This window comes from Semicossyphus pulcher, unplaced genomic scaffold (assembly GCF_022749685.1).
Source record: "Semicossyphus pulcher isolate SPU_LCO1_2020_fin unplaced genomic scaffold, fSemPul1.0.p SCAF_1, whole genome shotgun sequence".
Taxonomy (NCBI): domain Eukaryota; kingdom Metazoa; phylum Chordata; class Actinopteri; order Labriformes; family Labridae; genus Semicossyphus; species Semicossyphus pulcher.
This window is the reverse complement of record NW_027211603.1, coordinates 8,666,839-8,811,017: the sequence shown is the minus strand read 5'-3', so window position 1 is coordinate 8,811,017 and position 144,179 is coordinate 8,666,839. Positions and strand designations below refer to the sequence as shown.

Below are 144,179 nucleotides of genomic sequence, written 5' to 3'. Positions count from 1 at the left end.
CAGCAATAATCATATAAAGCAACTTACACACATTGATATAATATGTGGAGTATGTTGCTATAACACGATAAAGAACTATACAGTACACAGGGCTGTAATAAAGGATTGAATTGCTCACTCCCAGTATTGTTCTCCATGTCCTCAGAGGAAGCAGCTCAGTCTCTGCTGTGCTGAGTGCATTTACTCAGGCTTACATTAAATCATACACTGAATCATGTTTTATCTCCCTGTTGGACATATTGTCTCTCAGTATTTACAGTCTGCTGCATTATTACCTGTATAAACATGTGTGGTCAGAGGACACCTGTCCCATCACTGTCCATCAACAATGCAGCAGATGGCAGCGATACATAGAGACAGAATAAACCGCAGTGATTCTCTGTATGAAACAAGGCGTACAAAGAGTTAGTCAACAGATTGTTTGTATGAACCCAGAGGGGACGAGCTTCCTCTGATAGTAACCGACATTAAGCCTCGTGTGTTTGGTGTAATAGTGATTTTTTTGTTCACTATAAAACCATCATACTGAGCAAAGATGTGATCTAAGAGGAGCAAATAGTCTGAGCAGGCTGAAGAGGATCTTGACCTGAGAATTCACCTCATGTTGTTTTGTATGCAGCTTCATTAGCAATGATAGGGCGCCACCTACTGGCCTAAAGGAGAACTGAACCCGACTGTGAGCCCCTTTTAGAGCAGCTTTTGAGTCTGATGTATATTCTCTTTCAGTCTGTACTTTAAAATGATTGTAGAGAAAATGCAATAGTATTAACTCACTGTAAAGAAGTGAATGCTTTTAGTCTCTAAGTCGCAAATTTCTCACATTTTTTAAGGGTTTTACATCCAAAATTGTAGAAATATGGCCTCATCATTTCCCCAAACACAACTTGACCCTAAAGCTGAAGTCTTTAGATTTTAGTTAAAGGTTTTATTATATTTTCTGTATTTACCTCCCAACCAGAATGTCTACATCCTGCTTCAAGCTATTTTTGTTGTGTGTGTTTCAACAAATATTCTAGCGATGGAATATTTCATCCATAACTTTTTCTTTGCCAATTTAAATATACTGAGTCTAAAAATACTATAATAAGCATAGGCCTATATAACAACCATGATAAGAGGTGTCCTCATTTGAAATAGTGTAAAGATATAAACATAGATAATGCATACAAACCAATCGGCTGAAAATGAAAGTAAGGTACAACATCTTAAAGTTTAAAAAAAATAGAAAGAATAAATACGAGAGCAATGAACAGTTTTGTTTAAATAAGGCATTTGAAAAGTCATAATGGTGGCAGAGATTAAGACCATTTTCACATGTACGTATGTTCCGTATGTATTTACAGACGCAAGATATCAAAGTGAAGTATCATCAGTTTTCAGTCCCATTTTTCTCTGTATTTGGTTATTTGCCATGCTTTACAAACTTTACAAATGTAAGGGGAATCAAAGAGCAAAGAAACCACAGATAAGAAAATGAACATTATTAATATTCGAGACAAAAAGGGCATCTGTCATCTTAGGTGCTTTTAAACCTGTATTTAGAGCAGCCAATGCTTAGATCCTACAGGACATGTGTAAATATCAGGTGTAACAGGGCTTCTGATGCACTCGAGTGATTAAGTATTCCACCTCCAAAAATCGTCCGACATTTGAGAGACAGATTTTTTTTTTAAATGGTTCAAGCCAACGAGCAGAGGAGATTTTCTGACTTTAGAGTCTAATATGGGTCACACTCCAGGATTGCTAGATCCTACACTTCCCATGATGCAATTCCAATTTGAGGGGTTTGTTTTTCAGACTTCTGTTAACTCCAGCAACAGTGAACTGACTTTAATATTTGCAAAATAAGAAGAAAAAATAAAAAAAATGCCAACGATCAAAATTTACTAATTTCTTTTGAAATTGAAATTCTCTTTCAACTTTTAGGAGGGTCAAAGGTCAGTGTCTGAGTGCAGCTGTTTCATGTGGTTCTCCTGAGGAGTTCAAAGCTTGTTTTTAAACACAGGATTAATCACAAGAGCGTGCATGAGCATGCACTTTGGATATCCATCACAGAGATCTAAAAGGCAGTGTTTGATGTGATATCAATGAATCAATGATCTGACAGAACTATTTAATTTTAAATTCATGACAAATGGTTAAAGTTGCAGCCTCTACAAACACCGGTCCATAAAATGTTGTGTTTCCAAAGATGTTTGGGTTTTAAAGAAAGACACTCTTATTTCATATTAAAAGCCATAAAAAAAACAATGGAAAAAAATCTTTATTATTCCTCCATATCCTGCTCAAAATGATACTAAAGTATTCATTGAAGTCAGGAGAGACTACTAATGCTTTAAACCACTCTGAATGCAGTGAATACTAAACTCATTTTATAGAGGGCAGCCAAAATACAAGAGATTTAACCATGGAGTCCTTGAAATAAATAAATGATACAGTACATTTCTTCTCTCTTGTCCAGTGCAATAAGAATAGGTCTGTGGTCTGTAGTCTGTGTAAATATATATATATATGCAGAAGCTGTGTGAGAGATGGTCGTACAGACTGTACTGTACATAGAGCAACATTTGTTGAAAAGAAAGGTTTCTGACCTGAATCCCAATTCTATTTTATTCTACTCGTTCCTTTTCTGTCCCTATTTTTTTCTTAAACAAGATTTATTGACATAAAAGTTTCAAGAAATTTTTTTTGCCAAAGATTGAAAACACAAATTGGCAAAATATTTAGACAGAAGCCTGAGAAAACAATGATATTATAAACATTAAGTCAAAACTAATAAAGTAATTTTTATAGAATTTAATTCTGTAACATTTCACCGCCTTTTTTCCTCTCATCATTTGTGTTCCTGAACGCATCCTTGTCGCTTGAGTGCTCGTTCACGAAGCGCTCTGCGCGTCCCAGTCATGTGACAACACCTCACTACGCCTGCGCATACAAATACAAGATGGCGGAGAGTGCGGAACTGAAGGTAAGGCGCAGCCTGAAATCATTACAAATTTACTCGGTAACCGAGCGTTTGATTTTCAGTTCACACAGTGTGTCAGTGATTTTAGTCTCGTGGGGCCGAGATGTTGTCAGATTTGTTGTTTTTCGCTGAAACACAACAGGAACTTTATTGAATCCGCGAGCGCCAAAGCTTGCGCGAGCATGTTTATGTTGATATTGAGACGCGCTGGTTTGGCTGAACGGACCGTTTTCTCCAGCACACCAGCTTCTGGCAGGGCGGTTTACACTTTATACTCTGTGTCTTGTTTTATCACGAGTCTGAAGGTTTTCTTCTTGGGATGATAGACGGCTGTCTGCGGTTTGTTGGGTGACATTTTCTGCAAAATAACGTTAGCTCGCGAGCGTCTGTCTCACCGACAGCCTTCAGACTGTCAGGCAGTTTGAACATGACAGCGGCATCATGCGTGTTGGTTTATGTTTTAAAATTGATTATTTCGCATAAATAAAGTTAATTTTAACGCCTCACATTGCGCCTGAGTGGAGTCTGAGTGTGTCTGCAGCTGGAGTAACGTTACCTGGCCTCTTCATTAATACCTGTGACTCACTTTACCTGTTGATACATGCATAATACAAACACGCCTCGCGTCATATAACGGTACACTGGCAGCTGATCAACCGTTTTATTAGTGTGTCTGTGTTCAACCCTCAGATATTCATCTTTAGCTCACCTTGTCTTTACATTCCTGTGCTTGTTGGTACCCACACTGAACCTTTGCTTTAATTTAACTTTATGCAGTAGAGTTGTAACATATTAAGCAGTTATTGATCCGAGTCTTGGGCTATTTTTAGCCTTTTCCCCCGGAGTGTTTTCCCCGCCTGCCTGGGATCTGTGGATCTATACGTGCTCCTTTGTGCCAGCTGCCTCTCAGCTACACTCTCTGTAATGAACAGGTTTTTAGCTGCAGCCTCTGCCTCTTTGAAAAGCCAGATGTGGTCCTACTACAGAGCACGCCAGTGCCTGTGTGTTAGAGGCTCTACTCTCATTAATGAGATGCAGGTACAGCTTCTCAAACATCTGCTGGCATTAACTTAATGTTTGTTGAACACTTGGGACTTAAGGGCTGCAAATTATTTTTTCATATCTACAAGATGTCAGAAAAAAGTGACCGATGCCTGCATCTACAAATTGCCTTTTTTGTCAAAAGAACAGTAAAGACAGCAGAAAATCCCTTCAATCGAGAATCTCCAAATCAGAACCATTGTCTCACAATTGTTCAAATTGATCAAAATAGCTGCCAATTGATTTTTTTTGTCAGCCCATTGTTCGACTTATGGTTTCAGCTTTATTTGCAAGACACCATAGCTTCATCAAAAATAGAAAAGCATTTTTCTATTTAGGTACAAACATTAATTGAATAACAAAAAATAGCTATCAGGGGTTAAGGATGACGATCGGTGTGTTTTTCGCTGTGGGTTGCTGCTCCTGCTAAAATTAAAAACATCGTAGATTAGATTTATTTCCTACATACTCATAAAGGAGGTCATTAAAGCTTCTCTGCTCTCAGTGGGGTTGACCTCACACTCTGCTGTTGACTGCACATTAAGGAGGGAACACTGATGAGACTTCACACTCTCAGGCTTTAAGAAAGCTTTAATAGGAGCAAGGACAGTTTGTTTTAATGTTATATTCCCAGCCTCATATGGGCATTGTTGGAGGTGCAGGCAGAGTCTGACAAACAGACCTGCAGTTTGTTTAGAAGTGAGGTCCAGCTGAATAGTGATTTCATTTAGCTCTTACTTATGACACTTACAGACTAAGTGACCTTTAAAGTCGTCAGATTGTCGTGTTGATCCCATTACATGTCTGTCTGTCTTATAACGGTGTAACTAGGAGATGTTGTGGTTTAAGCACAAGTGATTGGTGAAAGCTGGTTAGATATTACACAACATTTCACAACAAGTAATCCAAGACAGGTCTGTGGTTCGGGCGCCAGCATCACATCTTTGCTTCTTTTGGATCTCTTCTTACAAAATACACACAAAGCGAGCGCTGATTCTCCTCTGCTCTGGGGCTTTGGTTGGAAATCTCCTGAAATTGTCAGCTAGTGGAAAATCAGAGCTAAAATTGTGTAGTTTATTTTTGCCATAACCTTTTTGAAGTGTAATTACAGGTGTCAGTGGACAAGATGGGCTAGTTAATTTTGTGATGGTAGACAAAAAAATTGGCAGGGGGTTTATCTGGACAGTTTTTTGAGTCAGAGCTGTTCTGACATCTGGGAAAGCTTTGAGTGGATAATATAGATGAAGAACGCGTGACCTTGTTGCTGATTGATTTGGTTTAATCAGGTTTTCCTCTTGTATAAACTTTTTTTCTGTCATAGTTCTTGAAATATTCTCTTGCTTTTTTTTCCAAGTGAGTGTGTTTGTTAAACTTGTGCTCACACTGTAATCTCTAACAAAGTTAAGTTTACTTAAAAAAATTAGGAAACCGATTACCTTGGGGAAAGTAAGTAGAAGAACTCAACTGTGTCAAGTCATGTGAATCATGTGTTATTTGAGTAAGCAGCACCTTTTTATAGATGTGAGCGCTTCATGTCTCCAAGTACACTGTAAAACCTGATGAGTTAGTTCAACTCAAACCACTTGAGGAAACTTTATTTATTGTTAAGGTAACTTAGATAAATAAAGTAAACAGCACCCATTCCGTTCAGTGTATTGAACTGAAAATGAATGAGAATTTTGAACTTATCAATTAAGATGAACTCAGCTAAGTAGTTTATCTCAACTTAAAACTCTCCCGTGTCTACTCGTCTCAGGTGAGGAAACAGATTACCTTAAACCTTTTAAGTTGCATTAACTCAAAACAAACACCATAAAATTCGGTGTATAAGACACACTTTTAATACATTTTGTTTCATCTATTTATAGAAAAATGTATATATATATTTTTTTCAATAGCTTCCATGTCATGTGACCCCGTGTCCTCAAATGAATGCCAGATGGTAATACTCACTTGGACGAATAAGACACGCCTCATTACATTGGATTTAATTGCTGCAAATATTTTCTGTAAATATTTTTATGTAAAATGTTCTGTTTTTTATCAATAACTTCCATGTCATGTGACCCCGTGTCCTCAAATCAATTTCAGATGTCAACACACACTCACTTCGACAAATAAGACACGCCTCATTTCATTGGATTTAATTGCTGCAAATATTTTATGTAAAATTTTATGGTTTTTTTTTTTTTTTTCCCAACGGACATGCGCCATCATGATCGCCATTGCAGCCGCCACCCTTACAACAATCAACTGAAACCATAGGCTGCTGTTACCGCTAGCTACCGCCATTTTCAAATTAGTTAAAAACAATAAGCTTATAAAACAGAAACGTCACTGTGTCCGTAGCTGTGTCCTCAATAGAGCCCGGGGTAAATGTTTTCAGCAACAATCATAAAACGTAGGTTTCCCTCCAAAAATACTCCAGCAGCTACTGACGCGGTGTTGGTCCAGCACATGATTGCTCAGTCGTATCGTCTCCTTCTTGTCTTGTGTGCACTCTTCTGAACCGGCAAAAAACAGTCACTCTGCAGCTCTCCAGCCATCGGACCGGGTTTACAATTGTTAAAAATGCTATGAACTTGATTTAGACAAAGTAAGTTAATGTAACTAACAGTAACCCATTAGTACAACTTTCAGTGTTCCAAAAATTCATTGGAATGAGTTGTGGCAAATTTCTTTGAGGATTGAGTTAACTTCTTTTATTAAGATAGACTGTTTTCCAGTGCAGATGTGAGTTTTACATAAAAGGACAGCAAACCTGTTTGGAATTCTAGTTTGGGCTTTTGTCTCTCAGGAATTTAATGAGTCAACAGTAACATCTCTGAAATGGCCTTTTTCTCAGTTGTAGGTGGAAACATGTCCGTGCCGCGCTGATACAGCGCCTCATCAGAGTTATACTATAAAAACAAAAATATAAAAAAAGAGGGTGGGGCAAAAACTGCGGGAGCCAGAGGTTTGTCTACATCACCCGATGGGTACTTTTTAGGTCTTATAATTATGCTGATTTATATTTACCATTGATGCCACAGTTATCCAGAGCCTTATTCAAACAAATGACCGGTTATTACCTTATTACAATTATCCTGGCCAAAATTAGTGATCAAAATAAGCTTTATGTGGCTTTTGGCGGTTCGATCTCTGACTGCTACAGTCTACAAGTCGAAGTGTCCTTGGGCAAGACACAGAACCCCAAACTGCTCCTGAAGGCATCGCCATCGGTGTATGAATGGAAATAGATCCTGACTGGAGATTGGCACTTAGGCCTTTGCCATCAGTGTGTGAATGGGTGAATGTGACATGCAGTGTAAAAGTGCTTTGAGTGGTGAGAAGACTAGGCAAGTGCTATATAAGTACAGTCTTTTTACCATTTGCTAAGACACAGCCTACATCTCTTGACCTTTTATATTTAGTGAAGAAATATATTTGTATTGCTTTACATATCGGGGTGCAAAGATTAATAGACATTGCTGCTGGAAATCGATGACAAAATTAGTTGCCAACGAATATAATTGTGGATAATTAGTCGGTTATGTCATCACACATATTTTTCAAGCTGTGCGTTGACATAACATTGTGTTACAGAGCTGAGTTGCTAAGGGGTGAGTCATCTCGCATCCTTACTATCTCTGCAGAGAGTTGCACATGCATAACAGAGACTGTAAAGCGACAGATAAACGAAACATAGCAACCGCTATTGTGGCCGAAAAAACACCGTCAGGTCCTAAAACTCTTTGTCTAGGAGCATTTTACCATCAGTGCTGCAGAGTTTGCTTTTGTTGCTGTTACTTTGTGTGTCCTTGGTTTACAGAAATAATGAATACTTTATTTTCTTAATTTTTTTTGTATCAGAATATTGTCTGTCCTTGATTTTAAATGGATGAAAAACTTATCTTGTAGCTAACTTATCTTTTGTATCAGTAGCCAAATCAGCATGAATGAAGAGCTCATATTTCTTGTGTTTATTGTTAGTTAGCACATGCTTAAAAGAACCTCCAACTAAGGCTGATAGCTAAATAATCGATGACTAGTTGAAGATCAAAATAGTGGTTAGTTGCAGCCTTAATTACATATAGGTCACATCTTTTCTGGTGAAAAACCAAACATATAAATGTTGCCGACATACCACATTTACTGAGCACAGTGTCCGCCCCACTGATAAAACAGTGTACACAGTGAGAGTCATGGGATAAAACGTTACTTGGTACTGATTACAGAGGAAAAAATACAGTCAGCTCACAGAGTGGTAATATTCATGTTACACCCACGTTATATTTAACACTGAAAACAAGAAGTCTGATTTATTTCATCTATTTATTCATCTTTAGGGAGAAAATGTGCAAAAACATTTAAATATTAAAACCATTTTTTTTTTTTTTACAGGCATATCAGTCACATCATGAAATATTCACACAGTTCAGTTAAATGTTTCACTGGTTTTTGTTCCATGATACATGGTGTCATTAGGGTACAAAAGGACTTGAAACAAGGAATCCCTGCTCATGAAAAACGCACATGTTTATGTTCACATTAATGATCTACTCCTCCCGTCTCCTGAGTATCCTCGTTAGGACGGACGAAGCTCTTTAAAACGAGCCTTAGGAACGAATCATACACCTGGCATTTTGCAGCTGTGTCGCACCTGAGATAAAAATGTTGGCTATTTTAATGACTGAGCCTCTCCTTTGTTCGTGTATGAACCTCTTGTTACTCGTGTACTTGCTGTTCTTGCACTGAAGGCTGCAGACATACAACAGTGACAGTGTCTCTGGAGTCATCAGACCAGCAGAGAGGCAGAGCTGTAGAGCTTTAGATACAGAAAACACTGATGGAAAGGGACGTTATGAAACTGCACATTTTTCTAAATTATACAGTGCTCCATGTCTCATAACCTCACATTCTCACATTATTGACTAATCTGTTAATATTCATTAAATAGACGAATGTATTTCTATTAATCTATTTGAATATCAGATGTTTGTGATGCCTTCAAATGTATTTGAATGGCCAACAAATCATCCATAATCCAAAGAGATCGATTGTGTTAAGAACAGGAGTGGGACAAAATATCGATACAGCAATATATCGTAGTCCTGACTCTTGCAACACAATTAGCGATAGGCTATAGCACAAAATATTGATATCTTAATTTACAAATATGTCGCTCTTGAACAGATTTACCTGCGATTTTGACTCATGACGCCACGTCACATTTGTATTCTTCAGTTAATCAGATATCGTGATATACCATTATATGATTGTCTTGCAATATATCAATTATTGCAGAATCGCTGTATCGCAATATTATTGTTATCGTGGGCCACGTATCATGGATTGTATCGCGTATCGTGTTGTGAGTCACGTGCAATTCCCACCACTATTTAAGATAGATGAAAAGCAGCAAATACTCATATATGGGAAGCTGAAACCAGATAATGATCTGTATATTGTATGAAAAATTACTTTAATGGTTAATTTTTTTTTTTTTAAAGATTATTTTTTTTTGCCTTTATTCATTGACAGCCGAAGAGAGACAGGAAATGTGGGGAGCAGAGAGTGGGGGATGACATGCACCAGATGGATCGGCAGACCGGGAGTCGAACCTGCGATCAGTGCGACGAGGACTGTAGCCTCTATACATGGGGTGCCTGCTCTACCAACCGAGCCAAACCAGCGCCACTTTAGCTCAGTGGGTAAAGTAGGCTCTCCTTGTATAGAGGCTACAGTCCTTGATGCAGCGGCCATAGGTTCGTCTCGTCTCTCCCCGCTCTCTTGTCCCCATATTTCCTGTCCCTCTCTTTAACTGTCCTATAGAATACAGGCAGAATGGCCAAAAATATTTGCTGGTTGATTATCTTGTCATCAACTGATCACTTAAAATCTAGTAACAGGATGTTTGCTGCTACGTGCTTTATTGTTCAGATTTCACTGAAGACGTTTGTCCTCCAGAATCGCAGGTCCAGGCAAAATGATCTAATTAAACAGCAGTAACTTCACTTCTTCACAAAGTTTCAAATGTGCAAGTTTAATGATTTTTGTTGTTATTTATTTGATTAACATGTCTGTTGATTCTATTCTATTAATCATGTCTTCTTTAAAAGTTTCATAAATCCCGGAGGACGTCTTACAAATGCTGGTTTCATCTGACAAACGGATCAAAAAGGAAAGGCAGTACATTTTCCCAAATCAGCTTAAATCTTTCACTTATCCGCGTGAATAAATATCAAACATGAATTGTTTATCAAAATAGTTGCTTATTAATTATCTGCTAATTGATTATTCAGCTAATCCTCTATCTGTATTATACACTGGTTTGGGCTGCACGTTTAGTTCATGCTTGCCTCTGGCTGTGTACGACACGTCTGTGAAAGAGCCAAAACCTGTGCCTGTGAAAGCCTGTGATGTTGCCAGGCCCCCAAATGAGTCCTGTTGCATTGCATTTTGTTTCACAGGAGCCTCGATCCGCCTCAGCTTCTTTGATCTGTCTCCTCTCTCTTGTGTGGAGCCGCTGCAGCAGCAACCTGGCAATACAAATAAGTGTCTGTGCGCTGGCGGCTTATAGGTGGAGACAGTCTATTTGTAGAGCCTGTGGCGAGGTTAATCCCTAATGATACAGGCCTTCTTCTCTGCTCTCCGACATCCTTTCAACACCTGCCTATTTCTCTTATTGTCATTGTCATTATCGCTGCAGTTAATTATCAGGGGAAGGAGAATTAGGCGTTCAGGTGGAAATCAGCACAGTGAATAATAGCTTTTCTTATCTGTGAGTGTATTTAAAGCTTACATGCATGTGCAGATAATTTGAGGGTGATTCAGGCGCGTATTAGGGTTTTTTTGGGGCACTTCACAGCATCCTTTCAGAAGGACTGTAATGAAAAAGTTAGACTGGAGATTTGAGTTGAAAAGTATACAAAGCTTGCAGTGTGAAGCATGATGCAGATGTTTTATGTCTCGTCTGTTCCAGAGATGTCAGAGGTGTTAACCTGCGGGAACAAACTGCTGTAGAGACCTTGTCCTTGTTCTCAGCATTAAGCAAAGTTTATCAGGAATGCTACAGAAAGGCTTCTCCTTTTTCCTGTATGTTCAGTGCAGTCAAACCAGCATTTTAGCTGCTCCGTGTCCGATATTTCGCCCCGTGAGAGCTCATATCGTCTGCAGCCATCGACTTCTGTAAGGCTCCTGCGAGACGGCGCTTTTCTTAACTCCTGTGGTGATTTTGTTACACAGTCCTGTTGCTGTGGAAACGTGTCACATCTGAGATAGACATTGGTGGGTAGCAGTCTGGACCTCGATTCAATGGCAACCCTCCTGGCAGATTCAAAAAATATTGGAGAGATTGCTGTAAATCAGGAGCGATAAATGAATAAGAAATGTCCTGTGAAAAAGCACCACAGAAAATTTCGTGTCCTGCTGCTGCAGATTTTTTGCAGTCTGGTGTCTCTGTCAGGCCGTCGCCTCGAAGCTCATAAATCTCTGCACCCGAGGCGCGCAGCTTTGTGTAACTTGCGTGCAGAGTTTGGTTTTACTGTCACTTTAGTTATAGGTGACTCATAATTCACTTAAGTCTTGCAGCAGTGTGTCATAAGCTGTAGTGTAGGACATGCATTAAGATAAGCTGCTGTTTTCAATGTAATCCTAAGTTTTATGTCCCTCCACCTCGGTGCAGAGTGTTCGTTTGTGTTGCTAATTACATGTGACAGCTCCAACATCACAGCAATAGAAACAGAAATTGAAAAGAATTTGCTGCAAGTTTATGAGAAAAAAATGTGATGACAATGTACACATGGAGTAATTTTCTGATTTGATGATGCAGTAAGTTAAAGAATGACCTGACTTTATCACTGGTGATGATAAGTTTTATCTTAGTGAGTGTGACTGGACTGGAGTCTACTCAAATACCTTATAACACAGTAAACAGACTGTGTTAGAGAGAGAGGCAGTTTGTGTTGTTTTTTGGGACATTTTTCTTTTAGGCCGCAGAAAGCTATAGGACTACAATTCCCAAGGTGCTCCAGCCAATTAGTAAGAGACAGCTGTGTGCAATTAAAGGCGGGAAGATGCCGACGAGAGGCAGTTCTCAACCGTACAGCTTATGTTTTATCGTTCAACTTAAGGAAAGATAATCTAAGTTTGCTTATCATTTTTACCCTCTTGATTTATTTTTTTTTACTATTGTAAAGGCCTATTTTTGTTGTTGAACGTGTGTTGGAGCGACTTTGATTTAATTAGTTTAACCTAACGAGCCATCCGACATAAGCAGCCTACAAGCCAACAAAGTCATCAGTGAGTGAGTAGAGCAAGACAAATAATTTGAAAGATAGCTTATGTGGAAAAGTCTTTATATTAAAGGCGTCTAAAGTGGCTTAATAGAAACAAACAGTGAAGGAAGCTGTGACAGACTGTATGACTATCTTTCAGTCATTCTGTGTTTCAGCAGATGTAATAGCACAATATTTCTTATCTTATGAAGTGCCTTCTTACAGGTTAAGGGCTGAAGAATCAACAAGGATCAAACTTAAAAAGTTATTTATAATAATGTCCTTTTTTTTTTTTTTAAGATTATTTTTTGGCTTTTGGCTTTATTTATAGGACAGCTGAAGATAGACAGGAAATGTTGGGAGTAGAGAGTGGGGGATGACATGCACCAAATGATCGGCAGACCGGGAGTCGAGCCTGCGATCAGTGCGACGTGGACTGTAGCCTCTGTACATGGGGCACCTAACTGAGCTAAAAAGCACCCCGATATTAATATACTTTTTAATACCATATAATACTTCTGAATTATTTTGAGGACACACAAAAACATTATGTACCACCTTAAAATGTCCCTCTTTATGTCGACAGTCGTGGCCAGAGACATTATGTCCTTCCATTGTCCGTCGTATTCTTGTGAACACAAAACACGACCCGGAGGGAATGTCTCCTTATTTGACACAAAAGTTAACTTTGACTCAAGGATGAACTCATTAAAATTTGGCGGTCAAAGGTCACAGTCCCCTCTCAAAACACATTTTTGCCAAAAACTCGAGGACACAATTTCAAACAAATGTCTGACATCATCATGTCCTGGAAACACACGTCTCTGTCCATTCCTCCTGTCCCATTCTTGTGAGCGCGACATCTCAGGGAGGCCTGGAAGAAATATCTTCAAGTATCTGTAACTCAAGGATGACGAATTATTAGATTTTGGTCAAGATCACAGTGACCTCACATTTTTCCCATGCGTTCTTATCGTATCGTTTTTTATCTGTCCCAGAGAACAATGCATACCTGCCTGGTCTGTAATGAAAAGGGTCTACTAACAATAATATGCCCTGCAGGGAAACACGGATAGAGAAAGAGAGAGACGTTCGCTTGTATCATGTTTCTCATGATAATGATATCAGGCTATGTCTTCAAACTTAATTCATTGTAATACAAGAGTTTAGACACTCTCACAGGCTCAGCTGTTTGTCCTATCTGACAAATACTTTCCTCTCTTATGTCTGTATAATGTCGAACCCCGACACCTGCAGCCTCCCAGCTCTGTGTCTCAGGTGATGAAACGAGTGAAGGCGACTGGTGAAAATGTTTCTGTTGAGTCCTGACAGTCGGCTCGAAGGGTTAATGCTAATAATAGGAGTGAGATGCCGTAACCTCTCCAGCGACCTTTGACCTGAGAGACGGCAGCTTAAGACACTGATTCACCAAACACTCTTCATACTACAGGAAGCAGCAGCTGTGAGCTGAGAAGCCCCCCGCATCTGAAAGAAAACATCCTTTGTGCGCTCGGATGGAGGGATGAAATGAAATGAGAATGTGATGATGCAGCGGGTCGCCTCCTACCTGTGGAGAAGCAGCCTCACTAGCTGATTGTGCATTCAGGACATTTGATGGTTTCTTTAGAAAATCTAAGTAAATATTCCCAAAACATTGAATCGGATTATTTCTTAGAGTCATGCTTTTCCCCCCACAACAATTCCTGTAATGATTGGTTTCCAGAGATTTAGGTTGTATTATCTGAACTTTTGATTAGTTTAGTTTGTGCAGAGAAAGTTGAGGGAAAGAGGACTTTAATGCCATTTAGGTTAAGATAATATTTAACACGGATACATTAGAGTAGCTGTTTCTATTGTAAAACGCTGTAAAAGGGAAAAGCCTGGTAGAAAAATATGCTTATACTATATATTCCTTACTTAACAGCACTTAATTAAAGAATAATAATAACCAACCGCAACAAATTAAAGGGGTTTTGAATGATATAGATGCACCCACGTATTGCAGTATTTTGTAATTATAGTTTATAGTATAACATTTAAAGTTTATATACAAAGATTTGTGGTTTACAGATAAAGGCACCTGCATAGTCTGCACAAAAACTAGTGCCATGATGCTGGGTTAGGGTTATAGACACTGATAAATACAAATGTAGATCCCACTGTTCTGATTGGATAAGAAAAGTAAATATTTTTTTTTATTTGAAGGGACCTTTCTCGGCACTCAAGGACACCGTACATAGATATATATATACAAAATACACATTAAAACAGAGAGAAAAACAAACAATAAAAGTGACAAAGCAATCATGTGGAATAGGCAGATTTAAACAGATGTGTTTTGAGTTGTGACTTAAAATCGGGGAATGAATCGATGTTTCTGAGTTGGGGTGGTAATGAATTCCAGAGACGAGGAAAAGGAAAGGAAACCTTTTTTTTAAGCAGGATTTTATGCATACAGCAGTGTGTCTTTATGCCATGAAAGCTTTCCTTTAATTTTTTTGATTTTAAATTTTCACCTTGCTTACAGTTTCATAATCGCTGGGCGGAGACACTGTTGTTGGTGTCGGGGGCGTTCTGGTTTCTGTTTCGTCCACCACCGTTTTCAGTGAGCTTGGGCTGTTCGGCTGGAACCAAGAGTAGGTCATCTGATGACGATTTAGCTTTTTATTAATCTTTTTAAACATATATCTGCATATAAGTGCAGCTAAAGATCGGCTCATAGACGTATCTCAACTTTATTTCTTTATTTCCTCTATCGCTAACCTCTACTCCAAAAGCTACTCAAAGTTTGCCGTTGCTCCAGGAGGCTGTGTTGTCGTCATTCGAGAGCTTATCTCTATTTACAGGTTCGACACAGTCGAATAGCCTACATAGTAGAATCTGTAGGCAGGGTCGTGGATTTCCAGGAAGGCAAGTGTTCTGGTTTCCGTTTGAACTACGCTTGTAGTCCGAGTAACATTGACCAATCACGTATCGGCAGGCTGCGGCGTATGCAAGACAAACAGTGTGAGGAGAGCACGGGCACCGGTGTCCCCAGACGCTGTATTGTCTCAGACTATAGCCGATGGGATCCGAGATTGTTCGATGGCAGATGGGTTCTAATATTTCACAATATATTGATTCATAACGCCTGTACCAATGTGTTCAATGTATTGCCATCAATACCAAGCCATAACTGACAGTGTTAACGCCATAAATCCATGATGATAACCAGTGATACAATACCATTAAAAACCTAATGGAAAAGGGACATGCGTGGAGCAGCACAGATTTTGAGCTACCGACTGTTCAATAACTGAATACGCCAGATGATCAGTCTCTGATTTAAATAGATGTAGTAACACCAGAAGTCATTAAGCTGCTGGGCCAAATGAATCCCCTTTTGAAACTTTCATGAACAGTCTCTGTTCAGTCTCTTTTCCCTCATGCAGAATGTACCGAGCAGGGGAACGACAAGTCCTTTGCTGAAATATTTATCCACCGTCCATCATGTGAAAGGAAGAGCTTCATAACTCGAGGAGGATGAGCGCCTCGCCTCAGCCATCCGACAGTACCAGTGCAATAAGTCTGCCCTCATGTAAAGCTGAATGCATCATGCATGCAAAAACAATTAGATGATATTCACTGAATGGTTTTTACTGTGTGGTTTTCAGATCTGCAGCTTGCGCAGTGGAGCACTGGCCCAAGCAACTGGATTCCCGAGTTCACAAGATCGCGGGAGAACTACATTATTGCGCGAGAATTGAGATAACGATAACATCAATGTTTGCAGAGCAACACAAAGACTACTGTCCAGTTTGCACATCCGAGGTTGATTATCGGCTCATTTGGAAATCATTCCGTGATTTTTGTGCTTCTACCATGGAGGAGTACCCCTATTAATTCAAATTTTCTTTTTTCGAGATTTCAGTGTCTTGATCTTAAAATAAACCGGAAAAAACAGGAGTCTGTACCGGTCTGATTATGGTGTTTTATTTTGAAATGACCGGATGCTGTATGCTGCTTTTGTGTGTGACTTCCTGTTTGGAACGATCTGCTCTGTTGAGCTTGACGCGTGTTTGAAGCGACCTCCGTCAAAAGTAGACCCAGCGCGTATCTTTAGCGGAGCAGAGCGGAGACGCGCTTCTGGGACGCGCCGGAGACGGACCGCGGCGCGTGCTGTGGAATCACGATCATTGGCTTGAATGGGCGCGATCGACTCCGGAGGTCGCTGCGCACACGGAACGCGCCAGAGACGGATCCTGTGGAATCGAGGGGTTACAGTTTGTTGCCAATAAGACAACTTCCATGGTGTTCGGGGTTTGGATATACCTAACAATCATCAATAGATACATCCAACATTAACTTAAGATTTATTTGAACACACACCTGTTAAGCTAACAATAACCAAATGAATGCATGAGATGATATGAAAGAAAACCTACAAATTAAATGATAATGATTTTTGATCATTTATGACTAAATCATTGAGCTGTAGCGAGATGTGACGCAGAGTAGGGATTGAATTGAGAGATTTCATTCAGCTCACACCCCATGTAGGCTTCTTCCTTTCTCTGAATGAAGCTCAGGACTACAGCGCACTAATGTAATTGCACTTCCCAGGCGGTCCTGAGCTCAACATCAGAGAGGACTCTCTCTGGTGATAAAAAAGGCGTCTGTGCTCTCTTCTCTACCAGCATCATGTTTGTTGCACAGCTTGCAGTCTGTCTCAGGCTTCTGCCTCTACAACTCCCCTTCATCTCGGCGTCTGCCGACCTCCGCCAACTCTGCAGGATTAAAAAGGTGCAGAGGGCGAGTGCGGCTCGTTGGTGTCTTCCTACTCTTCTTCTTTTTCTTGCCAGAACAGTGCGATGGGATTTTGGTGTCTAATGTCTTTGGGTCTCATTCGCCAACAGTCTTCAAAAAGGTTCTGACAGTCACAGATATTTTCATACCAAGGATTTCTTCTTAGTTTGGTCCAAACTTATGCACATTTGAGATCTGACATTTTTGTGCACATTAAGGTTTTGTGTAAGTTTATATCATTTATAACTTTATCTCTTCAAATTAGTATTCATTTGTGTCTCAGCCCTCTTAGCCCTGACTTTCACTTTTCTTAGGATCTTTTTTCAGAAAAATGTAAGAAAAAACTTTGGAAGCTTTCATTCCCTTCCTTCCCTCTGTCTTCCACACTCAGGTGAGGTCAGCTGTAATCTAACAGGTGTTTTTCTCCCGCTCTTTGCTATCGCTCGTCTTTGTCTGAGATCTTCTTGCCAGCCGTCTTTGTCCTCTTACACTGCGGCAAACCTGTGTTGTTTGGTTGCTACCAGCAGCATGCACCTGCGTAGTTTTGGAACCACATTTCAAACCTCCTTGTCATCGCAGCTTTGCGCCGTGCAGCTCTAAAGGGGGCTTTATTTTAGATTTCTAACCAGCCTGTGGCAGCTGGGACTGAACCTCTGTAGCCTCAGGTGTGGTGGCACCTCATTTATCGTACTAATGATTAAAAGAGAAATCATTGTAAACCCAGTCCAGCTAAGCTGCATGAAGCGCTTTGGGAAAGGAACCGACTGATCCATATTTTAGTGCCAAACTCCGTCTTTTGTTTGATCCACAATGCGCGCTGAGATTTTGATACCACAGAGGCAGGAGGGAGAGAAAACAACAGGCGGAGAGTTAAGCCTGAGTCAGAGTAGCTGGAAGGCTAAGAGGTGGGGGGATGGGAGGACAGAGAGGGGAGGAGGATCGGGAGGGAGCTGGCACTCAGTACAGAGACCTCTAGCCGAGAGTGGGAGCTTTATATAATGGCCAGGTAGTATGCAAGCTCCCCCCTTCATCCGCCTACACAACCTCTGCACACCCACACACACACACAAACACACACATCCTGCAGAACCTTTGCAGAAACTGCTTGGCACAACATTATTAGCCTCACCATCTCGCAGTCTCCTGAGACTCCAGAGAACTGCATTACTGTTCACCTCCTCAAAACCAAGTAAAGTGCAGCACATTTTAACTCCGCTAACAAACACATGGAGCTCAAAGGGAAACCATGGCGGTCGCTTAAAGATGCCACTGTGATTTGGTAGGGTGTAGCTACCAGCGCTGCCTGTAGGGGGCACCTGCAGTGGTTTCAGACCTTTTGCTGTTCCCTGTTCAGCCTGGCGACGTGAACCTGGCTCAAAACACGTCTTCAGTTGTTCTGTGAACACTCGTTTGTTTGTGACTCTTTGTCCAACCTGGATTGGACTCAGGTCAGACAATGGTAGCCTTCATTAACAGGGCGTCTCTGTTGGGGATGGGATTATATGTAATCATATTGACTTTGAAACGTCCTTTAACTAAATGCATTAGAAGAGGGCAAGAGAGACAGAGGGTGCACATGTGTGCGTTTCAGTATGGGTACCTTTTTCTAATCAGGTTCTTCCATAAGCCAGGGTCAGTCTGCATTAGTGCAGGGTCACTCTAAGCTGTATGAGAGCTATGCTGAGTAATCGCAAACCCATGATTTCCTGCTCACAATAAAGCTGGTGGGTACCTAAACTGTGAAGACAGTAAAGGAAAAGAAATGTGTTTGCTACCAAGAAGAGCTTCTTCATGGTGCTTTCCTCAAAAAACAAGGGTCTAATCAAGAATCATGAATATTATGAGCAGAAACAACCACAGTCAGCTGAAGTGGGCTTACTGTGAATGGTGGTGATCACACCTCCAACATTTGTAGTCTTTTGGGCGAGCTAGAGAACGCTTTATAGCTGTGTCCCAATTCAGGGGCTGCATCCTTCGAAGGACGTATCGTTCAAGGCAGATTGTGTCACAGCTGCACGTCGAAGTCCGTCCTATTCCGAAGGTTCTTCAGGTGCGGTCGACAAATGCGTCCTCCTTTTCCCGGGCCACGAAGGATCCAACGGGTGCATCCTTCGTGGCCTATAATATCCTGAGATTCAAACGAGAGGGCAGACTCTTACACGGCAGAGGAATACACTTTGAAATGTAAAAGTTAGGTTAGATTGGATTCAACTCAATCGAATAGCTAGTGACATAAATAAATAAATGAAAGGGGCCTTGAAACTTGAAATGATCTTTTGATAAGTTAAGTGACGTTAGTTATGTTGGCTAGTTAGCCAGCTAGCTACTTAGTGCGAGGCAGGAAGGAAAGGAGGCGGGAAAAGCTGGAAAATCCTCCGCAGACCAGACCGTCTCATTTCAGTCCGGCTTTAGCAGTCTACAGAGGCTACGAACAACACATCCTTTGTAGATCTGTTCCTCAGTTGATCTTGATAGTGCTTCCACTGAGTTGGATCATTTGATAACAGTATCACCTGAAGTTGCTTGTTGTTTAACAGTTCTATACTGAATCCCCAGAGATTGCCTCCTGTAGTCGGGGTCGGTTGGACAGTTAAAGATTAGTGAAGCTGTAAAATCGTGATATTGCTAAAGATTGCGAGTCGAGTCAGACTTGAGGTGTGGTCCAGAGAATCTTGTTTCACCACATTTCTTCTCCGTGTCGTCATGAAGCGAGAAAAATATTTATGGTGCACTGTGTGGCCTGAGGCGAGGGAAAAAAGGCAACCCCAAATTTGTGGTCCTACTCCGCCTTTTCAATCATGCCACCATGAAGGAGTCGATCTTTATCACTAAAAATCAGTTTGTCTTATTCTCCGTCAGCCCTGTCAGAATACAGGTTGTACAGCTCCTCTGCAGATTTCTTCACACACACACACGCAGAGAGGGTCGTTGTGTGCATGTCATAAGATTATCATGCGACTGAACGGTGCATTTGAGGTTTTGCTCACACACCAGCCGTTTGGCCAGACCATGCAATCACTGCCATGCTAATGATCTCATGTGTTGTGAGTGGGTCCTCATGCTTTGTGTGCGTGTGAACATGTTCCCCCTCGCATGCAAACTCTTTGTGTGTCACATCCGTAGCGTGCATGCTCAGTGTTTGTGGCGGCTCTCTACGTGTGAGCCCGGCTGAACCGAAGCACCTCGCATGATGACTGAAATATGTGTTGTATGTGTGCACTGTGATGGTACAGTAAACTTCCTGTTAGCACTTTTTTGTGTTCATGTACCCTTTTAAAATGTGTTTATTTTAGGACCTTTCTTACTGAAGACATTTTCACATTCAATTTCAGAAAGAGAAAGTTGTCTTCACTGCTTGTACCTGCATCACAGTGTCATGACTTTCTGCAACACTTGAAAACAACAGAACCATCGTTAATTGAGCGCTTGACTAGCTCAGCTGGTAGAGCATGTACCATGTACAGAGGCTACAGTCCTCGACGCACTGATCGCAGGCTCGACTCCCGGTCTGCCAATCATTAAGTGCATGTCATCCCCCATCTCTCTACTCCCCACATTTCCTGTCTCTCCTCAGCTGTCCTATTTAATAAAGGCAAAAGCCAAAAGAAAACCCAGCAGATGTAACAGTACATTTAAACACGAGCCTTTACAGGAAACTAGGTTATACATTATAAAACCTAGAAACTACTTATAGAGCCAAAGTACATTGAAGTAAAGTTAATAATTAAGAACTCAAATGAGTAAAAATTCATTAAAACATAACGGTTAACAGTGGGTTAATTTTTCACAGCAGATTACACATGAATAAAAACTCTGTTCATTCCTGTATGATTGATGTTTCATTGGCACAATCACATGTTTATAGGCCAGTACTGATCAGAACTGCAACAACTCGATCAGTTGTTCTGCAAACGGATGAAAATGAATCAGCAAACGTTTGGATAATTAGTCATTTTGAGACGACTACCATGATAGTAAACTTCATATCTTTGAGTTTTGAGAACTAGCCGATTACCTGATTATTGTCAGTACTGAAGATAAACTTCCTGATTATATTTGCCGAGCTGGCACATTGCCTGAGCTCGAGCCATTAGTCTTTTCAGGTGGTGTAGACAAATAAGCTAAAATATGTTTCATCTCAAAAGGAAAAATCGACACACGCTGCAGAAAGGAAAAGAAAGTACAAGTCAATACTTTGCTCCTGTCTCTAAAAGAACGATGGAATTACATGATGAAGACTGGAAAATAAATCAAAACGTACGAGAGATGGTGAGGACCTGGTAACCTGACCTGATGCAGGTTTTCACAGAAACTCGAGCTCATTGTGAGCCGGTCTGCATGAAGGCCGGTGTTTCTCCTGACAGATAAACGGCCCATTCAGGGCGGCTCGGCCAGCAGCCAGTTCAACCTGCGTCTCCTCATCAAAGAGGCCCCCCTGCTGCCTCTTTACTGCCTTTATATCCAACGTTCTCGGTGATCCGTCAGTTAAATGTCTATACATTCGATCTGACGGTACAGCTGCCGTCATAAACCTGTATTTTTGTTAATTTTGTCAAACAATGTAGAGATAAAATAATGGCTTCATCGGCAGCCCAAGAGCTTGGGAATGATGCAGGTGTGACAACAGAGACAGGAAATGATGGAGGCCTGAATGGTTCGAACGAGACCGTCTCCTCCTCCGAGGGGTCGCGAAGAGGTTGCTTTAGATTAAGGAGCAGAGTCACTCACCGGTGATCATCATCACCGTGCGCTGACATGCTCCACCATACACATCTCCTGTACATGCACTGTCAGGTGCACACTTTAGATGTGTATTTTCTCCAACAATGTAGCTCCCTATCCATCTATCAGAAAGAGTTGTTTTGCATCTTTGAGGGAACCTTGACTGTATACAGTTGTTCCAGTTATCTCAGCCTCTGACAGGGTCACTGTGACAACACGCAGAGACAGGCTATCTTCAGCGATCGCTCCGTTGTTAAATGTTACTGTAATAGAGTTGACGAGCAGGCGACGTTATTTCTGGCGTTCAGATCATTTTCTCGATGACATTTAGAGCACAAAGGCATGAAACGCTCCCAGTTGTAAGATGAATACTAAATATAAGCAAACAGGTTTTATTACAACTGGTTCCTGATGTACAAAGTAAAAGATGCATGTTAGGAAAGACAAATTTTATTAAAAGAGAACTGAAAATGTTACGTTTGCTGCAGACAGATTACACTTTAAAGAATAATAATTAATCGATTCATTGATTAAGATCAGCAGGAATATAAAACGTTTTTTGGTTCCAGCTGCAGATTTGCTGTTTTTTCTCTTTTACAAAACTTTAAGTCAAACATATTTTGGTTTTCGGCTCTTGATCAGAAAAAAAAAAGCTTTGTGATGATCTGTCTTTGGCTCTGGATGGGGACGGGCTGTTTAAAATATTTTTAACATCAGTTAAGTCTTCTCAGTTTCAAAATCTGGATCAATTTTGGATGATTGTTTTGGAAAAAGAGTTGACGAAGCATTTTGAAATAGCTTCAGCTCTGATTTGTACCCCTGACTGCTTTGTTTGGCTCATGGATATCTTATTTAAAGTAATGTCACCAGACTGAAGGTAAAAACATTGATTTATAATAAATTATGTGATTAAAACTTCTCACCATAAGATAAAATAACATTATATCACTACAAGAAAACACTCACTGGATCTGTGGAGAATTTCATTTGGTTTGGAGGCTCAGCTTCTCCCTCTCTTTCTCTCCCCACCCCCCTACTCTTCATCCCTCCATCAGTCATTCTCACCAGCTCTGGACACAGCAAATTATTACCTCCCCCCAGCCACCCACAAACACACACACACACACACACCTCTCTCCAGTCTGACATGAATATACCAAACACACTAAAAGGGATGAGACTGTCGTTCGTGTAAGTCAAGCTCAAAGTGAGCATTAGCACGATGTCCACAGTAATCCAGCTAATTATAAAGAACGATGTTTAGTAGAGCCTTAACTCCAATAGTCATGGTCATCTTATTGAAGATCTTTATGCAGCTGTTTTGATAAGAGGAGGCGACATGTCTGGGCATGCTCAAGAGAAACAGAAGAGACATGACACGGAAACACAGAGACAGAACATCTTTTTATGAACGTGCCAGCCTCACAAAGATGTAAAGTTTATGTCCAGTCAATTTGTTTCTGAAATATGTCTCTCGTCTTTGTGAGAAATGATGCTTGGCAAGAACCAGCACATGTTAAAATGTTTACTGCTCTGCCAGCGGAGTCCAACAGAGGCTTTATCCCCGTCCTCTTCCATCTGTTCCTCCCTCTGTACGTTAACACGATCTGATGAAAACTTTTGGAAAGGTTATTTGTGCTGCAGTCCAACATTTGGAGCTGTCAAACCTTCATGGTTGTAGAGCACCTGCTGCACTGAGCACCGTGCTATTCCTCCTGCAGTTAGCGTGCTTATTATAATGAATAGCTGAATATTGAATAAATATGTCCCACAAGATACAAAATGCAAGCAAGGAACATGCTTAATGCCAAGAATAAAATCAGGGAATAAAGTCATTTTGAGGAAAAACAGGTGTAATCTTGCACTTACGACCAAGATCAGGCCCTCTGCCGGACTGATACTGGACGCTTGAGGCCAGTACTGATATCAGCAATCATGAGTTTAACAAGACTAGGTCAAAACCTCGTATGTGGCTGACCGCATCAGGTCAATGTGCGCTTTTGTGGGCAATGTGTTACAAGGACTGTCCTTATGAGGCCGATGATGACGTGTTTGAAAGCAGGTGCACGCTGCAGACGTAGCGGAGGAGCAGCCCCGTCTACTCCCCGAACAAAGTATCCAGAGCCGTATAGACAGAGAGTCGCATCAGTGGAGGTCCACTATGCTCAATGATCCGCCATTGCGATGTCGCAAGTCTCTCTCTCTAAGGCTCTGAAAGTACCGTCACTCACTCACTCACTCACTCACTCACTCAGTTAGTCACATACAGACCCGTGTAGAGGGGTGACCTCGGCGGTCAGCCAAAAATAATCTGCAATGAAATAATACAGCCAACATTTCAGTCCCTTAGACTTAAAGCTTTAAGCCCTGGTAGAACAAGATTTGGGGTTTGATTGCATTTTATGTTTCTGAATCCATTTAATCTGTTATCAAATTTTTATCAGGTTTTTTTGTGTGGCAAATAACAAACTGTTGAAAGTCTGATACAAGGCACCAATGACTGTCTAAATGGACAACGTGTCTCCATCTGCTCCTATTGTACGAAATTGATGCCAAAATAGCCCCGTGAACAGCGATAGGCGCTGCCATCTTGCGATGGTGACGTCATATGGAGCCAGAGACTGCGCAGTAGTGTAGCGTAGCCACTTCCGCTAACCCAAACACACACTTAACTTACCGAAAAAACAGCAAGGATCCTGCACGCCGGTGTGTTTAACAGCAGAACAGCTTCTCTGTGTTGGGCTGACGTCAGTCTGAGTAGTAGAGCTTGTAGCAATCATGAGGCTTTTATTTTACCACCAACTAGTCGAGCACCTGTACGATGCCCGAGCCATCAAGAAGTCCAACTTCAGGAACCAAAACTGAAACTGGCGTGGAAACGTAGACAGTTCCTCAAAAAGCTACGGGAAAAAGTCCTGGCTGTTGATCGATAAAATCGTTCCAACAGCCACTGATGCTTCATTTTAAGCATGAGTTAGGAATTTTGGAGTAAAACAGCTAAAAAATTATATATCTGATCCAACATAAACGTAAATCATACAGAAATATCCAGACGGTCGTAACCAAGATAAAGATTATTGATCCACCGTTGGGTAAAAGTCACTTCAGTTCACAAGTAAGAATAAAGGATAGATAATAAAGTGACAAATAGGAAAAACAAACAGCAATAATAAGATTATAACAACAAAAACAAGAAATACTTTTATTAACAGTAATAATAATTATAAAGAAACTCTAAACATTTACACCTTTCACTTATTTTTAGTCTTTAAGTTTGCGTGGTTTCTTCTTCACTGCAGTGAAATGTGAAACGATCAGTGTTGAGTCAGTGTAGGTTTTTTCTCTCTCAGTAAGTGTTGGCGCAATGGTTTACTGGTCTGAGGAAATTTCATCATTCTGGGTTTTTGTGGGTTTCAGTTTTAGTGTCGCCTGTTTGTTAAATGGTGTTGTAGGGGTCTTTCCATTTTGACCAAAACATCTTTAACACAGTAATCCTCCCCTTTACTGAGGCACCAAAAGTGTCTCGTTTGGATATACACTGAACAAAAATATAAACGCAACACTTTTGTTTCTGCTCCCATTTTTCATGAGCTGAACTCAAAGATCTAAGACTTTTTCTCTCTGCACAAAAGGCCTATTTCTCTCAAATGTTGTTCACAAATTTGTCTAAATCTGTGTCAGTGAGCACTTCTCCTTTGCCGAGATAATCCCTCCACCTCACAGGTGTGGCATATCAAGATGCTGATTAGACAGCATGATTATTGCACAGGTGTGCCTTAGGCTGGCCACAATAAAAGGCCACTCTAAAATGAGCAGTTTTATCACACAGCACAATGCCACAGATGTCGCAGGTTTTGAGGGAGCGTGCAGTTGGCATGCTGAGTGCAGGAATGTCCACCAGAGCTGTTGCCCATGAATTGAATGTTTATTTCTGGTATGTTATGGACAACGAACACAGGTGCATTTTATTGATGGCATTTTGAATGCGCAGAGATACCGTGACGAGATCCTGAGGCCCGTTGTTGTGCCATTCATCCACGACCATCACCTCATGTTGCAGCATGATAATGCACGGCCCCATGTTGCAAGGATCTGTACACAATTCCTGGAAGCTGAAAACATCCCAGTTCTTGCACAGCCAGCATACTCATCGGATATGTCACCCATTGAGCATGTTTGGGATGCTCTGGATCGGCGTATACGACAGCATGTTCAAGTTCCTGCCAATATCCAGCAGCTTCGCAGCCATTGAAGAGGAGTGGACCAACATTCCACAGGCCACAATCAACAACCTGATCAACTCTATGCAAAGGAGATGTGTTGCACTGCGTGAGGCAAATGGTCACACCAGATACTGACTGGTTTTCTGACCCCCCCAGACCCCCCCAATACAGTAAAAGTGCACGTTTTAGAGTGGCCTTTTATGGTGGCCAGCCTAAGGCACACCTGTGCAATAATCATGCTGTCTAATCAGCATCTTGAGATGCCACACCTGTGAGGTGGATGGATTATCTCGGCAAAGGAGAAGTGCTCACTAACACAGAATTTGTGATCTTTGAGTTCAGCTCATGAAAAATGGGAGCAAAAACAAAAGTGTTGCGTTTATATTTTTGTTCAGTGTCGTATTTGGCCACTGATAGGCTGGTAAATGTAAGGCAAAAACGTCCTCTTCGGCTTAACAAACTCTGAAGGTCTGTTAGCGAGTGTGTGTGTGTGTGTGTGTGTGTGTGTGTGTGTGTGTGTGTGAGAGAACTCCCCTGTTAACAGCAGCCTTTCTCTTTGTGTCGTGTCCTCTCTCCCCTCCCTCTTTCAGCCTCCCTCCTTTGTTGCAGCTTCCTTTTGCACCTTCATGTCAAGTTGTTTCAGTGAAACTATACAATGGGGCTCATTCTCTTGCACACATGCTTTGTTCACACCTGGCTTTAACTGCAGTAGAGTAGGCGATGGTGTGCAGCTGAATTTTGTGCTTTCAGAGTAAAGCAAAAAGGTAACTTTCAGGTAATTAAATTAGAAGTGAACTCCACTGTTATGTCTTTAGGCGATCTGTCACCAGCAGCTGCCACCTCTTTGTGCTAACTGTTTCAAATTGCCCCGTTGAAATTAGTTTAAGCATTTAATTGTTTTTCAGAGGCATCATACCATTGATTCAGGGACAGGATAGATGATTTATCAGGCCACTGCTGAAACATAAAACACAACCAAACCTCTAGTGCATCACAAAGGTTAACCACATTTTACTCACTAGGTACTTTTTTACACTGAACCTGCTTTCCCACTGGTCAAAAAAAAAACACCCGGCTTTTTTGCTTAATGGGAAAGGTTGCAATTGGGCATTCAGACCCAGTCAACCGCCTCGGCTCCCATCCACCAAGATGGGAACACAAAACCTGTGTCGACATGCTAATCTCCGCCCCCTTTCCAATGCGATGCTATGCTCCGTCGGTAACTTCTGCGACTCCTCGTCACCTCAGCTACAAATTCCACCCGTCTCCGTCCGAGCAGCGCTCCAACATCCAAATATGTGTAAAACCTTCCAAATATGTCGCCGCTTGAGTTTGATAAATAGACTGAATCATCTTCACTGTTTACTAACCCTGTCTCCAGCGCGTTTGTGACGTCAGACGGTGACACAGCAGAAAAGAGGCCGAAAGGAGTATACTTCACTGGCAATGGGAAAAGAGAGAATTGGCATTTATAAGCAGGTCCTCCCGGGTCTGTCAATGCGCTAATTTTGGTGGAAAAGGGGTATGAGATTCCACGACGACGTAACAAAGCTCCACCAATACGTTTACACCACTTTTATACTTCTGCACACAACCAAACAACGGAGTAACATTGATGCCCCAGTGTCTGTTCTGTCCTGCCGACTCCACCATTTAAACAGACACCGTTTGGCCTCTGTTACTACCTCTATTACTACCTCCAATGACTTTCACACAGACGACGAGGTGCAACAGTCCTGTCTTCAAACGGCTATAAAAGGGGCTTTTTGGAGTGTTATTCAGCAGGCTTGATTTTCAAAGTCTAATGTGATGTTGATTTATGAGCCACAGCCTGACCGTCTCAGCTGATGAAGCATATTTATTATTGCTAACTTCACCATGGTGCCTTGCATGTGTAAAATACAAATAAGAAAACCTTTATTGATCCCACAATGAGGGAATCTTAGGTGTTTATACTGCTGGTTACTGGAGTAACAGCTTTTCTTAGTCTCATAAGAGAGTAAACTAGAGCTGCAGTAATTCATCGGTTACTTCTCATCAATTTCATTGATAACCTATTCTTACAATAGATTGATCAGTTTGTGAAAATTCTTATAAGTTGTGGACAAAACAAGACATCTGAGGACGTCATCTTGAGCTTTGGGAAACATTGATCGATATTTTCTGACATTTAATACACCAAACAACTTATTGATTAATCAAGAAGATGAAATGAGTTGCTGTGTCAGAACTGTCGGATGGTTGAATATCATCAGAAAACCCCCCCTCCACTCTGTTGACTGAGGAGATGGAGGAGTTTAGGGGCCACCTGCCCCGGGAAGGAGGCAGAATGACTGATGGAGAGGAGGACGGAGAGGGGGAGGAGGAGATAACGAGCGCTGTTCTTCTATCTCTCCTCCACCCGCTCCTCTGTTTTCGCTCCTGTATTTGTTTTCCTTCAGTTTTTTTTTAAAGCCAGAGGAATGTTACATATCCGCAGTGTGGTGGGAGTAAATGTGTGTGTGTGTGTGTGCGTGTGTTTATGTGAGCCAGTGCTTGTGCTTGTGTGTATCCGTCAGTCTGTTGTGTGTGTTTGCTTTGTAGAGCGATTGGGTTGGGGACTTTGCGTGTGTGTAAGGTGTGTGTAAGGTGTGTGTGTGTGTGTGTGTGTGTGTGAAAAGGTGGGCAGCCAGTGTCATCATTTTTTCACACACCCCTCTTCTCCACCACATGCATATTTCATGGAACCGGTCATTTATGTTGCCAGCAGGAGAGCTTCTTGGCCAAACCACTACACTGTGTGTGTGTGTGTGTGTGTGTGTCCATGGTGTGTCCATGGATACTAACCTGAATTTTTTTGAATTATTAAAATAATAGTTCAGTCCAAATGTTAAAAAAATCAAGACACAGGACGGCAGCCACTGCACGCTGCACCTGTGAGCTCCTCTTCCTGCTGTCTGTGTTTGACTGATGTCTTTTTATATCTGCAGTTCGGTTCAGACTGAAGGCTTCAGAACTACAGTCACCAGTGGGCTTCTGCTTCCTCATGTTTTTCTCTATGAATGAATGAATGTGCATGTAGCGTACGTCTTTGGTGACGAATGACAAGGACAGGTCTACGTCCTGACTGGTAATTGTATCTGGGTGTTGTATACATTAGGCACGTTTGGTCGTGCTGTATTTGTGTGTGTGTGTGTGTGTGTGTGTGTTTGTATTTCTCTGCATATGTGGCAGCTGTACACAAGATGCAGTGTTTGGTCTGTAAACAGAGGCCTCTGCTCTGTCACGTTCAGCAGTGTGGAGCTCAGTTTGAGGCCCAGATGGTCTGAAATGGTTCTCTCAATGCAACATCATAAACTCAGTCTTATGCTAACCAGGACTTTAAAGATTATTTGATTAAACAGCGTCTCTTTACAGAAAATTAATCTGCCAAATAATCAACAATTCATTATTTGTTGTTTAACATACAGCTCCGGACGCCTCCAAATGTTCCTTAAATCAGCATCTCTCTCTACATGTCATGGCCCGCCCAATCCAGATCTGAACCCGCTTTGAAAACTCCTGAATGTGATCAAGAGGAAGTGGATGGTCACAAGCCATCTAACAAAGACGAGCGGCATAACGTCACCCAACAGCAATGTAAACGACTGGTGGAGAGCATGCCAAGACGCATGGAAGATGTAATTAAAAATCAGGGTTATGGGGCGCTGGTTTAGCTCAGTTGGTAGAGCAGGCGCCCCATGTACAGAGGCTACAGTCCTCGACGCACTGATTGCAGGCTGAACTCCTCTCTCTACTCCCCATACTTCCTGTCTCTCTTCGGCTATGTCATAAAGGAAAAGGCCAAAAAAAATAAAAGGTCTTTAAAACGCAAAGCTCTTTCTGCAAATAAAAGACCTAAATGAGAATATTTTATTTGGATGTGGGGAGAAATGTTGTTTACAATAAAACACAAGTTCATTTTACACAAACACAAACCTATAAAAAGTAGAACCAGAGGAAAAACATCTTTTTGCAGTGGTCTCTTATTTTTCTGGAGCTGTATATATGTTTTTGGCAAATGGTTACGATTGCATAAAAAAGTAAAACATTTTACAGATTTTTTTTTTTTTACAGTTTTCCAAAAATAAGATTTAAATGGTTGTAATATATAACATTGCACATTCTACATCAATATATCACAATATAGGATGTCACCAGGCCTGCTGATCATGCCTGTTTGTACTTTATCTGTCCTGACGTCCAGTTTCTAATTTTGATTAGGGATGCATGATTTTGGATTTTTTGACGATATTTTTCCAACCATTTTTGCAGAATGCCGATTTCACTACCGATATATTAGGCACTTGTTTTTTTCCACCTCATTGCAGAGAACATCAAGTCTCCCCTGTAGTGGAATTGATATCATGCCTACTCTTATTGTAGTGGCCCACTGGCAGATGCAGAAATAACATAATGCAGTTTATAAAACGTACAGATTCACTGGGCAATATAAGAAAACGACTTAAACTTCGGTTATGTACAAAATGCCATATTTATTTGTATGTAACATTTTCTTTCAAATAAAACTGTAATAGCTTTTTTAGGGAATCAGAAAAATGACATGTCTGCCGATGCTGATATGTCCTTTTCAAGCCATAATCAGCAGATAACGATAACGTGCCGATAATATCGTGCATCCTTAATTCTGATATTTGTTTAATGAAAAAATACACATTGACCAACATTTCTTCAGTAATTATTTATAGCTTAATTTAGATGTTTCAGTTCTGTGCTGTTATTTGCAGCACATTGCATTTTGCAGCACTTGCAGGCTCTGAAAGCAAAAAGTGCAAAAGTGGAACAAGTCTTACAGTAAACTGCATCACTTGGATGGTTTCAGTTCCTCTCCAGCCGACCGTCAGTACGCGACTTTAAATAATACAGTGCAGAGCTGTGGTTGGACCACATTGAGGTTTTATTCACACCTGGGCCACTCATGTTAAAAGTGAAAGTAATGTTGGTACTGTCAGAAGTTCAGCTTACTTTTTACACTGAGATGATACTCATAGCAAACTAGGACAGCAGTTAAATAAGCTTCAGTTTTGTCCTTTTCAACCTGACTAATAACTCAGTGTTTTGGCTGCATTCCTGTGAAAACATGAAAGAGTGCTCGGAGGAGGGAAGGCAGAAGCTGATGAGTGAGGTAAGGAGGGTTTCTCTCCCAAATTATTCATGCTAAATTTAGTGCGCAGATTAGATGTGCATTCTTTAATCATTACGCTTTTATTTTATTATTTAAATCTACTTACCGTAAGGGATCTAAGTAGTTGTGCAGTTTTAGACCACATGAGGACAACACGAGTAACTTACAAGAAATCTGTTCTATAGCGTTGAAAATCTGTACGCTATTGTTGCATTGTTGTGTGTGTTTTTTCATGAGACTGAAATGTCGCTGCTATGGTTAGGTCACAACACATAGCCCACAGCAGTCATATATGTCATTTTAAATGTCAATGAAATGCAGAGCCCCAGTGTAACCCGACAACCGTGTGCCTCATTACAAGAAAGCACAAAAAATCTTGAAGGCTTACAGCGTTAGTCCTTTGAAAGGACACTATGGCGCATATATTCTGTAAATAACAATAATAATGTGTGTTATAATAACTGATTATGAGTCTGACACAATGGGCTCTGACAGGCCTGTGTGCATTGTCTTTGAAGCCGTGTGTGTTGGTGTGTGCGTCTGTGCTTTTGAACCTCTGCTCTGTCATTAAAGGAGATGAAGGGAGGAGGTTTGTCAGAGACGTTCTTCCAAGTCTACCCAGTGTGTGTGTGTGTGTGTGTGTGTGTGTGTGTGTGTGTTAGCAACAAGAAAAATGGAGCTGATTGCAACTTGCGTATACATTATGTGTCCGTGTCTGTAGTTTGGAGATTGGCTTTATCTTTGCTAGTTAATCAGTTATTTATTCTGTAGAGAGCAGAGGGATCATTTATGCTGTTTTGATCCACCACCTTACAGTAAAGCGCTTGTTTCTTTGTTTCCACTGAAGAACAATAGGGAGGAAATATAACTAAAGAAAGTATTGATTAATTTTTCTTATCTCTCTTCAGTATTTGAGGCCTCAAACACGATCAGATTCTGTAGGTAAACGGAATAAGTTACCACAATGCCACCAAGTTAATTCTAAACCTCCCTCCTCTGCCGCTTAAAGGAAGATGTACTTCCTTTGGTTATCCCATGAATGATGATTAATTTGTCGTAACATTAGAGAAAAAAACATTTCTAATACTTCTTCTTAATCTAACATTCCTCCCTTCCCAGCCAGTTTTTTTAAGCAAGGTATTTAAATGCATTAAAACTTCAGCTGTGTTCTCTGTCAGATTAAAGCACTTAAACTTACACCTGGGATCTACAGTGTCACAAGCCATCTGCAACAAACAGTGAGAAATGCCTTGCTCAGGGGCACCTCTCAATATTTACAAGCTGGGATGTTTCTTTGAAAAAATCTAAGCTGGGTGTTAAAGTGTTTCATTTGTGATAACTTGATCTGAGGAATTTGAGCAGCTAAATATGATGCTGGATCTTCAGGAAGTACAGAGTTACAGTTGGAGGTTGTAACTTGTCTTGTCTTTAAGTTTTACTGCAAGACATGAATGGTCTAAAGAGTTAAACATGAAGAAGAACGCCCTTTTCCCCATGCACTTGCTTCAGTTACTTCCTCGCACAGCCTCCTGGGAGGTACAGCCTCAGCCACACGTTGACCCAGGGAAAACCCTTTGAAGTGTTTTTCACTGAGTGCACTGCCTCTAATTGTCAGTGGTGTCTGTGGTATTTATACAGGTGTTGAACCAGCTGACAGGGTCTCCTACGCAGGTCAGGAAATTTACCTCTTCTCACACTGAATAGTTTGGGTTTGTAGTTATTTAGAAAACTATGATTTGAAATGTAATCTTTTTATTTTTGCACCTGGTGAGGTTGACAGTGGCATGAGCAAAAAGTAGTAGGATGGTCTCCAGCCTCTTTGGACACCTGCTGAGTGTCTTGCACTGAATTTACATTCTCTGCCACAAATGGAGAACCATTTCTAATACCGCATGAGGAAGTTATACATTTTTAGTTACACATTTTCTCCTGAGTACAGAATAGCTTTGTTTACTTTGTCTTTTCTGACACATGAGCCCTTTTCCCCGGACAAAAAAACCACTAACACCCGGCTTTTTTGCTTAGTGGGAAAGGTTACAATCGGCATTCAGATCCGAGTCAAACGACTGCAGTAGACCCGGGTAATTATCGCCTCGGCTCTGATTGGCATTGATTGGAAGACAAAACCTGTGTCAACGCGCTAATCTCCGCCCCCTTTCTGGTGCGATGCTATGCTCCGTCGGTAACTTCTGCGACTCCTTGTCATCTCAGTACGAGCAGCGCTTGAACATCGTCCCAAATTTGTCTGCGCTGAGTTTGCTTACCAGACTGAATGAGTAATAGATACAATACAAGACCTAACCACTGTAACATCGTCACTGTTTATAACCCCGTCTCAGGTGCGTTTGTGACGTCAGACGGTGACGCAGCAGAAAAGACACCGACAGGAGTATACTTCACTGGCAATGGGAAAAGAGACAATCTGCATCTATAAGCAGATCTTCCCCAGTCTGAAAAACCTGTGTAAACGCGCTAATTTCTGTGGGAAAGGAGTAAATGAAACCGTTTAATAAAACCATGATGACCAAAAGGGTCAAACTGATTGACATTGCCGTTCTGTATCTCAAATCGAGCGTGATTTGCCCACACCTGATTGTGGTCTACATTGCGGCAGAGGACATTTGCATAAAGCTCGGCCTGTAAAACTTTGCCTTGTAGCGCTGCTGGGCGCCTTTTTAAAATCTCTGTGCAGCTCAGTGGGGGCATCGGGCTGCAACCTCAGGTCTCTTTCACGATGAATAGCTGCCTATCGAGTCTGTATGTATGACTGGCCCTTACCCTTTGTGCCCTGGCTCTGCACCGGGTCTCTACACAATCAGTCTTACCCACGAAGTCTCCTCCCAAAAAGAGTTTCTCAACCTGCAGGGTCTTGATTCACATATTCTCCTGAATCACTGCGCTACTCACTTTTTTATTCAGAGTGAAACCCTGTAGAGAAACCTTTTCACATCACTCTAAGACAAAGTTTGTTGCGTCAGGTTCTGCTGAGACGATACAGTAAGATCCACAAAGTCCTATTTGAGTGAAAACAGTGGTTTTTAATATTACAAGCATTTCTTTAACCCTAGGACACCAGAAATCCACGTGGGACAGCTTCTCCTCTCTTTTTACATTTCACCACTGACAATCACTTTGACCGGCGAAACCCAGTACTGTTGATTGATCCATTTTGTCCAAGAGTTAATTTCTTCTTGTTGTCTGTCCCCCGTCACAGCAAATGGTGATGAGCCTGCGGGTTTCGGAGCTGCAGGTGCTCTTGGGCTACGCCGGGCGCAACAAACATGGACGCAAGCATGAGCTGCTGACTAAGGCTCTCCATCTGCTGAAGGCTGGCTGCAGCCCCGCCGTGCACATGAAGATCAAAGAGCTCTACCGACGACGCTTCCCCGCCAAAATGATATCCCACTCAGAGCTGGCCATGCCCGGGCCGCACCACCCGGCCTCGGCTGGAGTGGTCGGAGGAGGCGGCGCCGCGCTGCCCTCCGGCCTGACGCAGCTGGCGTATGAGGGACACGCCGGTCACGGCGGAGCCCCGTCCCCCGCCGCCTTACTTCCCCTCTCGCTGCTCGGGCCAGGGAAACACGAGCTCACCGGGCTGACGCACCACCTGACGAACTCGGCCACGCTGCACCCGGTCCACCCAGACGTAAAGCTGCAGAGGCTGCCGTTCTACGACATGCTGGACGAGCTCATCAAGCCAACCAGTCTAGGTGAGGGCACGTGTGGGTGAGAATTGGTGTATGACTTGAAGGGAATGACGGTGGATGGATGTGTGCACTTTATTTGCACAATTCTGCAGGAAGTTATAAATGAATTTATGATAAATGGAGCAGGTAGCAACAATTAGCTATTTAGTGATATAAATAGAGTCAAGCTTGGCGTCGGTTTCCAACAGAATAGCAATTTTTGTGCCTTAGTGTATGACTAAGATCTGTTGGCAGCAAAATTCTGTATCTAGAAATGTGGGAATGCACTATAAATGTAAGACATTGGAGCATCCTGTTGTGGAGGTGGTTAAGACACAAACCATATTTAGTAACTGCAACAGACCAGGGAGGTTTTGTGCACATCATCCCTCCCCCTCTCTCTCCATATGTTTCCTGTCTCTATCTTCTCCGTCAAACTATCTAGTGAATTTAAAAATGCCCGAAGTTTAATCGGCAATGTTGTGGCTATTTGTATCTTTCCCATAATAATCATGGCAACAGTCACAGATAACATTGACATTTGTGGAGAATCTCCCTGCCAGCGCCGGCGCTGTGCTGCCTGCTAATGTGTGGAGAGGGCACAGAAATGTTAAAGCAAAAAGTTTAATTTCCAGATTTCCCACAAGAGAGACGGCGAGAGCGCAGACAGAGGTCACATTTGGTTCCCAGGAGGAGCAAGTGAAAATATTAAGTGGGTGCCTCATTCATCGCTTCATCCAAAATTGAAGATTTTGGCTGTGCAGATTTTCTTGTACTACTTTAAATACCTAAAAGTGTTCATATGTCCTCCAGTGTTTCAATTGATGAGGATTAGAGCTCAAATTAAGACACACGCTTTAAAACAACATGTTTAGTGTATAGGTTCCTTCTTCTGTATCTGAACGTATTTCTGGGAGTGACATTCACTGTAGAAGTCTCAGCCTGCATGTTGGTGAATAATCGCTCTGATTTGCATATTTATAAGGACTGCTTTGCTGGAATTTGTTTAGGGTGGGCCGAGCAATAAATGTCCCACATGATGTATTGTCATTATGTTTTCACTGTACGTATATATTTCAAGCTGTGAGGCCGCTTTTACATCTGTGTGAGGCCACAGAATATAAATGAATCGCTGCATGTGGACCATCAACAACATGCATTGACAGTATTGCATTTATCTACAAAGAGTCACATGTCACAGAAGATGCTATATATAGTGAGTAATGATGGCGCAGGCATTCATGACTATAGCTGTCACTCTGTAGCTCTGCTGAGGAAACTATTCTGCTCTGGCTCTGCATGACAACTTTCACTTTCCGAATAAACCTCCACTACCCATGTGCCCACACAGAGCAGGACTTAAAGTCAGATCATATTAAGTATCTCTCCTTATACACAACACAGGATTCTGTACACAAAAAATGACGGTCATAAACTCCATTTACTACTTTTTTCCCACAAAGACTGAAGATTACTTTTTGCACCAAGTTAATCATATATTTTTTTGTCAGATAACAAGATAAGATCCAAAAAACAGTTTACGTTTTGTCATGATACCTAAATTTCAAAGTTTGATGCGATACTATTAAAAAAAAAATGATACTCGATACCTGTTTCGATACCACGGCAACAAAAAAAGAACTCTTAAACCCTATGATTGAAAATGTAAAGGCTTCGCGTAACGTCTGCTTAAAGCCCTAAGCTAGTTGAGAGATAGAAAAACGTTCCTCACCGCATGTTGCCATGCGAAACTTCCATCTCATCGTCTTTCAAGATCTCGCTCTTTCTGTGAGCTTGCTCTTTCTGTGAATGGGTCCCCATCCTGTGAAGCGAGATGAGCTTCCTGAATTTGCACCCAAAATGCTGCCAAAACTTCCCTTTAATAATTTCCACCACAGCCTCCATTGTTATCGACCGGGAAAGAGACAGGAAGAAGGCGCGGAGATTACAAAAACATTGCAGGAAAGAAGCATTATTACGGAGAAGCCGATACGCACGGGACTAATATTATCGGATGACCTCTGTGTTTGCCAAAATATGGTTGGTGATTTGTGCTGGAATTTTTACTTTACAAGTTACGGACATGGCCGATAAGCACGGGATTAAGATCACAGACGACCTCCACAATTATTACACATTACTAGAGGTCCCCAGGTAATACTAGTCCCGTGTGAATAGGGCTTGTTTTTTTATTTTTCCCTGCACACAGTACTGGTACAGAGAAAGTCTCTGAACACATACCAGCTCATTTGATATACTGTTTACATTAATGGCTCTCACAGTCCGCAGGTTGGGACTAAATGAAAATGCTCTGCTCCCTGTCTGTCTGTAATAGTAACTTTTGCATCAATATGAGACGCCAGAAGGAATTTATAAAACGTCAGAATTTGCCGACCCGTGAATGAGAACAGTCTTCTGTGTCGTTCCTTTATATGAGCTGCAGGTGACGGAGGGCGGAGCTGACAGCGTGGGGCGGCTGTGTTCATTTACACACAGTTGGCAGGATGAAGAGCAACTTCAGCTGCAGACGAACTTAATCCTGTACCGTCCTGCAGGGTTGTACGGAGTAGTGAGCGAATAAGTTTATTGTTTAGAGCGTTAGCGCTGTGAATCAATCATAAATTACATCTTATTTTTCCGTTTCATCGCTCTGCTGTCATTAACGTCGCTCTCTCTCTTCACAAACTGATCATAGATGTGTTTGTTTTTAAAGCTTCGGTATCTTTCGGTGCCATCGAACGTAAAAATAACGGAGATTGTATCATTTTGAAACACATGGTATCGCAAGTATTGAAGTACTAAAAATTTTGACAAACGGAGTTTTAAATCTTTGAAAAGTTTTTCTTCTTATCAACAAACAAACTTGGGATTATTTGTCAAGTTTCAAACAGTCAAAAAGTCAACTCAGCTCCTTGTCAGACAAACAAATACACCATTTTTTATATATAAAGAAGTAAAACTGTTCACTTTGACAGAAAATACTTTATTCATGTAAGACCTGCTAACTCATATGAGGACGCCTATAGAGAAAATTGTCTTTCCGGGCACTAAATAAGTCCACATATCCAGCGTTTAAGCTCCATGTCTTGCATCCAGTCTGACTGTTATTCACTACTTAAAAGACTGTTAGTCTGGGCTTCATCTTGATCAGATTTGTCCTCATATTAGCTGTGCATCCAGCACCCAGCCTGCATTTAGCATAATAACTCTCTGGGCTCTGGGATGTATTGCAAATATATGTAAATGTCTAGATTTTCCTACATTAGCATTTTAATGGAGTAAGAGAGACCATCTCATGATTAATTTGCCTGCAGATGCATGTACAAACACAGCGCCTGCAGCTCTGTCATCACACCATCTCTCTCCTCTTCCCTCTTCCTCTCTCACTCTGTCCATTTCCTTCCTGTTCCATCCTTCTCTGCCTCCTCTCCGTGTCCCTCCATCTTCCTCCACCCTCACTCCGTGTCTCAGTGGCCATCCTTGGTGAAAATTTGCATGCAAGGTGATGAAATCCCACAGGCCTACACCTGTGCCCGCAGAACACACCCTCCTCTCATTTGAATCTGAATCGCACATTCACATCACTCTCACACACACACACACACACACAGGCAACACGTCTGCACATACAGTCCGCTCAAAACACAGACGTACTTTCCTATAAATAATGCACGCTGATCGTATTGTTCCCAGAGAAGCAGCGAGAGTGAGCAGATGATGGAGGGGAAGATGGTGCACATTGTTTCACAAGCTGGAAAAAGAAATGTGAATTTGCTTCAAAAATGAAGCTGAGCTCAGAGGTGACGACCCTCTTTATGCGCATAATAATGGAGGCCAGTAATGAATCCATTTAATTAATTGTATCTCCCCGCTCATGGGCAGACTGGGGAATTTTTTCTCTCTTGCTTTAAAGCAGCTTTAGTCTCAGTATTTGACACACTCTGTCTCTTCTCGGCTTGTTTACTTCTCTTCTTCTCTCTGATCTTCTGAATACAGCTCTATCCATCTCCCTCTCTCTCTCTCTCTCCCTCTCCATTGTTGCTGCCTCTCCTGTTGCCTTCCCTCCGATTTCTCTCCCTCACTTTTTCTTTTTGCACGGCTCCCTTCCCCCACTTCCCTGCACATCTCTTGGATTTGGAACATTTTTTTTTTTTCTGCAGGAGAAAGCTGATTTGTTCCAAGTCTGTGCTTAACTACATTTCTAACAGGGCTTTTACAGAGCGCATGTGCATCAAAGACTTAAGACAGCTCAGTAAAAGGAAAGATTATGACTTTGCTGCATCCTCACATCTAAAATGGGAAGAGGAAGTCGGAGGAAGTGTGTTTCCCCAGCTGACTCATGTGAAATTAAAATTTGTTTTGGTTTGTAAGTCATTACTCAAATAATTTGGCATAAAAGACAATAGAGACGAAGACAAAAAGGGACATGAACACCTAAAACAGTACAGCAGAAAGCATTACAACACAGCATGAGGGCCAGTTTCATACAGAGGGGCAAGATAATCGCATAATTGGTATAACGCTGTTATTATCAGACAGTCTTTTTGGAAGACATTCATAGTGTTGCATCCATCTGCACACAGCAAAAGCGATTGGAAAAACCAGGCGCCAGTTTAGCTCAGTGGTTAATTTGCACATCTCATGTACAGAGGGTCAGTCCTCGATGTGCCCAGGTTCGACTCCCACCCTCGTCACCACTCTCTCTTCCGCTGTTTCCGACACTCTACACTGTCCTCTCTCAATTAAAGCCATAAAGAGGCCCAAAAAATAATCTCTAACAAAAAAATTTATTAAAAAAACTTGCAAAGAAGAAACAAAAAGAGGTGAAGTCAGAAGCACACACTTCTGTTGGAGCGTACCAGCAGCTCAAAGATTTTCTACTGATGGAAAAGGTTCAGGTTTAAGCTGCAGCTTAAGCATCCACCATCTCTAGAATACCCTATTCCAACAGCGGCATGTTTTATTTATTCTCTAATGTCAAATAAAGGAAAGTATCTGCATTCATCAGACATGGAAAACAAATCAGGACAATCTGCAGACATTTTGCTGAAAAGGTGACATCTGAAATGATGATACAAAGGACAGTAAAGCAGTAAAACTGGGATAGAGTGGAAGCGACCTGTTTCCAGAGGCAGGATACCACACGTCAGCTGGGCTAAGACCGACCTCTGTGCTCGGGTTGGATTCAGGGTGACATCGCGCTCTGTGTAATACATACACTGTAAGACAGAATTTTTTTTTCAATACTATGTTCATGATGGTATTTCTACACATTGAGATTTTTAGATTCACAAAATATGCTGCACAAATTCAGTTTGTCACTACAACTGTTAAATTTACCCCCTCAAATAAAGTCAGCTTTTGTACATGACCTTTTGTTTCACCAGGAGTGCATACTCCTCTCATGTTGGCTGCGTCCCATTCTTAACATTTGGATGCTTTCTACACAAGCTGTTCTATTTTGAGACTTAATCAGGTCGCTAAATTTTGTGGCTTTTAATGTAATAAGCAGTTCTGGGCTTTTGTCTGTAATTCTCTTGGTTCTTATTGGACTAGATTAGTATTTGTTTTATATGCATTTCCCAACCTTTGTTTGGATATTAATCTTAAAAGAAAAATATAATGTAGCTTAAAGCCTTATACAGTGTTTCACATATGCACAGTGAGAAGAAAAACGTGTGCTCCTTCACTGCAGAACCTCTCAGTGAGACGTCATGCCACAGCGGCATAAATCTCCATCATAACTTCAAATACGACAGCCTCGGTTGATGAATATGGTCGAGGGATTGAAAAGAAACATGTGTCCCGACCAGCTGCATTTACATTCAGCTCGAACTGAGGAAATGAAATTGAGATTTCCTGCCTTTACCTGATTTTCCACAGTAACCTGGTTTCTTGTGCGAGTGTAAACATAGTTATTATCTCTCTCACACCTCCCTCCCTGTCTCCCTGTCATTATCCCTCCTCTTCCTCCCTCCCTCCCTCCTGTGCGGCCTCTCTGCTCAGTCCGATCAGCTCTGAGGATAAAGGTTAGCCCACAGTCTAAACTGGCCAACAGTCTGGGCTGCACCAGCTACTCCCTTTATTACCCCGCTGACCTCGCTGGTCCAACCCCAGCCTCATCTCCATCATTATCCGTCCTCCATGGAGAGCTCTGCCTCTGTACTCATTATGGATATCATTGTGGCTCACATGCATTATACATGATTTAATCACCACATCCTCAGTAAAAGGATGCCGGCCCATTCCTCATTTGATGAGCGTTTGGCGCATAATGCCTTGTTACACTGTGATATTCATACAATGGGGGAAGTTTGGAGTTTGGAGCGTTGCTTCTTCCAAAGATGAGTCAGTGCATGATGATGTTTTTGTATATTGAATCTTGGACAAACTTAAACAAGGTGTCTGGGTTTCAGTGTTTTACTGCCTATTCAGGCCAGTAGGTCACATTGCTACCTTCAGTGTTTTAAAGGCCTCTGCAGCTCTACATACAGTGTGTAGAGCTGCAGCAAACAACAGTCAACAGCCAAATACTCTTCATTTACTGTAAAGGGGCCATATCTTATTAAATGGATGTTTGGGTGTTTATTGTTCACAATGAAAAAGTGAAAACGGCATAATTCTGTGTTTTTCCAGAATTACATTTTTAAAAAAGGTCGCCTCTGAAATGGCCTGGCAAGAACAGCTGCAGGTTCCTACGTAGAACCTTGCTTTCGCTGAAATCGACCAATCGTCATTCGCCGTCATTCACCTCAGGCTGTCTACCTACCATTCCGATACCACCTGGGAGCTTCTGGGTTGCTGCACTTGCTCCAGTGTATCGTCCTCCCACTCAGGGTCCGATTCTGGCTCGTACATATAAAGCCGAATAACCGATCCTGGAGCAGCCATGTTTTCTACAACTTTGGAGTGACAGTAGAGTGTGGCCCCTCCCCCACGTGGGGTCACACACATGGAGGAGGGGCCTTTGAATGTCAGAACGGCTTGTTTGTGTCAGGAGGAAGGAGAGGCTCCGAAAAACAATTGAATTAAAATATGTATGCAATTTTTAAAAGGAAACAAACTTTACCAACATGATTCAAAAACGCATTAGAATAATAGGAACTTGATGCATAGCTAAAATATGTCCCCTTTAATAAATAATAAATAAAAAGGCAGCAAATCTTTGTATTTATGAAACTGGAACCAGCAAATGTTTCTCATTTTGCTTGAAAAATGGAAGAATCAGTTTATTATATTAAATCATTGTGCCACATGTCCAAGGGCATAAATAAAGCCTTTTTTTAAACATCAGAGACGATGGAATAACAAACAAGACAAAGACTCAAACAAAGTATCATTTGTTGTATTTATTAAATGTTTTATAATGTTTTTAGTCAACAAGACAAAGTTTGATATGTTGCATTAAAAAAAAAGAAGACATTTTTAATGATCAAAAAGCACCAAAGGTTATGAGAAGCAGGCCTTTATTTAAGAATTGCTGCTCTTAGTGACAGGCCGTGATTTATAAGTAAATGTCTTTGATCATATTTTATTACAAACACATTCTGTTTCCTCGTCTCCTCCTCTTTCATGTGTTAACTGCCTGATTCTGTTGTGTCACATTAAAACACTTTCAGAAACAGTCCTCCTTCTCTCCCCATGAAGGATTTTGTTGCGATACATCTGTAGGATGTGCTGAGATGAATTGCAAGCTGCATAATATTCAAAAACAGCAACATAACTCAAAATCAATATCTAACTAATGAACCGTCACTGAGATCCGGCCATTATGTGAGATTTTACACTAGGATCAATAAATAGATCCAATCAACCGTGCTGCACCTCCCTCATCCGGGAGTAACCAGGCAACAACCAACAATCCGACCAATCACGGACGAGTAAACACTTGAATTCTCCTCAAGGTGGCAAACAAACACCCGCAGGGTGTCAGGGTGAACATCAGGGTTTGTTTTTATGTGAAAATAATCTTTATTTATACAGAGCTTTTCTTAACGATGTAACAAAGTGAGGTCCATATGGATGCTTTTACAAAAAATAAGGTTTTAATAGGAGTTTTAATGTTGTGATAAATTTAGCAAAGCTCATTTCAGCTGCTAAGTCATTCCAGACTTTGAGGTTCTGGACTGCAGAAGCCCTTCAGCTCTAAGTCACTACTTAGACTGTTGTAAAAGACTAGAAAGCCTCTGTCAGCCGATCTAAGAGGGCGCCTACATTCGTTAGGCGTTATATGATCTAATAACATATTGGCATGTTCATTTAAAACCTTTAAGGTTAAAATACGAATAAGAAATTGATGTATATATCATCTTGTTTTCTTTAACCAGATATCCAAGCAGTAGTGTTGTCTTACTCTGGATTGGTTTTACTCTCAAGACCACTTTTTGAAGGTCTGCGTCTCATCTCAGAATGAACCGTGTTTTTACCACAGACTGTATAAATAATGGACCTAGCCACTGTGACTTCACCGATTTGTTTCTTGACTGAGAAAATGAAGCCGAAATATGGCAGCCGCCATGTTGGTTTGCTGGAGCCTGAAGGGACCAAATTTGGATGAGAGGGTGGTGCTGCAGAGTTGCAGCAAGTGGTTGAAATACGCCAAGTTATCAAAGCTAAACAGTCTGTGTCTGAGCCATTAGATTGTGAATGAGCTAGTTTAACTTCATGTTTCCCACAGTGGAGATTCTTTCTGTGGTGGCGACTGACTGCAGGTGTTTATTTATCAGACTAAAGAAGTAGCGGACTCGCTGCTCACTTGCACGGTGAGATAGCGGCGGGTGAACGACACGTAAAATAACCGATCGAAAGGCCAACAACTTCTGACCCCTATTTACTTGCCCAGTATACCTGCTACTTAGTGCTAAAAATGTATCAATACAATCGCCTGATTCTAGCATTTAAGTCACCGAAAAGCTGGAGCACAGACTTCTTGCACGGCCAGAAAGTTCCATAAATCAGACAGATTATTTGTCCAAACTTTGAGTAAAAAAATGTGCAAATGGCTCCAACAACACAGACAGGTGAAGTTAAGTTCAGTGACTGTGTGTCTGTGTTGATGTTAAGCAGACAGCCAGCAGCTCCCACCTGTCACTCAAGTGACCCCACCCCTATGATTTAAGGCTTAATATAATACAAACGGGTGTGTTATACACAAATTCAACCCCTGTACAGTTAACTTAAACAATAAAATTAGCTATTATAACGAAACAGTTTTTTGTATTAGGCTGTAAACATGTTTATTTCTGCTGTACAAATTGGCATTTTCCCATCTGCTGTAATGTTATTTCTTGATTACTGGAGCCAGCCTCAAGTGGACACTCGATGAACTGCAGTTTTTGCACAAAGTTGCCGCCTCTTGGACAAAAGGGACCTGGGATTGTTTTTCAAGCTGGGGGAGATATCAGTAGATTGCCTGATTTATTGTGTGATTTATGACATCAATATAGATGTACTATAGTGATTAGATGCAAACGTCAGTGTCCAAATGCATCCAAGAACTTGACTCAATTCAAATGTTTCCTACTGTTAATGGCTGTTTTATCTGCCTAAACCAGTTCATGGTAAACGGTAAAGCAGTTTTCTTGTCGTCCAAGTTCTGACCAATCAAAGCACATTCAAACACTGATGGAGGAAGAGCGGCTGTGGCTCAGAGGTCTTGGTCTTCCCTTGGTCTCAATCATTCAAAGTCTTGTTCTTGTCTTGGTCTCGTTACCCTCTAGTTTTTTCATTACGTGGTCTCAGTTAATGTTGAGTACAACACCACCTGGGACCATAATTTCAATCAACTGAAGCTGATAAAGGGAAGTCAAAACAACCGGACCTCAGTCCAACTTCTCATGACAGCATTTATCCCCCCCGTGTCCTTGAGCAGGCACGCTGCAGCTCAGTATTCTGTGCGTCTTGTTTTTCCCTCGGATTGGCGAGCAGATGCATGTCTCCTCAGGGCATCAGTAAAGATAGTATATCACATACGTTATCAGCTTTATACTACAGGTCATGGTGGTAATGTTCCCAAACATCTACAGCAGAGAAAGCAATAAAACGCCTCCTCTTCACTCAGCCTGAAAACACAACCTGAGATTCACAAACTCATACTCGTACGCCCTCTTCATGATCCCGAGCAGAATCCTTATCTCACTGTAAACAAGCCTGCCTCCTCACAACAAATGGACATCAACAAAGGAGCCCCTGGCTGCTCTGAACGATAAACACGCTGCACAAAATGGCTTCCCACTTCACTCGGAGCTTCATGTTCCTCTCGGCCTGGGTCGGTCCATCATTAGCCCCAAAGAGTCGCCTGATTAGACAAAACCAAACCCTGATTGCACCTTTAAACATTAGACGCTCTTAAAGCGGCTCTCAAACATAAGCAACACTGTACTTAACACCAAACATTAACGTTCAAATGAAGCCAAGCTCTAAAGACAGTGTGAAATTACTGTTACAGTGTATAAGTTGATGGGAATAGAAGGGCCAGCTGCCAGACTGAGAGAAAGTAATGGCAGCCTGTTATGGCCGTCGTGTAAGCACACTGGAATGCCTTAATGAGCCCTGTCAATATATAACTGAGCAACACCCTCGTGGAGATAATAATGGGTAACCACTGCTGTTATTGGGCGGGGGGAGGAACTAACACTTCTGGAAAGTTTTCAATTGTCAGCGAGTGTGGGTGTAACATCCAGATCTGACCTTTTGTTGTGGATCCTTCTCGCAGTGTAGTTTTGAATTTGAGTGACGCTTGTCTTTGTTCTGCCTGTGAATGATGCTGTATGTTGTCTTTGTGTTTGTGTGTGTGTGTGCGTGTTATCGCGTGTGTGTGCCTGCAGTGTACCAAGCAGAGAAAAAGTAGCAAAGCCACTAACAAGTTAATAAACTCCAGCTGGGCTTTGTAGTGCTGATGTCTCAGACTGTCGAGCTGAGCACATTCTCTGTAGCTTAGCTCACACATCTTCTCCTCAGAACAGAACTTAAACAAGACCCAACACTTTTATACGTTCGTACTCACTCCAGGTTCATAATCAACAATGAGAGAATAGTCATACTTTTCATACTAATAGTTATTGTTACATAAAATTAGGTTTGTCGATAGTTTCTTGAACATTGTCACAGTAAAATACCAATAACGGCACATAGGCTGGTTTAGAGTAGTGGGAGAACAAATTATAGAAACCTTTCAGTAGTGGTGCAAGAAGAGCTCAGATATTTACCTTGAGTCAAACTATCATCACTGCATAGTTAAAAAGTAAAAGTTAAAAATGTTGTACTAAAAGCACTCCTACTGCAGAGTGGCATTTCAGAATCACACATATTATATTACTGGATTATAATTAGAGAGTCATTGCTTTTATGTGGCGGCTGCTAAGGTAGGGCTACTTTTAAATGCTTTATGTAATGCTATGTCGCCTAACCTGTAATATCATTGCTTGTTAGTTGATTTGTACTTTGTATGATTTAATAAAATAGGCAAACTTACATAGACTATCAAATAAATATGGAGTCAAAAGTACATTTGCCTTCAAAATGTAGTTGAAGTAAACAGAAATACAAAATTAAAGTAATAATTTCCTCATAATTGTACTGGAAGTGCAGCACTTTAGTGGATGTACTTAGTTCTATTCCACCACTGCATCCAGATTTAATGTAACTAGGTTTTATTGTGGGGCTCAGAGGGATTGGCGAAGTTGAAACAGATGTAAATCAGTATGTCTGCAGTCATACGGCGTTTGTTTCCTCCCTTAAGTTTGTGAGATAATTTAAGTTATGAAAATTAGTCACAATTTCACTTTGTTAAATGTACTATTATATTGCACCTTATACTGCACTATATCTTACACCATATACTAGGGCTGGGTATCGATGAGGATTTCTCAATTCCATTCAATTTCCAATCCGATTCACAAGGTCCTGATTCGATTCAATTTCCGAACCGATTCACTATTAATTTGTTTAGGGGTATTTTAGTTAGGATGTCAATGCACCTCTTACCTGGTGCATTATCAAAAAATTTTATGTTTACAGTAAGAATTGTCCCCAAAGTTACATCATGTACTTTTTATTTAACATGACAAACACAGTCAAACACAGTTAACACAATAACAATTTTATGAATTAGACAGCTTATGAACTTTTCTTCCAGTTCAGAATTTTAGTTAAGGATTTTTGTACATCTGGCTCGTGGTTTTGATTTAACGAGATCTCATTGCACGATGAACAAAACCACACGCGTGATGTCTCAGTAGGTGCAGTAAACAAGTCTGGGCATGTCTCCCTCACTGCCGTGTTTCTGGGGGATGCGCTTCGGATTTATTATTTGATATTGGGTCATTCAAATGAGAATTGATTCGAAACGGAAAAATCGTTTTTTTAAACCCAGCCCTACCATATACCACATATTATACTGTATTGTTTCATCCTGCTTAATGCCGCTGCTATTACCCATACATCACATACGACACTTTATCCCTCAACTGTCACTTCTGTCACCTTTGTATACCAGTTGTGTCAGGCACAGAGGAAGGATTCAATCACGGACACAGGTGGTAGTTCCAAAAATTGTGTTCTTTATTCAAACTGGGTCCGATACACAAAAAGTCAAGGAGCGAAGGCAAAGGTACAGAGATCCGTAAGGCAAAAACAGGAACGAGGTAAGGAAAACTGGTCAAACACGAAGGTCTAGAATAACTAATTAAGAGAGCTGGATGTATTTACTGCTAAGGCAAGTGATAATCTGGCAGGGAAGTGAGGGAACACCAGGGCTTAAGAAGGAAAAGGCGTGAACGAAACAAGACACAGGTGCAACACATTAGGGAGGGACCCGGTGATCAACGGTGAGGGAGAGAGCTTGACAGGAACTGAAAAAGATTAGAGACAAGGGTTAACAAAATAAAACAGGAAATGCCGAAATAATAATTTAACTTGACAGGTCTGACAGTTGTATATACCTCTTATTTTATTTACCTTCTTGCTACTTTGTCTTTGTACTGTTGCAACAACCAAATTTCTCCTCTGGGGATCAATAAAGAATTATCTTTTAGTTTCCAGTTTAGCTCTATCTAATGCAGTTTAATGGAGAAGAATCCAACCTAATGAAGGTTTTAATGTTCAGTCTTTACCAAAACAGCTTTAATTTGTATTTTGTTATACTGACTCATGTTTTAGTATTTTTTCCACCTCATGTATATCAGTGAAGGTAGAAACAAGCACAAGACAGTTCAAGAGCAATACAAACCAGTGCTGCAACTACAGATTATCTTCATTATCCTATCCAAAACCCTGAACAACATCAGAAATACTTCTTCTAGTTTAATACCACATGAAATAGGAACTGACTGTATGTTTAGGGTTGTTTTCCTCCTCACTGTAAACACCATCCCATTGGAGGTCATTTTCCCATCTGTCACTCTTCCCACCATCTGTCTTTCCAACACACACATTTCACTGTATAAGACAATGTAAATAGTGGTGTGTGCAGCAGGGGCCTGGAACCAGTCACCATGAAGGACTGAGAGTCTGTAGGTTTTCAGGCCGTACAGTCGCTGCAGCCATGCTCTTTGTCAGCATGCACTCCTACCTCCGTGATAACACCTTTCATATGTCCTGACAGCTGAAGCCTTGTTTCAGAACAGTTGCATTAGTTAGAAAGATTTTTAGTCAAAGACACGATCCATTACAACTGCAAAGATCTAGGCCAACTTTACACTCTAAGAGAAAGTCACCTGGACTGTCCTCTCCTCCTCTTCTATCTGCTCCCTAAACCAGACAGTTGTTGTTTTTTTCTGATGAAGCTCTCAATTATTCTCCTGATGATTTATTTATGTTCATGTTCTTATAGGAACGACTAAGCAGAAGTCAGATTACTTGCAGTGGCAGAAATGTGCTTAAAGCCAGCAAATACAAATCTGCTCATAGCATAATTAATGTTGTGTCCTCTATCAGTGGAGCTGAATAGACTTTATTGAAATTATGCATGGGATGTAGTCTACTTAATACTTTATAATGACTTAATTCTTTAATTAGTGAGATTCTGCATTAACTGAATGTTATAAAATATATACTTAAAGAGGGGGTATTATGCTGTTTCATATTTTAAGACATATAATGTTATAATGTTGGATGTCCACATTAAACATGGGGGAAGTTTCAAATGTGCAGGTAAAATATTGTTGGAGTAATCCCCTGCTAAAAAAGTCTCAGTCTGCTGACAGACAGACTTCTCCAGACGCTTCACTTTGTGATGTCACAAAGTGGAGGAACTCTATATTTGGGCATCTGCCCGAGAATTAGCAGAACTTCCTGCCCCTGGCACAGTTCAAGGACACGCCCACCCAGCAGCTCAGTCTGCCTCCACCACTCTGCTCAAAGGCTCGTCAAGTTAGTTAAGAATGTCTTGGAGAAAGTGTTTATTTGGCTGTGAAGGAAAGACATCAGTGTTTACTTCCCCAAAGGACAAGAGCCCCAGACATTAATTTCAAATCAAAAAAGTAAAGTTTACTCCTTACCGACAACTCCGTAACATGGCCACGGGGTAGGAGGCGTGCCTCAAACCCTGAGTTCTGCCCCTCGGCAGGCTGTGGAAAGCTGGCCAATCAGAAGAAAGCGGGCTTGTTGGGGCGGGGTTTCTTAAAGGGACAGAGCTGACTGAGTCGTTTCAGTTAGAGGCTGTATGAGGGCCTGCACAGAGCACCAGTGTGAGTTTTTTTAACTGTAAATTATGCTAAGCTACTCCACAGGTATCACAGAGTGAAATATGAAGCTTGAAATTAGCATAACCCCCCTTTAAGAAAAACACAAAAAAAAAATGTATTTGCTTCGATTTTTATGGGTTGAAATAAAATATTTCACTGTTTTAATGCAGTTAAACTCAACTAATGTTCTCACATCCCAAGTTGTTAGTCAGACTTTAAACAGTTTCACAGATGGAACAGGAGGTCCTTGCCTTGATGTCCAATATCAGTTATACCGTTATCTGCCTGCTGCACTGGAAACCCTGAGCTATTGGCTCCAGAGGCTAAATCTTCATCAGTCAATAGCCGATGGTTTGCAAGATTAGTCATAGCCAGAAAAGCTTTACCATCTGATATCTAGCATCACAATCTGTCAAACATCACTGACACTGTATCACATCTTAATTATTATTATAGATTAAGAAACCCATATGGGAGTGAGCTGGTGCTTTGGGGTAAAATTAAGTTTGTGTGAGTGTGAGAGGGAAAGACATCCATCAAAGCTCATTTCTACTCTTCTCATCTCTCTCCTCACCACACACATGGAAACACCAGAAACATTTCCACCACCAGAGATAGAGAGAGATGATGAGGAGAGTGAGAGCGAGAGAGCAGGAGAGGACATAGTGAGAGAGAGTGAGAGAGCACTTTCTATTTATAGCGCGTGTGCCCGGAGAGGAGGAAGACTGTTGTTCGAAAGCACACTCAATGCCTATGATTTTGTTCTGCAGTATACTGGCTGCTGCACATAAGATGCACGAGAAACATACTATATATACATGCCATACAAATTATACACCGTGTGGGCGGTTAGATGGGTCATTACAGGGGAAATTAATGGCTGTTTGAAAGGCTGATGAGAGGAGGAACATGATTGGTCCAGTAATCATCCTTCGTCCCCCTCGGAGCCCTACATGGAGGAAACCACATCCATGTACTTTATGCTGCAGAATGTGTGTGTGCGCGCACATGTGTGTGTTTATCATGCATGCACACAGATTCTCTGCATGCGTTGTAAGCTGTCACTCACTGCTGGTTCACCCTGATTAAAGCAGCAGTCATGATTCATGACAGGTAATTCTGTAGCGCATCATCCCCCTCACTTACACAGCCTCCAGGCCCAAAGATTCCCACTGAGATTCAGCAATTAGGTTTCATGGAATATGGCACGCAGACACAAAGAGATAACTTACTGGTAATGTAACTCGGCTGTACGGAGATCTCTCGTTGTGAATGCTAAAAGCTCTGGCTCAGCAGTGAAGATTTTAGTTGGTGTCATTTTTTAAATGTAACCGTTTCCTGCTGAGGACGAGTTCCATCATTTGTCCTGCCTTTCAATTCGGAGTAAAGAACCGGTATTTTATTGAACTTTGTGATCGTCACACACATCCTTCTTACAATTTCATTTAGCAGACGCTTTCGTCCAAAGAGACGCACATCCGACAGTTAATACAACACAAGCGATGAAGACAGGAGGGAACACAGTCAGTAAGTGCCAACAAACAGCTTCAAGTTCAATTGGACGAAGGTGCTGACAGGAAGTGCACAGAGCGTAAAGCAGATATATATATTTTTGATTTCATCATCATCAACGTCGTTATTATCATCATCATGAGAATCCTAATCAACATCAACATCCTCAATGTCATCATCAACATCATCAACATCATCAACATCATCATCTACCCTAATCGACATCAGCAACATTCTCAATATACTCGTCATCAACATCATCAATGTCACTAAGTCTGGAGGTGTTCATGAAAGAGCTGGGTCACCTTTTTTTTAAAGGTGAAAGGGACTCTGGGAAACCGAATGGAGTTTGGGAGCTCATTCGGGGGGAGGGAGTGTAGACCTGGATGAGGGCGTTCAGGTAGGCAGGAGCCTTTTTTGTTGCTCTTTTGTAAACGAGTGACAGGGTTTTGAATTTTATTTTAGTGGAGGGATATGAGCAGCGGAGTGACGTGTGCCGTTTTGGGTTGATTGAAGACCAGTCGTGCTGCTGCGTTCTGAATCATCTGCAGAGGTTTGAATGTGCATGCAAGAAGGCCTGCCAGTAGGGAGCTGCAGTAGCCAATGCGTGATATCGCGAAAGCCTGTACCAGCAGTTGTGTTGCATGCTCTGATAGGTAGGTTCTGATCTTCCTGATGTTGTACAGGGCAAATCGACATGAGCAATCGAGGCCACGTGAACCGTAAAGGTTAGCTGGTCGTCAATTATGACGAGGTTCCGGGCAGATTAAGTGGATATGAGCTCAATTTGTCCAAGCTCAATCTCAGATCCCGTCGACTAAGTCTGACGCCGATACAGCCTCTGCTGTTTACAGAGCCGTTCTTTCATTCATTGAGCGATATCGGCAAGGCATGACGAGATCTGTGCCCAGACTGTCGTGTCATCTGGTGGGAATGACTCCTAGATCCTCTTTAGCAGATTCCAAACTGTCAGCATGCTTTACTTTATTCTGATGTTTGACTAATTTGTAGCTTGCTAGCACTACAGCAACTTCCAAAAAAGCCCTACCACACATGCACACAGATACATACACATATACACACATGCCACTTTTGAAGGTCAAAATATTTAAATCAGGAGGAGGTCTCAGAACCCAACTCAAAAAAGGTCAAATACTGTAACAAGTACTTCGAGTCTTGATGCTAAGCTATGCTAATCAACCCTTAAACTCTGTCTTCATACTAAAAAACAGAAATGAGAGTGTTATCAATCTCTTCTTTCAACCAAGAAAGAAAGTGAATAATCTGGTTTCTATAAAAAATACTGAATTATTCTTTTACATAAAAAGACACGATTAGGTTTGAACTCTCACAGCTCTGTGTTTCTGTCTAACCTCATTCTAACGTGTACACACAAACTTTTCTTGCCTTGTCTCTTTAATGGAGGCTGGGTTAGTAGCACCAGTTATTTCCAGCACCTCTCAGTGGGCCTAAAAATAGAGCGCGCGCACCCACACACACACACTTTCTTCTTTTTCCCCACCTCTGTGTGAGGCGGTCTGGTTTTGACACCCAGGTGTTTTTCCTTATTTCATGCCTACATGGTCTACCCAGAAATGATGTTTGTGCTGAGCCACCAGCTGATTCTGTGCCCACATTTATTTTCCTTTTCTCTTTGTTTTCTGCTTCTTTATATTAAAACTCTGGTTTACTGAATGTGGTCTGAGCCTTTTTCCGTCCTTATCTCACTGTCCTGGGCTCACATAGTTTTTTAAATAGTTGTCCAACATTTTGTCACAGTTACAAACTTGGTCCTTCAGTTCTCCCAGTTATTAAAAATGTCTGTCCTTCCTGTCTGCTCCTCTTTCTGCAGCATCAGACAACAGCCAGAGATTTCAGGAGACGTGTTACGCCTTCGCATTAACGCCGCAGCAAGTCCAGCAGATCAGCAGCTCAATGTGAGACACACACCGCTCAATCAGTGCAGGATGCTCTATCCTTCATGAATAATTCATAAATGTACATGTTTTCTGCAGATGTGTGTGGTGATAGATTTGTTTCTGCGCTCACAGGGACATCTCGGGGAACAAATGTGACTTCTCAGTTCAAGTTCAGTTGCGGTTTTGCCTGTCGGAGACGAGCTGTCCTCAGGAAGACCATTTCCCACCCAATCTGTGTGTGAAAGTCAACGGGAAGCCGTGTAACCTGCCGGTGAGGAGCTCACCTTAACCCCATAAATAACCCAACAAAAAATGCTCATTTGTTCTCAATTTGTTTTGATGATTATTAGAATGTAACAATAAAGATGCTCACTTTCTATCTTTACTTCTGATGTCTATGTCATGTAGGGTTATCTTCCTCCAACCAAAAACGGCGTGGAGCCCAAGCGGCCCAGCCGGCCCATCAACATTACCTCACTGGTCAGATTGTCCACCACAGTTCCTAATACCATTGTGGTGTCGTGGACCGCTGAGATCGGAAGGGTAAGGACCAAACAAGGAACTACAAATAAAGATTTGCTTGTTTTATCTTTCTGTTTTAATGTCTCATATATTTTAATAATGTCTCTTACATATAAGTACATGTAAATATGAAACATTCCCATGAGGCAGATATGTTACTTTATCTTTGCGCACAGTCCTGTCTGCACATTCTTGTTTGTACATAATGTTCAAGATGACTTCCGTTATATAAAGTTGCGTTAAATTTAGATTTTTCCTCCAGTACTCGTGTGAATAAATGCTCGTGTTTGTTCATCACATGCATGTTTATGTGCAGCAGTTAAAACCCCAGGATGTGGGACATCTGGCCTCCACTTTGTAGAGTTGTTAAACTTCACAGAGAGCTAACGCATATAATCTTGTATGTTAAAAATGCATGCTGAAGGAAGGCTGATGGCACAGTTATTCACAAAACTGATGGAACATTTTAGACTAAATTAATCTGCAAATTTGTCATGCTGTCCAGACAGGTCGTAAAAGAGCCATCTAAACACAGAGCTACATACTGGTCATAAATATCAGAGTGCAGTGCAAAGGTTCACATAAGTCTCAGAGCAGTATGATGCACGTGATGACTTCCTGCTGAAGTGTCCTCTTTCAAGGACATTCTTTTTAGCTGGCCAAGAGCTCTCACTTTGGCAAGCAAAAAAAATGTGGAATTTCAATTGTTGTCTACATTTTATGTGTGTGTCCACAGAGTTACTCTATGGCCGTGTACTTGGTGAAGCAGCAGTCGTCCACAGTGCTGTTACAGAGACTACGGGCAAAAGGCATCAGAAACCCAGACCACTCCAGAGCGCTCAGTAAGGACTGCCCAGCTGTTCTTTTTTAGGATCTTAAGACCTTATAAAACACACTGTTTTCACTATAACTTATACATTTGTTTCAGTCATAAAAGGCGTACAACTTACTTTTTAGCACCACAACATTCTCTAGCTTCATTTCATCCTACAGAAAAAGACCTCTGTGAGTTTCTCACAGTGATGTAGATGCAGATTTTAAATTTGGGGGGCAAAAGCTGAATTTTATCAGATATAATTTCTACCTAGAAGAGATTATGGAGCAAAAAACATTAACAACAGTTTCTTCAACTTTTTATCCACAAACAGACGAGATAAAACATTTAATATACACTTCAATACAAAAATGAAGAAGAATCATGAAAATCTAACCTAAAAAGAACCGTGTTGTCGAGTTTAGAACTTAGTTGGATTCACATCATTGAGTCTCACCTCAGAATATCTAGATATCAAGATATTCTGAGGTGAGGAAGAGAAAAGTCTTATTATTGCATCCCAACTCTTTTTAACTGTAAAGATAAAGTATCTGTGTGTTTATGACTCAATGATGTGAATCCAACTAAGTTCTAAACTCGACAACACGGTTCTTGTCAGGTTAGATTTTCATGATTGTAAAGTGTATATTAAATCTCGTTTTATCTCGTCTGTTTGTGGATAAAAAATTGAAGAAACTGTTGGAGAAAAACGTTTTTTACTCCATAACCTCTTATCTTAGGTAGAAATGAATAATACTTTCTGGAGATCTTATGTGCAGGAGATTGAAACTCTGTTTTAAGCGAGGTAGACCTACTTTAGTTGCTGACACACTTTCACTGTTTTTTCTTGATAAAACAGTTAAATAGCCAACTTGTTTTGCAGATGAGGAAGTCCTAGAATACGAATCACTACATTTTATATTTGTATCTTTACGTTATTTATAGTGAATGTGAGATGATTTAAACAGGTTCAGCAGCACAGTTGACATTTTTAACCCAAAACAGCACGAGGAGCTCTTGAACGCTGCTTAGTTCGTGACCTTGGTTTGAAACAATTTGTAAAGGAGTTGCAGTCTGAAAAGAGAACCTTACCATGTTTTCTCTCTCTCTCTCTCTCTCGCGTCTGTTTGTGTTTAACTTCTCTCCTGCAGTCAAAGAGAAGCTGACAGCAGACCCAGACAGTGAAATAGCCACGACCAGCCTTCGAGTGTCGCTGCTCTGCCCGGTAAACATGCTCCCTGCTTCTTTAGATTGGAGATTCAGTCATGCCAAGACGTGTCCGTCCATTCTTTTCTTTATTCCTTTTCTTTGTATGTTGTCTCAACATGCCTCCTTAACATTATCCACCTGTCAATTCGTCTTCTCAACCCCTATCATGCATGTTTTCCATGTGGGTTTGGCGTGTTTGTGACATTTATACCTCCCCTATACCCTCTATCCCTGCCGTGTTTGCATGTGTGTGTGTGTGTGTGTCCTCTTCACTCCCTGATTACATGTGTGCGCTTATTGTGCAGCTGGGGAAGATGCGGCTGATGATCCCGTGCCGAGCTCTGACATGCTCCCACCTGCAGTGCTTTGACGCCACACTCTACATCCAGATGAACGAGAAGAAGCCCACCTGGGTTTGTCCTGTGTGTGACAAGAAGGCCCCCTATGAGCACCTCATCATCGACGGGTACGTGACGCAACCCTCCATCCTCACAGTGTTCAGATTACCTGTCAGGAAATAATGCACAGGATGTTACAACTAAACAGAAAATGTAACCCAGACATCCGACCTTTAATCAGGAAACTAAACTCCTTATTTCGGCCCTTTTTGCACAGACAAAACAAACATGTACCATATACATGCTAAATGCTAATTTGTTAGCTTTAAATGTGCTTGTAGTTAAACTTTTTTTTTGACTGTCTCTCCTGCTACTGCTTTCTACTGCTTTCAGTCTATATCGGCAAAACCAACCAGCTGCTGGCTTTAGCTTCATCCTCACATACTTGGTTTTAATCTTCTCTTCTAACTTTGCCAAGAAAGCGAATAAGCTCATTTCCCAAATATCAGACTATTTCTCTGACCTTTCACATGTCTTTCATTTAGAAAGGAAAGAACAAATCCCAAAGCTTTAGCTGTGGAGTTAAAAATGTACTTCCTGATCTTGGAAACATTTGAGATCATATAAATCTCAACTCAAGTGCCACTCACTTGCTTTTTTCTGCAGGTTTCTGCTCTGTCTTTAAGTCTTTATTCTTCGCAGCCTCTGTAAGGGACTTTGAGTCAAAATGCTGAATAAAAACATTTAGTTTTTATCAGTGACTTTTTCTTGCACAATATTGTGTTTGACAGGATAAACTGCGTCTGTTTAACTGACACATGATGATTTACATTTAAAGATTTCAACATATAGAGCTTCACAGTAGAGTTGAAATTTTGTTTTCATTTATCAATCAAAGGAAATTTAATTGCCTGTTATTTTCATACTCTTTTGTCATCTTTCCATGAAAAATATTTGCTGCTTTTCAAATGTAAAAATGTGCTGCTTTTATGATGGTGAATGTGTGTTTGTAACAGGGGAGTTGGACAAAAGAATCACCTTGGATTTAGGGAAACTGTGAAGAGCATTTTTCACATTTTAAGGACTAAACAATAAGTCCATGTATTATAAAAGGAACTACAGGTTAACAGTATTGAAACAAGTGTTTGTTGCAGCACTTGCAGAGAGAGAGGACAGTGGATAGTGTTGGAAACAGTGGAAGAGAGAGTGGGGATGACAAGCAGCAAAGGGCCGAGGTCGGGAGTCGGGCCCGGGGCCGCCTCATCGAGGACTGTAGCCTCTGTATATGGGACGTGCGATTGAACCACTGAGCTAAACCGGCGCCCGAAACTCTTTTTAAAATCTAAAACAAGTCATTTAAGGCTAATGATGTGTAGCCTATTATAGGAACAACCAATCTCTTATCAAATAAAGTTATACATACATAGTAAGTATGTTTAAAACAACCTGAGTTGAGCAGAGTGCTGTACAAATACTTGTGCAATGATGGCGAGTAATGAGCATCCTGTCGGCTTGATGTTGCTCTAAAAAGCTTGAAGCTTGCTGCTTTGGGGAGGACAGCAGTTACAGACAGCTTAGATGTGTCAAGATTATTTGTAAACTTGCCTACAGGTGATGAGTATCTATAGACTTGTTGATGGAGTATTCTTATAAAGTTATGTGGAAAGACCCTCGCAGCAAAGTGTTGATGTTAGCCTGTTTAGAGTAGACTCCATATTTCAGAGTATTCATTTGAAGTGAAGGGTCTTTCCCTCTCTCCTCTGCCTTTGTTTAAAAAAACACCAATTTTCTGCGTGTGTTTGTGTACATTTTCTTGGCTGTGTTTGTGCATGACGTGTGTGTTTGTTCCCAGGCTTTTCGTGGAGATCCTGAACAGCTGCATGGACTGTGATGAGATCCAGTTCAAGGAGGACGGCAGCTGGGCCCCCATGAGGTCTAAGAAGGAAGTGCAGGAGGTCTCCTCTGCCTCCTACAACAACGGGCTGGATGGTGAGACATGTCATGAGAGATGTTCGGGGACAGGGTGGGATAGGAAACATGAAAGCAGCGAGAGAGAAATCTGGGAGCAATTAAATGAGGATTAAAGAGGCGCGGTGAGAAGAGAGGGACCGAGCATCTACGTCCCCTCCCATCTTTGTTTATGCATTGTCAGTTTTAATTTGGTGAGGCATCAATCATAAAGCCACTGTGTAAACTGCTTCCATGGTAACAAACATACTGTATCTCATACATGGGGCAGGGGAAATGTGTATGTGCGCATGTCAGCCTGCTCACAGTCAGCAGCGTTTAGGTTTTTACTTTACATTCTGAGAAATTCATGAATCCTAATTACGAGCACACAAACTAATTTTATTTCCCGCTGTTCTGCAGGTTCATGTCGGACATCTGCAGGCTCGGATCAGCGGAGCTCCTCGTCCAGCCACGGCGGCAGCGACGGCAGCAACGGCAAGAAGGTGGAGGTGATCGACTTGACACTCGACAGCTCCTCGGAAGATGAAGGACAGGATTCACCGCCTCCGCCGCCGCCTCCGCTGCCTCCCCCACCCAAAAGAGCGTGTCCCTCCATGTCCCCGCCCTCGCCGCCCGTCATCAACAAAGGGTCAGAGACACACACGAGGCTGTGATTGCATCTTTCTCCACTGTTTGTTTTCCATTAAATGTGGAAATGAGGCTCATTTCAGCTGCTCACATGGGCAGCTCTATATCTAGATGTTAAATATTTCATTAGTTTTGCACTTGAAGTATCTTTGACTATTTTACATCAACAGCTCTCACAGTAAGACGCAGAGAGTGCTGACTGAGGAAGCTCTCTGTCTTCTCAACACATACGCATCATGAGCAGAGGACTTAAGTTCAGCCAAATGTAAATTTACAAGCGTATAAAAATCAACATTGAATGAAATGCTTGACAAATCTCTTAGTATCAGGAATGATTGTTTAGAGCTCAACTTGGCATAAAATTCAGAGGCCCAGTTGGAAAATATCAGTGACTGTATTTATAGATGGACACGCGTCTCCATCTGCTCTCATTTTACGAAATCGATGCCAAAATAGCCCCTGTGACGGGTGCTGCCATCTTGTGATGGTGACGTCATTTGGAGCCAGAGTTGTGCAGTAGAGAGCCACTTCAGCTAACCAAAACACACACACTTAACTTACTGCATTAGGTAAGGTTAACGCTCACAGATATGTAAACTTTAATGACTGTAGTCATTGTTTTAGTTGCGTCTCCTTTCCTCATTCGTCTTCCACTCTGCTAATCTGAAACAGATCAGCTGCAGGAGCCGCATTTGTCAACAGAGCTGTCAATCATCCTTTTTACAGCATCAAATAACTCATTAAAAATGAACTTGTCAGAAAAATAAACACTCTGACGTAAATCAGCATGATAAGAAGTAACTATAATGACAGAAACCATGTTTGAGAAAAATGTATTTGGTGTGTATTTTGATTTTATAGTTTGACTCATGTCCCATCTGTTAACATAGAGGAGGCGGGCTTTATGACCTATACTGCAGCCAGTCAGCAGGGGGCGCGCCAAATATTTTGGCTTCACTTTTAGGGAGCTGTCATGTCGTCCATCTTTTTGTACAGTCTATGTAAAAAGTTCTTCAACATGTTTTGGCAGAAGTGGGCGCCTCATCTACACTACAGATCCCAAAGTGCATTTCTGCGAGAGACATCCAACCGTCCTGTCCTTAAAACTGTTGCATTAAACCACCAACAGGAACAGGAAGGGTCGAGCTAAAGATGTGCTTCGGGAAACGGCCCTTCCTCACCTTAAAACTTTTAAAACAACAGGATTTTCTTAGAAACAAAGTTGATATGATTGAAACTGTTGGTTTTAACATAAACAGTCCTGATTCTGAGTTGATTGCAGGAGATATTGTTTATAGAAAAGACTGCAGAGGAATAGCTAAGGAACGAGCAGCCGCTCTGCGTCTTTGCAGATTTGAATTGAAGCTGAAACTCTTGCAGCTGCTTTCTATCAAATTAGAATTCATAATGTGAAGCTGTGTAGAAACTACGGCTGCTTCATTTCACTTTAATGAACCCTTTGATTGTTAATGTTCAGACGTTTGTGTTTCAAGGTCAGCAGAGGAGACAGCAGCCCTGTGACTTACCTGATAAATATGACATGACGTAAAAGCCTAATGATTAATTAAAAGGCTTCTGTTCCTCTTCTTCTCTGTTTCTGCCTGCAGAGTGTTGAACCTGCACCACCAGGCGTCTCCTGTGAGCCGAACTCCCAGCATGCCCGCCGTGGATACCAGCTACATCCCCCCTGTCCCTCCTCTTATACAGGACTACAGACCCTACTATCACACCCCCAATGAGCTGTCAGGTACTGACAAACACACATAAGATGATGCCTTTAAAATATTTAATATATATCAAACGCTCTTATTTCAATTATATTGTACATCCCACATCTCAGAAAATATACAGACATTTTCATTCAGTACACTAATGTAGCCATGAGATATATAAATAAAAACATTGCCAGACATTTGATGGTTCCAGCTTCTTCAGTGTGAGGGTAAGCTACTGTTTCCTGTCTCACACTGTAACGACCTGTATGTCCTTGTATTTGGGAAAATCTCCAACACAAGAGGCTGTTTGAAGGCACCACGTTCGGCTCTGGGAAATGATTATTTTTCACATAGATCATGAAATATAGATCAAACACGCCTCACAGATAGGAGGTTCCTAGTTCAAATCGGTTTGGACGTCGGTGCCCTATTCTGTGTGGAGTTTGGATGTTCTCCCCGTGCATGCATGGGTTCCCCCTGGGTCCTCCAGCTTCCTCCCACAGTCCGAAGACATGCTCGTTAAGTTGACTCTAAAATGCAGTGGGTGTGAGAATGAAAGGTTGTCTGTGTGTCATGTGGGATAGGCTCCAGCCCCCCCAACAACCCTGAACAGGATAAGCTGATTAATCAACAAAAACTAGGTCTTATGACTTGATTTTATTCTCATATAGTTTTGTTCCTGAAAAGGTATATTTTTTTGCCTAAATATATCAAGTTGAGAAAACCAATAGACTCCTCTCACAGTATAATTTATGTGCCTCTAGTTTTTATTAACTTTTGATTTACATCTGTGGTTTGGATTTTCGTTGATATTCACCATCGACTCTGCTTGTTCTTCATTTCCAGAGTTGAACTTCTTCTCTTTTCTTCAAGGCGACAATCATCAGGTACGTACGACAATGCAATCACATCATGTGGATATGTGAATTTTACCAAAGCACAACAAGAGGGGAGGCAAATAATCAGAGGTGGATGTATCAAAACTCAGAAAACCAAAACTACGTGCTTTGAAAGTTCACAAATGTTGCACTGTTACAAAACTGAATGAACTAGTTGATCAGTAAGACTTTAAGGATATAAGATCCCTTTAGAGTACCTCTAACTTCTCTACACTTATATTATTGAGTGCTAAAATGCCTTGTCAGCTATTGTAAGACCTCTTCACATTGGACTCATATTACAAGGGGGCCTCGTGTGATGGCCGCTGGTGAATCTCAGTCGGTAGAGCAGGCGCCCCATTGAATTGACTGACATCCCTGAATGAAGATGTCAAGGCTCTTTGTAGCATTCACTTCCCTAACTTCATTTTAATGGGCTACCACACAATTTCTGTTGAGCTGAGATGCTTCTTTCTGTGGTTTTGTCTCGTCTGAGCCTCCTAAATTTCCACCCAAAATGCTGTCAAAACTTTGCTTTCATAATTCTCGTCCGAGAAACAGGGCAGAAAAAGGCACAGAGGAAACAGAAAACCTGACAGAAAGGCTTGCACGTCCCTGAGATTAGAAATGAGCTCTGCAATTATTACAAACTACTTGTGGTAATAGCAGATAATACTAGTCGTTTGCAAATAGGAACTTAGACTAAAAATCAACATGCCTCATTTTAGCCAGTGAAGAGCTACGTGTTTACATGTTTTATAAACGTGAACTCACATCCGACCATCACTTCCTGCTCCCTTGTGTCTCTCGTGTGGTTTAGCATTACAACATGGTGATGGCAGCAGCGGCGGCCGCTTCAGCCTCGGACGACCACGAGCTGCTTCTCAACCGCTTCCTGCCCTACAGCACCTCTTCCTCCTCCTCTTCCTCCCAGCTGTTCCTCGACCAATCAGGAGCCTCCTCGGCAAATTCCCTGGCCGCGGCGACCAACGGGGCGAGCAACTCGGGCAGCACCAGCAGCCTGGTGTCGTCCAGCAGCCTGCGCGACACACACTCCTCGCACTCTTCCTCGCACTCGGGCTCACACACACACCCCGGGGTGGTGGCCAGCCGGAGCAGCACCGAGGCGGCAGTGGCAGCTATTTACGGCGGGATACCGGATGTTATATCGTTGGACTGACTCGAGAGGAGTCCAAGCTACACTTTAAGTCCAGCTACGATCCGGTGACAAACATTTCTGACTGCAGGGTAAGGTTGTGATCCAGAAACTAGACTGGCCCCAATGCATCAAACTTTATTGTGGAGCCGTGATGACAAGACTGCCTCAAGAAGAGCACCAATAAAACTAGCGTGCTGAGGGTTAGACCTGATAACAGCACTGAGTCGTCTCTTAAAGGGGTCAGAAGTGGACTATGTGTTGGTGAACTGACTTCAGATCAGAAGCACGTTCCTGCTGCCAACCGGCACAAACAGAAGAGATGCTACTTGATGCTACTTAAGCGAAAACACAAAAGGAGGACGGCTCTTTTTTACGCAAACGACGAGAGGCACCGTGTACAGAGAACAAAATATATTTTCCTCTTTTACTTTTGTATGTTGACTCTGAACATTTTCAGATGCTTCTATCGCTGTTTCCAAGAGGAGGACTGAGGCTTTGTTTTTTTCTCACAGAAGCTTATACATATGCCTGTTGCCGTGTGGTTTTCCTTTACCTTTATTTTTAGCTCGATCCTGCTCACACCTTTTCATTTGTACAATATAGACTTTTTTCTCGAGCTCATTTTTAAAATCATGGTTAATTATTTTTTTCTCTAATCTATGACAAGAACTTTTCAGACACTGAATTTACAGTTTATTCATGTACTAATAATTTTATTCTGCTTTTAAGTTATGTATTCTATTTAAACAGTTATAAATATATATATATATATATATATATATATATATATATAAATATGCATTCCCTCTGACCTTCAGGTTAATGCTGTGGGGAGTGCGTAGGCGGTTTATAATTTTATCTCCTTGATTTCCTCCTTCTTACAAAGACTCTGCAGGCGAACAGCATTTACAAATGGAGACTTTTAGACTATTTATAATTGCCAACGTAGAGTTTTGAGCTGCAAGAGTTTGTTCTTATTTGCACAATGCCAAAAACAACATGCGGTACCTTTGAAAATTATCACAATAATGAGAGTGCAGATGATTTGTGTGCCACAGTGTTCTCAGTCGAGTGTCCACTTCTTCTGTTTCAGCTGGTGGTTGTTGAGACGTTTATACTTTTGTGCCCGTTTGTCTCTTGTCCTCTCCTTGTTCATGTTTTGTGCTTGACTGTTAAAAGGAGTAACGATAGAGGTCAAGCTGTCGTAGCAGCGTTGGGCTTTTTTTTTTGTTTTGTTTTTAAAGAGACGCGTTCATGACATGTGACCAAGTTTAACTAGTGCCTGTTAGTGTGCATGCTTCACAGCGTGTTCGGGAAGAAGTTCTCAGTGTGTTTTTAATGGTCAAAAACAAACTCCTTTTCTTACACCTCTGACAGTCTCGGCGTTATCTTTTGGGAAAGTGCTGTGGAGAAGTTTAAGCAGACAGTTTAGTGCCACAGTGAAAGGAGGAGATCTCAACATGCCAACTTAGACCTGGCACTGATCCTGCTGGTTTAAAAATACATGACCTGTCTGTAACTCAGTCGTCGAGCGATGTGGAAGTGTCAAAGAGAGGCGGAGGTTCGTTGGGAATACCTCGATGTTGTCGCCATTCAGCTGAAAAGTTTGCCTATGAATGTACAATTTTAAGAGTGGACACACTTTTGGTCTTTGTTTCCATTTCAGTCAGTGCAGAAGTTGAGATTCACTGTGTTCTGGTTACATTATCGTGACATACAGTAGAGCTGGCCCCCTCCTCCAGCCTGTGTGTCCTTGAAACTTTCCCCCTCTTATCAGCTTCTCCTGGATGTTCTTCTTCCAGACGTCAGAGGCTTCAAGGCCTCATTATCGCCACCGCAATGAGATAATCACTTCAGACAGCCACCTCCATCCCCTGTCCTCTCCTCCTGCAGCTAACTGGGAGACTTTAAACAACCCCCTGATAACTCCCCTAACCCCTCCTTCCCTCCCTCTCCCTCTCTCTTGGCATCCTTACTCTCCTCCCTGTCCTTCTCACGGGAACCAGCCCCCGGCTCTCAGACTGACGGCCGAGACAAGTCTTGTGTATTTCCTGTGTTGTGCAGTATTTTATTTATTTTGTAATCTTATTTCTATATATTATATTTTTACATATTTTTTGATTTCCATGGGTGACTCATCGTCACTTGGGAGCTTTTGTGATATGATTTATTTAATATGCATTTTATTATTCTTTTGCCAGCAGAGCAGTTTCTCCAAAAAGGTACCGTTTAGTTATTTGTCATGGAAGTACATGTGTGTGTTTCACTGGGAGATGATGAGGGTAACACTTTATAATAAGGGCACGAAACACATGCTTAATTTATATGACCATGATTATTTAACAAATGTCTTCATTCAAGATGTATTATGAGTTCCTGTTGCTCCCCATTAAGACATGATCAAGTAGCATTAAGCTAATGTGAAGAATTAATACTTAAAGGATCCTCAACTGAAGATTAACTCTTTAGCTACTTCATACATGAATTTATATGCCACCAAATTAGCTGGAATCCAGTTATACAGAAAACAGTTTCAGTAATTGTTATAAAAAATCTGAAGCTTTATAAAGTAATAATCTTAAAGATTTTCATTTAAATAAATGTCTGTTAAGTCACTATCTATCGTCGAATGAGGTAACACAATGGTGATTGAGCCTATGGCCCACTGATGAAAGCCTTTGTATTTGCAGTATTATGGACTGGGTGTCTGGTGAGACTTTTGTGGAAAAAATCACAAGTGGTGCCCAGTTAGTGACGCGTTTTCCATCAGCCAGCAGTGGTTGGTCTGCCAGAGAGGGTAGGCAGAGCTAAGCGGCTGCTTTTCTGGTCTCTGCAAGTGTTGCGAGTAAACAGTAATCTACTATGGCTGAACAAACAAAGAAAAGATGGATGACTACAGATACAACTTCAAAAATAAGTGAAAATCCAAAGAAAAAGAAACAAACTCGACGCTCAGATGAAGGCAAACAGTCTGAAAAGGAAAGCCAACCGTGGACGTCAATTACCGTTTATCGCCATAGGAGCCGCCAAAGAGAACGAAACTAAGATCTTTGAGATCATAACTTTAACCAAATGGTCAACAGAAATAATCTCTAGTTAAGATGGCTGGTAAAAAATCGAACCTCTGATTAAACACCAGTTTTTAGCCATGCTAACATCAAGCTAGCAGCATTGCTCCAAGGAGAGCAATCTAAATCTAAATCTAAACATTTTAACTGACACTCACAGTCCCCAGAGGTCATGATCTTACCGACTTAGACGATCTCCTGACTTTTCCTTTTGCTCCAAAATGTTTATCCAATAATTTACGGCTAAACACAAGCAAAATTAATCACATACTATTATCAGCAGCTGTTCTTTGTGGTTTAGTGCTCATCAGCAAATGTTAGCATGACTACATGCTAAACTAACAGTATTAGCAGTATTAGCATATTAGCTTGCTAATTTTAGCCTTCAGCTCAAAGTTGTGCAGCCTCACAGATCAGCTGGCAGAGTTCTTCTCTACAGTGTGAACTGTTAATGTATGCTGTAAACGTGATCGTCCACTCCTCACTTTCAAACAGGCTGAGATGTGCTCGCCTTTTATCCCCTTCCAAAGCAAACCTTACATCCATATTCGGTTGATTTGGAATTTACCTTCATGGTTTTGAGAAAATGTGAAGCTGATACAGAAGAACACTTACAATTAGGGATGAGCAGGGTCAAAGCGCAGAGGACCAGGGGTGTTTGTCTGTATGTGGTGAAAAGTAGGCGCTGTGGAGATGCAGGGATTTTACACAGTAGTGTGGTTATCTAACTAGACTCTGACTAATTGTCTCGGCATATGAATGAGTGTATGAAGTGTCTTTGAGTTGATATTCATTAAGTGAAGATCCATTAAGTGTCATGCATGATCGTTTCTTAATACTAAGCAGCACTAGTTCATAATACATGCTGAATACATTAAACCATCGTGACTCATTCATTAGTCATACATTACTTAAACATGTGTGCTTGTACCTTTGTTGTACAGTGATACACAGACTTTCTATACTGATGAAGATGTCGATCCTTCAGTTTCCTTCATGTTAGTTTAAATATTAATCACCAGTATTTGGATGCTTGATGAAGTGGTCTAAGTTAATGGATGCATTTAATCACATCTTAATTTATTGAAACTTCTTTCCTCTCGCTGCCTCGAGACGGCGCAGCAGATAACAATGACGCACACGAAGTGAGAGAGCAGACAGTGTTGAATGTGTTTCTGTTCAAGTGCTCTACACACTGGGGTCTGTACGGGATTACCAGAAAATCACATTCTCCTCGCCCTCCAACTTGTTCCGTAATGAGAAGGGTCTGCAGCTCCATCCTGTGGCTCCCTTTTGTTACTCCTCTGCGGGAGAGGTCATTAAGGAGCTGAGGGTGCTTCCTTTCACTCTGACAAACACATTTTTTTTCTCCTTTTGGAAAAGTGGTGGACTACATACAGGGACGGATAATCACAGGGCTGCTGCATCTTAACCCCTTTCTTACTTTAGTCACCAACAGGTGTGAACACTCGTTGGCAGCAGCGGCTCACTGTGTGTGTTTGTTGGTTTGAAATCTGTGAGAGTAACTGGACTAAAACTGTGCGTCTGTGCAGGATGAAGTGAAAGGAATAAGGCCACTATATCAGTTAATCATAGCAGTGTTTTCAGAAAATCTCCAGAGACAACCTTTAAAAAAAGCAGCCCAGCTCTTCGGTTGTTTCACTTTAGATAAAAGGGAAAATCTACAATGTGTATATTATGTCTGTATCAAAACCTGAAACTGAAAGTTCAGATCCAAACGTGGGTGTTTGATGTCCGTTTGTTTGTATGCTTTTTTGTGTGTCAGTTCAGAGCGAGAGAATAAATTAATTTATATATTTTATAGAAAAAAAAGCTGTACTATTATAAAAAAAAAAGGACTGTGGCCAATAAAGAGTCTTACACAACTGAATAATCTCAACGTCAGACTCGAGTCGACATCTGCACTCACTGCCTTAAAAACATTCACAGGTTCGGTTCCACGGCTCCAATCTGAGAGAAATCATTCAAAGGCTTTTCAAAGAGGGCAAGAAGACAGTGTACAGTAGACCTTTGTCAGTTTGTACAAATATACCAAGTGAAAAAATATTTATTACATGCATTGGAAGAAATTGTTTACTTATTGAATGTTACCTGTTTATGTAGAAAAGTTTAGATGTAATAAAATGCATTCTGTTATTTCTCTGTGTGTCTTTTCTCCTGCCTTAAAACACGGTTTGTCTCCTGTGGATGGAAGTGTTGATGTCATACTCAGAACTGAACACTGGGTGGCAGCAGAGAGTCGTTATGCTCCACTTCCCCCTTGTGTTGGATGTACAAAACCAATTACGCACGCCTTTGTCAGCTCCAATCGTTGCCTTCGTGGGTTTGACAAAACACTGTTCTTAGCATGAACATTTGCAATCATTATTACATGTTTATTTTTAGATTATAACTGGTGGGCGGAGCCTCACGCGAAGAGGAGGGTCCATTGCGCACAAGACTAATGGAGATATCAAACCTGATGTGCGCCAATTAGCACCTCCAGCCCACTAGTCATTTTATTGTGGATTTTGGATGATTGCGCGTCTTGGAGAGGGAGAGGAGGAGAGAGGACAAGACAGGAGGGTGGGGTGGATTCAGATGGAGGATTGGTTGGTGGCATCATGATCCAGCTCTGTTAGAGTATAAATGTTTTTCTCAAACTTAGACATAGATGTGTTTTTTGAGCTGCAGACATGAATGAAGACAACGATAGCGCGTGTTTGAACAGGTCACTGCCAGATATGGACTGTTTCAGCAACCTGGAGGACATCGACGTGACAGCAGACGGGAGTCCGATTCTGAGATTCCTCATCTGCCTGGTTTATTCTGTGGTCTGCGCTGCGGGTCTGATGGGCAACCTGCTGGTCCTCTTCTTCATCAGAGTCAAACACGAGAGGAAAAAGTCCAGAGTGAACTTCTTCGTGCTTAACTTGGCAGTGACAGACCTGCAGTTCGTGCTCACGCTGCCCTTCTGGGCTGTGGACACCGCACTGGACTTCAGCTGGCCGTTTGGAGACGCCATGTGCAAAATCATCCTCTCTGTCACAGTGATGAACATGTACGCGAGTGTGTTTTTCCTCACAGCCATGAGTGTGACTCGCTACTGGTCCGTTGCCTCGGCTCTGAAGAACAGGACCATGCAGAAGTCCTGTTCCGCCAAATGGGTCTGCGCGTTTATTTGGACATTGGCGACTCTGGCGACCGCGCCGACGTCGATTTTCTCCACTGTCAGCAACGTAACCGGAGAAAAGCTGTGCCTGCTGAGGTTTCCTGGTGGGCAGTACTGGCTGGCAGTTTATCACATACAGAAAATACTTGTAGGTTTTGTTTTACCAATGTCCATCGTGTCTATCAGCTACATCATGCTGCTCCGCTTCATCCGCCTGAGGAGTATGAAAACAAGCAACCCCAAACGGAGATCTCAAGTCACCAAATCCATCACCATGGTGGTGCTGTCCTTCTTCCTCTGCTGGATGCCGAACCATGCCATCACCCTGTGGAGTGTGCTGGTCAAACTGAACGTTGCAAACTGGGACAGAGCGTACTACATAGTGCACACATACGTGTTCCCACTGACCGTCTGCCTGGCGCACACCAACAGCTGCCTGAACCCAATTATTTACTGCCTCATGAGGAAGGAGTTCAGGAACAAACTGAGAAGTCTGATACACAGAGGATAGTAAGTGTGGAGCGTTGTGATCATTTAACACAGCGCGAGACGTGTTGACAAACTTAACCAAGACGCACCGGGTGCGCACGGAAAAAAACCGGCATGTGGAGAGAGAGGAGTCCAGTCCGAAACACAGCGAGGACTAGGAACATTACATCAAGACTATTCACTCGCTTTTGCTTATTGACAATGCTTCTTTTTGACACGTCTTGTCCGTAAAGGTTTGCGTAATGTGGCTTATTTTCTATAAAGAAACAATCACAGCTAATGTTAAGTGCTAAACGCTAAGAATTGCTTACACTGTCTTAAATGATCACAGTAATGATCCATGTGGCATTGCTAGTTAAATATTAGAAGTGTTGTATCTACAGTCTGAGTAACTGCGTGCGTAATTGCGCATGAAAACGAATTACGCATTAGTGTGCTCGCGTTAGAACTATGTGGACACGTCTCCAATGTGGCAGCTCACACCCCATGGAGCTCTCTCGCTGCTGGTGACCACATTGATGGTAAATGTAGCGGATTTATTTTGTTAAAGCATCGAGGAGGTTGAAAGTTTATGTGAATGTTTAAACAAATAATGTAACCAGTTTACAATAACAGTGTTATCAATCATGGATGCATCACCATCACCTGCTGATGTAAAGGGGGACATCTTACACGTCATGTTTTTGTATTCAAAAGGTAACAAAATGTATGATATATGATTGTTGAAATATAAATGTTGTAAATACGCAAAAAAATAAATACGAATGGTATCCATTATGTGTGCTGATAAAAAAAATGCTCTCAAGTTGTCAAAAGTGTTTGTTTTCCTCATTATAAATAACTGATTATGCACGAGCCACCGCTTGACAAGTGATAAGTCTGAGTTATAAATGAGACGCGGTTATGACACGGGACTCTCTGACCTGCGCACTGAAGCTCAGCTATCATCATCACGTGAAGCAGATGACAGGTGAAATTGACACATACATAATGTATTTTTTTTATCCTCAGCGCCCAAAGCTTTTCCAAATCATGAGGGAAAAGTGGCTGCATGCACGAGCACTACATAAGCCACGTGCAATAAGGCCTCACCGAAAGTGTTCAAGAGCTGCTTCGCACGTGTACTCACAGCTGGGTGTCATCACTCATACTCAGAAACTAGGCTCTATTCTTGTCTGACACGATGGGCCCTGGCTGCAAATTTTCATTAACAGTGTACCCCAGTTTGTTTTATTCAGGTTTACTGCCAGAGATGCTCTTTTTTCTGTTGACATTGCATTGATGTAATTTAGGTGTTTAGGTGCACACACACACACACACACACACACACAAGCACACATTGTATTTCATAATGTACACACATAGATTTCACCAGCAGTGATTGTATGCCATGAAAACGACATGATTCTCTCCCCCTCCCCTGGTCTCAGTGAAGCAGACGCTGCCTTCATGGTGCATTTATTCAAATATTGTGCAGAAATACATTTTCGATGTACCTGAAATTTACCTGAGTTGCTTTTTTTGACTACACTTATCTAAGTAATAAATTTTCTGACACTTTATACTTTCACTCCACTGCATTTCAGAGGGAAATATTGTATTTTTATTCCACTTCTTCATTTCCTCAGCAAAAATAAATCACAAAAAATAATATATAAAACAGTCAAGCATATCCGAGAATGTAGTACATGCTCATTAGGTGAGCTGGTGACTCTAAAATTGCCCGCAGGTGTGAGTGTGAGCGTGTAAGGTTGTCTCTCTATGTGTGTCAGCCCTGTGATTGACTGGTGATCAGTCCAGGGTGTACCCTGCCTCTCGCCCAGTGACAGCTGGGATAGGCTCCGGCCCCCGCAACGCTGAACAGGATTAGTGCTTTGGATAAAGGCTGGATGGAGAACAAGACAGAAATTCATTCATGTTACTGATGACTTAATCATCACTGGAGCACCTTTTCTCTGCAGGATATAAACTGTAGTTTTTTTCAGGCTGTTTATGTGCTGAAGCTGAAGCTTTGTGAGAAAATAATTTCCTCCTCTCCGTCTCATTGTTGTTGTTCTGCTCCTAAACAGCTGTGCTGAACTATACATCAGCTATCTAGCAAAGACATAATGTCTTGTATAATGCTCTTTACGCTCTTTACCTTAACATGGTTGCCTGGGTTACCAGGGCCAGATAATGCATTCAGTTTCATGCTCCATTCTTGACATGCTCCATCCATGGCCCTCAGGAAGAGCACCCCGTGATCCAGAGAGTAAATCAAACTGCTCCCAGCTGTAGTTTTGTTCCAGCCTCCATCAAGCTGCTAAACCCTAATGCTAAACCTTTTTGCAAAGGAGCAATGTGCATTACATTCACAAGCTCTCACGTACTCAGAACCGTTATATATTGCATCCTTACAGTTTCTATTTTAAGCCAACATGTCGTCAATGTCTAACATAAAGTTATGTGTCTTTTCTAAGTTTGAACGTGAAGCAGCTGTTTAGAATCTCTCTTATGTTTTCATGTCTTATGCTTTATTGGCATGTACGTTTCAGGAGTTATTTGATGGCCTGGTGGAAGAAGCTGTCCCTCAGTCTGCTGGCCTTCAGGGGCCTGTACCTCCAACCTGAGGGCAGCAGGGAGAACAGGCTGTTGTGAGGGTGTGTAGTGTCCTTGATGACCCTCAAGGACTTCAGGGACTCAGGGACTAAAGCGTCATACTACATCAGACTACAATATAATCAAACATTTGGAGAATAAAAAAAGATTTTTGTTTAGATGTGAAACAATGGACCTACTCATAATCAAACTTTTACAGGTTTTTAAGTGTAAATTGTTTTAAGCCATTCACAAAAGGTCATGGGTTTCTCATATGCTTTATCCTACAGTTGTACCAGTTGAAGAAAAGCCTCTCTGCCTCTCTGCAGTCCTTTTGACATTGTAAAATGATTCTCTGCATTTTCTCATGCTGTCCCTAATCAGTAAAATCTTCAGGGTACATCCATTAAGTGTGTGGTTTCCGTTTTAACTTGACCTCACCAGCAATGTATAAACATGAACTTTTAAGGATTAAAAAGATGTTCAGTGGTCTTGGAAGGGTGATTAGTTATGAAGCTGTGGTTTGTCTGTTCCTCTGGGGATGTTAGTGGACGGTTGAAAGAGACGCAGTATGTTGGATAGATTCTGTATCTCTGGATCACAGGACATCTTGATTGTACACAGGGCATCTCTATGTTGATACGATTCAAAGCTTTATTGTCATTATACTGATGTGAGGCAACAATACAACAAAATTGGGATGGCACTCCCTGAGTTAAACTCATAAATAACATCATCAACTTTGTTCTGTCTACAAAACGTGTCCATCCAAGTCCTTCCAGTTTGTCCTTTATCAGTTTGTCTTGAAATGGAAAAAGAGAGAGACATGTTCACCAGTGCTGAGATTATAACTTGGCTTGTAGTTGCCATTGTGAAGTGCAGCAATCCTTAAACTGTGCTTCTCTGGTATGCTTCTAAATTCACGAGAGAAAAACTTTAAAAATGATCACTTGATTGACACAAAGGTATGTCATAATTAAGTTCATGAGAAATATGTGACCCGAAAAAAAATGTTCACAGGCCCAAAAAAGTCTGAGGCTTGAAGGAGCGACTCTTTTTTCAGTCTGTGGCACAACGACTTTGCTAAATTTACTCAAGCTAAATGTTTTATTTTCTGCTTTGTGGAAGACTTTGGAAGAACGTGATGTTCTTCTTCTCAGGATGAAATATGATACGAAACACTCTGATAATCTCCCAGGAAGGAAACACTTAAATAGGATAACTAACAATAATAACAAGCCTCTCACTAAAAGATGAAAAGTATTCAAATTTGATTATGATTACAGAAAACTCTTGAGCTTGTTCTTTGTTCTTTGTTCATGATGACTTGTTGAGTGTCAGGTGGCTGATATTGGAAGCTCAATAGTTGTTAATCAATCTTGTTCCTGTCCTCTACAACAAAAACCAACAACGGGATAAAATAGACCTAAGTGCAAGGGTGACCTGCTGACTGAAATGTATAGAAAATTGCAGAGGAGAAAATGTCTGGACTGGGCCCTTTTAATGATGGCACTGGTGTTCTCTTTCTAGTCCAGCCTGTTATTCACAAGGACACTGAGATACGTATAAGAGGAAACCACTTCAGTGACCTCGGGGGTCAACGCAATCTGTTCCTTACTCACACAAAGCTTCATGTTGAAAATACTTTTCAGATCAAGGGTCACGATTCATGGAAAGTTTCTCATACCAGAGGGGTCATTCCTTAGTTGCTGTTAGGGAGAGAACTAGATTAACAGTTATGGATGCTGGCGTTCAGATTAAACTATTCATATTCAGCCACTTCGACCAGCTACTGTAGGTTAGCATTAGCAGATAAATTATTGATATGATATCAGGCCAATCCAACAGGTATAAGTACAATAAGGATAACTTAAGAACCCAAACATTTAATTGGAATTTATTTAAATAGAATCGCTGCAATCACATTTCTTTTCTTTTTTTTGCTGAGGCAATATGATGGATTTTTTCCTTGCATATCAATCATTATAAATTTTGAGCAAAGTACAACGGAGTGAATTGAAATGACAAAATATTTACCAAAAAAAATACAATTTTCGGTTTTTTTGCCAGAGCGCGCCTTAAAATCCGTCATTGTAGGAGCAGGCCAGCAAAACACAATCGTTATTGTTTTTCCGAGTTTCGGTAAGAGCACTTGAAGGCACCACAGCACCGAGGCTCCACAGTGGTCAGGTGACCCCGCATCAGACAGGCCATTCTCGGCTTCTCCTTCGCTTTGGCTCCAATGTCGGAGGGGTTTGTGCCTGGAAGAAATGGACTCTGGCAATGCACGAATTTGATCATTCAGAGATCCGATCAGCTGAGTCTGTGAATGGCGCCAAAACAGGACCCTAAACCTAAATTTCAAGAAGGTTGGTACCGAGAAAATACCAGTGGTTAACGTCTGAAAGGGGGCGGGTTTGTTGTTGTTGATGCTGCTGCTGCTCTAGCTCGACAATAGTGGTCTCCAGGGAGGGAGACAAAGCTACAGAGCCTTTATATGCGTGGGGAAATGATTTAAAACAGTCCTTACTTAACGTCAATTAAAGCGTAAAACTATAAAATAAAGCTGAAGGTTTAAAACAGACGTTAACGTTAGGCTAACGGCTAGCTAGCTTATTATTAATGCTATGTGTGAGCTTAGCCTTATTCATAAGTCAGCCATAGACACACAAAGGAGTCCCTGAAACAATGTACATCCAAATTATATTAGTTTAAAAGCTAGATGAGGACCTTAATGTTAGTCTGAAGAGTTATTACACTACGTGGTTATGGTAATATATAGATTTTATGGTTATAGGGTGTGTTTTTGTCCTCTCTGTGCTCATGTGTTTTTGTCTCCTTGCAGGTGAAAGAGTCCTGTGCTTTCATGGGCCGCTGCTTTATGAGGCCAAGGTTTGTTTCTATAATATACTAACTAGGGCTGCACGATATGGGAAAAGCACATATATTGCGAGATCTTTTTGTTCTGCGATATTTATTGCGATTTTAAGAAATACAGGGAATTATACCAGATAAACACAGTATGTTTTTATGTTTATATAAATAATCAGCAATTAATTATTATACCCCCCTTCTACTTTTGTCACTCTTGGTTCAGACACACCAGCATGAAAAAGTAGTTGTTGTAGTAGTAGTTGGAGCAACACATTCTTATAAAACTAATAGACTTGTGGGCTGCAGTTGTGTTATTAATACGGTATATCATCAACCATTGCTAATGTATGTTTAATCAGCTGATCAGCCCTGTGACAGTCACTTTATGAAACGAAAAATCACGTCTCCTGCTTCCTTTCGTTCCTGTCGGCACACACAACCACACGTGGTGAGTGTGCTGCAGGTAGGTGCTAAAAGTAAACAGCACGTCCGCTCCGTGAACTGTCCGTTTATGTAGCCGCAGCGATAACCAGCATCAGGACGAGGTGACACTGTTAGCCGGAATAATCTCATTTATAAGCCATTTCGTGTGACGGAGCTGCTGCCGTCACTGATAATGTCGGCGAGATGATGGAGGCTCCCATCCTGCACATGCAATTGCGGTTGTTAAACGATATATCATGCAGCCCTAATACAAGCGTTAACTGTGTGTCATGTATTGATTATTAACTCCAAAGTAAAATTTTGCCATTGATTTATTTGTTTTCTTGTTTTCCAGTGTGTAAAGATCAACATAAAGGATAAGCAGATTAAATACTTTATTCATTACAGCGGATGGAACAAAAAGTGAGCAGCCTGGTTTGGATAACAAATTAATATTTCTACGTCTGTATTTCTCTTTGAGTGCTAACCTCGTATTTCCTTGTGTGCTCCTCATTTCTGAGGTGTTTATACATTTATTGTGGACTTTCATTGCAATGCCATTTCAAGGCTTGATGTATTTATCTTTCACAGCTGGGATGAATGGGTTCCTGAGAGCAGAGTTCTCAAATATGTGGACAGCAACCTTGCGAAACAAAAAGAGCTTCAAAAGGCCAATCAGTAAGTTTTCCTTTTAGCGCACACTGAGTACAGATGAAAAGATGTGTTTCTGTGGTACATCAATAACTGTGTAAAGAAAATCCTGAATGTTGAATCGTTGGTCCGGTTTTTCAAACTGACTTTAACAGTAAGAAAGGGTTTGTAAAATCTGATTTAAATTTCATTCTTGGCTGCTTTGTGAGATGAAGCAGTGTGTAAAATTGACAAATATCAGATAAAACATGATGACTGTTTTCTTTTCTTCCACAGGGACCATTATGTTGAGGGAAAGATGAGGGGTTTAGCACCAAGCAAGAAGATTGCTGCTGTGCAGCAGAAAAATGTTGATCTGTAAGTTGTTTTTTCTCTCTATTAACTCAGCATATTGTTACCACTCTGTAGACATAATGTTTCTATAATGTTAGGTACACCTGTGTAATGTAATCCAATAAAACAGCACTGCCATGACTTCTACTTTTATGAAGCTTTTGCTTTTTCAGTTTTGGTTGAAACTGTCAGAAAGAAAATAATTCAACTACATGGTTACTATTGAGGTTGTAGTGAGTGGAGCTTAATAGGAGTTGATTATATTTAAAGGTGTTTCTAATATTCTAAGTAGAGAAAAACTTTGCACATCTGTTAGGACAGGTGCGTAGGAGAGGAAAAAGTCCATCAAAATTGTCAATGTCAGACATTGTGCAGGAGTTTACTTGCAGTTTTGTTTCTAATATTCTTCATCTCTTATTTATGCAAATGGTTGGGACAAAATTAACACCATTTCAAACTTCAACGTCGGTAATAAAGATTTAGTTAAAATTCAAACCTCGCAGAGTGCCAGTCCAAACTAAACATTGCTGTATTTGTAAAGGTACAATTGATAGCAGAGTTGTTGGATCACAGTACACTGTACTACAGTATCTAATGAAGTGGCCAGTGAGTGTATGTTATAACAGAAAAGTGTGTGTGCATGTATTTCCTGAATGTAGTCACTATATGTCACTTATGATGCTTTTTTTTTTGCATTCTAGGAAAGTAAAAAAGGCAAAACAGAAGAGTAAGTAAAATGTTTCTACATTTAAACACTGCAGAGAAATGCTAAGGGGACATTTTAGAGAGTTACAAAATGTCTGTGTGGATATATCAGATAAAATGTTCTTCAGTTATTTATATTAGATGGTGTGTTTGTACATGCCTTTGTAGGCATTCAGGCAGCAACGGTGAGCCTTGTTTTATTACAGCAGCGTGTTTATTTTGTCAGTGCGGCCGAGCAGCTTCTTTCTGATACTGTTATTATCCATACTGAAAAGACATGTTTTGAAAAGGTCTGAAAACATTCTGTATCATCACTTTAAAGTGTGTTACATGAAGGTATTTTCTGATGAACCTCTTATCATACTAAGCCTTTTATGTGACGCGTGCTCAATGGCGTAAAGTAGTTTGGAGGCTCACTGTACCTGTGAAAATCAACAGAAAACAACCAGGAGTTCCTAGAAGAAGATTAAAGAAGCTCAAGTGTTGCTTTATATACATGTTCTAGTGCTTTTTCCCAATAATACCAGCAGCCATCTGTTCAATGCAAAATGAGACTCTTATTAAACCCACTACACTTACTTTATACATGATAATGAAGCTGTTATGCCTGTCTTGTTTAGCCCCAGGGCCGGGTGAAGGTACCAGCAGCGGAGAAACGCCGCAGGGGCCACGGAAGAAGAGGGCTCGGGTCGATCCCACTGTGGAGAGTGTACGTACCATCAGTTATTGGTAACCACACATGACGATATGCCTACCTGATTTATATTGCTTAAATCTTTCATAGCATGGCATTTGTTATGTATAAAGCTGCAGGAAAATGCTTAACTTTATTTTAAGGAGATTAAGACTAAAACAGTTTTACAGCAGACTCACCGCCCTGTCTGAGATGGGAGCAGAGTGGGGAGAGAATTGAGACGTCAGGGTAAAACCTTCCTCAGGATGTCCAAATAATTTTAGAATTAGAAATGAGGGGCTTTAAAGAAAAAAAATCCTTGTTCTTTCAATAAGTTAATCATGCATGAAATGTGGCCGCGCTCCCCTGTGGCCCTCACTAGGGGACTGCTTTCATTAAGTTCTTTAGTGTGGTTCAGTCTCCCTCAGAAACTATCACACCGCAGAAGGTTGGCACCATGCAGCCAGCAGCTAAATTAATTATGATTTGCACCACACACCTTGTGTCTGAAAATGAAAGATAACAGACTTATGCCATTAAAAAGTTGAACCTCTGGGGCGCTAGTTTAGCTCAGCGGTTAAATTGCACGTCCGATATACAGAGGCTACAGTCCTTAATGTGGCAGCCCCAGGTTCAAATCCCACCCTCTGCCCCTTGCCACGTCAATCGTTGAATGAGGTGTCTGTGGCGACTTTCACGGAAAAAATCACAAGCAGCGCCCAGTTAGTGACGTGTTTTTCGTCACCCAGCAGTGGTCGGTCTGCCAGAGAGGGTAGGCAGAGCTAAACCGCTGCTTTTCCAGTCTCTGCAAGTGTTGCGAGTAAACAGTAATCTACTATGGCTGAACAAACAAAAAAAAGATCGATGACTACAGATACAACTTCAACAATAAGTGAAAATCCAAAGAAAAAGAAACAAATTTGACGCTCAGATGAAGTCTTAAAAGGAAGCAACTGTCAGCGATGCTGTTACAATGGGAGCCAACCGTGGACGTCACACATGCAACAGTCTAATCTCGCGCAAGTACCGTTTATTGCCATAGGTGCCGCCAAAGAGAACGAAACTGAGATCTTCGAGATTAGCACTTTAAGGGTGGAGGCTGGTTGAAGCCACTTTCCAGCAACAAGAAACAAGTGTTGCGATTCGGGGATTTTCTGCTTATTTAATTCCCAGGAAATCCTTTTCACACATGTTATAGTTTTGCAAGACAGATGTTTGTGTCATAGACTCAGAGTAATGTGAAATGATCTCAACAGAACCTTGAGCATTGCACAGATAAAGGAGAGGACTTGCTGTGTTCAAACAGCCACTGAAATAACCATCAAACAAACTATATAAATCAAAATGTCGCATGTTTGTGTCTGTGTTCAGGAGGAGATGTTTACCAACCGTGTGGAGGTGAAGGTGAAGATTCCGGAGGAGCTGAAACCCTGGCTGGTGGATGACTGGGACCTCATCACCCGACAGAAACAGGTACAAACTATAATGCAAACAGTATGAGTCCATGTGTTTGCTGTACGTGTACTTCGGCTCTGATGACCTGTGGAGGTCAGAAAAATGGCTTAACAGTAAATTCAAATTCATCTGCTTTTTGTGTTGCTTACAGTTATTTCATCTGCCTGCTAAGAAGAACGTCGAGACCGTCTTAGAGGACTATGCAAATTATAAGAAATCAAAAGGAAACTCTGACAACAAGTGAGAATTCCAACCTTACTTTTATCAAATGATGTAAACGTAGAGAAACGTCTAAATCCTGTAACAATCTGAGCAGCTTCACTGCATGTCTTCATTCCATCCTGCCACCTGTCTCCATTGTTCATGCTTTCTTCCCCATCTGTGTCTTTAACTTTCTTACATGTAATGATTGACTCTTTTTGAAACAGTGTCGTGCACTTATACCAGCTTGATGCCGTTTATACAAATCATGTGCCACTGCGAAGCCAAAATTAGTCATCCCTCTAAATCTCAAGTGTACTGTTCAACAAATTTACAGAAAATCACAAATGCTGCGTGCCATTTTCCTAAACACGCCACATGATTGGAGGGGTGTTTTCCTAAGTGTTTAATTGTGTTCTTTTCAGTAGATTATGAAAATTAACTTGCAAGGTTTGGATATTTTTAAAAATATAAAAGCATCAGGTTAAATGAAGGTGTTAACTTCATCCTTTCTTGGAAGTTGTGAAATAGATGTTATTTGTGGTTGTCATTGCATAGCACTACTGTGGAGGCAGCTACATGTGCTCAGAATTCGAGTCCAAGACAAATTTTCCGACTGTGGATAAATTTTTAAGGAAAAGAAAGCAATGAAATCATTCCTATTTACTTAGATATAGATATAGTCTCGAAGATTTGCATTTAAATAAGTGTCTGTTAAGTCACTATATCTATCGCCGAATGAGGTAACGCAATGGTGATTGAAACACACTGATGAAAGCCTTTGCATTTACAGAATTACAGACTGGGTCTTGGTGGCAACTTTCATGGAAAAAATAAGCAGTGGTTGGTCTGCCAGAGAGGGTAGGCGGAGCTAACGCAGCAAACACACATGTGTAAAGCGGCTGCTTTCCCGGTGTTGCAAGTAAAGAGTAATTAATATGGCTGAACAAACAAAGAAAAGATGGATGACAGATGACAGATACAACTTCAAAAATAAGTGAAAATCCAAAGAAAAAGAAACAAATTGGACGCTCATATGAAGGCAAACAGTCTGAAAAGGAAAGCGACCGTCAGCGAGGAAAATCAAGAGTTACAACCGGAGCCAACTGGTGGACGTCACACGTGCAACACTGTCTGGATATCTGGGAAGTGTGCTCCTGCAAATACCGTTTATCGCCATAGGTGCCAATAAAGAGAAAGAAACTGAGATCTTCGAGGTTATAACTTTAACATCTTTCATATTTCCAAATTTCTTTCCTTGCGGTTGAACACACCACACTTGTTGTCCTTCAACTGTTAAAACTTCATCACAGCACAATGTAAATTTTCATTGATAAACCCACACATTGATTTCCTGTCTCAAACAAGTTTTCAAATCCGACAATGAAGGTTGTTCAAAGCTGCGATCTCCGAGTCTCCATTAAAGAGAAATATGTATCTTTTCTCTCTCTCTCTTTCTCTTAGGGAGTTCGCAGTAAACGAAGTTGTGTCGGGGATTCGTGAGTACTTTAACGTCATGCTGGGCACTCAGCTGCTTTACAAGTTCGAGCGGCCGCAGTATGCTGAGATCCTGGCTGAACACCCAGACATGCCGATGTCTCAGGTGTACGGAGCGCCACACCTGCTGCGCCTATTTGGTATGGACTCTGGACACACAGTGAAACACACATGTACAGAATACTACAGTTAAGGTCAACATTATTAGCCCCCTAGGAACTATTGAACATTTCCCTAAAATACTGCCCAATGTTTGCAATATTCATAACATTTTATATAGTAAATCATTCATCAATGATATGGCCCCACTTTGGTACACTTTGGAATGTAAAATAAGTATTCAAGATTTTTCATTTTTCTTGTTTCAATTCAGCAAATCAGTAAACATTTTAATTTGGCCTCATGCAGATGTTGTCTTTGTTCTTGTGGACGCAAACAAACGGTAAACACTTTGGGTTGTGGCCCGTGTCATTGAAAAGCCAAGGGTTTTATTTGATTTCATCAAGAGGGCTAATGATTTTGACCTTAACTGTACATGCACACTATGCACAGCTGACCATGTACAGCTGATCTACATGTACTTTATGTAGCTCGCACACAAAGGCAAACATTGAAGAATTGCTTTGAACTAAGAGAACGGATGACTGCACTTAAATGTTAAAGAAATGGAAGTGCGGATCTGACAGCTGCTTTCAAATGATTAAATTAGATTTTCAGAAAATTACACTCATGCAGGTAAAATGAGTGTGGGAGTGAAGCCAATGTTCCAGGAGTTTTTCTTTGTTCTTCAGTGTCTTTGCGATGAGATGGGAAATTATCTCTGCAGAAGCTTGAACACTGTGACACCAAAGAGAGGCATCACTGTTCCTGCTTTTACACAAGGCCAAAAGTCTTCTTTGAGTCACCAGATCTACAAGTACAACTGCTTTTAATGTCTGTCCAGATATAGATATATTTCTATAACTATAAGAGTTATGTCAAAATACTGTAGCTGAAGCATCATCATCTCAGCTGTATATTTATTCTGTGCATCTAAATTGGAAAAAGTGAACACTTACAGATTATGTAGGCCTGCATATGTAGACTGAAATAATATCGTGGACACGGTAGCTTGTCATCAAGAACTGTTGTTACAAAAACGTGCATGTTCCAGGGGAAAAAATCGGACTTGATTTATTTATTAATCTGATCCAGATTCAGCCATAAAATGCAGAATCCATGTCCTCAAACTAGATCTGATGAGGCTTTCCTCGGCCTGTGCTGCAACTTCCCACCAAGTTTAGTTATGATGTAGTTCTTGCTAATAATCCTGCTGACACTGTGCATGTTTTACATTTATTTTGGATAACAGTTAGCTGTAATAACTAATAAATTGTCTTCGTTATTCCCATGATGTTTTCCATGATAAATAACCTTTTTGATCAGTCACACTGTAGAAGCAGCAAACTAACGTTAGAACAAGCTGTTATACTAATACTGTTATGATAGTACAGATGACTCACAGTTTGATTGACAACAAACACTTATATGAAGGTAGTTATTTGTTCTTTTCTCTACGATTATAATGAGGTTATTATTTCATTTCCTCTCACATTTTTTTTACATTAACATTCAGGTTAAATTATTTTTGACATTTCACTTTAGTTCTTAATGAGGCGAATTTAACACGGTGAGGCACTGACGTGGCTTTTTAAGATGACTCATCTCATTTGATTAATTAACAGATGACTTAAATAACACAAGCTGAAATGTTGTGGCCCATTATTTCTTCATGAGAGAGGAAAGCTGATCCTCGTTTATCACCAGACGCTGCGTAATGAGTGGAGAAACATCCTGCAGTGAATTCTTTGGAATTCACAAATGATTCAGCAAATAATCTGTTTAGCAAATGTTGTTGGTCAGTCAAGCTGATTAACACCTGCACTGTTGATTTAAAATAGTTTTTTAGTGTTGACATCAGACTCTGTTTGGGAACATAGACTGTGTAGTTTTGTCAAACATTAGTTTGTGCCCGACTGTTTTGAAGCTTTGAGTTTGGCTTGTTGGATTTTTGGTTTTTGCAGCCAAAAGTCACCAGATTTGAATTCACAGGTATCCTTAACAACAAGCCTGTTCGGTTTTAATTTTATAATCTAAACTGGAATTTAAGAAAATGAACATCATGCATTTTTTAAGAACATTTGAAACTAGCAGTCAGGACAATAAACTCTTAAGGAAATTTTTATACGCATGTAATAAAGCAACTGAAAAGTGCGGTCATATTCTTCTTCTATACAATCAGACTTCTTTATGCAGCCTGTTTTCCTGTCTGGGCATTAAAGGATTGAAGCTTTCAGGCACTTTGCAAATTAACTTCGTTATTCCACTATTGCATTATTTATGTTGAGTCTATTGCTGGAAAACCACGACTTTTGGTCAGGCAGTTACAATATTCACTGGTAAAGATTTTGCTGAATGGTTTCTACTGAACTAGCTATCCCTATGATATATTTTGTTGTTTGCAGCACCAACAATAATGTTGTGTCTCAATGACAAGCATTGTTGTTAGGCCATATTATTTACATGTTATATAATATGTGCACATTATAAACTTGTCTTGTCAGGTTTTTATTTAACTATAATATAATTTTTACTCTTTTAGTAAGACAGATCAGAATGTTTAATCCTTATTGCTCTACATGAGTTATTGTATTATAAATGTATTTTTTAAGCATAAACCACCCATGTCCATTTTCAGGACTATTATTATTGAGTGTATTGCCATTGTGCACTGCCTGTAGGCACCTTCGTCCCATCGCACATGAATCTGTTGGCACTTACTGACTCTGTTCCCTCCTGTCTTGATCCTTGCTTGTGTTGTATTAACTCTCAGATGTACGTTGCCTTGGACAAAAACATCTGCTAAATGAAATTATGACATGGCAACAATTGTTTGTAATAGTAATGTCATGTAGAAATCTTAAACTCTGTATGATATATGATATATAAGGTATTCTGTGTTCTTTCCCCTCTCATGTTGTCCTCTGACAGTTCGTATCGGAGCCATGCTGGCCTACACTCCACTGGACGAGAAGAGTCTGGCTCTGCTGCTGAGTTACCTCCAAGATTTCCTCAAGTGAGTTTAACACCTCCAGAGACTCCCTGTCATGTTCAGGCTCAGTCTTAAATGTCATGTTACATCCACATTCATGCATCAGTGCAGCCAGGCTTGTTAGAAAATATCAGCTCTTAGATCAATTTTCTCTGGAAGACATTTTCTTTTTTAGCTGGGACTGACCGTACACTTAGAAATTACTCGGCCGACAGGGCAGGGCTGTGTCCAGATTGTCTTTTTTTACCATATATAGAACTGATTTAATTCCAGCTTGAGCACTGGACTAGAAAATTGATAAATGATGAACACATGGAGGTTTCTTCTCTTCAATAATTTTACTACTAGTATTTGGGCTGTTTAAAAAATTGGATTTTTTAAAACAGAATAGGAATATCACAAAATACATAGACAATGTGGACATAATGTCATGACTGTCAGATATAACCATATAGCCTTAACATACATCATAACACAAATAAGGAGTACCAAATATAAGATGCCAGTAATAGGGTAAGGAGTGATATGATTCCAACGCAATAATAGCAATAATTACACTTCTACATTTATGTTTAGTACGAGCTGTGCTCTAGGGATGGGTATCGAGAATCGTTATATATTTTGGTACTGGTACGTGATGATCCTAAATTTCCCTCGGGATCAATAAAGTATCTATCCATCTATCCATCATATAAAATGCTCTGCTTTGAAATAATAAATTGTGTTTGATATGTTTTTTTATGCAAAATATGTTTAATTACCTTGTAAAAATCTTTCCAAGGCATCTCCTCCTTCTCCCTCATTAAAAATTCATGAATCTGCATAGTCCTGGCCCACTATGCAAATTTTCGACCGGCCCCTACGTCACAAAAACAAAACACGTCTCTGCCATCGTTTAGTGGCAAGTTGGTGAAACTTAGCTAGCTTGAAATGTAGTTATTAGTAGAAGTAACGTTAATGTTAGTCAGTAGTGAGTTTGAAAAATTGGTGGTTGCCATAGGTTACACATAATGATATGCATAGTATCATCCCGTCCATCAACGGGATTGGCTCCTTAGGTTTGTGACGTCTCAAACCTGCCAATCTGAAAACGTGTTGTTCAGCCTGTCCTTGGTACACTGCAGTTTAAAAGCAGACAGGCCCAGCCATGGAGATGACTGCTCATGTTGTCCCTGATATGTCTTATAGCACATGAAAAACACCACATGGAGATGTTAACAAGGTTAAACACTTGATTATCACTGGAGGGGGTCTTTAACGTTAACATTTGGTCTCATTTAAACGTAGCTGGCATCTGTTCCCTAGTGATGACAAAGCCGCCAGCACCATGGGATGACGTTGCATTTTTGTGGCCTCCTGCTGGAGAGTCTAGCAGGTCTATATGGAGAGTCTAGTAGGTCTATATGGAGAGTCTAGCAGGTCTGGAGAGTCTAGTAGGTCTATATGGAGAGTCTAGCAGGTCTGGAGAGTCTAGCAGGTCTATATGGCAGACAGAGTAATTATCAGACACACTAATAAAGACCTGTCTTTATTTATTGCACCAAATAACGTAGAGTAGCTCCGATAAGTATCGATATTGATAAGCAGTACAGTATCAATATTGATACCGGAATCGATAAAATCCTAATAATACCCATCCCTACTTTACTCTGAGCAGTATTATTCATACTGCTACGGAAGCAGTTACAGAACACTGTGTGAACTCTGAAATCTGTGACTAATGATGTCTCACCATAATGGAATCATTGACATTTCCAGAACAAAACAAGCCATTTCCCGTCGAGCTTGTACATTTTTAGAAAGAAACACATGACGTTCCTTCATTTTATCCACATTTGTGTTTTAATAAGTAACTAAAAATAAGCAGCTTTACCTGTTTTCTTGCTGCCTGAGCCTTGTAAACAGATTGTGAATGTCCTGTGCGGAGCTTTTATTTAGTCACATCTTAAGTTCATCCAGACAACCTTTATTTAATTTCTACCAGGGCAAGACTGCTACTGGGACTCTTAGTTTGACAGGATAAAGGGTGCAGAGTCATCATTTTTCTTTCTTTTGACACCTGTGATGCCAATCCCCTCAGGGACAGACAGCCGATCAATACCCTGTCTTGGTTTGAAAATCATTTTGTACTTTTTCAGATATTTGTTGCTAAATTTGAAAGCAAGCTGGACTTGAAGTTTCAGCTTTCAGAAATAAGCTTTTCCATTATACTCCACAATGACAATATATTTCACATTCATTCAGGTACCTGGTGAAGAACTCCTCCACCCTCTTCAGTGCCACGGACTACGAGGTTGCGCCTCCAGAGTATCACCGCAAGGCTGTGTGAGAGCTCTCAGCACACAGCGTCATCCCCTGCTCCCAGACCATATGTAAATAACCATTACTACACCTGGATGAGATTTTTCACATGAACTGATTTGCTTCCTCCACAAAGGTCTCAGGAGCTTGTCACGAAGAAAAGAAAAAAACATTTAGGACATTTTTTTTAACTTTATCTTTCCTCTTTTCTCTCTCCCTCTCTTTCGCACTTATTAGAAAACACACAGGAGAAATACAGGTGTTTTCTGTCGACATGTTTCCACAAGCAGCTCTTTGGTGTTATAGTGTGTTCCATCTGATAAATATTTGTTACTGTTGCATGTGTGTATTTTTCACTGTTTCTTCTGCCACATGTGGTGCAATTTTAAGCTGGACTGTGGTCGGCACTAAACAGTGTATGTTTTTTTATTTGTAACTTGTGTATTTGTATCAATTTGTTAAAAAAATGTTTCTACACAATCTCTACGTTTACTACTTTTTCTTCTAACATACTAGATGTCCTCGCTATTCTTTTTAAATTCATGTCGCAGAGTGTCATTCACAGATCAAACACAATCACACATATTCTTCTTACACTGTAAAACATAGATTAATGTTCATCTAACAAGACAGCAAGCGAAAACATCCATCTTTCATGCACATGTGCTCAGTTCATAAAAGATGCAGAATTTTAACTTTGGTACAAATAAAATTGTATACGCTCAAATTGATAGTACAGAAATTGGTATCAGAATATAATTAAATTACCAAGAGTTGAAGTTCTAACTATGCAGAATGATCCAGAAATAAGATAATAATAATAATAAAAATAATTTTATTATTGTGGTAATCTACTTTTAATTACTTTTTATGATACAGCTCAATCTTAATAATATTACATCATAATTTATTGGTACAAAACAAATAAAGGAAAAATATTTGAATAATATTTGCTTTGAAATTCAGCAAAAAATAGGTATAAAGAAGCAGAAAATTGGAAATATACAAGTAGCCCAGCTACACGTTCACCTCTGAAATTTTGCGCTTTTACTTTGGTAAAGAGTCAGAATACTTCCTCCACCAGTGATTACTTGGACCCTGACAGCAGCCACAGTCTCTGATGTATGGTAAAGTCAGTTTCCCCCACCCTTATGTCTTACATAGACAATAAAAAGAAACACATTCAAAATCTTGTTTGAAGGGTTGGATATAATCAAAGTAAAGACAGTATGGGACTGAAGGCAGCTGATCTGTCGGCTGCATGTAGATGTTTGATCAAGATGTTTGATGGAGATTTTAGCATAGTAACTTGTTTTTAATTAAGGAAGTTTACATTCATCTCCTCCCGATTCACTGATTACTTAAGTGGTGTGTGAGGAGAGAGTTCACAAGGGGGCAGCATTTTCTCCTTTTGATTGATTCACTCAAACTTTTGTTTTGTTTTTTTTGTTTACATTTTAAAGGAAAAACTAGACTTAAAAATAGACGTTGTATGTCATTGCTCATTGTTGCTAATGTATAGGAGCAGCTGTGGCTCAAGAGGTAGAGCAGGCTGTCCTCCAATAAGAAGAAAGGCTGTTTCAATCCCCAGCTCCTCCAGTCTACATGTTGAAGAGTCCTTGGGCATTATACTGTTGTGCCATCTTGTATGTAGAATACTGTAGATCCTGATTGGGAGAGGGTAACTCTACATGGCAGCCTTTGTCTACATGGATTTCAGCATCGTAGTCTTGGCCAAAAATCACTATTGAAATCACTGATGCTGAAACCACTGCCTACACCATGTGCACCCACACTTTGCAGCTTGGACTCTTGAGAATAGAATGATGTCTACATGTGACTTCTACTGCCTCAGTGTGGACATGAGTGTGTGTGTGTGTTTTATTTATACAGGTATTAAAAAGGTTTCTATTCATTACCATAGATATGTTATATAAACTGATCATGAATGTGTGTGTGAACAGAGTGAGTGGCATGTAGTGGAAAAGCACTGAGTGGTCAGAAGGTGCTTTATTAATGCAGTCCATTTATCATTATCTGTTCTTGCACCTGTATAATAATTCTATGGTCTTTGGTCAGTGTTGCTGTCCTTGCTTTAGGCTTTGTGTGCATTTTTATTGCAACTGTGTGTCATATTGAAAACAACAGTAAACCAGGGTTTTTTCACTTTGGGCTCAAAACACACACATGCACAAACAGGACCCTGTGGATATGCATTAATGGAGAGAGGCATGAGGGGGCTGCACATGGACATGCGCCCCGAGCAGTTGATTCAAGTACACCTCGACAGTGCCCAGGAAAGGAATTGGCACCTCTCCAGCTACCAGCACCAATTCAATGTTTGGTCCGTCTGGGACTTGAACCAGCCACCGTCCGCTCCCCAAGCCAGCTCCAGACTGAGCTACCACCTTGCCACAATTTTTGGGTAGGCCTATGTGTACATGTGATATGCCAATGAGGCTGATGCTGAAAACAAATATCAGTAAAATGAAACAACAAGGCACAGTGTGAGTTTACCATTGTGGTCTTGATACGTCCAATGATAAAATCTGTTTTTTGTATAAGGTTTTTCATGATTTGCAAACCTGCACTCAATGTTTAAATCTTGAACCAAATAATAATGGGGGATTTTAGGATTTGATTTGCTCCTTTACACGTCTCTGTTGAACATTTTAAGAGGCGGTCAAAACCATTCCTAAACATTTGTCCCTTCAAAATATATAGTTTATATTTGCTTTTTTAGGTCATATAGAGGCAAAAGTATTAATTTCAGTGTGTTTTATAACCTAAAAAAACTCACATGAGCTTTAAACTATTTTAAAGCATCTTCAGAGAATGGATGATGTATTTCTGTACATGAAGTAGCTCAAGTGGCTGCAGATGCAGTTTTATATCATCACGTGTCATAACAAAATTGCTTATCCTTCAGTGTGCTGACATAAAATGGAACGACAGTGAGGTTTAAAGACAGATCACAGACAACACTGCAAAAGACTGTTCAATGTATCCTTGAGCAAATCACTCACATTCCTCCTGCTATCTTTTTATCTGCTGGTCTGTGTAAGATGGTTTTGCACATGGAGATTTGGGGGTTTGTAGATGTATTTACTGTACAATGACCAGCACAGCAATACTGCATCTGTGTCTAACAAACACTTACACAATCAGTTTACATTTGATATATGTTGGATGTCTATTTAAAGCAGTAAATGCAGATAAATGATAACTGGTTGGTGAAGTAAGTCATTGGTGTTTATATTTAGATGCAGATAGATATGCAGTTTTATGAAGTCATGAATGCAGATATGAAGGAGAGTTTTATGTGTTAGTTGGGTGTATTGGAGGTTGTAGACAGATTCCAGAACGTTTCTATTCCAAGCAACAATAATGAATAAATAATTCAGCTGCTTCGCTGTGGTAAAATTAGCAATAACTTGCTATCCAATGCAGAATGTGCTGTATGAAATCATGACACCTTTCATTTCAATTCAACATTGCTGTCATACATACTGGCCAACATACTGTATCTATAATAAAGTATTACATCATAATATTGTATTACATTATTTCTCAGCTGATTGATTACTACTGACTCTTACTGCACTTTGGGTTTTATTGCACCTTACTGGCTGATATCCAATAAACTAAAGTTACCTCATACTTACTTCCGCATTATACATTTCCATAACTGCTTACTGTTGTCCTGCAGTTGTGTTGTCCTCCCTAATGAAGCATTAATGATATAATATATTGAGTCAAGTCAAGTCAAAGTTTATTATAGCCATTATGACAAAGCATGCCTCAAAGGCTTGTAGATATAAAAAACAAGTCATTAAAACAACTACTATATTATATATTGATGTATATTACACATATTATATGTTATATGTTGTTATTATACATGTCATGTATTTCATTTTATAACTAAGAGACAAACGTTTTATTGTAATCCTCAGTCTAACAACCATCAAATTCAAGTGAAGTGACTCAGGCTATTCAATAATTCTTCTGGTACAACCATTACATCAGTTTTAGACAAAATGTAGACAAAGTATATGTGATTACAGTGTATATGTAGCTGTGTGTACTTTTTATTTTTCTGGTCGCACCATGCATTGTAGGGACCTTGATCTTTCTAAATTCCTTTGTAACTTCAACAGAACGGAGTAAAATGTCTGACGACTCCTTCTGAATTGATAGTAAGGAGTTTTTTAGTTTGTAATATAATGTTATAATTGAGAAATGATGTTCCTTTCCAACAGATGCTATGTTGTCTCAACAGCTGCATGTTTGTAGTCTTTTTGGTCATTTGGACTGGGCACTAACATGTGAAGACAAAAAATTACTCAGCTAATAAGATTCTTTACAATATCACACTATAAATATACTCTGTTACATGTTACATGTTCAAGTAAAAATAAAATAAGGAAACCAAGTGTTAAAAATAAATGCAGTTATGTAAAAGCTAAACTGTTGGAAAGTTTCTTTTGTGAGCTTCTCATATGTTTTGCATTGGAAATTAGAGTTTACACAGGCACTAAGTCAAAAACACCATGTGCATTACAGTACATCAGATGTCCACGTTACAGTACAGTAGGTGTTCAATGTCGAGTGACAGACAGGTAACTAGGAAACAGAGAGTTCTGCTAGTTATTTAGACAATCACTGTAAATATCATGTTTTTTCAATGAACAATAGATTTTTTTGAAGTAAAAACAGACAATGGGAGTTTTACTGTGTTTTTCAAAGATTTTTAAGCACTTTATCCAGGTGTTATCGTCTTCAGGTAAGCCTGACGTCACGCCAGGTTTTTCCTTCCCTGTCCCAGGATGTCTCCAACTTCTCCCAACGACACTTGACAAGGAAGTCCCGCCCCCCGACGTTGCCGATTGGATCAAAATTGAACCGGACCGCGCATTTTTCAGTTTGACTGGCTCCCACGCTTGTCAATCAAAGTGCGATCCGAGTTTGCGGTTAGGCGTCAGGTGAAACTCGCTCTGTGAGGAAAAAGGGGCAGATGAAAACTTACTACGTCGAACTTTCTGTAAAGTTTTTTTGTACTATTTATGATTTTTACTACCAAAGGAAACTTTTAACACCGGGGACCAACACTTAACAAGATGAAGAGCCTCAAGTATCGATTGAAAAAGCACGAAGTTACCATCACAGTAAGTTGTTGTTCTTTCTGTATGTGACTGAGTTTTGCTCATTTTCCTTCCCTCTTTCCACTGAATTAGCTTTGACTTCATAAAAGATGCTAATGTTTTACCATCGAGGGGGTTATTGTGTGTTTCCCTGGCCTCCTGTCCTTAACAACCACATTACCCGCGGTCATGTTCCCACGGAGGCTGCTGCTGTTGTGTGTCTGGAAAATACACCGCCAGCACGTTTAAGCACCTGCACCACCGCGCGAGGGCTGGATGTGGCCTGACACAGTTTAGCTACACAGCATGCATTCAGGTTTATTTTTCTTTTATGATCTGGCCTAAATCAATAGCAGCTGACCGTGTTGTTGTTCTTCATAAAGCGCGGCCAGGAAGAAAGCAAATCAGTGCCTGTTCTCCTGGTTGTTATGAGCGGGGGCAAACATGCTCTCTCCTGTCCTGACCCAGGTTTCCTTTATGTGGTGGAAAGATACGAGGAAAAACCCAAAGACTCCAAGAAAAAAAGCGGTTACATTTTTTTATTTTTCTTTAATGCAGCAGCTCACAAACTAGGTGTCCTGTAGGATGTAGGCGAAATTACCAGTTTATCAGGCACATTTAGCTTGAACTAATTTAGTCTTATCTAACTGTTTTACAGTAATTGAAGGCAATAAAGTTTAGGTTCAAACTAAACAGGGCTGGAATCAGCCAATTTTCCCATTATTGATTAATCTGACGATTATCTTCATGGTTATGGTTTTCTCTATAAATTGTTTAAACAAGTATAAAATACAAATAACATTGCCCAGAGCCAAAAAACATTCCTTCAATTTGCTTATCTTTTCCAAACATCAGTGCAAAGCCCAAAGACGCATCCTTTATATCATAAATTACACAGAAAAGTAAATCTACTACTACTACTAGTAAACACTTACATTTAAGAAGCTGAAACTAGCAAATATATGACATTTTTGTTGGCTAAAATGATTAATAAACTATCAAAATCGTTTGCAAAGTAATCAGCTAATGGCTGCTTTACATACAATCAAATATATGATCATTTTGTGAGGCTCTAATTTGTGGAGCTATCGTGTTGAATAGTGTTTGAAAAGTTTGTCCACCCCATTAATATCAATAATGGTAGATTTAATGCCAGAAAAACTTTATTATACAACACCACAAACTGCAATCTATGATTATTGTTATTCAACGATTATTTGGTGTATTATTTCAGTCGGCTTAACCTTCTGTTGCAAAGAGATTAGGCCTAAGCAAGGACTTCAGTCAGCGAGGGAAGGATATTTTCACAATGTTACTTTTATAAACAAGTGAATTTAGGCTCAGCCATTCCAGTCTCAATGAAAAAAGGAGAAGCCACACATACTTTGCATAGAGACTGAAGTATAAACAAAATATAGTTTGACTTTTCTCTTGCACTGCCTGGTCTGTGTCCCCTGTCCCCACTCTGAGATTGTAACTTTATCTATGTAGCCTAATGCCCAGTAACTACTTCACACTGTTGGAGCCGCCTACATGGAAAGGGCGTCGCAATCTTTCTTTGTTTGTGTGCTTTTGGGCGAATGGAATAAACAACTCCTTCCATTCAGTCAGGGTGTCACATACACCTTCTTAAATCTCCAAAATGTATTCTCCTTTTCTGCATAAACAAGCCTTGCGTATGACATATTTAGCTAACTAAGTAAAACAGGAAAGGGCACGGTTTACCAAGGCTCTGCTGGGTATTAACTTGCTGAACTGTTATTGGAACATAGAGGGAAAAGGGGCGGGACTTAGGAAGGGTCAATTGGCTGTTAAGGCATCATAGTACCATGGATACACTGTGAATCTCTGCAGGAATGTTACAGTGAGTTTGTGTCCAAGTAGAGTCTGCATGTGTACTGAATAAACAACACAGTGTCCTTAGGAGTACTGTATACAATATCCAACAGGTCCATGCTTTTTAGCACTGTTGAATTGCCTCATCATTGGCCATAATATCTAATTAATTCTTCCCAGAATTAAACTCTAAACTTTCCTAAATAGACGGTCATTACAATTCTGCACAGTTCAACATGCAGTGGGTGTTTGGCACTGCACTCTGTTCTCCGCTCCCAGCAATTACCATGAGAAAGGCACAAAGCCAGAGGAGCTGTGTGTGGTAGACTATCTGGCCCTTTTTAAAGGGAGCAGCCTTTCAGGACTCAAATGGTATTGTATCTGCATTGATGGCTGCCTCACCCCTCCAGTCGGGACCAGAGACAACCATTTAAATGTCACACAGTTTTTGCCCTGCAGCATTTTCTGAACCATTTTATTTAAAAGCTACCTCCGGAGAGGCTGGAGAAGAGCCGTGTGGAGGAAACTGACATGACATTTACGCAGGTCTGAGCGATGATTCCCACTACATTCCTCTGTGCGGGCAGATACCAAAGGAAAGCAGACAGATGGTCGTAACTTTACACACTCCGCTATAGGTCACACTCAGTTTTAAAGCCAAAGGTGTCATTCATTGCATATCAGACCATCGCCACCTGTTTTTATTCCGTCCTAAACCTTTGATTTTCTGGAAACAAATCACATCAACACAGTTTTAAGGCATATTATCATAAGTACACAATGCCTTGGAGGCAAATTCACTCACTCCTTCCTGGTCTAGAAAGTGACTAATAGTTAAGAAAAAACATTTTCCAAGCGGGAGAGGACAGGGGAATAATATGTAAACAAAACCAGCCAGAGAAAGCAAATCAGTTGAGGAAACTATCCCGCTCCACTCCTTGCAGAGTGTTGATTTCATATCTTATCTCCCCAAGTCAGAATTTACAGATTTATTTTGAATTTCTTTAACAAAGCAGCCAAAACCGTACTAAACCATTGTCTTCTCTAAGTGATGCTTGTTCTGTTTTAACACAGTCTGTCATTCTACTCTAATCAGGTTGGCCATTGAAGCGACTGGCATAGATTTTCAGCCGAGGAATGCTAACTTGGCAGCCAAACCATTTAAGATATCTGGCAAACAAAGCTGAAACATAGTGACCAGTACACAAAATGCCAGGGCTCTCCCTCAACACCAGGCAGGATGAGGTCTGAAGTGTTGGCTCCGGTTCGCACCAGGCAGGGCTCCAGTTTCTGTTAACCTCTTGTGTGGAGAACTATTTTTCTGTTAAGAGTTGTTAATTACCAGCAAGTGTTTAGTTGCCATGTGCCCCCGATAGAAAGAAGACATGATTCATTGTAGTAGTAGGACAGAGAAATGTTTATAACTAGGGCTGTAGGACTACTGACTCATTTTAGTGGTTATTAATGTGTCTGTTATCAATGGGTCGTTTCATGTAAAGAAAATATTTGTTAAAATCTTGTTTCGTCCAACCAACAGTTCAAAACCTGAAGATATTCGGTTAACAACGCTTTTAAGAAAGCAGCGAGTCCTTGCCTTGAAAAGCTGGAATTAAATAAATATCCTACAACGACAGTTTGTTGCTGAATATTTGCCGGGTTATTGTCGATCACAAGCTATTATACTTTATTCATACTTTAAAGACTTTAAAAAAGAAAAGGGTAACCATGTTATTATGAGTTTGTGGTATTATCAGCATTATTTTCCAGTACCAGCAGGTGATTGCTTAGTAACTTTAATCAGCTACAAGATAGCCAATTGCTATGTTCGAAGTTCCATACTATTCTAGCAGTACGTACTTATTGGGCCAAAATGTAGTATGCATTATGCGGTATGCAGATGAAGTGCAAAACGTGCAGCATGCCAAAAATACCCGGATGTCGTACTGATTCGGAAAAAATCTCCAGTACGCGTCGGACCAGTCTACCTCGCCTACTGTATCCCACAATGCAAAGCGCTTGAACGTCACAGCGGCAGTTGAAATGACGGACAGCAGCAGCATTCCAGCAGAAGGGGGCGCTTTAGCTAAAGAAGCGGCCGTTATTGTTTACTTCCGCCTGGCGGAGCATACTGCAAAATGAATTTGAAAAGTTCCTCCATACTACAGACTACCGCCGAACACAGTATGCAGTATATAGCATGTAGTATGTAGTATATAGTACGGCATTTCAAACACAGCCTATATGTTGCAGCACACATGCTCAGCAAACGTTTCGCATATGTCAAGCTATGTGTTCAATATAGCCACAGTGTTTGAAAAGATATGCTCTGAGGCAGCGATGCAACAGTTGCCAGCCGTGGGTAACGTTCTACATTTTGTCTTCAACAATCAAGGGATGATGGATAAATTAAAAACACAAAATGCAGCTTTCAAATACTGATTTGGACGAGGATTACCATGGCAAAGCTTTGATTCATTTGGCTCAGCCCAAGATGATTGCTAATTTATTCTGAACTTAAAATATAAAGCAATGAGACAGTTTTTCTGCAATTGTAGATTTTGGCGTTCAATTCCAAAAATGTAATAATTCTATTGTTGGAAGAAGCTGATTCTTATCAACATAAAAACAGAAAAGAAAGCAAAAGAAAATCTCAAACTCATGTTGAATCTGGACTAACGGTCTCCAAACACCTTATCTGACCACAAACACAGATTTCCAAAGCAAATATGTTGAACATTTTTCAAGCCTAAGCACAACTTGGCCTTTATTCAGAGAATCTACCAAGACAGGAGGGCAGGAAAGCTTCTGAAGGAAAATGGGAGAAACTGGATTTCCTGGTTAGTTTTGGGCTTAGCCTGAGCTGTCACACAGTCACCACCTGTTGTCACAATAAACATCTTCTCTGCTGGTTCAGGAACTCCACTGTGTTCTGTGTGTGTGGCCAAGAGACCCTTAAAATAATAACACTATCATACAAATGTGTAAGAGAGCTGGCTCACAGTCGTGTCTCAGTGAATAAGATACTCTACCTGACTTTCAATCATGTATTCTGCAGCGGTCTTATCAAGGCGGATTCATCCAGCGCCCTACCAGAACTCTTTGAGAGGAGGCGTTCTGGCTTTGCAAGGCTTGTGTTCTGTTGTTTCAGATTATTTTTCTCGTTCCCCAGATCCGAGTCTCAAGAGCTTTATTTACATGCTGCTTGCTGGAACGGGAACATACAGTTCTGTCGAGAAATATTCAGCATCGATTTTCTGTGCAGTATCAGAATGCATCTGTTGTGCTGGTGTGTTTTAGTTTCACATCTCAGTCAATAACACTGACTTATGTTAAGTTAATTTAGGAATGGATCAAGGAACAGGTGTTCCATTTTTGGCGTGGATGCTTTTAGGGATCCATACGTTGTTTAAGGATTTCTTGATATTGCAAGACGGTTAACTTTACTGAAAACAGCAGTCTGGCTGAATGTGCTGTGATTGAATGATTAGCTTATATTTCTGGTGGTTGTTGGCTCATTGTTGAAGTGTATGGCCACTCAGGACCATTTTCTATTTACCCATGATGCTTTGTCATCTCATAACCGGCAGACCACAAGAACAGTATGTTGCAAACAGCATGCTATCTGCTTGAGAAACTACATTGAATAGGAAATTATGTTTTCACAAATGGATTTCTTTTTTTTTTTTGCATGCACAAGGACACACGTGCACTCAGGCACACAGAACATGTGTTGTGCATGTTGTCCCTGGTTTCATGCTGAGCCAGTGATTGGTGGCACTGACATGCAAAGAAGCAGTGTAACCTCAACGGCAGTAAAGATGTCTACCAAATCTGTGTTATCATCTTCTGTACAGTACTAGTATTTAAAAACAAGGCTCGATACCTCTTTAAATGTGACGGCGAAGAGAAATAAAGCACACAACATAGGACAGTTTTCTGTTTTTATTACCAACCAGGTACAGGAGAAGTAACTGATCACATACCAACACATTTGTAATCATGGTAATACTGATTTAAAGGCATTAGGGGTAGGATTTTCTGCTGCATTCAAACCACATCAGGCACCTTTCCGCAGGGTTGTGTGGTGACGTGGCTGTTCACCAATCTGCAAATATAGCCTTATACTGCTTCAAGGCGTTACCTTAATAATGCAGCTCACTCTATTAAGGCATTGTCTCGTAAGCTCAACCACCACTGCCCTGTCTCTCACTCAGTTTATATCATTGTAGATTTGTGCTTACGTAGTGTCTGTTCTTTTAACACTTATCTTAAAATCGTGGTATTTAATTATCAAAACTTTTTTACAACCCTACAGTTTACATTCTTTTAATATTTAAACAATGTGCTTTTATTAGAAAGGAAAAGCAAATAACACATTAAGTTGGCCTCAGGGATCCACACATTGCTTTTTGGTGAGTAACAGTTAATGTCAACCCCTCACACAGGAAGAGTGTGGGTTGAAATGAAAGTCATTCAGTGCCACTCCCGATATGAACCTCTGGCGTTTGGGTTAATCATCACAGACATGTTGGAGTGTGTGCAGCACTCCCTGTGGTCAAAAATCTAGATCTCTAAATATTTCAGTTTCAAACACATCAGAATCTGATAATGAGCAACAGTCAGAGCAAGGCTTCAGTTAACTGGGATTGCTTCTTGATGCCTCTCCAGATTACAAAACATTGTCCGGTTGCCCTTTGTTTCAACCTTGAACCTGATCTCTTGAGGTTGATGTGGACGTCTTTGTGCAGAACACTTTGTTCTGGGCTGATCTGATGTTTTCTTGGTAGCTTTCACATTGACCAAAAAGTTTCACACTTCAGACGCTGCTTAAAGCTTACAAAGTTTTTTGTAGCATCAAAAGTCAACCAGCAGATTATTTTTGGCTTGTTGCCACGCGACTTGCAACTTATAATATATGAAGAATACTTTTTGCTGCTATGAGCTGTGATTGGTCAGAAACGACGCGGTACCTGTGGTTCTTGCTTGTGAAAATGTTACATGAATAGATTTTCTCCTGTGCCATGAACGAGGTGGATTTGGACTCCAGAGACTGTTTGTGCATCATTACGTCTACAACTGTGTTGATTACAGTATTTTGTTGCAGTAAAGGCTTTCTGATGTTGGAGAAAGATTGCTGCCTTGCATCACAAAAATAGGAAATCTAAAAGAGAAACATAATTGGAGTAAGGTAGTCACATCAAAAATACCAGTCTATAATGCAACGAATGTCTCACAGTGATTTTGCTTGATTTGGTGCTGAACATAATCTCGTTGACTTTAAAATGATGATGTAGGGAAGTGAGGTGATTAACGATGGTGTTAACATTGTACCAGCTTACTCATATTTGTGCGTATTAGTGTGCGTCTTTATTTTCCATAACTCAAGTTTTATCGTTTAGCTTCTTTTGTTGTGTGCCTTCAGGAAGTTCAGAGTAAAGGATTAGCATGGTTGGGCTAACAGCATTGCTAACCATTATAAACACTACCTTTCAAGTTAAGTAGGATCCAGGATGATTTCATGCTCAAGGGGTTGTTCGAACCAGATGATAAATACCATGGAACAGGTCTGTTATGAATCTTTAAGTATATGATTACCTTTGCTTATTACACTTCCTTGGTAGCCACATGTTTTAGCTGAATCTGACTGTAAGCTCACTGCTTCAATTATTGCATTCAATAAGTAGTTTGAGGAAAGTGTTTACTTGTCTCGGGTAGACTCCTCCTCCCTGTTATGGTAGGACATTAAAACATTTCCAACCGGTTACTTTATAACTTTGCTAAGTCACTGTCACCTTTTTAGGTCATTTTTATCTATATCTTTTAACTGGATGAAGGATTTTTGTCAGCCCACATCTGGAAGTTTAGAGAGAGTTAATGTGAGCAGCAGCTCGGTTGGCAGCTCCTGAAGCACCATGAAAGAGCATCACTGAGATACACTGATTTTTAGCAAGAAAATACTTTATTTAAGGTGTTTTTTTAACCGCTTTGAAGTACCTGATCCATTTGTTTTGCAGAGGAGCTGCAGATAGTTCGGCTCTCAGTCAAAACCTTAAACTCATTGAACACTGAAGAAATACTAACCAAAAAAACTGAGGTAACGACGCTGGCGGCAGCTCAGCTTGAAACCCAAACTGCATCCAGAAAAACAGTTTTTTAACAGAATGCTGCTAGATTCAGGTCTGTTATTGGTTGTAATCATCTTTGCTTAAAAGCTTCACAGCCTCAAAGCTGTGTAAAACCAAACGTATTCTTACTTGTTCTAAAGTTATGCAAGTGAACCATCAGGTTCTTCATGCTTCTGTCATCAGGATAGTCTTCAAACTGGCAGCATTATCAATTTTTTTATTGTAAGCATCCACATTGATTTACATAGAAAAGGTTATATTGATCATATTTTTGCCACATCGTTCAGCCCTGGTTGGGTGTGCCACTGGAATACTTTACCGAGCTGTACTCAGTCATCAGGTTTCTGTAATTCTATATTTTTTTACTTCTAATTTTGTTTTGTTGTGTTCCCATGTTGGGAGCCATCAGAGGGTGGGGTTCAGCCTAGTTGGTATTCACCTGCAGTGCACGGTCATCTAGTTAGAACACAGTTTCAACAACAAACTGAAGTTGATCGTTAGAGCTAGTCATTTGGTTTGGAAAGCCTTCATCAGTGAGGGGTTGAACACTCACCAGATGAGTAGTTGCCCTCAAACAAAGACACAACACAGCGTAATGAAGGAGGTGAATGAAGGATAAGGCATTCATTAAAGTATTTGCTGTGTCTCCTGTGTAGACGACGTGTTACTCGACTTGATTATATTACAGCTTCAAGCAGCATATGTGACTCACAGCTTTAATGGCAGCAAGTCTATTTAATGTGCTGCAGAAATGAGCATCATCAGAAATAATGTTGCTACTCATTTCTTTTTTTATCATCCTTTAGTAACAGGACTCAAGATTTCGAAGAACAAATTAACCCTATTATTTATATCCCTATTATTTTTAAGAGAAGTTTTGTGCTCCTGATCACACCTCGTCCGTCTCCTCTCTCCTCCCCCCACGGCCACGAACCTTCAGGGTGAAATGTAAGAGCCTCCCTCTCCCTTGAAGTGGTGTTATTTTACAAAATACAGAGCGGGGCGTGGAGGTGCTGATGGCTGCAGCGGAGCCAGATAGAGTTGGACTGTATTGTTTGGAAGTTAAACTCAACTCTGATGTGTTGTTTTAAAAATGGAGGGTGGGGGTGGGAGGATGATGGCTCACAGGGTGATCGCTTTCTGCTGTTATAGTTGTGTCAGTGCATTCAGTGATGAGACGGTAGAGTTGCTGAAATAGTCGTCACTTTGGCCAACACACATTTTCGTACCTATCACACAGTTTTTGAAAGCTTCAGAGTAGACGAATAACAAAATGTATGCCATGTGGTAGGAAGAAAAAAGTGAATACTACCAAAATGTTTGTTTATCAAGAAAGCCGGCAGTGTGAGATTTCTGTCTTTCTTCCCTTTCTTGTGTTGTTACAGATATCACAGTGTAGCATTATTGTAAAATAACACAATCAGGCCACAGCCAGAACTGAATTGAACCGAGACAGCTGTGGGTCTCCGTTGTGTTCACAAAGACACGGTGACATTTATCTTTGTAGTTTGTTTTTTGTTATCTGAATGTAGCTGCTTTTTGAAGTTGAAGCCTTGAAAACAAATATCTGCTTTTACAAATGCAAATGTACAAATGTAAGTTCTGTTTACTTGCTAGTATTTTTGCTTGCTTAAATAATGTTCCAACAATCCAAATCAGGATTCCAGGAGAACAACGACCAAAGAGCCAAATCAGAATAAATTTATCCAACTGAGACAAACCTCAACTACTTCAGGTTTAAATGTCTCAGCGCTGGCTCCAACAGTGGCCGTATGCTTTGTTCTTGAGTTGTCCGTATACGTCCTTCCCAGTCTTAAGAACATCTCAGGAATAATATAATATCTTCAAATTTGGCATAAATGTAAACTTGGACTCGAGGATTAGCCTCACTGACATTTGATCTTTGGCCACCAAAATCTAATCAAAGTCACTGTGATCGATCTTAACTTGTTTTTTTGCTAATTGTGACATAATTTTACACAAATGGCTTAATGGTTAAAAAGAACACCGTGGTCATTATTCCTTTACCATTATCTTAAAGAGCGGGTATTATGCTGTTTCTCATTTTAATACATATGTATAATGTTACAATGTTGGATGTCCAGACTAAACATGGGTGAAGTTTTAAATCTGTAGGTAAAAGTATGTTGGAGTAATCCCCAGGGTCCTCAGCTCAGTCTGCAGGCTGCTGTGAACGCCAGGTTTCACACAGTTTTTTCTACACTCTGCACTTTCTGATGTCACAAAGTGCAACCTCAGCAGGCTTCAGAGAGCTGGCCAATCAGAAGAAAGTAGTCTTGTAGGGGCGGGGTTTCTTAAAGGGACAGAGCTGACTGAGTCGTTTCAGGCAGAGGCTGTATGAGGGCCTGCACAGAGCACCAGAGTGAGAAAATGCCTATCCCAAGAATTATTATTAATTTTTTTGGGGGTTTTTTATGCCTTTTTATTTTAGAGAGAGGACAGTGGATAGAGCTGGAAACAGGGGAAGAGAGAGTGGGGATGACACGCGGCAAAGGGCTGAGGGCGGGAGTTGAACCCGGGGCCGCCACATTGAGGACTGTAGCCTCTGTATATGGCCGCCGATTTTAACCGCTGAGCTAAACCGGCGCCCTGGGAGTAATTTTTTAACTGTAAATTATGCTAAGCTACTCCACAGGTATCACAGAGTGAAATATGAAGCTTGAAATTAGCATAATAACCCCCCTTTAAACATGTTATCTCAGGATTAAGTGGAAGGAATATCTTAAAATGTGTCACAAATATCCACTTTAGATTTTGGTGGTCAAATTTCAAAGGTCATGTTCGTCCCGTTCTTGTGAATACAGTATCTCAACAACGCATGGAATTCTATAATCTCTGGTTTATTTTATAATTTGTATCTGTACAAGAAGTTACACCATCGATAAGTGTAAATGTACTTGTACCATTGTTTTGTTTTTAGGGTAAAGAATCCTCTAAAATATAACTTTGTGAGAGACACAGTGATGTCTGTATACTGCTCCTTGAACAGGAGGCAGGTTTGCGCAGGCATACAGTGGCTGGGCAATAATTCTATTTTACATGCGTCATCAGAACTGAAACCATTTTGATAACAATTTTTTTTTCCGTTTCCCACCTCCCTGCAATCACATGCTGTGGCTTTTAAATCTTCATGTGGCTCCTTTGAGAATTCTCTAATGGTCTGCCGCAATTTCATCTCCCGGGGGTGCACTCAGCTTGCTTCCAGTTTTCCTATGAATCCTGTTAAACAGTGCGGCAGCAAAGTAAAGGATGACCAGCATATTCTACGAGCATATCTGTCTTTGAAATGTCTGTGACGCAGAGCGCGAGATTCATTCACAGGAAGCTTTACTCGATTTTTGACATTGAGCATTAAACTTCATTTTGAATAGGGATGCACGATATTGGATTTTTTGCCGATATCCGATATGCTGATATTTTACAACTAATTTAGCAGATTACCGATACCGATATTTTTTCCCCGCACACCTAATAACAGAGATCATCAACTCTCTTCTGTATTGGAATTAGTGTACAGTATAAGGGTGATACTCTTATCACATTTGTTACAACGGTCGGGGTGACGGGTCTTGAGATGGTTAATCAAGTTTGTAGTGTTGAAAGACTTTGCCTTGGCTCCTCCTCGCATCACCGAAGCTGAGCAGTCATTGCAAATAGCAGCTTTGATATCTATTTTGGACACTTTGAAAAACTTCCACACCACGGACATTTTGGCTTCTAACTCTCTCATGCTGCAGGTAGACACACGTGACGTCATCACGCTGCGCCGCGCAGGTCTTCTTCGCGCCGGGGACATTGCGCCGAGGTCGGGCATTTAATCAAGTATGCAGCAGCCCATTATTTTATCGGTTAATTATATTGGCGGATATCGGTGTGTTGGTTGATGTCCGAAAGTTCATTTTTAAGCCAATATCGGCCGATACCGATAACGTGCCGATAACATCGTGCATCCCTAATTTTGAACTTTGGTATTGTAACATGTCTGACACTTAACCGATGAATGTTTTTATTTTTGCAGAGAAATAGAATCTAAACCAAATGTCTGCTAAAGCACAGTCTATGAATTTAAAAGAGAAAAATGAGGATTTTGCTGATTTAAATAAAATACTTCATCCCAGAGTGTTCTAGGGTTAGGGTGTATTTTGCAGCCTCTGAACACCTGAGGAATAATTCTGTTAAAGAGCCTTTAAAGCCCTGAGCACCTACTGAACACGATCAACTGAAAACTTTCTTCAGCAAGACGCCAGCAGGCATTATTACCCTTCTGTTGCTGGGATGAGAAGATTTAGGATTTAAAAAAAGACTGTTTTCCTCCCTCTTTCTTTCATTTTAAAGGTCGGAGTTTTGTTTTTCGCTTTGGGTTTGTGTTGTTATTGACTGAAACTTTCATTAGAGTTTATACGAGGTCAGACAACAAGGCTGTTTGAAACTCCCCTGACAGGCGCCTGTCAGACTAAATTACTGGTCTGTCTGTTGTCCTTCTGTCTGGAAGATGTTTGTCTTGCTAAACAATGAAGCGCAGGCTGCTGTCGCACATGAATACAGTGGATGTCAAAGTATCCAATTTTCGTATTCAAAAACATTTTCAAATCATTCACAGCAGTAAACTGAAGTCTTGTTGTAACTGTAAAATTGCTCAGTAATCTCGTTCAGCATACAGAAGCTGAAGATGTTCTTTATGTGGAGCGTGAAATCTTATGAATCGTCCAAAATGGAAGTTGTTCATCCACTTGATAATAGGAATGTGCTCAGTGAAGCTTGTATTACTCTCCACCCATAGTTTAATCCTAGTCATAGAGTCCTCCTATGGCTACCTTACAGAATATGTTTAGATTTATGGTTCATGGATGGATGACAAGCAGCCCATTCTGACTGATGAAAGAGAGCATAATGCAGGGTGTGTTCAGAACAATGCCTTACACAGATACGCACCAATTTGCACACCTCAAATCCTGCAAGGTAACTTGTTTGACGCAAATGAAGGCAATTATTGGTGTCATTAGTGTAATTTGCGTAAAATTGAACTAATTCAACTGCAGACACTACGAGGTTGTTTTTTTTTGACATATCAGGAAGGGCCAGTTTTTGGTCTGAACACAACAGTGAGTATTGGCATAGATATGAACTGAAGAAGCATCAGTAGAGCTTTATTGACATGGTAATCGACCTTTGAAATTTGTATTTGATTGTTTCTTTGGAAAGTGGACTTTTTGGCAGATGGTGGCTCTTTGGAAAACCCTGGAGGTCATTAGGGGTCACTAACGTCAATGCCTAATATCACATTTCATGGGAGTATCCACATCTGCCCAAGTTGAGAGAATTGAACTACGGACAAGTTTTGTTTTTTGACATACAAGGAAGGAATGTTTGTGGGTCATGTTCAGCCCAGTTGAGTAAACACAAATGGTTACGAGAGGCGATTTACGATTAGCTTCGTTTTTAGTCTGAACACATCAATAATTAAAGGCAGTGATATGATATTAAGAAGCATGAACAGAGCTTTACTGTTTGGCAATGAGTTTTGTAATTTGACTTGGAAGGGTAGATTTGCAGGTCGTGTTTAACCAACATGAATATGATCCAATGATGAGTTAGAAGAGGCAATTACAATGAGCTTCATTTTTTGTTCTGAATACAATGACATGAAGAAGCATCAATGGAGCTTTACCATTTGTCAATCGGCCTGTTAAAGTAGTTTTGATTTGTGGTGCAAATGGACTTTTTGGCAGATGGTGGCTCTTTGGAAAACCCTGGAGGCCATGAGGAGACCATGAATACCTAATATCACATTTCATGGGAGTATGCCCAAGCTGCAGACACAAAGCTTTGTCTTTTGACAAATCAAGAAGGGGAAATATTTAAGGGTCATGTTTAACCAACGTGAACAAACACAAACGAGCCTGCTTTTGAACTTGAGTAACAAGACGGGGAAATTGTCTTAAAAACTATTTTAAAAGTGAAATAATCATGTGAGTAATCTTCTGTAGAAAAATCCAGCAGAGCAATCGAACTCCTGAGGACAGCACATGACTCCAGTGGCGTATCATAATTTAGGCTAGGCGTACATTAACCTAAGTTGTTGGTATGAATAGAGCAGTAACACAGTAATCTGCCTGTTGTTGATTGTTTCAGTGGTGCAAGCGGACGTCTTGAAAAACTCTTAAGGTCATCAAAGTCATGAAGGAATGACCATGAATAATTAATATCAAATTTCAAGTCTGGCCACTGTATGTGATATTTTACTTAGAGTTCAGGTTCAGCATTCTTTTTCTTTCTGTTTTTTGAATAATAACCAGTTAGTTCTGCATGTTTTCCTGTAATAAAGGAGATCTGTATGTGTATTTGCTTACATAGTCATTGAACGTATATATTTACTGTAGAAGGCCGACTCTCAGACAGGATCAGCAGCAGTTTGTTTAAGGCTGGATGTTGTGGTGGCTGTAGAGTAGGCGGTAGCGTGACGGTCTGTGTTTTTAGGATTAGTGTCTGGCTCCATGGGGGCAGCAGGCAGCCATGAGGTCATCTCAGCAGTGTTATCCGTCTGTGTTCCCATGCTGCACCAGTGACGGCCCCCGCGGAGCAAAGAGCTGACCCTGTGGGAGAGCCACCAGGGAGAATACGAGTGTGTGTGTGTGTGTGTGTTTGTTGTGTGAGGAAGGGTCTTTATTAAGTTTGCAGGCTGTTTATGAATAATGAAATGAATTTGTATGTGTGTTGGGTTTGTGATGGAGAGATTATGTTGGGGGAGGACAGCATGTGAGAGGGGGCTGAGCTTATTGACTGACTTTGGGTGGGCTGCAGCTGACACACATGCACACACACACACACTCACACATACAGTCAGGTGGCTGGGCAACAGGAGCACAAAGATTGTGCTGATGGGGGACAAACTGCTGTGAAATGGCTCAGACTAAGCCTCATCACGCTGCGCTCCGTGTGGTTTTATGACTCTGCCTCTTTGCAGATCAGACAGGTGCCTCTGCTTTATCAGAAACGTAAAGCCAGAAACACCTTTGGGTAGTTTGTGTGAAAGTCAGAGTTCTCTGTGTCGTACAGAAAAACTCAGCATGACAAAGAAAGCGGTAAAGCCAAAATCAGGCCTGTTTAAACCACCGATGGTGTACACTGAAGGCTTAAGGTCATCACTGGACATTTCCCCCGATTGTTCCCTGTTTAAGACATATTGTAAAAACTATTGCTTTAAAGGTGTCCCATTAAGTTGTGCCAGATCAGTCAGTTAGAGCTGGATTATTCAAGCTATGATAATTATGTTTTATGTTTAAAGAAGTCCATTTAAACTAACAGCTTTAACAGAACCATTAGCTACATTTCACCATTACCTCCTGTCAAGTCAGTCACAGTCAGCAAGGACAAAAACGCGTTATTATTTTCTCACAATGACCGCTTAAGTTGTCGGGTTAGTTTGGGTTTGACAGCTTTTTTGGCAGCAGGCATTTATAAAAAATGACATCTTGCACAGACGTGGCTATTACTGTATGATTTAAAAAGGAGAGCAAAATAGCACCAACTGCATTTTACCTTTTACAGGTAGTAGCTCAGTTTTATTTCCATATATTGTATTTTATTTAAATATTTGATAAGTGCATCTCTTAAACATTGACTCCTTGGGTCTGCTTAGTGAATTTCATCCATCCATCCATTTGCTATTCCACTCTCCCTGTTCAGGGTCGCAGGGGGGCTGGAGCCTATCCGAGCTGTCATTGGGCGAAAGGCGCGGTACACCCTGGACTGATCGGCAGTCAATCACAGGGCTGACACATAGAGACAGACAACCTTTCACGCTCACACACACACACCCACAGGCAATTTAGAGTCACCAATGAACCTAACGAGCATGTCTTTGGACTGTGGGAGGAAGCCGGAGTAACTGGAAGGAACCTACACATGCACAGGGAGAACATGCTAACTCCACACTGAAAGGCCCACTTTGTCCTAAACGAGGTTCGAACTAGGAACCTTCTAACTTTTAGCTGTGAGGCGACAGTGCTAACCACTGCACCATGCATGTTTTTAACTGATCGGTATCAGCAACTGTATTTCCGCTACATACATTTTGTAGCAACGGCCCGCTGCTGCTATTGCCGCCACTGCTTCAGATTTCTGTGACGTGTCCCGAAGCTCCACGGAGATTTCTGCTCCAAATAAACGGTTGTTTGCCCGCTCTCCTCGTTGAGGGAGAGCACTGAAACAGTGACAGGAAACACAGGACGTCAATCACATGTGAAGTCGTCAACTTTTGTGACTTAATTAAACAGACTGCTGATGAAGACAGTCAACGCAGCAGACAGAGAGACAGACAGAAAGAGGGGGGCGGGGCCAGCAGCTGTGCAGAGAGCAGAGGTGCAGGTGTGTTGGGTGACTGAAGCAAAGCAAAGTGATCAGATTGAAGTAGATTGTGATTTAAACTTAATAAGGTGAAGCAGGGCACGATCAGACAGAACGCATTTTAGCAGCTAGGGGCGGCTTTCTTGTCATTGTTTTCAATGAGAGGCTTTGCGCGCTGCTTCTCCGCTCTGTGCAGCTCGCGTCTTCGAGGAATCGTTCTGAGCGCCTCGAGTTCAAAAAACTTCAACTCAAAGCAGAAACGACGCCATTGCCGTTTTTTCTGATCGTCCAATCGGATGAAAGGAGAGGCGGGCCTTTTGTCAGTTTACAGTATAATGGTTAGGTTAATGACAGCTAATGATTCGGTGGTTGCCTTGACAACAGGCAAAAAGGTGCAGTGAGCTGCTCTTTTTTTAACCATAGGCTCCAACAAAAAAGGCAGTGCGGTGCACTTTGTGTTTTACAGCCTGCAAAACGCGCTCTTGTCTGATCGGGCCCGAAGAGAGTAAGAAATAACCATCTAGAAAGAGGGTGATCCAGAATAAGTCTGGATTACCCTTACCCTCACAAAGCCTGTAATTTTTAACTGTTTTTTTTTATCACCTGACAGCAATAGTTTTGATATGACAACCCCCCCACCCCCTGCTGAAAATAATCCTAGAGAAAACACTGAGCTATATGAGCCTTTGTCACCCTTTAACTTCCCTTCTGTCCTGGACTCCGCTGAGCTGTTTGTGCATGTGCATCATAAATGACTATAGAAAACACAGTATGAGGCTGTTTGTCATTCACCTTATACGTGGGCACTCGATTCACTTTAGCTGTAGGAGTCTCGAGTGTTATGCAGACAACAACCACACTCACCTCGCCGCAGCACGTTCACTGAGCCCTGCAAACAAAATCCCAATAAGAGTGAATTATTATTGTTATCCTCACAAAAGATGTCGAGCAACAAACACTGAAGGATAAAAGAATTGAAAACATTAAAGAACAGCGTGGATGCAGGGAACATTATACATTGGATTGATATTAATATTTTTTATTGTCATTGAAGTGTGCATTGTGCAACGACTGTTTTATCTAGGATAATAGAAGTCTCGTATCAGGACCTAGTTTCAGGATAGGGATAAAAAGGAGAAGGGGGACTCTTCCAGGAGAAACCTGCTTAGTCACAACTTGGTCAAAGTGAAGAAAAGGTGGAGCCTTTGACTTGTCAGAGGGGCAAGTTTCTACCTGCTGTGTATGTACCTGATATTTATCTTACGCCAGGGGAGTCGTGTGTTGTCTTCAGGAGTTGGACGCTTTCCTGGATTTTCTACAGCAGATTGAATTTCATTTTGCACACAGTTTTTAAAGGTGTATTACACACATTTATTACCTTACATGGTTTTAGTTCACTCGTCAGAGGTCTTTACTTGTAAGACTGGTAGATGTTATTGTGTGGAAAATGCTGTGTTGCATAACTGTTAGGGTAGTGGCTTGTAAAAACTCTGATCTGTTGCAACATAGCAAATAAAGGATCGATTACAGCATTGAGCAATCATTGTTTAATATAGTCCATAAAACACTGGAAAAATATCTTCACTATTTGTATGTTTTTACAAAGCTGAGTGCATCTGACCGTCCCCGCAGTCTAATTCCTCGCCCTGCCTGTGTGTGACGACTTGAAGGTTCTGGCCAAACAAGCATCATCACCACTGTTTGTGCCCAAGTACCAGCATGCCCCACGAGCTCCTCATTTAACCAAATACGGGCATGTCAGACTAAAGACTCCCGTGGTGTTTTCCCTGTTATTGCCTCATGATTTTCTCTAGGTGAGATTGAAACAATAACTTTCATTCTTCGCATCGCTCCCTCCAGCCACATTACATTAGTGCTACAGTCACATGTACAAACAGGAGGTAGACACTGTTCTCTGTGTCTCTGTTTCTCCTTCCCTCTGCTGTTTTGTTTCTCATGGCGCTTCAAATGTTGATGGTGTTTTTTAAAATATACTCTTCATGGAAATGACTACCTTGTGAATTAACTGTGGTGTTTCTGCATTAGTGACTTTAACAGTTCCTTTGTAGCTGATTGGAAATCATAGCCCCACAGCTCTGTCTGCACTGTGTTTTTCTTTTATCTCCACATCGTCACGCCAGCTGGAATAATATCTCCCTTTCCACCCCAGCCCATATTCCTGCTTGTTTTTAATTCCACTGCTCCAGGACATTGTTATTTCAATGATGGCTATTAAAATGTGTCAGCCAAGCTGCTGACATGTTACAGGAAATGGGTATTTTAACCTCTTACAGAGGCTGCAGAGCTGGTGCCTCAATGATAGTTCCTGGAATTTTTGCTTAGAATTGTTTTAAAATTGATTAATTTCTGACTTAAAGAATCAAATTCTGTGAAACATTTCTTTTTCTTTTTTTAGACTACATTTAGATGAAGCGGTTAGAAGGAGGTAGAGCCGTCACTCCTCCATTTGAATTTCATTATTATTGCAATTTGGATTGTAAATGCTAAAATTGAGCCAATTATGAATAATTATAATCACATACGTATACACTGTATGCTTTTTCATTTCCGACGCAACTGTCAGCGTTGATTGCTCCACATAAGTCCACTAGAGGGCAGACCATAATGAACGTAAACATTTGGAATGACCAACTAGTGATAGCTTTCTTGCTTCATTAACCTTAAAGCTTTGGCTACGTTACACATCATTTGCAGTCTGTTCATGGAGTAGATATGCAGCACACATACGGTGCGGGGTTGTATGAGTCACAGGCAAAGCGTGACAGTGAGCGTGTGTTATGGGAAAGCTGTGATTGCTCATCTTTTTTTAAATTAGCTGTCATCATTTACCTGTCATTCAGTCTGCTGCTTCAAAGGTGACAAGAAACAGCAAATACTGTAGTTAAAAGAACCTTCAAACCAAGCCGCCAGTAGGCTTGTCATTTTGTGTATACTGGTTATTTGATTTGAAAAGAAAGAGGCGCTTTATTTTACATTTGTTGAGCTCCCTGTGGCGCTCATGCACTGTTGCCCTCGTGCTAGTTTCATTGATTACAGTGGAAACGAGCGCTGCAGCTGCTGCTCTAAAATAGTTAACTTACAATACATGTTTAATATGTAAATGGACTGTACTTATATAGCGCCTTTCTAGTCTTTGCGACCACTCAAAGCTGCTTTTTACACTACATGTCACATTCACCCATTCACACACAAACACACATTCATACACTGATGGCAGAGGCTGCTACGTAAAGTGCCCAACTGTCAATCAGATATCACATTCATGACGGTTGGCTATGCCACCGGGAGCAATTTGGGGTTCAGTGTCTTGCCCAAGGACACTTCGACATGTAGCCAGAGGGGGTCGAACCTCCGACCTTCCGATTGAAAGACGACCGACTCCACCACTGAGCCACAGCCGCCCCCCCCTATGTCTAAAGTGTTGTAAAAAAATACATTCAAATACAAATGTTTACCTTTTTTATTAATATTTTTTACAACTCAGTTTATGTCTTCTGAAATTTGCTCCAGCAGCCCTAAAAGATGATTCAGGAACTGTATGAACAAGACTACGAGTCTATACAAAATCTGCTTAAAATTAAAAATGCTTACATGATGTTAAGCAGGTGTAATGTTTACCATCTTCACCGTCTAACTTTATCGTGTTAGCATGCTAACTATTGATTATTGGCAGTAGACTAGGCTGAAAATGGAACATAGATTACAGTTTAGGTATCTATCTTAATTAAGGTGGCAACTTTTTGTCATTTAATTGATATCAGTGTCTTCATGTGAGTTAAATTTCCCTCACATAGAGCCATACGTCACAGGATGATTTGTATATGATCTGAAATTGGACGCTCATCATACTCCCATGAAAAGCACAAGTTGAATCTTCCCATACCGGTGAATTACATCTTGTTATTTATCTTAATGACTCTGACCTCAGAAACAGGCAGTGCACGTAACGCCTTTGAAGACGATTTTCTCTCTTTGAGATAAATTAATTATTTTTAGCAGCTTAACACGATTCTTTAATGAGCTTTAAAGGTCAGGAAAACAAATTAAGGGCTACAATATAATCCTCCAAATCCATTTGATAAAGCCAGTACAGTTAAGAAAGCATTATTTTCAGAGCAGCTTTGTTCAGTTCAATAACAGACATCAGTTTTTTTCAGATTCCAACTAACTGCAAGTGCACTGTTTGACATTTCTCTTACAAGTGTCTGTCTAGAACTTTCTCTCAGAAACTGTTATTGCCTTCTTGTTTTTCATGACCCAGTGTAGTCTCTGCTGTGGAGCTGGCAGGGGCAAAGTTCACAGGGTTTGAGCAACTGGAGAGTTGATCTGCTGCCCTGGCAGCGGGTGTCGGAAGTAGGAGAAAATAGCAAGGAAAAGCTTTGCCCTCTGGGTCATGAGTCATCTAAAATGGAGTGACCCGGCAGCTGGACGAGAGAGTCTTTCCAATTTGGGATCTAAGGCCTACACAAGTGAAGACGTCAAGTCAAGTCGCTGCAAAACTCACAGTAATCCACTTTAACACATTGGATTTATTGTGGTTTTAACAGGCTCAGGATTAAGTCAATTATCATAAAACAGACCCATGTTATCTGCTTTTATCAGTTTTTGAGGATGGACTTTACCTGATGATACAAAGATCTTCATTGCCTTTGAAATGTCAGAATCAGAATCAAATGCTTTAATCCGGGGGAGAAATTTGGGCGTTCCACGTACGTAAATGTCCTTCTCTGATGGGTTCTTCTTGGTGCTCTAGATGTATTGACAATGCAAAGAGACAAAAGATTGAGTCAACATTTAAAAAGACCATTGGACACCTTACTAAGTACTTCACTGAATTGGACTTGCCTTCTTTTGTTCACCACTAGAGGGCGTTTCTGCCCGTCCGTCCTCCTGCATCCTGCCCCAGTCTGCCCAGCAAGAGTGGTCCTGTGTTTAGCAGCTCCCCTGATATGCCGCGTGTTTCTCGTGTACATACCAAAAACAGAGTGCCTCTATCCTATGGACACCTGGTCTGAACCATCACTGAGGGCTCAGCTGCATCCAGGAGGGACTTTCACTCTGAAGCATCAGCTTACCTGTTTCCTAGTGACAGACTGACCACAATCATTTCTTATCACTCTCTCACCTCTTTCACATTTTTATTCACCTCACATACGCCGTCTCTTTCTCTCCTCCTCCGCCCTCTCTGCGTCTGCCCCTGAGGGGTTTCGGTTACTCTACATGCCCAGACAGTTGCACCACTTCATGCACAGGTTTATGGTCGCAGATAAGGTGTGTGTGTGTGTGTGTGTGTGTGTGTGTGTGTGTGTGTGTGTGTCTGTGTGCCTGTGTGTCTGTGTGTGTGTGTGTGTGTGTGTGTGTGTGTGTGTGTGTAGTAGGGGTTTGTAAGGGTGTAAAACTGTGAGTGCTAACAGCAGTCCCAGAAATACACTGCTGATTGTGAGAGGGTGGCAGCAGGACGGAGGGAGTTGCATATAACGACAGAGAACATTGTCCTTAAAGAAAAAGACTTATTGTTCCCCTTTGAATTAATGTTAGCTGCACTGGTTATTTCAGGAATTAAATGTTTTTATAGGCAAGCTAGCTTCCATGTTCACTTCTCTGATCCGCGTGTGGCAGCTTGACTTTAACATACTTTTAGAATTTTTAGTTTTTTAGTTTAATCAGTTCAGTTAGTTTAGGTTTTAAATCAAAGTACACACAAGGATATACACATTGAAATGTAAACCCTTACATTGAGTGACAAACACACACAGAAAACTCAGCACACGTTGCATTTGAATAGCAAATATTCTTATCTTAATTTGTTTCAGAAAAACCCACAAGGAAAAACCCACAATATAATGAGAACCGTTCAGCTCAACACACACTCAACACAGAGCCAACTGCAGCAAATAAACCACAAATCCCACAAGAATAAACACTCAAAATTCCACTTGGGGTTTTCTCTCAACTAAAATGTTCAAAAAAGCAAAAATAAAGTTATTCAGTTCAGTTTTTCTTTAATGTGAAATTAGATTCAGATTTTGCAAAGTAATAAATAAAAATAAGTTCCAGTTCTGCCCTCCATGGCAACGGCTGCGACCTGCATCATTTCTCGACGTTTCTGTGGCACAGTTTCTGGTACTCAAGCTCGCTCTTAAGCCTCTCATTAACACTGATACAGGTAGAGTTTTGGCTGTTCACTGCCAGGGTGTATTGCACCAATGAATCACTTGTCACTGAGATATTCACACAGCGTGCAGCTATTTTAATGTCACAAACAGCTATCACTGAGGATGAATGATAAAAATAAAAACTGATCGGGCCGGTTCACGAAGTACTTTACTTTGTGTTTAGTTTTTGCTCTTCAGAGATTATAATGTCTTATATGATGCTATTTTCTCAGCTGTAATTTGTTTGAACTGTAGCTTCTGCGATATTTATATGTTCCCCTCATACCAATTATCAAATATACAGGGCTGGAAGCACATAATGAGTCAACATTGTTATTCAGTTAGAGCATTAATTAGACAAAGGATAATCCTCTCAAGAAGCCGTACAAGCAGAATATTATGAATCACCTCTTAACTGTATTGTTTGAGTGTTGGAATAAAAATGTATTGTTGTGCTGTTGTGATATTTATGGTGACGAGGGCTGCTCTTTAAAGGGGCCATATCTTTTGAATGGATATTCTCATATTTGCATGGGTTTCACATTTTGGGGTGTTTATTGTTCACAGTGAAAAAGTGAAAACTGCATAATTTTCTACATGTTTAAAAAGGTCGCCTCTGAAATGGGCCATTGCAGAACAGCTGCAGGTTTCTACGAAGAACCTCGCTTCGGCTGAAATCGACCAATCGGCATTCAGCGTCATTAATATCAAGCTGCCTTCTTGCACTAGCTTGTAGTCAAGTCGTTGTCAAGATTTCAACTTACCATTCTGATGCCTCCTGGCGATTCTGGCTCGTTCATATAAGGTCGAACAACCGATCCTAGAACAGCCATGTTTTCTACAGTGTGGCCGCTCCCCCATGTGGGAGAGCACACAAAACAATCGCACACGTGGGAGAGCACACGAAACAAACTACCAACGTGATTCAAAAACACATTAGAATATTTAGAATAAAATTGATTGCATAGCTAAAACATGTCCCCTTTATTATTTGAATCATCAGGTCATCACCTCGAGTTGACTCATATTTCTTCAGTCGGTTATCTGTACTTTTGCTTTAAGCTGCTTTATTGGACACAGAGCAATGCAGGCTGTACATTTTAAACAGTTATCAGAATTACCCTTCGTTCATAAGGTTTTTACTGGGACTCCAATTACCTGCAGATGTCTCCTCATCTCCAAAACATGCAGACTGTTCAAAACAAGTAAAAGCACTTTCAACTCAAAAGTCCGTGTTCTCTCTGACGCTCCTGCAGCTGCAGCTAGCTTGTTTCTAGGTGCTCTGTTTTGGTCTGTTTTGAGGTGAGAGTTCACTCAGTGATCATCGTTCGCGAGGTTTTTAACCAGAGCTGATTATGTGCAGAGTTCTTCTCCTCTCAAAAGCAAACAAGTTAATTGAAACCAGTAAAAACGCTCAACAGAGCCATTTTCATGTTAAAAATCAGTGTTTCTCTGACACTCTTCGGAGGGCTTTGAGGGCTGCAAGAAGATGATCCTGTCAGAAAACTGATTTGGCTTGACTTGAAATATACGAAAGTAGTTGGCTGGAAATATTTTAATGGTTTTATTCTACTGATGGATAACTCTGTATAACAGATTAAGACTCGTATAGAGTGCGATAGGAGTTTGGTTTACCTCTGAACTGAATACAAATGAAGGACTTGAAGCTTCGTGTCGAACAACGAAGCCTAATATTCATGTACGGCCTTAATAGTGACTTGTGTGACCATCATCCCACTTTATCTTTTTAATTGACAGAAACACTTTCTCCATTTCAACCCCACTCAGCCTGCATTAACACTGCACGCACTATACTTTGCATCCAGCATCACCCCCATCTTATAAAACTAATGACATTTCCATCAGAACTGGACTGCACTAATGTTTAGTGCTAATTAGCAGATTTGAGCATGCTAACATCTAAATAAAGTGGATGGACATGGTAAACATTAAATGTGCTATCATCCACGAAAGGTCAAAGGTGTTTCTTTACATGACATAGTGTCTGCTCACAGATGTCTCCTACGATCATGATCATCCACACGCTCATAATCTTATGAAACCGCACCAGTGACTGAAGTTTGGCCTTGCGCTCGACTATCACTTAACATATTGGTGTATAGTTTTATGTTTATGTGTTGGCTTCAGTCTGTTATCAGATGACCGGCGGGATATTTCCTGCTGATGATTTCATCTGTGAGGACATTAGAGGCACTAACGACCCATTAGTCTGGCCAGAGGCTGAGACGGGCTGGAAACTGAGGTGTTGGAATGAGTTACAGCCTCTTGACAGTGATGAAAAACCTGAACTGAAGATGACATGAGTCTTTAGCTGAAGTATAACGAGACCCAGAATAATCTGTGTGGACAGGTAGAGGCCTGACCTGGCTCTTACAGTGTCAGGCGACGTTTTGTCCACAAGGTCAGTGCAGTGTGTTAAAATAGAAGCTTTAGGTAATGTGTTTGTTTCAGCTGCAGACAAGGGTTGAACATCATGTTGGCATCATTGTAGAGGGTGTAATGCAATGAAAGAAGCAGCTAGTCCAAGTTTGTGCTCTTTTTGTCTCTTAGTTGCCTGTTTTTGTGCACAAATTTAGCATAAAAATCTACATTTAATGGCTGTTCTGCTTTTGCAGCAACATAAGCTCTAAAGCAGGTTTGGTTGAGACTGAAATATTTCGACAAATATTATGGCCATGGCAATGGATTGCCGTGAACTTTGGTCCAGATATACAAAGAGCCCAGAGGATGAATCCTAACCACAATTGTCCAGAGATTTTAATCAAAACGAAAAACAAGGCCACCATTTGATGAATTGCAATGAAAATTGAAACACACAAATCCATGGTCCACTTAAGATGAATGGTGATTATTTAGTAACCCCTTTTCGCCCAGAATCACCTTCACCATCCAAATTCTACATCACTTTAAGTGCAAATTAAAAAATGCTTGCTTGGTTACACTAAACCCCTGGTTCTCAACTGGTGGGTCGGGACCCAAAAGTGGGTCGCGGAGCTGTTTTCAGTGGGACGTGGATGTGTGCTTGAAAAAAAACAAGTTGTGGCAAAAAAGTCTTTGCTGCGCTTTTATTTTGAAGGACATTTCCTCTGACGTGCGTGCAGTAGTAGTGTAGTTTATTTACACTCCACGTATTCACTGATTGGGTAATCCCAGCTACAGTTACATTCTTTTTTTTTAAGATTCTTTTTTTGGCCTTTTTGGCTTTATTGATAGGACAGCTTGAAGATGGACAGGAAATGTTGGGAGTAGAGAGATGGGGGATGACATGCACCAAATGATCGGAGGACCGGGACTCGAACCTGCGATCACTGCGACGAGGACTGTAGCCTCTGTACATGGGGCGCCTGCTCTACCAACTGAGCTAAAACAGTGCCCCACATTTATATTTTTGAAACTTGATGAGTCCTAATGTAGTTGCTTTTATGTTGCATTTCTTTAGTTTATTTCTGTTGAAAAAAGGCTGCTCATTGAATGAATAGAGGGAATGTGTTCTTCTTATGCCACCAGCTGGTCATTTTGGCTAACTATTACACTGTTGTGATGTTTTGATCCGTCTCAGGTCCAACCTGCACAGATTTGAATTAAATACATTTTACTGGTTAAACAATGTGGGTCACAATTCCTCATTAAGGAGGAGGCGGTGGGTCCTGAGGCTAGACCAGTTGAGAACCACACCACTAAACTGTTACATTAGTAACCACTGTAAACTTAGCTAGCTTTGTTTTTGACTCATGAGTGATGGTTCTGTCTGCTGACCTCAAAGATTTTGGCCTTTCCATCGATTCTGTGTGAAATAAGATGCACATCACATGAACATTCACGATTATTATATCTGTGGTGTGATTTGATATGCGTATCATCCTTTGAAATTAGTGAATATACAAAGATCAAAAGTTTACTGGTTGTATACTCTATATTCTCCCATGTGTTTTGGCCCTACATACCTCTCCAGTTAAATATTGTTGGGCTCAGACAGACATAATTGTTACTTCAGCAGGGCCCTGTTCCAGCGTATGAAATTGAAGACGGCAGATACGTTGACATCATATTGACGTCATGATATGAAACTAGATATCGTCATGTGTTCTCGTCGTTAACCGTCAGGCTCATAAAAGTTGCACTGCAGTGATTCAAGTGTAGATCATTATATTTCAAACGCGCGTCGTATCCACAAATCCTTTCTCAGCAACCACGCATAGTTCAGACCACTTATCTCACGAAGGCACCGATAATTACAATCATTCTAAATCACTCAGTTATATTTAAAAACATATGAACTTACTTTGTGGGTATTGACCAGGGAGGGGACTCCTTCAGTGGCTCGCTAACAGCCCTATCATTAACTAGTGCATTAACAGATCCCCTAACAAATACACACACACCAGAGCGCCCATGTGAGATATTTACGTGACCTATGTACAGTATGCTGTGTGGCTAGGTGCCATTTTGGCGCCTTTGTCTCTATGCTAGGCTGAGCAGCTTTCGTAAGTTGACACCTACTTCTTCATATGACATGTCATGTGGACGAGGTCTTTTTGCATGTTTGTGGATATCGGTGCCGCTCTGTTAACGCCAGTCTGGCAGCGGGCAGTAACACGAGGACACAGCGAGCTGATGCAGTGTGTAAATAAAACGGATCCTTGGGTTGCTGTGTCCGTTCCCTCCTCTATGACTTTTTACCCAATTAAAGTGAAAGTTGTGCAGTGTTTACAATGTGGGTATTAGTGTAAGTGTACTTTGTGGTCGGGTCGCAGTCTCAGACGGCTGACATCTAACCTCACTACCATGCTGCAAGGATCAGGAGGCTTTGGAGCCACACCACCCTCTTTAGATGGATGGTTTAACAGCATCTCTTAGCCCAGTGGTGTCCTGTGAGGGTCAGCGCCAAGACCACTTCAAATGTGCAAAGCATAATCCCCCTCTGACATTAATATTTTCAGATGGAGGCAAGCAGGGAGCACGGTGGGGGGTGGCAATGTAAGCAAGGTCTTTTTGGCTGGCCTTGTTTCATGCTGGCAGCGCTGATAGACACTAAAGCCATTACTCATGGTGCAGGCATGTCCAGAATGTATTCTTAGCCCCTGTCTTCCTATCAGTCACTACAGAAAGGTTGGAGGGTCAAAAAATAAAGAGGTAACCAGTCTGCAGGGCTGTCTGCACCACCGCTGTTTACCGGGGAGGGGGTGATATTTTAAACCTGGGAGAGCTCACATATTTACCCCACTGAGCCTGACTGACTTGCCATTTGGTGCGGTGAAGACACTGGAGACCACTCATAAAGGACAGAAGAGAGAAGCTCCTTCGTTACTGCGTGATAAGCAAGAAGCCTGCAGCTTCTACAGTCCAGTGAAGAAGAGGAAGAATTTCAATACAAAAGAAGATTCAGTTAAAGAAGAAGATTTGAGGATAATAGCGGAGGAAGAGGGGAAGACACTTGGGGGAGGCGAGAGGTAGCCAGGCTGAGCTGACTTTCCCCCCAGAGGAGGAGTTGCAGTTGCCGGCCAGGGCAGGTCCCAGGGCTGGCAGGGCTGGCCCAGCTGCTTCTCCACCTCCATTCCTTCCTCCTCTTACTCCTCCTTCTCCTCCCTTTAACCATCAACCAAACTGCTGTGCAGTGATGAACTTACTGGCAGAGCCGATGAGCAACTTAGGAATGCTTAGAAAATCCTGCCAAATGAACTTATCTGCCTTAAGCGAGGGAAACTCCAGAGGTTGATCCTCCGATACGAGGACCTCCGCTGCAGTTTAGACTGTCACCCTCTCGTCTTCTCATCCTTGTTGTGTTGCGCTCACTGGTTGAGTGCACCGAGAGACTGAGGAGATTTTTTATACGCTTTGTTTTTCCTCCATTTTTTTGCTTTTTTTTTAAACCGGAACCGTGGCGACCTTTTCAGTAGCACGGTGCAAGGACCAGCTGCACTCACCCAAGATGAGCCGCTGGCTGAAATGCACCTCCATGCACTTTGTAGGTATTTTCAGTCATTTCTGTCTGTCATCTAAAGCTATGATAGTGGTTTCTTTTTCTTCTGTTCTGATGCTTTCATCCTCAAAATGAGTTACCTGAAGGCAAGTGTTAACTCAGTTAAGAAATCCTTCCTGAGCCACATAGGGTGACAAATTATCACCAATTTACTGACTCATTAATGGCTTCATAATTACAGTATATTGTACCTGTTGTCAAATTGATGTATGTATGGTATTATTATCTTGTTATTGTTCAATTTCAATTTTCTGTTCATGCTGATGTGCTGGCAAATTGCTTTATAGCCAAAGTTATAATTTGTGCTCGTGTTCTTTGTCCGTGTTTGACCTCCGGTATAAAGAGTAAAGCGTGCTTCCCAGAAGCCTGAAGAGAACTCTGTTCCCATGCTTGGTTGCCATTAATCTTTGGGCATTTAGTGAAACTGCTGTGCAGCACATTCTTGGCACATCCTGCCTCTAACTAAAGTCTATTATTGTATAACAAAAGAAAACACTGCATTGTCATTATCTCTGTTTTTTATGTCACTGTTTAATTAACAAGTCAGCCAATAAATTGGAAACTTAATTGTAGGTATTGTGCTCCACTAAATCTGACTAAATGCCTGCGTAGTTGGACTGGACTGTATATCTGATAGTTTACTCTCATCATTGTCAGAACACAGACTGGAACAAGTATGACGACCGGCTGATGAAGGCGGTGGAACGTAGCGAGGTGGACAAGGTGGCCGCTGTCCTCAGCAAGAAGGGCATCATCCCCACCAAGCTCGACGTGGAAGGACGCTCTGCGTAAGTAAACACACGTACACTAACATACAAACAAACACACGCATCCGTGTCCAGAATGCAGACATCCAAAGTCAAACAGACTTTTAACAACGTCATACGTCTATGTACTTGTACACACTTATGTTGGTTTCTTCAGATTGTTTGCCTTGTTGGGATTTCACAAATCTAAGAATGCTGAGCATCCACACATTGCTGTCTCCTCCCCACCACACATTCCTTGGACATTCCTGCTTGATAAAATGCTCAAGTCCAAATCAATGTCAAGTTTTAATGTCAAGAAAAAAAAAACAATCCAACATCTTCCCAAATGTCCCGTAGAAGGGACTTTAGTTGGATGCTATTATGTCTCCATTTATTTATGCCGAAAATTCCCTTCCAGTGTCCACGGAGAGGTCAGTGTGGGAGTTGGTATAAAGAATGTTTGTGGCCACTGAAGGCTCGACCACATCGGCCAGAGGCTGTTTATTCAGTCCCGACAGGAAATGACTCCCTGCAAAGTCAGATCAGATCCACTGTTGCGCCTGCAACACCAAGTAATACATGTCAGCCCAGCTGCAGGCTGTTATCAGGATCAGTTGACATCTTAAAGGACAACTATTCTATACGATGGGATTGTCAGTGAGGGCTTCTCCAAGAGCTCCATTAATATGCTTCACAGAGTTTCCGGGAAGAAGTGTGAACAGAAAGATAATAATGTAGGAAACGAAAGGTGAGAAAAAGTAGGTCAACCTCACTGAAATATGTAGGAAGGAATTCACAGATGTTGCATCTTGACCAGCCAAGAGCAGATATGTCAGGTATCTCACACAGACCTTTACTTTGCTCCTATTTATGATCATAATGTTCTGGCCTTTTAAAGCATTGCATAGAGCTGTTTTAAGAAAGCAGGTACTTTGTTTTTATCCAAAATGAAACCAGATTCCATCTCCTACATTTTGGGAGGGCCAGGCGCCCTCACTTTAATCCCACATATCTGTATAAGTCACTGGTCTCCAGCCAGTGCTTCAGGTTTATTTAGACAAAGGCTTTGCTGGAGCATATAACTGTGGAGCAGCAGATCCCAGAAGCAGAGATGCCGAGTATTTTCAGCAGTGTGTGAAATTCTCTGGTGGCACCATTGCAAAGACCAATGATTGTATACATGCATGCGTGTAAATAAACAGAATTATACACACAACCTGATAAATGCCTGCTCTCATAATAAGGTGCTAGAATTCATCAGAACTAAATCCAGAACAATGGCTGCCAATTTAGCACTGACAGACTGTTTAAGGAGGTCGTTGCACACGAACGCTCTCGACAGGCTCGTTATTTAATGTTCCCCGCAGGACGGACGAGAACTAGTTAACTATAAAATCAACACTTTACTGAACATTTATAGAAAGAGGTCATGCTTTTGCCAAGTCTAGCCAAAACGAAAGTGAACCACAATCCCAACTCAGCAAGTCTGCTTATAGTTCAGTGGGCCACACACAGACCAGCACGTGTCTACGGCTCTCTGACCAACAAAGGAATGCAGCACGGCGATCCCTTGTAATCACCGACCTCTGTGGGAAAACTAATTACAAACTGCATCCCCCTGATATATAATTTGCTGTATCCTGGATTAGCCTCGCTGTGTTCAGCTAATGAATTCAGCTGTAACTACTCTATCGCGGCCTCCAGCTGAGTAAACAGTTTACATCTCGGCCATGGCATTAGCAGGACCCCGGTGAGGTATGCCCTCCCATCACACCTGCTCATTCTGCGCACTTGTGATAGCTCGCTGACGAGGGTTTAACAGCGGCAGAAGTCCATATGACAGCTCACCACTTAAGAATGAGACTCGCCGAGGCCTGCAGCATGACTGACTGCTGCTGCACATCGTTTGTCAGGATTAGCAGTAATGAATTTTCTGCTTAAGTGTCTTTTTTAAAGATAACAATAGCAAGCTGTGATGTTCACATGTACAGGACTTTGATTGGACCTTATTACATATAGAGAACAGATTGACAATATGCATTTAATGTTTTTGAATTGAGGTTTTTAATCCTAGCGATGTTCCATTTTTTTCTTCCTTTTACCGATTGGTATCGGATCAGTTCATTGGCTTATGTTTACCGGATACCAGATTTATTATTAGTTTACTTCGGACATGTAAAAAGGAAACAAGAAAACAAAACAGTAATGGACGGACATAAAAAAATAAATAGATAAAAACTTTACCATAGACAACATGAAAATTGAAAACAAAACATGATGTTTAGATTTCCCATATCCGAAAAGGAGTGGGAAGAAGTGAAACTTGTTTACTCCCACCCCCCTTATTCATTAATTAACTCTCTAGATTCATCGACAATAATCTATAGTATAATACATATGTATGAATATCTAACATAATATATCCATATATCTAATATATACATATACATCTACATATCTACATATCTAATCCAATACATATATAGATATATATATACATACTTGCACACACACATACATACACATACACACACACATACATATATATATATACATATATATACACATATATATATATATATATATATATACATACACATCAATACTCTTTATCACAGGCATACACATATGTAGGCACATACCTGTACAAAGACAAACTGAAGGTAACACCAAAAGAACAGCAAATAATAAATAAGCAAATAAAGGCGCAACCTCTATTAAATACTGTGACTATAATCAAGTTGCATTTCCTTAACATGTTGTCCTAACTGCTAGAAAAGTCTTTTGTATCAAATCAACCGACAAAGACGTGATTCTTTGATTGCTCAAAATCAAGAATCTGTGGATCCAGGAAGTATTTGAAGCTGCAGCAGCCACAGTATTTGGTCTACGGCGCCTTTAGAGACACAGTTTCGTATATGCTTCAGCTTCCAGCGTATACTCTGTGGTTTACTCTTCCCTGTCCACTATCTAAAAATAGCAGTTCCGTCTCCTGTAGGCTGTCGACCTGAAAGTCGCCCAAGGAGCAGGTGTGAAGATGAAATGACATATCTGAATGTGCTCTCTGAAAGCCAGACCCATTAGTCTCCCAAATTTCATCTCTCACCAATTAACTGAGGTGTCCAGCTGCGTTAGCTTTGTATATCAGCACAGTCTTTGTGTTTGGGCGGTGTTAGCTTTTTGTGTTCTATGGGTTTCTCAGTGCGTTAGCAGTCTTAGAAGGGCTGGCCAGAGTTGAAGAACCTTTGATGAGGGATTATTTTTGTGGATTTAAGTCCTCTCTAATCAAATCTCTCTATGCTTGCTGCAAAGTTATAATGTAGTAGCAAATGTTTTAGTGCGACTGTCTGAAAGTCAACTGGGAAATCCACCACCCCCAGTTCAAGTTTGCAACCATATATTTTTGACTCTGTTCAGAAGCATTCCTTTGGTCACCCTCTGGAAAGTTCTCTGGCTCATGAACTTGTACAGTCACATCACTTTACGCCCCCCTCACTTGTATAGCTCCGAGCTGCTTCCTGTCTGCTGTTTGCCCCGAGAGGTCAGGACCCTCCTCTGCTCACCCGAGAAGCAGCATCTCCCGGCCATCAACACGGCTTTTAATACCCGCGCCAGTGTTGAGGTGACAGCCTAGCTGTCTCCTTGGCAGATACCTCGGGGTTAGTGTATAAACAGGTTCAAGCGGCTTGATGGGTGACGGGCTGGGATTGGTTTACACGCAAGTGCTTTGCGGACCGTCAGGGTGAGTGGCGGCAGTGCTGCTGTGGGTTAAATCAGAGAAGGGGAGCGGGAATGTTTCCAGTCAGAAGTGATGATTAAGGACGTGTTGGCAAACATGTGAAGTAGGAAACTGCTTAATTGAGTTGGTAGGTAACAAGGGAATATGCAAACTTTGTGCAATCCCATCTGAAGCAAATAGTTTGCCCTGTCCTTTTTTCTTTTTGCGTCTTACTTGCTTCTCATCCATGTCGGCCACAAGATTTCAACTACTCTTTCAATGTGCAAGAATGAACTATTGAGGTCAGTGACAGGGCTACAAGCGCATGTCCTTTGTTATCATTCAGGCCATTAAGTTTTATCACATTAGAGAGTGAAAACGGAGACATAACTCTTATGAAATGTGTCGTTGTGTAATCATAAGTTTAGTCAAACTTTAACTCTTACCACCTTCAACTGAATGTCTCCTCAGTTTGACCAGGACCAGAGGAGGTGCCTTCACTGATTTATTAGAGTGGGGGAAACAGAAAAAATGTATTTGTGCAACCTCAGATTGATAGTATTCAAATATACAACAGTGACACTGATACAGTGGGAAAAAGCTGTATGAGTTGCTCTTGGTTGCCATGGAGTCATTACAGACTCTGAGGTTTCTTAAGTTTCACCCTCGCCTCCTCTCTCTTTACACCCTATCACTTTTTCACCCTCACTCTTCTTTACTGCAGGCTGTCAAATCTTTGCCATCTCGCTCCAGCTCATTCCCCTCCTGACGTTTCTCCACCTCTCTTTTTCTTGTTTTCCAGGTTTCACTTGGCAGCAACGCGAGGACACCTGGACTGTCTCAATCTCATCCTGGGACACAATGTCGACGTCACTGCGACTGATGCCACTGGTGAGTTCAGGTTGGATTAAAACAGAACCCTGGAGCTATTCTGATTTATATCAGTGAGGGTCGACTGGATATTAAAAACACCTCGCAGTAAAAAATAAAACAACTGAACCAACACCAATTGAATTTACTTAAGGAACAAACAGAGCAGCACTCTGTCTTTCTAGATGGTCCATGTCTAAATGAAACACTATCACTGGGTTATGAATTGTTTCTGCCCTAATGTGAAGTGAAGCACACCGAGCACGCGGATCTCATGACCGTACATGTGATCTAGTTTTTACATTATTATCCAGTCACATAAGGAGGTTATGGGACTCTGTGCCAGAACACGTTCCCTGTTTTAAGGAAGGTGGTGAGGATGTGTTGGGCAGAAAATTGGTCCCATTAGTGGAGAGTTTCTTTTTTCTAACTATGCTGACTGCTGCTGAGCTGCTAGTGTGTTAATTTTCCCATTTGTGGCAGCAAAAAGAAGGGATATAAAATTAGACCTAATAATGGGCTAGAGACATTAACTGATCCGTCCCTACTTTCAGAAACAATTTAGGCCATAGAGCGTGGCAGGCAGCCCGAGTTGGAAGCGACAAATTACAGTAACTTTTATAAGTAAATCGCTTCCTGGTCTAATTTTACTTTAAAAAGAAAAAAATCAGCAGTTTTTACCTCCATCCATTTGAGAGTAGAACTAGAATTATGTTTTTATAAGGATTGTACAACTTACAGTCAATGATAGTATTTACTGGTGAAGAAAATCTCAGACAGTCATCAGTCAGCCAGCCAAGAAAAGATCTCCAAGAAAGTTGCTTTAGGAAGAGATTTTTATACCAGCAAGTTTACTTGGAACAAATAATAAAAAACAACATCAAAGAAGATAATTTGTAACGGATAATAATGAGCTAACCAAGCTAATGTTACTCACATTAAAATGACCGTCTTTAAACAGCGCCTTATCCCGTACTGTGTTCCGTTTAATGTTTACTTCGAGTGCCGTCTTCAGCCTTCGTCTCTCTTCTTTTTTTGTCCCTTTGTAAACAAACCAACGTCAAATTTACCAGACTTCTTTCGGCGGATTGATATTATTACAGTTAGTCCTTCGGATTGTGTGATTAGAGCCGCATCCCTAGCAACGGTCTGTTCTTCATAGCAACGGTCTGTTATCGAAAAATAACAGACCTCGGAATGCCGTAATTAGAACCAAGAATTTAACACAGCCGTGTTATAATGATGCTTATTCCACCCTGTTAGATCAGATATTGTAAATATGTTCAAGCATTCATTTGTTAAAGTTTGATAGAATATCCAGCATGCTTAATTACATATGTTTACAAATGGGGATTTTGGGATGCAGCAGATCCTACAGGTTGGTCCGAGCACTACACAGAAATATATGAATCATACAAATCAGTTGTACGTTCAGCATTGTATAATGTATAGTATTACTGTATTATTAAGTCACCTTTTTACTGGTGGCCCCTTTAACTGATGGCATACTGTATCTTCTTGTACAAGTAACACAGCAAATGTCAAGCTATGACTCATCTAATTGACTCCTGATTGGCTCTTTAAGATCACAACGCTGCTTTAACAGCTGAGAGACCCAGAGAGAAGCTCTGATTGGTCTCATTGTTGTGCTGTGTCCTGAGGCGGCACATGGGCTGTAATCTTTATAATGGGTTTTAGCATCAGAAGAATCATACAGAGTCATACATCCTGGACTGCTGTGTTTACTACTTTACTTGGACAGACCACCAAGGTATTTTAACAGCTCCTAAAGTATATTTGTCCACCACCAGTCTGAGCATCTTTCACTGTCATGTTTTACTTTCACCTGAGAGAAACATGCCATGCATGATCAGTTGATAAGTGGACAGTTTCCCCCGCGCTCTCTACCGCTTGGGTTCCTGTCGAGAGAAGAGTCCACATAAACACTGTAGAGAGCCACACAGCAGGTGGTGCTTACGTCACTCTGTACCGTGTTCGTTTTAGATCGTTCTGATACACAATGTCAGTGACAACAAGCCTCAGATGCGGCTCACCCGCTGTTGTGAAAATTGAATCTCGGGTGGAGAAAATGCAAGTTTAGTTTTTGGGCAACTTTATAAAACATTCTGTTGATGAAGAAAGTCAACAGAGCAGACATAAAAGGCAGAGAAAAGCTGTGTGCAGTACGAGACAAGAGGAGCGTGTCTTTGTGTGAAAGAATCAGTTCCCTGATGTGAATCAAGGTGAGCGGAATACAGTTGCCTCCGCCACAGGTCCACTGTCATTCTGTGGGAAACATTGTGAACAATGTAGTGATAATTGCGCATTGTGACTTTTAGCTCTGACAAAACATAAATGCAAACTCTTGAAAGTGCATGCACTCCGTCTGATTGCTGCTTTTATCTCCTCAGGTAAAAACGCTCTACATCTGGCTTCAAGGAACGGACATTCGCTTTGTGTGCAGAAGCTCTTGCAGGTAAAGTGCTCTACTGTGTTCCTCTCCTGTGATTAACCGCTCCTGTGATTAACTGCAGCAATTTTACAAGAAGTTATTTTCTTCAATTGAGGTTTTTTTTGTTGTCGCTCAGGCTGGTGTGTTGTGTATCTCCACACTGCTGTATGAATGTTTCAGAGAGCAGCTTCCTCGTCACCGGACAGTCAGAGCAGTTTCTCTTTCGGCTCCTTTAAATAATTATTGCCGAACCGCTCTGGCAGCTGAGCCCGCTCCGTATCGGTCAACGGTAGGCCCTGTTGAGTCACCATGACCTACTGCAGGATTTATGTGTTTACAATGAGGGGGCTATCTCTGCAATATTGTGGTCTCGCAGCCACACAGCGTCGTAGCCCCTCCCCTCATCTCTGGCATGGCGGTGAGCTAACGGAGGTCACGGCTGTTGGCAGGAGGGTTGTCAGTGGTGTTGACAAGCCTTCCCTCCTGCAAACCTGCCGTCCATTCTGGGTGCCGTCATCACACCAGACATAGCAGCTGGACGCCAACACCCTCCACCCCCACCACCTCCACTATCCCCCTCTGTCAGGTATAGGATATCCCCCCTGCATGCCCCATCGTCAGCTCCCATTGCCGCTCCACCACCCCTCCCCCTCTCCGCTTTGTCATTTGAGCGTGCAGCTAATTTTTGGCCCCTGTTGCTAGAGAGAGTTGGGTTTTTATAGTAGGGAGGGCAGAGCTCGCTGGCAAGCTTACCCAGCAACATCGTGCTCCTGTTAGCATTGAGTCCTCAAGGCTTTCAGGGCAGACCTCATCACTGGGGTCCAACCAGCTGACTGACTGTGTAGAGATGTCACAAACATATCAGCACAGCGCCACTTAGCCTAATATGACCTGCCTGCTGTCGCTGCTCTGCTTCCACTGTACCAACCAGTGGAAATAAATGATTTTAAGACATTTTCTTTATTGTTTAAAATAATTTTTATTACATATAAAAGTAGATTTGAGTCTTTTCTCATGTGGAGTAACATTCAAATTTGAGCGTCCTTGTTAAATAACTTTTGTTCTTCCTAACTAGATCATTTTGTTCAGTTCAGATTTGAATGTCTTCAAGCTTTGAAAAACTGAACACAGGCTCAGGTCAAATACTCACCAATCAAATCAAGCTACCTCCATTATCCACTTATAGAAATTGTTCATATTTGACCTTTTCAGTCAGCGACATGGGCTGTAAAGAGAGTGGACCACCAGCAGCGAGTGACTGAACACCATTATATTCAGTCGCCTTGATATTTACTTAGATTGCAAAGATTCTGATTGAATATGTTTCTTATAACTTTAATAATAGATGTTTTTAAATACTGTAGATTGTCTTGAACTAATCAGGGTTGTCAACTCTCTCAACTGAGTTCTGTACTTGATTATTTAACATATATATATTTATACTACAGGGCTCTGGGGATATTTCAGAACTAGTAAAATAATTAACTTCCCATTATTCTGCTGTGCCAACCTGTTTGTGATGTTTTACAGCACAACTCTCCGGTTGGAAATGTAGACCTACAAGGAAGAACAGCTCTACATGACGCTGGTAAGACTCCACTCTACTCTCCTCTAGTAGGACTAATCTCTATTTACAGATTCTACATAGAAATGTAGGGGTTTGGATTATTAGTATGGGAATTTTTCTGGTGTCCGTTTGTACAACATTTGTAGTACAAGTAGTTGACCAATCACGGGCTGAGGCGTATGCAGAAAAAACAGTCTGTGTGGAGAGCAAAAGCAGGCGGAACAATTTAGCTTCTTATTAATCTCTATAAACAGACATCTGCATGTAAGTTTAGCTAGCAGTCCGTTGTAGATCAAAAATTCGACTTAAAACAAATTCCCTTGATGCTGTGTCACGAAAGCTGTTCAGTGTTCAGGTTTCCCAGCTTCCTCGAATGCATCAGAAACGAGCATTTTAAAAGTATTTTTCTTCTCCTCTCGAGGACAGACCTGACAAAGCTTCATGTTCACTTTTTAGAAATCTGCATCATGATGTTGAAATTTTGGCTAAGGCAAGACTGGTTCGGTTTCTTTTTCTGGGTCATACCGCAGTAGTTAGCCCGAGTGAAGCCTCTGTGTAACTTGGTATTTACAGTGAAAGTGAGACTCACCAGAAACAGGTGAACGGGCGCTCCTCCGGGGGATTTAATAAACCATGAAATGACGACGTTTATTTCTCTTTTATTCTCTTTACTTTTTTTCTATCGCTAACCGCTGGCCAAACCGGACACTCCTGACATGTTTCACTGTTATCCCCAGAGGCTATATCGTCTCAGGCGATAGCTAACGGGTTCCGAGATTGCTGTTTAACCCTACTCTTCTCCATATTGACTCGACTGTAATCTGCTCCAATCCTAACCCTCTCTTACACGAGAAACCTAAAACTGCTCCCTTCTCTGTCCTCTTGTACTCTTCTGTTGAAACAATTGAAAACCCAGAAAACCCTTTTCATTGCATCAACACAGCTCCACATCCTGTTATGAGTGTTAATGGCTGCAACATAACACATGTTAAACTATGTAGGGTGATAATTAAAAGGCCTGAAAGAGAACTTGTGTAACTTTTCACCAAACTGTTTTCAACAAATGGTCCAGGTGATGCACACGTGCCTCTCAGTGGTAAATGGGATGAAATGACGGCACTTTTTTCTCTTTTCTCCGCAGTCATGGCCGGCTGCTCCTCCAGCGTGAAGCTTCTCTGTGACAGCGGGGCTTCTGTGAATGCCTGTGATTTCGTGAGAATTTATATTTCATTTAATTTGTGTTGCGATGCTCTATTCAAAAACATTTTTTCCACATGCTCAGTTGTTACTGTAGAAAGCCAAATTGGTCTGCTTGCTCCTTAAAGGCACTTGCCTTCTCAATAGCTGTCATCAACTGCATGTACGGTCCGTTTGAGCAGCATCAAAAAGCATTCACTGAATCTACACCTCATACACTTAGTGCTCCTTATATTCTGGATTGCTTTGCTTTCTTTGCTTTGAGGTGAAAAACAAATTGATTCTTTTGATTGGACTGTATAGGGTTGTTTTGTGTTAGAAGTGTGTAGTTTTGTGTATATATGTACCTGTGTGTATTTATGTGTCTGTCTGTGGTTTCTCTCCAGGATGGCAGGACACCTCTGGTGCTCGCAACGCAGATGTGTCATCCCCGCATCTGTCAGCTGCTGCTGGAGCGCGGGGCCGATATCACTACCAGGGACAAGCAAAACAAGTGAGAGGCATCTCACCTCGTGGATTTAGTTTTTAATTGGGTTGAAAAATATCAGTTTTATTAATGGGAAATCAAAGGCAGCAGTTAGAGTATGTTTATAACATTAACAAGTCAATTTGCATTTCTGTAGATTTCCATGTAGTGTCCTTACAGTGTTTGCTGACATTAACATACATTCACAGGTTTTTTGGAAATTTATTCAGAAGTGTTTCTGGGGCACAGATTTAACTCAGTGACCAAATTGCGTGCCCCATGTACAGAGGCTACAGCATGAAACAAAGCAAAATCATCTTTTAAAAATCATAATAAAAACAACTAAGAAGTGTTGTCAAAACCAGGACTCAGCTCAGCTCCCACAGCACTGAATTATTTAGCAGTAATGAAACAAAATATGCAGCAAACTGTTGTTTTGCCACTCACTGTGATTCAAGAGACTAATATTTAATAGCACATTGTTTCATGACTAGTTTGTGCACTTGTTGCTCATGACCTCTCTTTGACCCCGGCAGGACAGCGCTGATGCTGGGCTGTGAGTTCGGCTGTAAGGATGCGGTGGAGGTGTTGCTGAAGAATGGCATTGATGTGAAGGCAGTCGACAGCTTGGGCCACGATGCGTTTCACTACGCTCGCCTCAGCAAGAACCAGGAGCTTGTTGCGTTGGTCAAAAGTTACCTGGAGAAGGCCACAAGGGGTCAGAGCGACACACAAACTGAACAAATAATCTGTGGCCGTTTGTTTGGAATTAATGCATTAAGAGCATAATTAGCATGATACATGTGACTATAGTGGGTAGTGCTGTTGATGCCAAGTGATGCCTGTGAAGTACTAAGACAAACATTGCTTATACAGTCATAAAAGCCAATAATAGATGAGAGTCTGAACATTAGCTCACCGTTAGTTTCAAAACAAGATCATGTATTTATAACTTAGAGTTATTGTCAGTGCAAAATATAGATAAAAAGTGTTTTAACACTGGAGCCTGGAGATCCCACTTCAAGCAGAGCGTGGAAAAGGGTTCTTTGATTATACATTTTAAAGAAGTATCAGTGTCAGTTGTAGTTATTAGTTCTGAAAAACAATTGCAAAGGTGTTACAACTGATCCTATAATAGGAGGACATCCACAGTCTTAAGCCGTAGTCCTGACATGTGCTGGTTTCATATTTCTCTGATAGCTTTTGTCCCTCTTGTTGTCATCCCTTTCTTTGCTCACATTCTTAAGAATAACTGTTCTAACTATAAAACATGCCTGTTTTTTTTTTCTTGTCACATGTTGATAACATGTGAGACAGAGATGACATATGAACTTGCTGTTTTCGTTCTCTGTTACAGATAAAGAAGCTGCAAAGATGGAACAGTGGAAGCGACAGGTAAGTCCTGCAGCATTCAGCTCACACCATCCACTAATTGTGAGGAGCAGCGATTTTATAAATTATAATTTTCTTTTTATTGATTTTTGAACAGGAAAAAAAGATGCATACATACACCGATCAGCCATAACATTAGGACTACTGACAGGTTGAATGAGTAACATGGATTGTCCTGTTACAATAGCACCTGTCAGTGGGTGGGATATGATAGGCTGCAAGTGAACATTTTGTCCTCGAAGTTGATGTGCCGGAAGCAGGAAAAATGGGCAAGCGTAAGGATGTGAGCGACTTTGACAAGTGGCTAGACGACTGGGTCGGAGCATCTCCAAAACTGCAGCTCTTGGGGGCGTTCCCGGTCTTTCATAGGAGGAAATCTTAGCTATTTCGTCCATCCACTCCTTCACCGATATCTCTCCTTCCAGTGATGCAACACTTTCCCACACCTAGTCATAAGTGTTATTCTGCACCAGGAGATCTGGTGGGCATTTAGACCAGTTCCCTTCACCTAACAGGCAAAGCATTGGTCCCTGTACCAGTGAAGAAGTCATCACTGTTTTGATAAAGGTGATAATCTTAGACAATGGAGGATCTATCATGGGGCATGAATACATCATGTGTAAGAAAGTGCCGCAGGTCGTATCACATCTCCAGCACAAGTCAGAGCTTTTCAGGTGTTTTGTTAAGAGGTCAACTCCAAAGCCGCCAGTCAGAATCCTTCCTGTTCGGCCTTCAAATGCAAAGACACTTTAAAGCCTGTGCTGTTAAAACACCCATATGATTCTGTCGTTTTCTTCCCAATCTTCCACATTTCAAATACCTTTCGTTGACATGGTGTTGTTAAGTAAAGCCTTTTCATATTTCTGAGCTGCACTGGTGGACCTACTGTGGCTCAGATGTACGTGACTGCCATCTAGTGATTAAAGAGGAGAGTTGTTCCACATGTATTTCATCGGCTACGGTAACATTATATCTTCAAAACATGGTAGTAAAAAAGATCCTGTCTTATCCTCAGCATTCAGTGAAGAGATCAGAGGCAGCTGAGGCTAATATAAGGGATCAGATCATACATGTAAGTGCAATATAACTTCAGCCTCCCTTGCCTGATCAAGCACGTCGCTTTGCTGCTTTCACAATCATTAAAATGAAAGTGCGTTTCAGAAATTCACGACATTAAGAGTCAAAATCAATCGATCATCAGGACATCCAAATCCACAAACTACTCATGATTATTGGCTGTTTTTGCATTCAGTAACTAGATTTTGTTTCGTGTTATCGTGCAAGCTCTTTAGTTTTATGTGTGCGTGTGTTTTTTTAGGACCTGGAGAGGCAGAACGAGACCATGCAGGAGAGTCTCAGGAAGTACCACCAGGAGCAGAGAGTCCTGTTGGATAAGGTCAACATGCTGCAGCAACAGCTCACACAGGTAAATAAAACAACAACGCAATAAGAGCTGCAGAGATAAAACATCACAATGCAGTAAAACCCTCCAGCCATGCCTGCCCTTTACTTCTGGAGTGTTGCTTTCAGTGCACACGGTTTTTATTGGGTGGTAGATCTGAGGGTCCTACTCGAGGTTTGGGTGACACATATGATTATAAAAGCTGAGCTGAGTCACACTCTCTTGGCTTTATATCATCGAATCCCAGGTTCTGCCTTCTGGAAATACTTTTGTAAAAATAAAGTTATGTAAAAGATGTAAAAGATTTATGATTCACTTTAAAATGCTAAAAACAAAGTTGTCAAAATAGGTTCCTCGATATTAGAATATTTTATATTCACAGGACAACCAGGACATTTTGTGGCATATTGTCAATTATTAATGCTCCAGATAAATTATCTTTGTTTTCATTTGCAGGAGAAGATGGCTGCGGAAGACACCCAGAAAGAGGTATGAAAAAAACATGATTGCTTTTATATTGTGGGCCTCCTTTCATCATTTAAACACACGTTTCTTTCTGGAATCGTATTATTATCAATTTGCCAGTATTACACAGCAGGTCATACGTTTAGAGACAGTTTTAAGTTACTGTATGACCTCTGACACCTAAAAATAAGAGCAACTCAAAGTGAAACTGGGAAAGACTTGGGAGATTGTTGGTCATGGTGCTGTTTCAACACCAAACTGTTCATGTGGAAGGAAAGTTGCACGGTCTGAAATGCCTCCTGCTGTGTCTTAAAAGCAATCGATAACATCCTACCAGATCCGAAAACATCGAGGAAACAAGGTCAAGTTCTGTAGCAATTCCATTTTTTTGAAAATTCCTTTAAAAAAAGTTGGAAAAAAGACCCAAAAATCTATAAATCTCTCCGGTGCTGCATGTACGCATTTTAAATTGCGTACCCTTGTGTGTTCTTAAGGAAACCATAGCTTACAATATTTGTATGCTTCAGATGCTGTTCTTCATCATGTGTACTTCCCTCCACTGAGGTGTCTTCTCTGTAGCATTGCCTCGTCTTGCTTTGGATGAAAAAGCTTGTTTGTGCTCGTCTGCTGCCTTTCAAGCTTTCACTTTATCTGAAGTTTGTTGCTCGCTTCGTTTTCAGCCCTTTGAAGGACAATTTAGCTCTGAACCTCTTCACTAAGCCCCTTTGAGACTGTAACGACATTTTAGTGTTTGAAGCATCTGCAGTCGTGACAGAATCACAGACTGCAGCGCTGTGAATAATTTAGTGGGCGCCTGTTGGAAGATTGTGAAAGACAACAGTTAACAGTGTGTGTGTGTGTGTGAAATATACTGTTTGATAACAGGTTGAATCCATTTTGTCTCAATCTGATGTTCAAATAGTTTCTCTTTAAACGTTCAATGTGCTAGATCATATAGATAATGTTACCATAGTGAATAGCTATAAGGGAACTCAGACCCCCGCTGTGTTGCTGCATTCATCCGAGGTGTCTGGTTCCTCCTTGCTTGACTAACTCGTGCCTTTTGCTCTTCTTCCTGTTGAATCAGAGGGAGCAGCTGAAGGTGTTACTCAGTGCCAAAGAGAGAGAGGAAGGGGCTCGAGGCCTGGAGACTGTCAAGGTCCAGCTCCGGAGCACTATGGTCAGTGACTGTATATGTACATTTATATATCTGCTTATCGAGAGTCAATACATATTTCATATATTTAAATATTTGTATGAACGTTTTACATTTTGTTGTTGAATTCAAGGTTTAAATTTGATATCTGAAGTTTTAAAGTGAAGCGCTTTTTTATTTAACATACACTCGTTTGCCCGTTTATAAAGTACACTGAGATCTAACAACATCTAATTAAACAATCATGCAATAAATCCCACATCCATGACCATAATAATGTTCATTTTGTGTTGAAACTGTATAACAGAAGTGTAGATTCAGCTGTATGATTATTTTTTGGCTATCATCAATGTTAACTGAGGTTGGAAAAAATATGAACCTCTAAGTCTAACCCGATTAAGTGCAGGACTGCTGTATTGGACTGCATTACTTTTAGCTAGGTAGCTGAATGTATCTGCCTCAATGGAAATCCATAATATAAAAATAGCTTTGTTTTACTGCTAAAGTATTAAATAAATAATAAGTTAGAAGTAATATCAAATCTAAATCATCCAGATGAAATTGTTAACGAGTGTGTGCATCTTCTTGTGTTCACAGGGAGACTACTCGGGGCAATCCGTTATCAAAGGTAAGCATCTTTCTATTTCCTTAATCATGAAGACAGCTTTGGTTCCACTAATTCAAACTTCACAAGCAGAGCAAGAGCAGGTTTAAATGTTAATGTTTGTCCTGCAGGTAAAGAAAACTCTTTCATCAAGCAAGCTCACAGCCTGGACTCTGACCAGGTAGGTCTTTATCTGTGGAAATGTTTTATGTGCAAATATCTAAATATCAGGTGTTTGCAAACAAATGAAAGAGAAACTACAGTATTTACATCACAGCTGTTTTTCTATCTTACCCTAAATAAAGATATTTATAACTACATGATCCTTAAGTGCTAATCAGTCTTTAATGCATTTTTACAAAGCAATCATAAAATATATTAAAATATTTTATTTGTTACGTTCTTGTATCAATAAGTTTCCCCTCTTTCTCTGCAGGCGCCCCAGAAACCTGCCTTGTCGCGTTCAATGTCCAGACCTCCAGAGAAGAGTCCTCCTGCTGTCGCCTGGGAAACCTCCGGTGAGCTGGATGCTCTCCGACACGAACTGGTGGCGGTCAAGAGTAGACAACAGTCAGCCGAGGAGGACACGGCACGGCTTCAATCTGCCCTGAACCGTAAAAACCGAGAGTGCCAGGAGCTGGTTCAGAGCCGGGACACCATCCAGAAGCAGGCCGACCAGCAGGTGCAAGAGCTCGAGGACGCCTTGGGGGACGTCCAGAAGAGGATGCTGGACTCTGAGTGTAAAGTGAAGCAGCTCCAAGCCCATGTAGTCGCTGTTAAAGAACACTTAGGAGGCCAGGCGACAGAGGAACTGCGTGTCCAGCTGCAGGATATAAAAGCCAAGTATGAAGGTGCTTCAGCTGAAGTGTGTCGCGTTCGTAACCGCCTGAAGCAGAGCGAGAAGGCTTTGGAGGAATACAAGAGCAGCGAGAGCCAGCTAGCAGCTGAGGCAGAGAGGCTGAACCAAGACCTGGGAGCTCTGACTGCAGAGAGAGAGGAACTCGCAGAAACCCTTGTAGAAATGGAAACCCAGCTGAAGGAGGCCCAGACTAAACATGGCCACACGGTACCTGCCGAGAAGTTCGACAACATGAAAAACCTGCTGACAAACGCAGTGGACGAGAAGGAGCGGCAGATCGCCGAGCTGAGGGAAGACTACGATCGTGTGCTGGAGGAGGTGGCCGAGCTCCATCGAAAGCTGGACACGCCGTCATCACACGGAGGATCAGGGGCGGTGTCTGAGGAGCAACAGAGGATACTGGCAGCTCTGGAAGACCAGAATGATTCACTGAAAAGGAAACTGGTTGATTTGACATCCAAAAGCCAGGCTTTGATTCAGGAGGTCGAGGAGAGCGAAGAGGAAAGAGATATCCTACGAGAGCAGCTGGATGAGTTCAACAGCAGGATTGGGATGGATTTAATACCCATTAAAGATCACGATGAAGCTCGGAGGAACATGGTGACGGCTTTGGAGGAGCTGGAGGACAAATTGGTGGAAGCCAGCGAACGTTACGGAAAAGCAGAGGCTCAAGTCCAGCAGCTGCAAACTGAGAGGGCCTCGCTGCAGGAGAACAACAGCAGCTTTAAAAGTGCCAGTGAGAAACAGCAGAGTGAAATGGACGCACTGAGATCTCAGAATGATGACCTGATGAAGAAACTAGAACTTTTGCAGAACAGATGTGAAGACAGAGATAAAGAGTGCGTACAGCTGACCACACAGAGCCAGACTCTGAAACAGAGCCTGGAGGGCGAGTATGTTCCCAGACAGCAGCACGAGCAAGTGAAGATGGAGCTAAGCTCCACGTTAGAGAGCGTTAAAGCTGAGATGTTGAAGTTGGAGACCAAGGGAAGAGAAAGTGGGGAAGAACTGAGGAATGTGAAAGAAGGAAACGATAAGTTGAAAGAAGAGTTGAAAAAAGTCCTGTTTGACATGAAAACTGATTATATAAGTGTAAAAGACTACAAATCTGCCATAGACAAGTTGAACCTTGCTGTGGTCGAGGCTGAGAATAGAGCGAATGAAGCGTCTGTTAACTATGTGTCGGCTCAGGACGAAAATGTTAAACTTGCCCAGGAACTGGAGGCCCAGAAGAAAGAACTGGATACCATACAGGAGGCCATCCAGTCTAAGTTTATCCCACTGACGGCGGCTGAGGAGAAAGAAAACTCTTACAGCGTCCAGGTGAAGGAGCTGGCAGTAAAGCTGTCGGAAATGGAGGAGAAGTATAACAAAGAAAGATCTGCTGGAGAGAGCAACAAACAGGAGAAGGAGAAACTACAAGTTGAGATGGAATCTGTCAAACAGAGACTAGACACCGCTCTGGTCACCGGTGAAAAGCACAAGGACGTGGAGGAGGAATTTAAGGGTAAATACGAGGAACTAACCAAGAAGTTGGACGACTTAGAGCGGCAGCATAAGGAGGTAATGCTGCAGAAAGCTGATCTTCAGGACCAGAACGCCCTCTGCAACACTCAGATCCAAAGTCTCCAGGAGCGTCTGAAATCAGAGTTGACTCGGATTTCAACGTATGACACGGAGCTTAAAGCCCTCCATGATGCCATGCAGCAAGCCCAGGCCGACTGCAAGAAAGCAAGAGAGGCTCAGCAGGAGGAGTCCCAGAGGGTTTGTGCCTTGCAGAAAGAACTGCAGGAGCACCGCAGGGATCAGGCTTCTCTGCTGCAACAACAAGCCAAGGCAAAGGACGCCCTGGAGGCTGAAGTCGCTAAGCTCCAAATGGCTCTACGTGAAGAGGAGGAGAACAGCACCCAGAGGGCTGAAGACGTATCGGCCCTGCAATCTGAGCTCCTTCAAGCCACGCAGGCTCTCGAGGAGATTCACTACACGGACGACCAAATTAACCAGCTGAAGAAGGAGAAGCAGCAGCTGGAGGAGGAGGCTGCCAACCTGAGCAACAAGCTGCTGAGCTTATCAGAGGAGTGCGAGGAGGCCCAACAGGGGGCGACGCAAGCGAGGGAGGGCGAGAGCAGAGCCAGGACAGAGATGGAGGCCGTCCAGGAGAAGGGACGCGCCATCGAGAGAGAAATCAGGGAGCTTAAAGAGAGATATGATGAGTCGCTCAGCACCATCTGTGACCTCCAGAGGAGGATTCAGACATCAGCTCAGCAGACTGAAGCCAAAGACAAGAAGGTAGGAAGATTTACATGAATAGATTCTGCTGTGATGAGTCTGGGTTTTGTTGTTTTAGGCAGTGTGTGTGTGTGTTTATTAAAAGTATTTCTAAGTCTGATTGACTTTAAGGGGAAATAAACTGCACAAAAGGACTTAAAAAGTAACAATTTGTTTGTATTTCTAGTCGTAAAATACTTTTGTTTTGTTTTGTGTTTGATAATGTTATATAAAAATTCTGAACATCGATATGTGTTTGTGTTTATCAGATCACAGAGTTGCTGACGGACGTTGAGCGATTGAAGCAGGCACTGAATGGTCTGTCTCAGCTGGCATACACCAGCAACGCGCCCAATAAGAGACAGACGCAGCACATCGACACACTCCAAGCCCAGATCAAGAGCCTACAGCAGCAGCTGGCTGTGAGTGGACACGCATTACACATTCTAATGTGTAACACAGAACATGATGTGACAAGATAAGCATATTCTGCTTTATGTTTGATTAGATTTGCTGCACAATGACTTTCTTTCTGTTAGTGAGTGAAAAACATCTTTACATGATGAAATTTAAATGTTGACAAAGTTGATGCTGCAACTTTTTGGCCACACAATCACCTTACATCGGGTCAAACAGTGCACAAACAAATGTGGCAGCCAACAGAATAAATCACACGACTGATTCATGCAGTGACAGATTTATGATAGTGATTGCACCGCGTTTAACTTCTTTACTTGGTGAGTCGGTGGGGAATAGAAATACTACTTCTCAATAGCTGTAGTTAAATCCTGCCAGCGAACTTCATGACTCAAATCTACACTTAAGTACTTCAGAATAGCTCGCTGTACTTGAAATAGTGTTCAGGAGTAGCTGGAAGGTTGTTAATAATGTCTCCATATCTTTTCCCCTCATTTCTGCTCCGAAGGATGCTGAGAGGCAACACAGAGAGGTGGTTTCAATTTATCGAACTCATCTTCTCAGTGCAGCACAGGTAAGTTCCTCTCATCGTTCTCTATTAAAGGCGAGAGCTGTCTATCTTCCTTCTTTCTCAAATAAGAAAGTGTGTCTGAATGTTCTTCATTAAATTATTTAGGTTCTATTGTTCACCCTTTATAGAGAGTATTTAAAGAACCACAACAAGGAGGTTGAACTCACAGAAGCCCTTTTTACACTGCGGTTCCGCCTCAGCGCTGTAACGAAGCTCTGCCGTCATGCAGCCTTGAACTTTGCGTTCTGGCGTTGCTGAAGCAAAACGTGCGCGAGGTGTAAACAAACAGTGCATGCTTCAAATACGCACACACCATGCTGTTCCGCCCTGGCAGCTCAACTGTTCACACTGGCGCTGTTAGGTCTCTGTTACTAGCTCCGATGCCGACTCTGAGGCTGAACGACTTCGCCCCACCATTCTGCCTCCGTGCGTTTTACATAGAAGACAAAACGTAACAGAAGCCTTGAGATTCAATGATTGTATTTGAGAGCAGAGTTCATGAAAGAATCAATAAATTTAACTAATTTTTTTACAAAATAGATTCTTGATTTAATTTAAAATATCATTTGTCATCTGTGTCAAAGCGTGGATAGATTTTTATTTTTAGACTTGTATAGTGGAATCATTGGCTTATGATCATTTTCACCATCCCTCTGGCAACAGAAAGGAATTGCAAGAGATAAAGTTGGTCCTGCTTGTCTAAACAGGAGCTCAGAACTGCCTTTTACACACAGTGGGTCTTCAGTAACTGCTGCAGCATGGCGATGTTATTAAATGATACAGATCACTAAAGGGTTGTTTGACACCCTGGGCATCAAAACAATAAATAATGACAGTTATTCTATCTATACTGTTTAAACACATCATAGTGTCACCACCCAAAAGCAGGAGGGAGTTCATATACTTACACTAATATGTGGTGTAAAATGCTGTTTAGAAGCGTGCTGATTAACAAGCGATTACAGATGGATTAGGAGAATGCAATAATAACTGTAATGGCCAAAACAGGAAACAACTGTTTGGAGCTGAAGCACAGAATTATCTCTTGTGATGCTAAGTGACAACAGAGCTCACTCTAACTGAAGCCCTTTCTGACTGTGTCTCTCACAGGGTCACATGGATGAGGACGTCCAGGCCGCCTTACTACAGATCATCCGCATGAGACAGGAGTTTGTGTGTTAAAGCTTCCTCCAACCAAACAATATGCTACCTGCTGACTCAAATTCACCATTTTCACATCTCCCACTGCAGAGTTCCCCTGCTGCGGCCCCTGTGGGTGCCCAGTGTGTGTGTGAGTGTGTGTGTGTGTGTGTGTGTGTGTGTGTGTGCGTGCGTGTGTTTGTCTGTTGGCAAAGTTTCTCCAACCAGGCTGTTCTGAAATGCTCTTTCTGTAGTCTGACCTCGATATCTAAATCAAGTGTTGTTGGTTAAAGTGAATTACTGTAGATTTAAGATACAAACGTGTCTTTTCAAATTCAGTAGAAACACAGCAAAAGATAATTTCACTTTTAATGTTACTGTATCGATTCCTGTATCAGACCTGTGAACTCATTTAATGATCTACACGTGTGCAGGAACATTTCTGTCAAAAAGTGTCATTTTTATGCAGCTTAAACCAACTGTATTCATGCATATGTGATTAGATGAAGTGTAGGTCCCTTCGCCTCCTCAAATGCTCGGCTGGAATTTATAATGGACATAAAAACAAAGACCACCTTTCACATTCCCACCTGACAGTCAGCTCTCAAACAGTAGCATGCTTTCCACGTTAAAAAGCGATGTTTGCTTGAAAGGAAAGGTTCACTTTTTTTCAACTTTATCTTTACAAAGAAGTCTGTCTTTAGAGAAATCCAGCTGATAAACTCAGACAGACAGATATTTCTGCGATCCATTTTAGTATGGGTTGAGCACTCGGGATTTTTCCCCTATCACTTACATTGAAACCCTGATGGAAGGCGTCCTTTTATGCCCATGTTCTTTTGAAAGCCTTTTTAGGGTGAGATCTTTTGTGTTTGCCCAGACTGTGTTTCCGCAGGGACATCACTAACAAAAAGAACACATTTTGCTCTAATATCTCAGAAACCTTGGCAGTTATCTACGTGATTTGACTCAACTTGTAACGCTCTTAATGAACAAACGGACATAGAGGTATTGTGTAAGACAGACTTGAAAGAATGTGAACCTTGAACTTTTTCATATCAGCTGTAAAACTTCAGCTACTTTCTTGAGACTGACCTCATTTTGTGGCACATTTATCATCTTCTGGAGGTCCAAACTAGCATATTATTCAGAATAACCCAAATACCAAAGACTTGAAGAGGGAAAAACCATCCAAATCTTAAACCTTTCACCATTCTGGTACATGGTAGATAGTAATGTGGCAGATTTGGAGCGCTCTCAGTCGTGTCACTCACACAGTCTGGTTACGTGAAGTCTGGTTTGTGCTGGATTTGAGTCATGAGGGTGTGGAGTGGAGATCTCTTGCTGTGTCCTACAGTTTGCAGTGGCACGTCGTCCTTTTTGTTGAAACCAGAGTGTCCTCTAGTGGTGAGACTTGGCAGGCCAAGTTGATAGAAATGTAATAATCAGTGTGGCCCAGGGGTAGGCAGTATTTGTTTTAGGAGGCTGCATGCTTGGACGCCACACCAGGGGAGAGCATTTTAAATCTTACAGACGGATTAGAGAACACTGAATGTGAAAGTACAACTAAATGGACAGAGGTTTATCGACTAATATCTGTTCCTTTGTATAATTACATGCAAACCAAACCCCCTTTAAACTCCCAGCTGAATCTTTACTCCTTCATGCAGCAGCTCTCCTCGATCAAAGGCTGCGTACCCCTGAGCCAGCTCGTTGTGAGTCTTGGTGGTGTAGTGTAGTGGTGTTGTGATTGTGGAGCGAGTCTCTCATGCCTTTACACTGATATATTTTCATAGATTTGTACTACTTTAATTACTGTACTACAGTGTGACAATTCTGATATTCAGCAGGTCTGGAAGTAGAACGGCACAACACACGTTCAGGGTAACATTTACCGTAGGAAGCCATGTAATGAGAACAGAACAGATCCCCTTTATTTATGTGGATATTGATTAGTTATCTGAAGCACTCCTGTCTCTTATCTTTCTGCTAACACACACTACCAAGTCACATCTCTGTGCTCTATTTTTATATTCTGGCCAAAAAGTCTGTTTTCACAACAGATAGTTTAGAAGATGATGCAGATGTTGGGGATTAGCACGAATTTCTTTCTGTCTTCTCTTTTCCGTTAACATGAACTTTAAATCAAATCCAGGTAAATCTCTAAATATACTGTATACCAATCTGTTTGTCTTTGGCAATAACATTTGTGTTTGTGAATCAGTAATACAAAGTCAATTAAAGTGCCTAACATAGAAAACTACATTGTTGTTCAGTGTGTTTTGTCATTACTACAGCAAAGAGCCGGCACGTTTTAGCAATGCTAGGAGCGACTTAAAATAAAACTAAGTACAGAAAATCAAGGGAAATAATTCATTCATTCACTTCTCCCTACTCACTACGTAGGGTGGTCAATGTAGAGGACTATATAGTGAGCTCTTTGGTAAAATTAAACACTTCGGCTCATTTTCTCTTGGCTGTTATTATTTCAGAGCAGTGCATGATGATCGGTTGTACACTACTTTTAAAGATGCATTGTATAAAAAAAACGTTGTGTCCACTTTATAGGGTATAATAGCGAGTGATTTGGGACAAGCGAGGTCTCTGGACGTCGAGGATGAATCCCACTAACTTTGTTGAACCCCCAACTTTTCTTCCAGAAACTCCAGCAGGTCAAAGTTTTTACTTAAGCAGTGAAATATCTTCTCAACGGAGCAGCTTGATTGACCTAGTATGTGTGCACATACAAAATCCTCTAGTAACATTCATGGTCCCCAAATGATAATCGTAAATTTGAGTTATTGGTCCACCTGCTTTTCACTTAGCGCCACCATCAGGTCAAACTTTGAATAAGATCAGTTCTTTAGTTTTGTTCATTGTGATCATTATCTTTAAAAGTTGTGAACCTGTTGTAATTATGTGAACATTTATTTAATAAACATTAGTATGTTAGCATTGTCATTCAGAGCATGTTAGCTGCATACGTTAGCATTTAGCTCAGTGCACCTTAGACTAAGTACAGCCTCACAGAGCTGCTACTACTCACCATTTAGTCCTCTATGTACTGTATAAATCTGCTGTCTGATTATACACTATAGATGGAGTATAACACATGGTGACTACCAAAGCTATGAATACCAGGATGCATTGTTCTGTAAGAAAAAATACAGCGTGCCATAATGAAGAGTGCAGAGCAACAGGCCTGAGCAGTGTCTGACATTGTTTATATCATTATTTTGCAGATGAGCTCACTGCACAGTCCTCTACTTTCAACTCATTAAAATAGCAAGAAGGGTGAATAAGGGAACGATTTCAGATACATCCTTGTATTGGTGTTTAAATTCATGTTCCCCAGAGAATGTATTTTAATTCATGTTGACCTTTAATATACCTTTATTTAAGCCTTGAAAAGTATTGAGGTTCCCTCCTTTGCAGTGATGTCAAGATATGGAAAATGACACAATTAAAACAACCAAAAGAGACAATATTGATTTGAACAATTTCACACTGGCTCCCAGTCGCCGCTCGCATCAAA

At 41.1% G+C, this 144,179-nt stretch overlaps 4 protein-coding genes across 6 annotated transcripts; all 4 read left to right on the top strand.

Moving 5' to 3' along the window:
• Positions 1–34,375: 34,375 nt before the first annotated feature.
• On the top strand, positions 34,376–62,847 carry LOC138587636 (E3 SUMO-protein ligase PIAS1-like). 3 transcript variants are annotated; one of them, XM_069657986.1, is made up of 12 exons: positions 34,376–34,868; positions 52,893–52,977; positions 53,092–53,230; positions 53,368–53,502; positions 54,218–54,323; positions 55,447–55,520; positions 55,810–55,970; positions 57,695–57,831; positions 58,234–58,441; positions 60,048–60,187; positions 61,002–61,042; positions 61,854–62,847. In XM_069657986.1, exons 1-12 carry the CDS (start codon positions 34,376–34,378, stop codon positions 62,211–62,213), a joined length of 2,079 nt encoding a protein of 692 aa, XP_069514087.1. In that variant the 3' UTR covers positions 62,214–62,847. The 3 variants fall into 3 exon arrangements, with proteins under 3 accessions (XP_069514087.1, XP_069514088.1, XP_069514086.1); XM_069657987.1 differs by having other exon boundaries at positions 58,213–58,441; XM_069657985.1 differs by having other exon boundaries at positions 57,695–57,840.
• Positions 62,848–67,942: 5,095 nt separating this feature from the next.
• On the top strand, positions 67,943–69,673 carry rxfp3.3a1 (relaxin family peptide receptor 3.3a1). The gene has a single exon (XM_069661089.1). It carries the CDS (start codon positions 67,957–67,959, stop codon positions 68,941–68,943), a length of 987 nt encoding a protein of 328 aa, XP_069517190.1. The 5' UTR covers positions 67,943–67,956; the 3' UTR covers positions 68,944–69,673.
• Positions 69,674–73,736: 4,063 nt separating this feature from the next.
• LOC138586550 (mortality factor 4-like protein 1) lies at positions 73,737–86,172 on the top strand. The gene is made up of 12 exons (XM_069657895.1): positions 73,737–73,867; positions 74,344–74,390; positions 75,151–75,218; positions 75,387–75,473; positions 75,723–75,803; positions 76,481–76,506; positions 77,105–77,193; positions 78,529–78,630; positions 78,764–78,852; positions 80,278–80,450; positions 83,341–83,425; positions 85,646–86,172. Exons 1-12 carry the CDS (start codon positions 73,828–73,830, stop codon positions 85,728–85,730), a joined length of 972 nt encoding a protein of 323 aa, XP_069513996.1. The 5' UTR covers positions 73,737–73,827; the 3' UTR covers positions 85,731–86,172.
• A 33,068-nt stretch (positions 86,173–119,240) lies between these two features.
• Positions 119,241–142,749, top strand: uacab (uveal autoantigen with coiled-coil domains and ankyrin repeats b; the record flags this gene model as incomplete). The annotated part of the gene is made up of 18 exons (XM_069659496.1): positions 119,241–119,336; positions 120,009–120,139; positions 124,621–124,709; positions 127,100–127,164; positions 128,671–128,728; positions 129,849–129,919; positions 130,291–130,397; positions 130,907–131,088; positions 131,728–131,765; positions 133,081–133,188; positions 133,621–133,653; positions 134,717–134,809; positions 135,383–135,413; positions 135,521–135,570; positions 135,826–138,537; positions 138,786–138,938; positions 139,442–139,507; positions 140,615–142,749. Coding segments are annotated over 18 exons (4,155 nt in total), but the record flags the coding sequence as incomplete, so codon positions are not given.
• Between the last annotated feature and the right edge of the window lie 1,430 nt (positions 142,750–144,179).

What these genes read in the sequence shown, in the direction of transcription:
- LOC138587636 (XM_069657987.1), top strand. Translation starts at nt 34,376, where the DNA reads ATGGTGATGAGCCTGCGGGTTTCGGAGCTGCAGGTGCTCTTGGGCTAC. An exon ending in CCGCCCGTCATCAACAAAGG is followed by an intron (nt 58,442 to 60,047) that starts GTCAGAGACACA and finishes TTCTGCCTGCAG; the next exon opens with AGTGTTGAACCTGCACCACC. An exon ending in CACCCCCAATGAGCTGTCAG is followed by an intron (nt 60,188 to 61,001) that starts GTACTGACAAAC and finishes CTTCATTTCCAG; the next exon opens with AGTTGAACTTCTTCTCTTTT.
- rxfp3.3a1 (XM_069661089.1), top strand. Translation starts at nt 67,957, where the DNA reads ATGAATGAAGACAACGATAGCGCGTGTTTGAACAGGTCACTGCCAGAT.
- LOC138586550 (XM_069657895.1), top strand. Translation starts at nt 73,828, where the DNA reads ATGGCGCCAAAACAGGACCCTAAACCTAAATTTCAAGAAG. An exon ending in TACAGCGGATGGAACAAAAA is followed by an intron (nt 75,219 to 75,386) that starts GTGAGCAGCCTG and finishes TATCTTTCACAG; the next exon opens with CTGGGATGAATGGGTTCCTG. An exon ending in ACACCTGCTGCGCCTATTTG is followed by an intron (nt 80,451 to 83,340) that starts GTATGGACTCTG and finishes GTCCTCTGACAG; the next exon opens with TTCGTATCGGAGCCATGCTG.